Source organism: Cryptomeria japonica, chromosome 10 (genome assembly GCF_030272615.1).
Source record: "Cryptomeria japonica chromosome 10, Sugi_1.0, whole genome shotgun sequence".
Lineage (NCBI taxonomy): Eukaryota > Viridiplantae > Streptophyta > Pinopsida > Cupressales > Cupressaceae > Cryptomeria > Cryptomeria japonica.
Window position 1 is genome coordinate 487,946,899 of NC_081414.1, and position 144,179 is coordinate 488,091,077.

At 36.7% G+C, this 144,179-nt stretch overlaps 1 protein-coding gene across 4 annotated transcripts; it reads right to left on the minus strand.

Annotated features, from left to right (window-relative positions):
* Positions 1 to 31,272: 31,272 nt before the first annotated feature.
* On the minus strand, positions 31,273 to 96,149 carry LOC131039413 (uncharacterized). Of its 4 annotated transcripts, none has more exons than XM_057972162.2 (8): positions 95,992 to 96,149; positions 67,637 to 67,864; positions 63,922 to 64,027; positions 46,405 to 46,581; positions 32,718 to 32,880; positions 32,181 to 32,515; positions 31,856 to 31,939; positions 31,273 to 31,680 (listed from the first exon to the last, which is right to left on the minus strand). In XM_057972162.2, the coding sequence occupies exons 1-8, from the start codon at positions 96,085 to 96,087 to the stop codon at positions 31,613 to 31,615; spliced, it is 1,257 nt and encodes a 418-aa protein (XP_057828145.1). In that variant the 5' UTR covers positions 96,088 to 96,149; the 3' UTR covers positions 31,273 to 31,612. The 4 variants fall into 4 exon arrangements, with proteins under 4 accessions (XP_057828145.1, XP_057828144.1, XP_057828147.1 ...); XM_057972161.2 differs by having other exon boundaries at positions 32,181 to 32,518; XM_057972164.2 differs by lacking the exon at positions 46,405 to 46,581.
* Positions 96,150 to 144,179: the final 48,030 nt, after the last annotated feature.

The window sequence follows — 144,179 nt, forward strand, 5'->3', positions numbered from 1 at the left end:
TGGCCACTTTTCTGTTCACCATCTTGGTGCACTTACCCAATTATTTGATTTAGTTAATTAATTTTGGGCATTACAAATTGAGATAGGTTTGACTACATTAAGACTTAATTTATTTCCATCCATTGAGAACTTTCTAGTAAAATTCAAGTCACTAATATTAAAATTATCATTTCCCCATATTTTTGCCTCCAATTATTTTACTTCTTGGTTTTGCTAACTCTCTTTAGTATTAGATTCTTCATTCTAGATGAGAATTCTTGCTTTCTTGTTCTCTCCCTTTTTTCTCTCTCTATCTTATCCTCTTTTTTCTTCCTACTTGTAATTTTAATTTTTGTCTACCCAATTTCAATCCCTTGATTGAAGATTGAAAGTCTTTCTACAAATTTAGGCATATGCAAATACATGCATATATGCCCAAAAAAAACTTATTTTTAGATCTTTAAGCAAAATGAAAGATCCAATATGATTTCCTATTTCCTTTCAAATGTCTAGGTTTCATTATTCTAGGGTTAAATTATATAATTTTATCTAAATTAGGGTTTTTGTTATTCTATGATTTGAAGGGCCAAATTTGACGTTCAATCTTTTATATAAAACCCAATGCTACCTATTAACAATCAAGGACTTATTTCACTATTTCATCTTTTTTCTCCTTCAATTCACATACAATTTGAAAAAACACTAAAAAATTATGAATATTTAATTTTTTACCCAATTTTCTATGCATTAACTTTGTATTTGATCTTGAGCAACCATTGATCTGTCCATTTTATGAAGCAGGTTAAAAATGTAGTATTGATATTTCTTGTTTATCTATTATTCTAAATTTTTCCCTAAGGGAATCTTATTGGCTCATGTAGCAACATCTGGTAGTTATCTTCTAAAATTTGTCCATGCCCTTATCTATTGCTCTTGAGTTTGATTTTGAATTGTTTCTAGTAGCACCAACTTCTTTGTATCTTTTGATATCTATGATCTAAATTTTGACAAATAAGGGTTCTTTGAGCTAACCCTAGTAGGCTATTATGTTCTATTTATCTACAAAGTGTGCGTTTATTATTTTGATTGATTTCTCTCTTTTATATGCTCTCTTTCTTCCTTTTTTTGTCGTCCATTCCATTATTGTACTAATATATTCTAGCTCGTATTTTTTCTACCTTGGTTCATGTTCTTGGATTCGTGTTTCTTCTCTTTTTTTCCATGTGCCTTATATTTATGTTTTTCTATTTTCTATCAAATTTTATTGACAAACCAAAAATTTTCTAAGAAAAGATTAATTAATTAAATATAAAATTATTGAATACAAATGAAATAGTAATAAAAAATGTATAAAAAATGTCATAATTTTTGGATAGTTAGCAAACATGGTAAAAATAGGGTAAAAGTGTATTGGATAGAGCCTTATTAATCAAAACATTAGGTAAAATAAGTAATGAAAATATTAGTTAGTAATATATGAATGGACATGATAGGAAATAAGTATATATATTGAATCTTTCGTGAGTTTATTCAAGCCATAAATAGACAAAACTAAAAAGATTTTTAATATCCATTTTAAGTATATTTTTATGTTATTGCATTTTGTATTTTCTAGGCCCTTCAAAGAGGAATTTAGTGATGCAAAAGTCAAGCATTTCTTCTATTTTAATACATTCGAGTTGAATATTTCATAACCACATTTCTTATTTTAGGTAAAAGGTGAACAAGTCACCATTATATTATATTAATGATAATTTTTTTTACAAAGAAGTCAACACCCAATAGATTACACACAACTGAAACAAGGGAGGTATAATACCAATAATTATGAACCATCAGACACCAAACCCAATATGAACCATCAGACACCAAACCCCAAAGATACAAGAGCCATGGTGAACCTTGAACATGGTAACATAGATTAAAATAATGATATCAAATGCCAAAAACCAGTATAGTTGAAGATCAAAAAATACATATGTAAACTTCGATTTCAAAATAAGTTAATACTTATGATCCCAATAAGTATTAGTACCAAATTAATAACTCTAAAGTAAATTAAAATTTACATATAAAAGAGGCTATTATAATAAAATAAAGTAAACAATATAATCAAATAAAAAAAGTCTTAGATACAAATTAAAATTTATGTGTCCATATCATAAATAAAACAAAATTCTAAAGTAAAATAAAATAACTCTCAGTAAAAAAATAGCTTTAGATTGATAGATGTTTTTAATATATAGTTTAAATATTCTTACATCACTACTATTAATAATAATAAAGTAGTAATACTTTATTTACTATTTAATAATTGTTAATCTTGTTTGAGTTTTATAGAATTATTGTTTATAATACACTAAGTTCCTCACGTACTATATTACCAACTTAATTCATTTCAAGATTAATTTTTAATGAACATAATTAATAATGAACATAGTTACAATGAACATAGTTACAAAGAAGTCATTAAACTATATTAATAATGAACATAGTTACAAAGAAGTCATTTACATAAAAGGCCATTTTGGCCATATTCAAGAGCACAATACCAAAGTAGAATAGGACCATACAAACCAAAAACCCAAAAATAAAGTAGATGAGGAGAGAATAGAGGATTGAAAAGACAATGAAGCCAAAACCATCAACATGAGATGAAATAAGAAAGAAAGAAAAAACCCTGAAGAAGACTAGAAAATAGAGTAGGATACCGAGTCATGAAGGATTTCATCTCTATTAAGGAAACCACCCACCAATGAAGAACCTTTAAAGATATTGTACGCTTTCAATTTTAAATCCAAGGAGTACGAGTTACTACCGGGTGTGGTGACTATTTTGTTCTCACCAAGAATCTTAATTTATTAGTTTTAATACCCCAATGTCTTATACGAAAAGATATATAGCTTTTTTATTTGAAGCACTTAATAAAATTAGGAAGCATACACCTCTCGTTTATAGTTTATCTAATTTGTATAATCTATCAATTGAAATAAAAATCTAGTTTAATCATGTATTCAAAAATTATGAATATAGTTTTGAGTTTTAGTGAATTGTTATTTATAATACATCAAGATCCCGAACTATTATATTATCCTTTATGTTGCCAATGTAATTTAGTTCAATAGAACAAATACTTATAACAATTAAAAAAAGAAATTGTGCTATAGGTGTTTTACAATGGCAATATAGAGCCGCATGTCATGAATTTGTACATAAAATCTCTAAAAATTGACAATCATTTATATGACAAATAATTATTATTTCAAGTAATAAACATAAATTTAAAAGTTATATATAAGAATATAAAATATTTACTACACTTTTCAAAGTAAAAATAAAAGAATTATCAAAATAATGAATGGTGGCTTGTTCTAAAGTAAATTAAAATTTACATATAAAAGAGGCTATTATAATAAAATAAAGTAAACAATATAATCAAATAAAAAAAGTATTAGATACAAATTAAAATTTATGTGTCCATATCATAAATAAAACAAAATTCTAAAGTAAAATAAAATAACTCTCAGTAAAAAATAGCTTTAGATTTCTAAAGTAAAATAAAATAACTCTCAGTAAAAAATAGCTTTAGATTGATAGAAGTTTTTAATATATAGTTTAAATATTCTTACATCACTACTATTAATAATAATAAAGTAATAATACTTTGTTTACTATTTAATAATTGTTAATCTTGTCTGAGTTTTATAGAATTATTGTTTATAATACACTAAGTTTCTCATGTACTATATTACCAACTTAATTCATTTCAAGATTAAGAATAACTATAAATAATAGTGATAATATAATGATTATTGAAATATTAATATTATTAATAATCACGGTGATGGTGTTGGTGGTCAAATAAAAGGGCAATAATACAAAAAATAATAACGACAATATTGTAAAGGTAAATAAAGTGTGGAGTAATAATAATAATAATAATAATAATAATAATAATAATAATCATAAGAGCTTAAGGAGATAAAATTTTACAATTCTTCCATTTGCATTATGAAAAATTATTGTTAGCAAAAGAGAAATAAAAAGGAAGTTGATTTTCAAAATAGACAAGATTGAAAATAAGATTTGAAACTAAAATATTGAGAGATAAGGTTGAGGTGAATAAAGGTTATAATGAAAAGAAGCAGCAAGTGAGAAAAATGATGAATAAAATGGAAGAGAAAACAAAATCAAATTGTCAAATGATGGGGGAGAAGGAAAATGATTGAGATAGAAGATAGTAAGATGTGATAGAAGTGAGAGTGTAAGGAAAGAGAGACACTAGTTGTGAAAAAAATGGGTGTTAAGATTGTTTGAAAGAATATTAGTATTAAAGTGTTTGATAATTTGTACTACCTCCTCAACTTTCTCTTAAAGTAATTTGTTTCTTGTGCTAAACTTGAGTAACCTCAAAGCAAATATGATTTCTTATGTTTGATGAATGGAATACGTCGCTCTATTAACATAAACATTAATAAGCATTATGTTAACAAATATGGGTGTATTAATAGTTCTATCCTACCAAAACATTCACCCAATACAAAACACCACATTCATTGGAAGACCACTCTAATTCTTTGAAGAAGAAAAAAACTAATTATGATAAAGTTAAGTGAGGTGATAAATATTACAAAGTAGATGCATAACCTCAACTAAGACAATGAATGGGGTTTGACCTTCTCCTAACAATCAATGGTAAATACTTTTAAAAAATTATCCAAGAACTCTCTTGGATGTCAATCTCCCTCCCTACGATCTCATTTATTTCATCTTTCTTTAAACCTTGTCATGTGCCTCATTCTGTTAGAGTAATTGGGTATTTACTTGATTAATTAAACAATATTTGTTTAATTCTTTAAGTTCCCTATTATCTTTTTACACTTAAGCTAACATTAGGTGCACAATAATTAATTCTTTTATTAATTATTATGTGCAAGCCTAGGTTTTCCCTTTTAGGGTTTCTTGACCTATTAGAGGTTATTCTTCTTTTCTTTGTATCATTATGACACTACATTTTTTTGGTGAATATTGAGCTCTCCTCTTTTGAGCATATTTTCCTGTGTTTTTTGTTCTGCAGATTGTTCTTGCTTCATTGCTTCTCCTTGTGACAGATTGTTTTAGCTTGCAGAAGATCTTTAGGCTCCTGTTGTGTTGTGTTTCTCAACTCCAACATGGTATCAGAGCTTAGATTTGTAGCCATTTGTTCCTGTTTTTGAGATTTTTTGCATTGGAAGCAGATCTGGGGTTTCAGGGAATTTTTTTTGTGTGCTTAGGGTTAGGCATTTTTTTTAGCACTTTGGGCCTAAACGAACCTCATCATCGTGCTCAGAAGGCCCAAAAACCCCTATAGTCATATAAAATTTGTCTATTTTTGACTCTTGAGCATCTGGATGATTTTTTTTCTCCAAAACCAAGTCGTACGACTCTAGCACACAAATCGAGAAAAAAAATTTCAAATTTTTTTTTTTGCCTTTTTACGACATGCAGGCCGGATTTTTGATTTTTTTTAAAAAATCACAAAAAATACAAAAAAATCGAAAGGCATAAAAAAATCAAAGTTTTTTTCAATTTTTTTTTTTTGGTTTGTGGGATTTCCGTAGGGTACCGGACCTGACAGTCCGGCCGTCGTACGGCTTGCCGGGCCTGTCAATCCAGCCCCCGCCGGCCCCCACCGGCATCGCCTTCCGGCCCCCCACCGACTTCTGCTGGCTCTTCACCCACCTCGGTCGCCGCTCGCTTTGCCCTCCGCTCAGCTCCACCCTACGCTCAGTTGGGCCCAACTCCGCCCAGCTCCACCCTCCGCTCAACTTGGCCCGGCCACCACCGCCACCACCTTCCTGCCTCCTCCTCTTGGCTTCCCCACCAGACCACCACCCTCTAACCTTTTTGAGGAGGGGTTGGTTTGTTGGGTCTATCGTGCACATCTGGAGTCGGATTTTGGCAAACAAATAGGCGTCAAAAAGCTGGTTTTGAGCTAGATGTCATGGAGTTGGATTTTTTTCCCCGCATCTTCTGTTTGACTGTACTTTTTTTCCAGTCAAAGTCGGGCTTCTTTTCTGCACTTCCAGGGCCGTAGAATGGGCAAACGGACTCCGTTTTTCAAAAATGAATAGGCGTTGGAAAGCTCTCAGCATGATCTATTCAGATTTGTGATCTTTTTTCTCAGAATTTTCATCAGGTACATGAGATATCAGTTTAAATTTTTTTTTCTTATGCACTACTTCCTTCTCATTAGTATGTACTAGGGTTTGGGTTTATCTATTGTGGGGGGTGTTTTTTTCTTTCTTTCTGTCATTTATTTCAGAAATCACAAACACCAAAACCCTTAGAACAAACAAACCCTTATGCATCTTCTGTCTAGTTTGAAAGATCACATAATAAAAAAAAACAAGCAGGTGCAGGTGCAGGTACAGAGTTTTCTTCTCATGGTCGATCCTTCAGTTGAGTTGTTGACTTCACACAACTATCGCACCTGGAAGCCCCGCATCACGAGGCTCCTCAGGGCATGAGGGTTGTGGTCTTGTTTGGATGACTTTCAGCCAGTATTGTAGCGTCCTTATGAGCTTCTTCAGCACAGGAACAAGATGGATGAGGCTATGGGTTTTCTCTCCTTGCATGTCTCCGACAGTCTTCTATTTCACCTTGATGAGTTGCTCACTCCTTGGGCTATGTGGTTGAAGTTTGAGTCTCTCTTTGGGAGGGTCAATGAGATTCAGGCATTGCAGATTGAGGCAGAGTTGGTTTCTTTGTCACCTGATTCCTTTCCCACCATTGAGGATTTCTTGAACAAGTTCAAGACTACCCAATTTGTTCTTCAGGGATGTGGCAAGATCAAGACAGACACAGAGTGCATTCATTTGATTCTTTCAAAGCTTCGAGGTCATTTTCAATTTTTTGCCTCTGCTTTCTACTCCACCATGGATGGCTTGGGTGCTCGTTTCACCATGCCTACCTTTGATGTCTTTTTTGAGCATTTGTCTCGTGAGCAGTCTCATCTTTCTCAGTTGGATATGCTTTCAGGATCCAAGAACAAAGCATTGGTTGCTCAATCCTCTAAGGAGAAACAAAAGAAGAAACCAAAACCGAAGAAGCCTTCTGCAGGTAGTGAGAATCCCTCCAAGCCTGCTCACAAGTCTGAATCTAAACTACCATTTCCTCGCAAGCATGGGAAATATTCACAGTCTGGTGAGTCTTCCTTCAAGACTAAGAAGAAATCAGGAGATACTTGCAGTTTTTGTGGCAAGGAAGGCCATCCCATTTCCTGGTGTTGGAAACGTTTAGAGGCTTTAGAGGAAGCCATGCAACAACATCACATCTCCTCACCTCAGACATCTTCTCCTTCCACAGGGAAAGGTCATGCTTTCACTGCTCGCGCTTTGATTATGGTGCTTCTCACCATATGACTCACACTCAGTAGTTGGTTACTTCTCTTGCCTCTTGTGGTACTTCACATATTGCAGTGGGTGACTCAGTTCAACTTTCAGTCTTGGGTTCAGGTTCTGTCTCATTGGATGGGGGTACTCTGCAAGATGTTCTTGTTGTTCCTGACATCTCGACGAACCTCTTGTCCATTTATCAGATTTGCCACTCTGGCTCTGGTAAGATAGTTGAGTTCTCACCACATGATGTGGTTATTTGGGACCTCCATGACTTTGATTTGGTTGTGGCTACTGAGAGTGTGGATACTACATCTCGTCTGTACAGATTTGATGGATTTGAGCCCTCTGTGGGTGCTGGTTCGTCTCTTATAGCACATGCAAATTCAATGAGTAAGATTTGGCATGAGCGCTTGGGCCATGTCAATTACAGATATCTTCAGTAGATGAGTACACATGCACTTGTTATTGGGCTCCCACAGATTTCCCGCACTAATGGTGTTTGTCATGGTTGTGTGCTTAGCAAGCATCACAGAGATCCCTTTCCGAAGGGAAGAGCCCCTCATGCTTTGGTACCCTTGGAGTTGATTCATAGTGATCTCATGTCATTTTCCACTCCTTTTTCTGAGGCCAAGTATGTACTCACTTTTATTGATGACTTCTCAAGACGCACATGGGTGTACTTTCTTAAGTACAAGTCTGATGTCTTTGATTCATTTCGAATCTTCAAGACATTTGTTGAGAAGCAGTCAGGTTGTTCTATTCGGCGGATAAGTACAGATAATGGGGGGGAGTATGTGAATCAGGCTTTCAGAGATTTTTGCACTGAGCATGGTTTGCAGCATCAGTTTACTGTTCCCTACACCCCTTAGCAGAATGGTGTCGCTAAGCACAAGAACAGAACCTTACGGGAGATGGTGAATTGTATGATTCAGTCCAGGTCCATGGATTCATCTTTTTGGGCTGAGGTAGTCAATTATACCAACTATATTCAGAATCGGATGCCTCACAAGGCTATTCAACATATGACTCCTGAGGAGGCTTGGTCTCATAACAAGCCTGATGTTTCCTTTTTCTGAGTGTTTGGCAGTGAGGCATGGGCTTTTATTCCTGATGCTCAGAGGAAAGCCATGGAGCAGAAGAGTCGACCACTCATTTTTGTTGGCTACTGTGAGGATGTTAAGGCATACAGGTTGTTTGATCCTGATTCTAGAGAGGTCCTGTTTCGACAAGATGTTTAGTTTGATGAGCGCCTTCCCATGGTGGATACCCCGACTTCAGTGTCTACTCCTCTGCCTACTCCTTCCACTGCATCTCTTCAGGATCTTTTTGAGGATGATTCTGATGATGGTGTTGATGATCCACCATCCCCACCTCCACCTACTCCACCTCAGATGCCCAAGTGGGCTCACTTTACTGTTGAGGTGGCAGGTCCTCTGGCCGGTGATCCTTTAGATACTCATCAGACCCGTTCTCATACTGTGGGTTCTAGTCTTTTGAGTCATGCTATTTCAGATGATCCTCAAAAGTTTTCAGAGGCTACTGGTCATCCTAAGTGGGATTGTGCTATGGAGGAGGAGTATTCTTCTTTGATGAGGAATCATACTTGGGATCTATGTCCTCTTCCCAAGGGCAGAAAGATGGTTAGGTGTCGTTGGTTGTATCGCACCAAGTATGTTGTTGATGGCTCCATTGATAAGTAAAAAGCACGTCTTGTTGCGAAGGGTTTCTCACAGGTTGAGGGTATTTATTACTCTGAGACCTTTGCCCATGTCGCCAAGATGAACTCCATTCACTTTGTACTATCTCTTGCAGCTTCTCGAGGTTGGCCTGTTTTTCATATTGATGTGAAGAGTACCTTCTTGCATGCGGATCTACAGGAAGAAATCTACATGAAGCAGCCTCAGGGATTTGTGCAGGACAGTTCTTTGGTTTGCAGACTTCAGCGTTCATTGTATGGTCTCAAACAGGCCCCTTGGGCTTCGTATGAGAAGATGGATTCTTTCTTGCTCTCCACTGGGTTCACCCGTAGTCATTCTGATCACACAATGTACATTCAACTTCTTGAGGGTGAGATCCCGATTCTTGTTCTATATGTTGATGATCTCCTCATCACTGACAACTCATCCTCTATGATTCAACATACTCAGCAAGCCTTGATGGATCAGTTTGAGATGTCAGATCCTGGTCTTCTGCACTATTTCCTTGGTCTTCAGGTGATTCAGTCTCTTGATGGGATCTACATTTACTAGCAAAAGTATGCTCTTGACATGCTTCGGCGCTTCGGCATGCTTGATTGCAAGCCTGCTCCCACTCCCTTTCAATCAGGGGTTGTTTTGACCACCACTTGCCCCACTCCTTTAGTAGATTCTATGCTTTAGAGGCAGTTGGTTGGCAGTTTGTTGTACCTGACTCACACCCATCCCGATGTTTCCTTTGCGGTTGGCCTTGTCTCTCGATTCTCCCATGATCCTCATGAGAGTCATTGGCAAGCAGCCAAACATATTTTGTGGTACATTCAAGGCTCTAGTTCTCATGGCATTCACTATACATCAGGGGACCCTCACATTGTTGGCTACACTGACTCAGATTGGGATGGTGATGTCACTGATCAGAAGTCTACTTCTGGCTTTGTTTTCTGTCTTGGCTCTGGTCCCATCACATGGTCTTGCAAGAAGCAAACTGCTCATGCATTATCATCTACAGAGGCTGAGTACCGAGCTGTTGTACTTGCCAGTTAGGAGATCCTATGGCTTCGACAGTTGATGACTGAGTTTGGTTTTCCTCCTGATAGTCCCACTGTTCTTTAGTGTGACAATCAGAGTGCTATTCATATTTCCTGCAACCCGGTAGAGCATCAGCGGATGAAGCACATTGAACTTCACATCCATTTCATCCGCCAGTTGATTCAGGATGGTGTTCTCATTCTAGAGTACATTCCCACTGCCGAGAAGGTTGCAGACATCTTCACAAAACCTTTTGCATCACCACACTACCTTCAGTTGCGCTCTATGCTTGGGGTGAAGGAAGTTGTCCTTGGGGGGTCTTTATGAGGCCTTCCTTCCTTCTTCTTCTTTCAGCATGTTCTTTTATCTCTTTTTGGAGAGGAGTTTTTTCCCACTGGGTTTTCTCCTTTTCTCCGTTTCATAGAGATTTCATTGTATTTGGGTACCTGATCAGGCCTTGTTGTTGGGACCCATCTTTCCTGCTTTTAGTAGTTGTTCTAGGCTTTAGCTTCTCCCTAAGTCTAGCTTAAGGGGGGGTGTTAGAGTAATTGGGCATTTACTTGATTAATTAAACAATATGTGTTTAATTCTTTAAGCTCCCTATTATCTTTTTACACTTAAGCTAACATTAGGTGCACAATAATTAATTCTTTTATTAATTATTATGTGCAAGCCTAGGTTTTCCCTTTTAGAGTTTCTTGACCTATTAGAGGTTATTCTTCTTTTCTTTGTATCATTATGACACTACATTTTTTTGGTGAATATTGAGCTCTCCTCTTTTGAGCATATTTTCCTGTGTTTTTTGTTCTGCAGATTGTTCTTGCTTCATTGTTTCTCCTTGTGATAGATTGTTTTAGCTTGCAGAAGATCTTTAGGCTCCTATGGTGTTGTGTTTCTCAACTCCAACACATTCTACAACAGATCGATGCAAATAAAGGAACACCATTGCCTATTAACATTGCCACCCAACACCAAGACAACATCATAGTCAACCACCACCATGAAATTAGCACCTAATTATTTTATTTAATAACCATGTTTAGATTATTTTATTTTATAAAATTTATGTGTTCCTAATTAATTTTAGTAAATAAAATAATCTAATCATTATTATTATTTTTTTAAATATCACAATGAAGAAAAGATTATGTAATTATATAGATAACATTCAATTAGCTTCTTGCAAAAAAGTAATAGTTTATTATTAATCTAACTTGAGGATGGAATAATCCCCTCTCATTATTCGTCTCCTTTAAATACATGGATGAGCTAAAACATTTTTAGGGTAAGTGCACAAAGTTGAGTCCACTTAGAGTGGAAGCTTCAGACTTAGCCAAAAACATGAAAATGTGTCAAACAAAACAGGATCTCGTTATGCTTCGGGGTTCCAAGACAAAATTTTGTGGTGGGATCTTGAGCCTAAATCTACGGAAAGGGATCCCGTTTCAAAAATAAAACGGGATCCCATTTCTTTTTAAATTATTTATTTATTTTATATAGAAAATGACTTAAATATACATGAAATATAATATTTCTTATACTTTAAGTTATAAGTCACATTTCAATATGTCTTTTTCCTTTCTTATACTTTAAGTTATATTTCATCTATATATTGACAGGATGTTTGAGAGTGGTTTCAGATCTCTAGGAATTATAATACAAATTCTAGATTTTAGAAGACCTTATAAATTTTCAGACTTAGTCAAATTTCAGTAATCAACATGCTCCTATCAATATTTTGTTGCTTTTTTTATTTTTATTTTTTATCTCGATCTCTTTATCTTCCTTGAGCTCTAGACCCATCTCTCTTCATATCACTCTTCCTCTATCCCCTCTCTACCTCTTTATCTCACTCTCTCCTCTCTCTCTCAAAATCTAGACCTATCTCTCCATCTCTCTCACACACATCCTTAACTCTCTACTCTTTATCTCCTCTCTCTCTACACACCTCTTTATCTCTCTTTACATATGTTTCTCATCCTCCCTACCAACTTCTCTCTCTCTCTCTCTCTCTCTCTCTCTCTCTCTCTCTCTCTCTCTCTCTCTCTCTCTCTCTCTCTCTCTCTCTCTCTCTCTCTCTCTCTCTCCATCTATACCTCTCCCTCCTTCCCTCTTTACTTTTATCTCCTCTCTATCCACTCTCTACCTATCTATCTCACTCTCTCCTCTCTCTCCCAAAATCTATACTTATCTCTCTACCACTCTCTCACATCCTTAACTCTTTATTCTCTATCTCCTCTCTCTCTACACGCCTCCCCTCACTCCCTACCTACCTATATTTCTTTACATATACCTCTCTATCTCTCTCTACATACCTTCTCTCCCTTCCTACCAACTTATCTTTCTATACATACATTTTTCTTTCACTCTCTCTCTTTCTTTCTCCCTCTCACACACACTCTCTTTCACCACCCCTCCTTCCTTCCCTCTCTACTTTTATCTCCCCTCTATCCCCTCTCTACCTCTCTATCACTCTCTCCTCTCTCCCCCAAAATCTATACCTATCTCTCTACCTCTCTCTCTCACTTCCTTAACTCTCTAACCTGTATCTCCTCTCTCTACACACCTCCCCTCACTCCCTACCTACCTATATTTCTCTACATATAAATCTCTATCTCTCTCTACATACCTTTCTCTCCCTCCCTACTAACTTATCTTTCTCTACATCCCTCTCTCTATCCACCCCTCCCTCCTTCCCTCTCTACTTTTATCTCCCTCATATCTCCTCTCTATCTCACTCTCTCCCCTCTCTTCGAAAATCTAGACCTATCTCTCTACCACTCTTTGACATCTTTAACTCTCTACTCTATGTCTCCTCTCACTCTACACACCTCCCCTCACTCCCCACCTACCTATATTTCTCTACATATACCTCTCTATCTCTCTTTACATACATTCTCTCCCTTTCTACCAGCTTATCTTTTTCTCTACATAAATCTCTCTTCCAATCTCTCTTTCTTTCTTCCTCTCACCCTCTCTCTCTCTCACCACCCCTCCTTCCTTCCTTCTATACTTTTATCTCCCCTATATCCCCTTTCAACCTCTCTATCTCACTCTCTCCTCTCTCTCACAAAACTAGACCTATCTCTCTACATGTCTCTCTCTCACATCCTTAACTCTCTACTCTATGTTTCCTCGATATACACCTCCCCTCACTCTCTACCTACCTCTATTTTTTTACATGTGCCTCTCTATTTCTCTCTACATATACCTCCCTATCTCACCTTTATCCTCTCTCTACCTCTCTATCTCGCTCTCTTCTCTCTCTCCCAAAATCTAGACCTATCTCTCTACCTCTCTCTCACATCCTTAGCTCTCTAGTCTCTATATCCTCTATCTCTACACACCCCTCACTCCCTAGCTACCTCTATTTCTCTACATATACCTCTCCATCTCTCTTACATGCCTTTTCTCTACATATATCTCTCTTCCTCTCTCTCTCTCTCTCTCCCTCTCCACCCCTCCCTCCTTTCCTTGCTCCTTCTCTACCTATCCATATATCTCTACTTTCTATCTCCCCTCTCCCTCTCTTTCTATCCATATATCTCCCCAATCACTCTCTTTATATCCCCTCTCACTCTCTCTTCCTAGCCCTCTCTTCTTCCCTCTTTACTTTTGTCTCTCCTCTATCCCCTCTTTACCTCTTTATCTCACTCTCTCCCAAAATCTAGACCTATCTCTCTACCTCTCTCACATATGTATCTCTCTACTCTATGTCTCCTATCTCTCTACACACCTCCCTTCACTCACTACCTACCTCTACTTCTCTACATATACCTCTCTATCTCTCTCTAGATGCCTTTGTGTCCTTCCTACCAACTTATTTTTCTCTACATACATCTCTCTCTCTCTCTCTCTCTCTCTCTCTCTCTCTCTCTCTCTCTAGCCCTCCCACTCTCCCCCTCTCTGCTTATCCATCTATCTCTACTTATTTATATCTCTTCTCTCCCTCTCATTTTATCCATGTCCCCAATCACTCTCCTTATCTCCCCTCTCACTCACTCTACCTACCTCTTCCTCCCTCCCTCTCCACTTTTATAAAGAGAGTGGGAGTGGGGAGATAGATGAATAGAGAGGGAGAGAGGAGATAGAAAGAAGTAGAAAGATATGGATAGGTAGAGAGTGGGAGAAAGGGAAGGAAGGAGGGAGAGAGATATAGAGACGGGGAGAGAGGGAGGAACTAGTACATTTGGAGCGATTTTCCAACGAGCTATGGGATTTCTTTTGTTTCGTCAGATTACTTTATTTATTCTTTTAAAATTACCCCATGTTCGTTGGAATTCCAACGTGTTAAAATTTCATGTTGGAATTAGGATGAAAAACCGATGGACATTTCCGACCAGCTATGGGATTTCTTTTGCTTTGTCGGATTTTTTTTTTTTTTTAAAAGTATATCCCATGTTCGTCGGAATTTAGACTTGTTGAAATTTCACGTCGGCATCCCGACGAACACGGATTTTACCTGTTGATCGACATATGTTGGTCTGATGATTTTCACAGCCTCTTGATTTCTTCTTACTCATAGGGATAACATTAGCCGATGACCCCTCTTCCTACTGATCGGTGCGAGTTATCCCACTAGTCTCATCGGGCATCGAAATAGCTTAAAATGTGTTTAGACGATGGGCATAATTTCCTTGATGTCTTTTCCCCCGACGTAGCTCCTCCTGATACGTTATGTCTCCTCAGCATAAGCTTTTACCCTTTATCACTTTAACCTTTGCCGATGCATTTTGCTTTTGTCAGTTTCTAGCAAGATAAGTTGTACCGATAGCATCATCGGCTATCAGCAATACAATATTTCTCCATTGCCGCTAGTGTGTGTTCTTCTAATGGACTTCATCGGTGTATTTATCCCAATCACATGCCTCTACTTGTGTGTTACCATCGGGTTGACTTTTGCCAATAGCGCAAATTTCGTATTTAACGTCGGAATTCCAATGAACACGTGGTATTTTTCAAAAAAAAGAAGTAATCACACGCCATCATTATACGTGGGCTCAAGGTGCGAAAATTAGGAGGAAGTGGGCACAATTGTTGCAGATAGATGCTCGACAACAACTGTACAAGAGGTTGGTCCTTTCATTCTTGTCATCAAGATTTTGTTGCAAGTTCCTTTGCTTTCCTTGCATTCTCTTGTTCACTTTGTTTAATGGTATCGACTTTGGCAAAATATGGATCCTCAACCTCCTTAACCTCTCCATTATGTGGATGCCAGTTATAAAGACAAGTCACTGGACATACCAATCTCCCCAGTTATGATTCACTATCTTTCTGTCATCAAAATATTTAGGTCTTAAAAATCTTTAATATCATCTGAGATTGATCCATCACAAAGAAATCCATACATCCGATAAATTGGCTTTACTATCCATTCCTCAAATTTGATATAATTTGATCTTGTGTAAAGAGAATCCCAAATAGAAGTCCATAATTGAATAGGTTTCTCCTCCCCTTGGCTGTTTCTAACGTTAAGCCTCAATTCCTCGGGCCACATACCCCTAAAACATCCATAGAATAAGATTAAATGCATCAATAATGAGTAAAACTTCAAATTAGGGCAATTATTAGGGCATAATTGTTGCAGATAGATGCTCGGTAGCAACAGTACAAGAGGTTGGTCCTTTCATTCTTGGCATCAAGGTTTTTTTGCAAGTTCCTTTGCTTTCCTTGCATTCTCTTGTTCACTTTGTTTAATGGTATCCGCTTTGGCAAAATATGGATCCTCAACCTCCTTAACCTCTCCAATCTACAGTTGCCAATTATAAAGACAAGTCGTTTCATATCATTCTAGAGGGGTGAAAATTCTCTGCGACTGTAAACCCTTCCAGCCCTCAAAATAGCCCTTTGTATGGAAGCAACTTTTATACGATTATTTAGGACTCTACAAGCAGTTGCTTGTATAATTTTCCCCACTAAAAGGGTCTCTTCATTTTCTCCAGTTAGCAGATAAAATTCCTCATCCTGGGATGGCTCTTTATATGGTGTTCACCAATCCTTAAATCCATGTACCAATTCAATCTTTATGTCAGCAAGAGTTTCCTGCTTTTTATTGGATGTCTGTTGTTCCACACTTCTAGCATATTCATCAATATCTAGGGCCTTTAACACATGGGGATATTTTTTGACAACTGCCATTTCTTGTGTTTTCTCATCCATATCATCTATATATTGTCCTGCATCTTCACAGTATACATCCTCAGCCATTTTGTTGGCTAGTTCATATGACTCTGGATGAATTCTAGTATCATCCAATAGATCCATAACATGGTTCCCAGAAGCTGCTTGCCCGGTCCCTCTAACCCTTAAAAAACCAGCAACATTTATAAAGACAAGTCGCTTCATAGCTTCTGGAGGGGTCAACAATTCTCTGCGACTATAAACCCTTCCAACCCTCAAGATAGCCCTTTGTATGGAAGTAGCTTTTCTAGGTCCAAGGCCAGCGACAAATTGCAAAGGAGAAAACATCCATTCATGTGATGCTGCTAGGTTTGTGTCAACACCAACTTGGTTGGTTACTGTAACCATTACCTGTTCGAGAGCTTCATACTTGTCATCTGGCTTAAGGAAATGTTCCAGTGAATGAAGCTTCAATGATATTATCTCTTTGCTAGGACCACGTAATGTTGCAACCATGGCCAATGGATTCAGAAGATACTGACCAAGAGCCACATCACGCCTCACAATCCCATAAATTTTTCCCTACACGTTGAATTTATCATCATAAAATACAAGGTGAAACGAGTTCTAATGGATATTGGTTCTATCATGCATAATTGTTTTGAGTTGGAGGCTTGAAATATGATTAATTTATCTCATTTTATTTGTTAGTTATATATTTTGTTATGGGTTAATAGAAATCTGAGTATTGTATAGAACTTTAAAAGAAAGTAGAATGTAATCAAACAATATACTTCATTTGATGTTATCAAGAATTTTGACTAGTTTTCTTCATAATGTGTATCTTGTATAGTTTATCTTAATATTTTCTTTCTTGTATCCTGTAACAGTTTTGGAAGAATTGTCATATTTTTTATTAGAACTATTGGATCTTTCTATATATTGGAGGATAAGTCTGTAACAATGATATCAAGAGACTGACTGGAGCGATTGGCTTCATTACAAGGTAAGGGTAGCCTTTGTCATGTTTGTCTTACTCAAAGTATGGTTGGTGTCTATTAAGTTGTTGTCTTGTAAGGGTGTTTTGAAGATTGAGAAGAGACTTTTGATGGGTATTAATCCCATTGTTGTCAAGTATGCATGATTGGTATTGAATGTTTCCAAGGTCTATGTTCATTAGAGGGCAAATTATTCCTGAGATTGTCGCTTCAATTAAATAATTACTGAAAACTTTGAATTGCTTGCTTGTAAATGAATGCTTTAAATAAAAGGTTACTTTATTATAAGTATGATTTATTAATTGAGATTACTCTGAAAACACCTGATTAAATTATCTTCAAACAGTAGTAGACTAGTGCCTTCACCCCTGACATAATGTTGTAGTTAGTCTTATTGAATCTAAGTTTGCTCTGAAATACCAATAAGACAGAATGAAGCTTGACATACAATCATTCAAACTGATAATCAAACTGAAACTTAACCCAAGCTATAATAACATAGGATAACACATTGAAACAATCTAAATGAATAATTTATCACAATGAACTAATCAAACAATCAAAAAGATAAATACCATCAGAGGTGAAAAACACTGGAAATAAACATAAGATAATCAACTGATTACATATACCACAATGTCTTTTCACTAGTTTGGCATTTCCAAAATATAACCCTAGAGACAATCTTATTAAACTTGCTCTTTAAAACAAGACCATCACTTCAAAGGCATCTACATGAATTATTCAAACTAATAATTCAAACCGAAACTGATATTCAAACTGAAACCTAATTCAAATTATAATAACATGACATAGCACATTGAAACAATCTAACTGAATAGATTTATCATAGGGAACTAATCAAACAATTGAAAAGATAGATACCATCAGAGATGCAGAACATGTGATCTTTATATTGAAATAAGCATAAGATAATCAACTGGCTTCAGTACAACGTAATGTCATTCACCAATTTTGGCATTTCTAGAAAACAAACTTCAAAAGAACTTGCATAAAATACGTCTTGAACGAAATGATCATGAATGTCTTCTCATCAAAAGGATCCCCTATAAATAGATGAGGATTCAGTTCCAAAATGAAAGGGCATACCCTTTCATTTGGAATTAAACTAACTAAGACTTAAACTCCTAACTAAAAACTAACTGACTAAAACTAACTTAACTACTAGACATATTACATAAAAGCATTGAAGATAACATTTTGAAATATTTAAAAATAATTTCAATCCCCAAGTATCTCGCCACATTTCTGAATATGCTCCAAGTAATTTTCTAATTTGTAGGTGTCTGCATCATGGATCAAGTCCCTGACAACAATATCCCATTTGACGAATTGTTCCATCTGTGTAATTGTTTCCTTCAAATCAATTCCATCTGATCGGGCAACATTGAGTAGATTTTGGCATTCTGAAATCCACTTGTCTTTATCCTTGATTTCTCCCCTCTGATCAGTTAGTACTGGGATACCATGTTGGACTATGTCTTTACATTCATCATATTCAGTTTGTAACTTTGCATCAAATTTGTCATGTTTTGCAAGCAGCCTTTTGATCTTCTCAATTTCTTTAGCATATGTCCCTTCCAAAGTCTTGTCTTGTAGTCCGGTTCCCAATCTATTCTTTATCCTATTATGTGATATAGCATTGTCCATATTCTTTTGAAAAACAACCCAGAAGTCTTCCAAATATCCTTTCAAATTTTCAAATCTTTTAGTCAATAGAAAAGAGGCGGTATCAACTCTTACATTCTGCATTTGTTTAAGAATTCTTTGATTTTCTTGTTGCAGCTCTTCACATTTCTTTTTCCATTTTGAATTATTAGGGGAAAGTATCATCGGCACATATTGTCCACTTCTTTTTATGGTTTCCTCATACAATCCTTTGTATTGATCTCTTTCCCTTACTGTTCTAATTATTTGTGCTATGTTAAACTTTGAAATGTCGACTCCAATGTCTGTTGAAACAATGGGATCAATTTCCGCAACTTTCAATTTCATCATATGGCTAAATTATTTATCCACATCAATAATTTTAGGCCTTATATGTGGAGGATACAATGCCCATAGCAGTAAAGCTTCCTCATCTTGGTCAAACCTCGATCCAATAAACACATCATTTACTCCTTGAATGTCCAATTTGAAATCCTTGTTGTCAGAGTGTAATAGAGTGTAAAAAATAAAAGATGCACTCAAATCCCATCCTGGAAATAGAATTACTCTAGCTTCTGCAAGTAATTGCCGCCCTTTTTGGGGAGTCATTGTAATCGACTCTGCTTCTATATCCTCCTTTAACCTTTTCAACAACTCTGCCTCATTTTCAGGTGTTATATGTGGGATAGATTCCCTCAACCTTTTGCCTTTGAAATTATAGAGAAAAGATTTAAATTCTTTAGATTTCACAAATAGATTATCTGATACAAAAGAAGAATGTTCTTCTAACCTTGAATCTGCATGAATTTCCATCTTAGTCACAATTTGCTCATTTTCATTTGGTTCTTCTTCTTGTTCCTTTGCCCAATATCTAGAAACAACTTCATGGTCATTTGGTTCACTTTCTGACATCTCTTCTTCTGTCTCCATTTCCATCAACCTTTGTTTCTTTTCTTCCATCTCTCTATCCAAATTATCAATTACCTCTTGTGCTTCTGCATCTTCCATATTTCTGAAGATGTCTTCTGCTTCCAAACTCAAGTGCAAATAAAGTGGATGTACCCCTCTGGATCATAGTTTTTTCTTGCAATGTGTTCAAACAAATTATACTCCTCCATTAACTTTCTGTCAATTATTTCATATGCCTTTATAGAAACAATAGTGAAATATCCAAAACTAAGAGTTCCAGGCGAGAAATCCTGCTTATGTTGATCTCCAAAGTGTTTAGTGTTTGAGACACTTAATTGTCTTACAATCTCCAAATATGCTATTCTATTAGGAACACATTTTGGTAACATGTATGGGCTTCCTTCAAATCCATAGATCCTAAAACAAGTAAAGTTTTGGTGCACGTACCAATCTCCCCAGTTATGATTCACAATTTTCCTATCATCAAAATAGTTAGGCCTTAAAAATGTCTTAATCTCATTTGAAATTGATCCATCACAAGGAACTCCATACATCCTGTATAATGGTTTCGTTGTCCACTCTTCAAATTTTATGTGGTTTGATCTCACATAACGAGAGTCCCAAATAGAAGTCCATATTGAACCGGTTGTTCCTCCCCTTCCCTATTTCTGGTATTAAGTACTAACTCCTCGGGCCACATACCCTTGAAACATCCATAAAACAATACTAAATGCATCAACAATGAATAAAACTTGAAATTAGGGCTTTTGTTATCCCTAAGGTTTAGGAAACTCTCATGTAATTTTTCTACCAAATAAGAGGCATAACCAAATGGTCTGGGCTCATATATTTGAATATCTGAGGCTAAGACTAACGACCCAGTACTCATTAGATCAGGAACTTCAACTCCTCCTAACTGCCCACAAGACATATAAGTATATTGTAGGTAATGTCTGAATAACTCAATGTTGAATGGTGGCTCGTCCTATTTTGTTAGTATACCTGCCTCCTTCTTATGGATAGCTAACTTCCACCCAATATATGTTGTATCCATTATGAGGTATTCTTATTCTAATTCTCCAAAAGACAAGGGTTTATCAAGGTTGGGATCCAGGTTAAATACTTCATTCAGTGTACCAACAAAAAAACTAATAAAGGCATCTCCATTGGGGGCCTAAATATACCTCCCCACAAAATTATAGTTTTTCACTAGGGTTTCTAGCAATTTCACACTTACAAACACATTTGGGACAATTAGCTTATCCAAATTGGTCTTCCATGGGTTGCACAGTGGCATTTCCTTGTCTCTTCTCAGGTAGTGAAATAGGAATTTGTATCCTCTCACTTTGGTCCACACATCTCCGACATTTTTGTATTTATCTTCCAATTGGTCCCTCCCCGACAAATGTTGTTTCGATCTTCTAGACTTAGGGCTTGGTGCTTGCATTTGTTGTATCATATCGTGGTTTAGTCTTCGAATCGAGGCTTCCTCTTATTTCTTAGATTTCTTAGCCCTAGATTCATAACTTTTTGTCGCTCTTTTCTTTCTTGTGGAACTCGAAGACTCCATTTTTGCAATCACAAATTTTTTCTCTAACTCTCAGGAATTCAATTCTTTGTTCTATCAATTGCTTCGTTGTGTAAAAATTGTAATGATGATCCTCTCATAAATCTACCTCGTGTGAACAATAAATAAATTTACCTGATGCAAACATTTAATAAAATATCACTGTTTCAGTTTTAAATTCTTATACGACAACGACTCATAGGCGTATGTCTCTTCGATGAAACTTCATCTTTGGTGCCATCAACAAAATCCCTTTTTCCTTTTAGAAACTTTATCTTTCTTGTCAGGGTAACATATGTCGATGACACTCATTCTGCTTTATCGGTATATGTCAACCTGTACTATCATTGGGCATCGAGGTAACTTCAAATGTGTCATGGCAACAAGCAAAGTTTTCTCGATGATCTTTTCCTTCGGCATAACTTTTCCCACTACATCATGTTCCATCTACATAATATTTCCCGATGATCTTCTGACCAATCACTTCATCGGGCATCAGGGAGATTCAAAATGATACATCTCGACTCCTTTGGCTACACCAGTGATCTTTCTTCATTATAACCTTCACTGATGCACTTTTATCCTTGGTTGTGTTCATCGGGATAAGTCTTACAGATAGCCTCAACAGCTTTCGGCAAGACAATATTTTTCCTTTGCCGCCAATGTATGTTTTGCCGATGAACATAATCGGTATATGTTTTCCCAATCTACCTGACTTCCTTAGCTCCTTGGCAATGATCGATACGACTTCCATCGATGCATCCGACTTTGGCTTATCATGCTTATACATTGGTATATGATATCCCGACCATGCGCTACTCATTTTGTCTAAGTGTTTTCATCGGGATAACTTTGGTCGATAGTACAAGTTTCAATTATTTGCAACTTTTACTTCATCTTATGGATACAAATGTTTATAATATGCTTAATGGATTCAAATTAAATTGAACAAAACCTCTAACACACATAGGAGCTTTGTTGTTTCTTGTCATGATCTTTGAGATTCTTTTTGAAATATACACTTGGGTAAAATACACATATCATGTAATGCTTATGATGCTCAATTGTTGGTGTTGATTATATGTATATATTTTGTCTGATTCTGTCATCCTTGGTGGAAACAGGTAATTGACTGCAGACATCGTCAACCCTTTTGTTGAGGACCCTGCACTTTCTAAATAAACGAAAGGTAAGGAAAAAAAATATACAATGATTATGATGTCTGCATATTGTTCATGTTATCTACTATGTAATTTTTAGCTAACATAAGATAAATGAATTACATATGCAGGAACTTGAACCCCTTTGATGAGGATCTTGCACAGTGTCATGGAACGACAGGTATAAGTCAATACACCCTATAGAAACCATTTATTAATTGCTTGCTTTCTCTTTAATAATAAGCCAAGTTTTAGCAACATTTTTTTGTCAAAACTTCGATTTTTTTTCTCATCGAAACCACATGTTATAGCTCATTCCACCTTCTTAGCCCTCCTATATGCAACAAATCTAATACAATTATCAACACTTGAGGCCCCAGTTGGGCTTAATCAAATTTTAATCTCAACATCAACTTTAGGGTTGACTTCTTCATTTGATGGAGTGCAGGTACCACCAAATAGGTATTTATCAGATCTGTCTTTGTTGAGCGAGGGAAATTCAGGAAGAGGAGATGAAAGTGAGACATGTAGTGCATCTAAAAGAGGGAGATCAACTAGAGGTCAAAAGATTAGGAGAAAATTCAATAAACACATGCAATTTTTTCTTGCTCAAGGGGGGTCATGTTCTGATGATGATGAGGGCATAGGCGACATCGAGGTGCCCTTGAGGTCAAACATCTATAGAAGCAATGGGTACCCAAGGAACTTCCTCCAATAAACACTGATTTTTTTGTTAACGAGAGGATATATCGCATAGCACCATCGTCATTACATGGTTTGGGCCTATTTTCCATGGACGGCATAAAGGTTCGTTACAACAAAGTTGCTGAATTGATGGAGTATGTCGAACCTTGTTGCAATTATAAAAATTGGATGCAGATTGTTCGATATTAAAAAAGTATGCATAGGTATGCACTCTCAGCGAATTATATACATCGGAAAGATAATGATCAAAGTAAAAGAGTGGATATGTACATTGGCAGAAGGATAAAAACAACAGGGAATATTGTAGGTTTAATAAATAGTACATGACCTGGGTCAACTAATAAGCAACCCAATTGCATATTTGAGGCATGTGAGGGAAATCGTGTATTTGTATGTGCGATAAAATCAGTAAATATAGGGGAAGAGCTGCTAATCGATTACAATTTGAATTGCATAGATACAAACAAAGTTACTATCATGGGGGAGGTACATACTACATACCATTTAAACCAACCTTCAATTAATGACTCCAATATACCATTTTATTATTAAGTATTTTTTCTATGTCTATTGGTTTCATTTTGCTAATATTTTTGTTTTTATATTTAATCTTTGTCACAGGGTGACATTCATTCAACACATAGCACAGACAGGGATGTAGCTCCCAGCGCTTTTACCCAACAGGTAAACCTCATTGTAATTGTACAAATTAGATAGAAGCAAAGTGTTATATTATTATGTTATTTTCTTAAGGGTTTTCGAGTAATTTTGATAATGTTACTAATATTCTTGTCATAGACGAATGTTCGAGGAAAGGCACCTGCATTACCTGATGACAATACAACGGTGGACTCACTATTTTGTGATGATGACATCGCATATTCCGTAGACTCTGTCGCAGTGATGAGAAAGATCCCAAAAAAAGTTAATAGAGAAATTATTGCTCTGGCATACCAAGTCCCTCAAACTGAAGCAATAAAAGAGAGGTTGCAACAATTGATGCAGAGAGCACAAAACATGCAAGTAAGCAGTAATGAAATCTTTAATTATAACATAAGTTCAAAAATGGTTTATATTTTATACTCTTTTATGTCAGGAACTAAAATATGTACTTGTTTTTACAGGAAATATTGCATCCTCATCAAGCTGGTGGCCATGATTAGGGCACTCCAGGTAGTTCAGGTGATGTCCATGTTCCATACATTAAAACTACTGCTTTAAAAAATTGGTCCTAGTTCCTCATTGTGCTCTTGGTGCTCCTACACCACAATGTTATTGCTCATATATTTAATGTTTTGTATATTTAATGTATTATTTTTCAGGTGATGTTCATGTTCCTGTGCAAACGCTGCCTCATCAGATCCCATCATCCCCACCTACATTTCCAACTGCAATGTCGGCAACACACAACATTCAGACATCCAATAGTGCACTTCATACTGACCCCGGAGTTGGTAGATCCCTCTTTTGCTCTCTCTTTTGTTATGTATTTATTTCCCTTGAAGTGTTCTTTCTGGGGGGCATTTCATAGTGGATTCATTTTCTGCAACAAGACATGTACATGAGGATGCATAGGCCACTAGTGGTGATACCATAGCAGCATTTCCCGGATCTTCCCGTATTGCTAGTACGGGAACGTTGCTGGTCACATTTGTGGTGACTGAAGATTTGCTTCCCATAAAGCTAGAGAAGGTTCCAGGTACTTTTAAATTATTATGCTATATAGAGTAATTGTAATTTACTTATTGATTACTCGTTTTGGACTAATCATCCCATGATTTGTTTGAAGGAAATGATATTTTTTATAAAAATCTTAATAAAATTACATTGGAGATCTTTGGGCCCACCATATGTAAATGGTGGAATGAGGAAGAAAAAAAGTTAAAAGATGAGCTCATAAACCGTTTGGTTGGGTTGTTCGAAAATGACACATTCGAGAAAAGCAAGGTCCTTGACCAAGCTGGCAAACATCTAAAATATGTGAGGGACCAGTATAGGACACATTTAGAGAAGAACAAAAAGTATGAGCATCCCCCATGACTCCAGAGAAGGAGTGGAAGGACCTAATTTTGGATGCAAAGGAGAGAGTTGAAAGGAAAAAAGGAAATACAGCACCAGGCAAAAGAAGGTATGTGATACTATTAAGAATGTAATTATGTACTAATTACTCTTTATATTTATATAATCTAGCATATTTCAAACTTTTCATAGACTCCTCGACACATCAAAGGCAACTAAAGCAAGACTAGAAAAGCACGGGCAACACAAACTCGGCTCTGGTGGTTATATGAAAGTTGTCGCATGAATTGTAAGTATCAATAAATGAAATATCGCATCGAAATAATAAATTGCAAACAAATTTTTTAATCATTAAATAATAGAATCAAAATTCATGATATTAAGCAAAAAATGTAGGGCTCCGAGTTCAATAGAGTACTCACAAACGATGACATGAAAATTGCCTTACAGGAGGGCTATAGAGCCATGGTTGAACATCTAAAAGGATTGAGTGGGCAAACAGAAGAATCGAGTGCATCCATCAATCATGTAAATAAGCTAAATGAAAATTATTTAAAATTGAATACTTGAGCAATAATCTATTCGATGTTAATTTCCAACATAATGTCACTATATTTGTTTTAAATAATCAAGCAATCATAACAATGCACATGACATTGGAATGAAGCATGCACACGGTGGAACCCAACCTGCACATGATGAAGGTCGTGATGTGCATCCCAGTACTGGAGGTATTCACGTGCTAAACAATTTTTTTTTTATGTAATGATTATTACAATTAAACACATTTAATTGAAATTGATGTAGTAATTAATGTAACCTTTTTTGTTTTTATTTTAGAGCATGTAGACCGTGGTGATCAAGTTGAGCATGATCCAAGTAGACAACATCAAGAACGTGATGGGGCCCCACTAGGTAAAGAGGACCATTGTTATTCCTTTAAACGAATTTAATTGCAATTGGTGTATTGATTAATGTAACCTTTCGTGTTTCAACTCCAGAGGATTTAGAGGGTGTTTAGGATGAGCATGTAATGATTATTACAATTAAACATCTTTAATTGAAATTGGTGTAGTAATTAATGTAACCTTTTTTGTTTTTATTTAAGTGTCTTGCGAATCAAGACACTTGCTATTCACAAGTACTACACCTCTTGCGAATTGAGGCATGCTCATCTACATGTATTACACTTGTTGTGAATTGACACTCGTTAGTAAGTACAACACTTATGAATCAAGACATACTCACTATCAACAAGTACAATCACAAAGGACACTACTATTGCAAGGCAATATTTGAATAGGGCCTCACAACAATAACTTGTAAATGGGGATTGACAAATCTATTCACAAGTACAAAAAAAGGTCCCTTTGATCCAAAAGGAGAATACTTGGATGATCTAGAGCATTTGTGAATCTAGTCAACAACCCAATCCTACCAGTATGCAACTCCATTCTATACTTCCCAATATTGATTAACTTGTGTTCACACTTGAGTGCATCTTCCTATTGTCTGACTCTTTGTTTCACACCAAAAATGTCTCTCAAGCAATATACACAATTTGAGCAAGAGGCTAATTAGAGACAGAAATGGTCCTCAACTCTCAAGTGGGAGATCCACCATCCTTTTTAACCCCTTGAACCTTATTGTAGATCTAGTATTGATGAGATTTAGTGTACAAAGTCTTTATGATGGATGCATGTAATGTGTGACCATGTTCAAAGGGGGAATGGGGTGTTGGAATCAACCAATAACGCACCCTTATAATAAAATCCTCATATCTCCAAATACAAAGACATATGTTTTTTTAAGAATACAAGTAGGAGACTATATGAAAAATGAGCTTTTTGACAAATATAAAGAGTCAAAACTATCAAAGTGAGTAGTTACATGCCTATATTGAAATATAAATTAAAAGCATTTATGGTATGAATAGAAAAAGCACTAAGAAAGGTTTGAAACCATGACCTTCAACTTGAAAATCTTATTAAGACTTCTTATTACAAAGTCTTCTATGTATTCTTTTGATTTCATAACCATCAAAGTTTCCTTTAACCAATATTTTCAGACAATGCGTTAAAAAAATATTATTTCCTTGTGTTGACAAGTAAATGACATAAACCAAACAACTCTAAAGAAATATTTACATTCACACCTTTTATTATATCTTTTCTACCATACTATTTGTGCACCTAACATATATTTTTGTTGTACATATGTTGAAAATCTATCTCAAAATGAAACAATGGCATCAAAATTTGATAAGCATGCTCAATCCTTTGAAGCAAATTGTAGGGAGCAAATGTTTGTAACAAACATCTAGTGTGAAGCCAATACAAATGGATGTCAATGCTGAAATTAAAGATCTTGAGTTTCAAGTTATTGACAATGATTGGGACTTTGAAGAGGACGAATTCCAATCTCTAATAGGAAAGAGATTAAAGAGGGGAAAACCTACACCTACAACTCTAAAATTTGTACAAACAATTTCATGCTAATAAAAATTTGTATGTTTCCTAAAAAACTACATATCTTAATTATATAAAATTATTGTGCAAGATCAACAAAACTTTCCTTTCAGGCTTCCTCCATTATTCTTTTTTTTTTTTTTTATAAGTGCTATCAAGAGTGGGGATAGCGCAATCCTCCATTATTCTTAACCTAGCTCCGATACAATGTTAAAAATAGTAAAAATTAGATTCTTTTATTAAGTAGAATAATGCATGTAGAGAGAGAGGAAGAGAAATGTAATTATATAGACACCACTACTAACTTCCTTATGAAGTTAATAGTTTATTTCTAAGGATGAATAATAAACTCTTGGCATTTCTATTTCCATAACCATTTTCGTTCACCTTCAATATTTTCATATTTATTTACTCTCTTCTTTTGTTGTTGCTCATCCTTTTTTCTAACCGTCATTTATCCCCACCTCAATCCACTTTTTTTCTATTTTGCTAAGTTCTAATTTTTCTTGTAATTTTATATTATATTTCCTATACTCTCCACACTCACCAAGTTTTTCGAGAGCAGAGTCTACAATTCACACGTCCATTTTTCATCTCAATAAAATCACAGTGTGAACTCAATTCATACAATGTAACTCATACAATTAATTCCAAAATCATACTAAAAAATGCTCCTCTCAATTGTTTATAGAAAATGATACACAACCTAATTTTTTTCATGTTGTTATGAGGATTATAATATTGATTGCTAAAAATCTAATTTATAAAAGAATATTTCTCTTAGATTGCTGGAAAAAAACTAATTTATGAAAAAAAAAGATTTCTCTTAGATGAAAAGTAAGAGTCAAAACTACAACTTATTAGTTCTTGCCACGAGAAGAATACTTTTTTTTTAATGTTAAAAGTATAAATCAATGAGAGCCACAAATTAAAATGCATTGGCAAAGTTTTCTAATGTAGACATTTTTAAAATCTATTTCAATAAATATAAATTGCTTTGTCTCTTATTCTATTGGACAATAACATTGTACGATCTTATTAGTATGATGTTAACGTTTCACTATTCATTAAATTTTTTTAAACAATACTAAAATGCAAGTGTCACTATTACATAATAATAATACTATATAGTTTTAATGATCAACTATTTACTACTATTAGATTCTTTATCATATTTCTTTTGACTATGTAAAAGTGATAAGTGGAGCCATTTGATTTTTATATCATTTAAAAAAAAACAAATAATTATAAATGTCAAACATATAAAATAGTTAAATGTGTATCTTTAATTAACATTTATATAATTAGATGTTAATACTTTCTTATATTTTACTATATAATATAATAATTAATATAATTTAGGGGTGACCCATGTAGTATAGCGATTAAAACAAACCGCCACCAAGTTTCAAATCCCCGCCGGGCTAGTGTGTCTAATGTGCTCACAGATTTGAACATAAAAAACAAAAAAAAAATAATAAGAATGGAGCTTCAATTATAATTTTACTTGAAAGGAGCTGGACACAATGTGTCTCTTGTTTGATATAAGATATTTTGTAGATAATGTTGGGCTAATTGTTTTGTTTTCTACTATCTTATAAAAGGATATTTCTCTTGGATGAAAAGTAAGAACGCAAACTACAACTTATTTGATATAAAATACTTTGTAAATAGTATTTTCTAGTTTGAATTATTTCTATTTACTATAATTACAAATGAGAAAAAAAAATCTAAAAAATCTTTAATGTAAAACCATGACAAATTCATTTAAAAATAGTATCTTTATCAATAGTGAAGTCAATATATTATTTGAAAATTTGAAAAAAACATAATTGCATTCTTTGCCACAATTTCTATCACAATTTCTATCCCAACCATCCCTTGCATTCATAGAGATGTTATGCAAGCTGTGGTAAAATAAATCATTTTCCTCTTCCATTGGACATTAATTTTTTTTTCTTCTTCATTTTAACTCTCGCCATTAGTATTAGTCAACAATCCCCTCGAAAATAACTTATACATTTCTAATGCTCAATCTTAATAACTATCAAATGTTGTCTTCTAGAATAAACTGCATCATTCATTTTATCAGTTCACACTCTTCCCATGCGAAGTATTCTTTTGTAGGTATTGCACATTTACATATGTTTTTCAAAAGAACGAGTCAAATGTCCAAATTTTGGAGAAAAACAAATCTGAGAAATTAGAAGTGTTCAGACCTACATTGCTATAGACCGTAACATTGTTATCAAAATTCTCATAATAAACAAATGAAGCTTTGTACTATATAAATGCATTGTTTAGAATTATTGTGGACACCATTAAATGGCGTTGCAACACTAATTGAGGGAAAGATTTAAATGGAATACTTCTCATTGTTCTCAGCATAAACATGGTTATATTTAGCATTCAACAAATATTTTGTCTTCCCCAGGAATATAAAGTAAGAACCTTGTGACAGGTACTCTTTATATTAACTCAAATGTACCTTTCTTCAAACTAAAAAAATATGGTAAAAGTTTACTCCATACCACTTTTCAGTCTAAGAATATAGCATGTAGAAGACAAATTGGTTTTAGAGATATACTTGAAAATGCACTGAAGCTGATACTCTAGTCCAATTTCTACCATATGTTCTGATGGAGAGTGGAAATTTGAGCTTTGAAATTGAACTTATATGTTATCAAAATACATTCACATGAAACGAAATGGTGAAAGTATAAATCATGTCTTAAATCAACACACAAGAAAGATTTAACACCGCAGAATTTGGTTCAAGCAGGACACCTTTATCAATAGAATTTTTCACAGCAATTGTACGATTTTTGGAAAAATGGGTGCAGAAATATCGGTGGCAAATATTAAAGCCAAAGTTCTGAACCAGAAACCAATGGTCCATATATTATATTTTGCTCAACCAATGCAACAAATAGGCTTGTGCGAGAACATTATTCATGTGGTTGTTCTCAACTTATATATTGATCAAAAGTTTTAACTTCTAAAATTGCACGATACAAATAAGCTTTCTGTTAGATAGTCATTTTGGTGTCCGATAGGAATGGTACTGGCCATTCCCTGCAGATAAATATCACTACTCCCTTGGTGCTTATCCAGGTGTTTCTAAGCTTGGGGAGAATGATCACACGGCACATCAAAAGACCTAACAACATATCTAATAAACTTCATATGCTCTGTACAAAAATTCTATTTTACAACATTATTCGACTTCTCTCTGTACAGAATCACTTCAGTTGTCATGTACATCACGCACCGTAGCAAGAATTCAAAATAAATTGATTACTCGGACAGCCAGTGTAATTTTTAACAGAATATTGATGCCTACTAGCCATGGTTGGTCATCTTTCAAATTATCCATGTGAGGTAGTAATTTCCGAAAGGAAACAACCAAGCATGTTACTCTGCCTATAAGTTGTATACAAGCATCACAGGTTGAGAACATGTACATGCTATGTCAAGTTATAGATATTTACCTTCTAGAGTGATGCATAAGAATTCTGGTTAAATGGTAGTAATTTCTGGCCACTGTTGAAATAACCTACTCATCTCTAAGGCCTGATTTTATTTTGTTTTTGGTTTTTAGCTGTGAGGGTCAAAATCATGAAACTACTCCACTTGGATGAAAACCACAACCTTTTTCCCAATAAATTCAAACAAGGTAATGATTCCCCAGAAGCACTCTAGACTAATAGTGAAGCAAGATATGGACCCAAGAATGGTACAAATTTCTACATAACTAACCACAAAATAAAATTCGTGTTGTTTCCTAAACTTGCTTGCATCTTTGGTAATGTATTCTCCATTTTACATGGGCATCTAGCTATAGATGAAATTTAAAAAAAAATGAAGATAAAAATAGGACAGGAGAGACAATTTCATCCATAGCAGGAGTGACAGTTTCATCCGTCGCTCGGAAAGTCATCGTAACTTAAATGTTCTGAGATGGGTTCCAGCATCCTCCCGTCATCTGCAGCACTCAAGAATATAAAGTCACAGATACATAGCTTAAAATGTCCCAAAACATAGTTGTAAATACAAATAGAAAATCCAAAAATTTATATAAGAATCGTAAAAGATCAGGATCAACAGTTAAGTCGCAATGACACCGGACAACTATAAATAGAAATGTTAAAGGTACTTGCCTAAACATTCTTTCTCTGGGGAATGAAGAAAGGCTTCAGCATCGGGTGTTAGAAATGGACAGCCTGAATAGCTTCCCAGTATATCTGACATCAAGGATCCAAATATCATCTCACATTATCAGTCTACCAAAAACTATTTTCTTAAACTTAAATACATGAAGTTAGATACAACTTTGTATTAATTGTCTGCTGAAGTTAACCCTATTTTTACTTATAGCACCCATATATATAGATAGGCATAAACATCATAAATATACATCAAAGAGCAAATAATTGGGTCGATAGTCCTTCCCCATAAAATGGCCGTTTTCCTTTATTTGCTCACCCGAAGTATGTGAAAAATCAGCTGTCAAGTCAGAGAGACTGAAATTACGAGGAATCTGACCCAAGAACCCAAGTGGATCCTTTTGGTTAGCTGTATTTGTGTCTTGAGGGAAACCCACTCCACTTTGTTGATGTGTCTCGTTAGAATTAAAATCAGAGACAGAAACATCCATGACTGTACCATGTGTGTCTGTAGAATTGCTAACACCACTATAAGAAAATCTTGCATTGTTCGAGAACCCTGGACCTGGTTGGATTGCTAAATCGTTTCCCGGTGGAATGCCAGGATGGCCATGCAACATTGGTGGTACACCTGATGAAATTTCCATCCTTCCACTGCTGTGAAACATTCAGATGTAGATTAACTCAAATTTTGATGTTCAATGACATGAAACATGATCACAAATATTCAGAGAATTAAAATAGTTGTGCAAATATACTCAAGTATTGAAACAAACTATGCAGATGCTTCAAAATGTAGTAGAGTGCGGAATCACAGAAAATGATGAATATCTGAGGAAAATAAAAATTTCCTCACCTTGAGATCGAGTTGTCATCAGAAGATTGTACAGTATTAGGCAGGCAAGCTCCACCATTAACCAAGGATGGATTTGATGGCACTAAATTACATCCCATATTGTGAATCCTTTGCATTGATATTACTGGTTGCTGTGAATGATAGCCAATGGGTGTATGTTTCACTGGATTATAAAAGAATTACAAGATTATTAAACAGTTACCAAAAATAAGACGCTGTATTTTAACCACAGATGAACTACTCGCCAAGGCCTGAACAAAAAATACTTGGCAAAAACTCGACGAAAAACTCGGCAACTTAAAAACACGCTTAAATTTAATTAAAAATGCATTTTTTTTTGCAAAATTTAATGAGAAGATGCATCCAATGAGTCAATAAAAGAGAACACAAAAGAAACAAGCTGAGTCTATATATATTTAAACGCAAAGTGGGTACAAAATCACATCCTAATGGGAAATGCTGATGGCTAGAAGCAAAATAGTAAATAGTTTTTGTAGAACTAAAAGTATATACATCAATACAATTACATCTTCCTCTTCCCAGCTCTAGTAAAAACTAGCGGAGAGGTAGAACTAGAGGGTCTAGTCCTAGAAGTCTATTGTGGGCGTGCTGCGTGACCGTGCCTCCTCGCTCGGTATGACTGGCTCAGGCTGTGTCTCGTCCTCCATCCTAGATGTAGCTCTGCCTCTAGCTGCACCTGGCACTGGCAATGACTCATCCTCCTCAATGTCATCCAGTGTGAAACCAAATCCACCCCCTTCCTCTTCCGTAACTTGCCTCTCCAAATCATTGATGTCATCCTCTGTAAACAATGAGGCTGCTCCTAAGCTATCCAATCACTGTAAGGATCAATATCATCCAAATCAATTGGACCAGTTGGTGCTTCCTCTATCTTCCTTATGTGCAACCGAAGATTATATTGCACAAAGACAAGGTCATTAAGGCGTTTTGGGGCTAGCTTGTTCCTCTTCTTTGTGTGGATGGCCTTAAACAAGCTCCAATTGCGCTCACAATTGGATGAACTACAAGGCTGACATGAGATTTTGAGGGCAAAATTTTTGAGATTTGGGGTATTTCCACCCCAACTTTGCCACCAAGCATCTGCAAAATAAAACTAGGTTGAGAGTAGCACCCCTCGCGGGGGTCTGAGGGTGAGAAAGAGAGGGGTAGAGAGACAGGTCTAGATCTTGGGGGAGAGAGGAGAGAGTGAGATGAAGAGTGGTAGAGAGGGGGATAGAGGAAGAGTGATAGGGAGATAGATAGGTCTAATATTCGGGACAGATAAAGTGAGTGACATAGAGAGAGCAAGAGAATGCTAATAGGAGCCTGTTGATTACTAAAATTTGACTGTCTGAAAATTTAAAAGATCTTCTAAAACCTGGGATTTGCATTATAACTCCTAGAGATCTGAAACCACTCTCAAACACTTAAATGTTATATTTCATGTATATATTCTAATGAAGAGAATGAGGCTGACTTGGAAAAAATAAAAAAATAGATAATTTTTAACATGTTTGGGCCTTTTTTTTTTTGGCAGCCGAGTTTTTCTTGGAAACTCACCGAGTTTTTGTGAAAAACTCACCAAAAAATCGACAAGTTTTTCCTAAGAACTCGACGAGTTTCTACTACGAGTTAAAGTCGTAAATACTCGCCAAGCAAAAAAAATCGCGAGTTGAGTTTTCAACGGGTAGTCCATCTATGATTTTATCTTATCTCATGCAAAAATTACAGACCCTGAAATGAAAAATTAATAGGTGAAGATATCTCATTCAATTTCATCCATTCCAAAAATAAATACCCCGTGTAAATACAACACTAGATACATTCCTGATGTTTTTACAAATTAACACTAAGGAAATCACTAAGCCTTCTTCAAGTCTACTGAAAAACAATAGATTCCTGACCTTCTAACCATTCAACCTGTCGATAGGGAATCAGGCAAAAGCATCCTAATATCATAAATAGAAGTATGAAAATGAAATGCTTAAAATAAATGCAAACCAACACAAGCATTTACTCCATTCCTTTCAAGATGATGGCAAGATGATGGTATTGATTTGATTAGCATAAGGATACTCGAAATGTGGTTGTAATCATTGAGAAAAGAGCTCAATTTATAGGAAAATTGATAAATCATCAAATTGGCTTGAGCAACTGAAAGAAGCAATTGGATATGAAAATAGCATGATTAAGAGACAAATAATGACAAACTTCAATGTCAAATTCATGACAAGTTGCTATGACAAGATATGACAAATTGCTATATCAATTTTATGACAAATTGAGGAGAAAATTGTGCTTCTCAATTATGACAAATTGGAGAGAAATTAGCCAATTGATAATGACAAATTGAGCACAAAAATAGCTTATTGATTGGAGCAAAAAGGGGAGCCAAATTAGTGCAGAAATTAAAGGGGAAAATTAGGAGAGAAAAAGGTGGGAAAAATTAATAATTTTTCATTTATTATTTTCTCTCACAAAAGGACAATTAGCCAATTAAATAAATAATTTAATTGTGACACAAGACATAGGGTAAATGAATAAATTCATTTATCTTAAGGATCATGTTAGAAAGGATTAATAATTAAAAAAATATTAAACCCTAGAAAGGAGAAAATGAATGAAATAGGTCAAAACAATGCCATGATGCAATTAATGTGATAAATGAATGATGATGATCATGATCAAGAAGATAATTGACAAGGACCAAAAGTTGATTAAATTGATAAGGACAAAGACGAATGACAAATTGATCGAAATTGACAAGATTGATTTGATAAAGGATGATTAATAAAGGATCGATCAAGATTGACAAGAATTGATGATTGATATAGACCAATGACAAATTGATCAAGATTGACTTGATAAAGACTGATAATGATTGAAAAAGGGGTTGATTTGATAAAGATTGATAAGGATGCAAATTGATTGATTGATAATTGATTGAAAGAGGTCCGATATTGAAAATGATAATGATTCAAGACAACCCTAATTAACACCGATTAGGTTTAAAATGATGTCCAATTGATATGAAAGATTAATCACAATCACACATTAAGCATTATGTGAAATCCCCAGTCCCCATCTAAACAATCAAAATATGATAATGCCCGCTCTAAAATAGAATTTAATAATAAATAATAATACAATTAATATATAAAAATGGCGGATGCGTTCAGGAATAGGAATTTCAATTTTCGTCCTCAGCCACGTCCTTCCTCCTTCCCTGGTTTTTGCCCTCATGTTGTTTCGAAACTTTCCCTTCTATTCGGAATCATCCGAGAAACTTCACTCGGCGTTCAGGAGCAAGCTTCCAAAACATTAAGAGCTTCCCTGGTAATCACCTTCTTAAGTCAGACAAAAGCCTGAAGTTCCCTTCAAGGGACCACAAGGGCTTCAATGGTCATATCTCCTGTCCAAACAATGTGGCTACTGGTACAAACAGAATTCCCCTTCAAAATAACAATAGCCGCTGGTCTAAAAAGACTCTAATGGAGTTTAGGGAGCTCTTTCTCCTCTTGAGTTGCGCTCTTATGGCACTCATCGCGCGAATCCTTTGGCTGGGTCACGCTCTTCCAGTTTCTACCGTGCAAATGGTCATGTTAATAAGTTCCATAGTAGTATTAAGGGTAAGCAAGGTCATAGTCACTTTGGCCCTGGAAGAAAGGACCAGGTCTCTCTTGAAGGTAGAGCCTCTTTGGACAAGGCATATCCTTCTTCTGTAGGCACGGAAGGATTCAGAAAGAAAGGTCCGAATGTGGGTTGGAAGAGTTTTCCTTCATCGAATCAAATAGAGCTTGGAACAAAACGAGCCTTCCCAGACTTGAAGAAGAAAGGTCTTGGTTGCAAACTTTTTGTTTTGCCATCCACTGCTATGAACCCTGCGATTGAGCATCTCAAGGAAAATGCTCTCTTTGCTAAATGATGTGGTATTGGAGGTGACAGTCATGAAATTGTGGAATGGTGGTTACGTTCCTTTCCTTTCCTGGTATGGTTTCCGTCCATCCTTTGCAAAATGACTTTTTCTTCATAGAATGTAGAAATTCCAGCCTGAAAAAGAGCATTATCCATGGTAGCCCTATCTTCTATCTTGGGTCAACCTTTCATTTGATCGACTGGAAGCCTGGTTTCGACCCTGTAAATCCCATAATCAAAAAATCTTCAATTTGGCTAAGTTTAGTTGGCCTCCCCTCTGAATTTTGGTGTGTGGAGGCCCTTTTGAAGATAGGTGATGCTTTAGGCTCCCTGGTTGGCATTGAAGAGGATTTCTTAAATGGGAAACAAGGGGATGTTGCTGATGTTTATGTTGAAGTAGATCTGGATCTAGCTTTTTATGGAGAACTGGAAATAGTTTCTGAGGTTGGTAGATGGAAACAAAAAGTCAAGAGATTGGTTGATGGAACCCCTGGTAAATGCATTCTAAGGAACTAGATAATATCTGGCAACTCAATGAAAGGCTCCATGGGCTCGTTATTTCAGCCTAAGGAGTTCCTTTCTCGCCCTCCTTCAGATGGCACTCCTCATCAAGATCCCATTGTGGATGTCCAAAACCAGAATAGGCAAGCAACTTCAAATGGCACTATTCAACAAGATCTTATAGTGGAAAATCAAAATCAAAATGGGCATGATCTTCTGAGCTCTTCCCCTCGGATTGCCATGGACGTTCCTTTGTAGGAGCACTCTGTTGATGCACAACTCAATCTTTCTCCCAGAATAAAGCCAAATGTTCTTAATGTCTCCAGGAGGCCTTATGGACTTAGAAAGAAATCTATCTTTAATCGGGGTGTGTTTAATGTTTTCCTTCCTAAATCTAGAAAGGCTTCCAAAAAAAGAAATTGTGCCAGAAGGTTGCTGGTGGGTGGGAAGTCTGGTCTTGTAGCCCCTAACAAGGAAGAGCCATTAAAGACAAGCATTCTAGAAAGGAGTTGGAACGCATCAAGATTACCACAGACTTTGTAGCTACTCATCAGCAATTTGCTGATGATAACCTCCTGCTCGATGCATCAAAATCAAAGGAAGTTGCTCAATTCCAAGAGCTCCTACTTTCTTATGGTAAAGCTTTGGACCAAGTAATCAATAGGAATAAATCAGAGATCTTTTTTTTCTCCACCCTATTGTCCACAGAAAATAGGATTCTGAAAATTTTTAACTGCAAGAAGGGCACTCTGCCTTAAACATACCTGGGTATTCCCATTGATAGGGATTTGAGGAATCCGAACCTTTGGGATCCTCTAAAGATAAAATTGGATCAAAACGTTAATTCATGGAAAGGGAAGTGGCTCTCGTGGGCTGGCAAGTTAATAATGCTTTAGGCAGTAATCTTAGCTCTTCCAATATATCTAATGTCATTTTTAGCTCTCTCTGCAGGTATGAACTCTTTCATCATTCAAAAAATGAGAAACTTCTCCTGGCAGAATACGGAAGAAAAGCACAAAATTGCACTAATTGCTTGGGATAAAAATTTGTAAGCCCAAGCCATCAGGTGGGCTAGGAATTCGCAACCTTCAGACCCAAAATCAGGCTTTGGGGGCTAAATTAGTTTGGAAAATGCTCACGGCCCCCAAGGCAAGATGGGTTAGAATGATGCATTCTAAATATTTAGCACTTGGAGAGTCTCTAAATCTTTTGCGAGTTAGTAATCCTCCAAAAGGATCTCGAATACGAAATTTTCTTCTTAAGTGCAAGAATTTAATAGCTGATTTTGTCTCCTGGGATGTTCATGATGGTTCTTCAAGCTTATTCTGTGAAGATTCCTCGGGGGATATCCAAGCTTAGATAGTCTCATTTCTATTCCTTCCACAAGGGATTGGCTTAGACATCACTGGGGGGGGTTTATGTCAGGGACTATGTAGATCTTTCACGGGAAAACTCTTTTCCTCGTTGGTGCTGGAAGAAACTGGATGGTCTCCCCTTCCCCCTTTCGAATTAGAACAACTTTTTGAGGTCATAAGGTACAAGCAACTGGTGTTTAGAGTGGGTATAGATTCATTGATTTGGACTCCATCAAAATCAGGTCATTATAGTGCCAAGGAAGGTTATATCATTCTTGCCAATCAAGGTCCTTATGAGGATTTGGGAATTCCCCAGAAACTCTTTTGGGGCAGCAAGATTATTCCTAAAGCTAGCATCTTTGCTTGGTTAGCAGCAAAAAAAAAAAATTCTCATAGCGGAGAAATTCAGAAAGATGGGCTTTGAGGGCCCCTCGAGATGCATTCTATGTTGAGTTACCGAGTTTGGCCCCCTAGACCCCTGGTACTGGTCCGGCCCAGTCCTAGTTCGGGGTTCAGGTCCGGTTCGCCTATGGTTCGGACAGGGTTCGTGATTCACAGGCCTGGTTCGAACCCAAGAGGACCCAGGTCAAACCCAGGGGTCTGACAACCCAAAAATGGATTTTTTTTTTTTTTAAACTTTTTTTTTTTTAATTCCAACACATAAAAAATTAAAATATGACCCTAAAAGTGAGTTTTAAAACATTAACTTGGCTCATTTCACACAAGCAACATGACTACAAGCAAGGGGAAACGAAGATGTGGGATATGGAGCCAAAACATACTGATTTGGATGATTTCACTTCTCAGCTTGTTGCATTTGATGACTCAGATAGCGAGCAAACTTAAAGTGCAAGTGCAAGTGTCATTGGCATTGGCATTGATTCATCTAATGTCAATGTCAATGATGAGGAGGAGGAGAATGAGGATGACGAATTAGAGAATCCATTTGATGATCAAACTTTAAATTGTTGAAAGTTGAAACAATGATACTTGAGTATTTTATCATTTTGTTATTAAACTTGATGTATATGATGCTGTTATGGTATGATCATGATGCTATGATTACAAGTTTATGTTGGTTTTGTTGTTTATATGATGCTATGCAACATGCTAATCTTAATCCATGCTTATAGGATGCATATATATATAATTTACATGTTTTTGTACTAATGAACCCAAACCCCTTTTCAAAATTTTGCCGTACCGGCTCTTCGAACCCGAACCGGCAACCTAGATTCTATGTAAAGCTCATGAGGAATCACTTGACCATTTTCTTCTAAATTGTCCTTTCTCAGTAAAGTGCTCGAGGTGGTTATGTGCTAAACTTAATAGCAAGCTAGCCCTCACTCCAGATTTGAATAAAGATTCTACTGACTGGGATGGTAGAGCTAGGTTAAGATGGAATGGCATAAAAATTCCTCCATTTTTAGGGAAGAAAAGCATGATAGAGGTAATTTTGGCGGTCAAAATGATTCTGGGTCATGGTCACTTGAGCAAGCAGGAATATCCGAGAGATAATTCTCATATCTCTTCGAGATTTGTAGCATCCTTGCTCGATAACCATGTTCCTAAGGCAGATGTGATGACTTTGATCTCTCATTTGTTTGAAGAAGACGTTTTGGTGGGTTTGGATTCAGTCCTTAAATATGCCATCCTTGGTACTAGGCTTCCTTGGCTAGGGGATATGCTCCTCCTCTCACTTCCGGGAGAAACTATCAACTTTTACCCTTTTCTTTTGGACCTCAAAGGTCCTGCTCTTTTGCAACATAGGGCCTTTGCAGCAATGGCAGTCAGGTTTCTCAAATGGAAACTGCTGGGTGAAGATCCTGACAACCAAGACAAGGAAGACAAATTTAGAGATTTCGCTAGGTTAAATGGTTTCCTCCCTCCTAAAGTTGAGCAAGATGGTCCACCTGCAAGAGGAGATGGTAGTGATGCATCTCATGTGGGTAGGGGCCGTGGGCGGTCAGGTGTTCCAGTCAGAAGCAGGGGTCGTGCCCGGTCTGGTAATCAAACGTAGGGTTGGAATTTGCAGCATGGATAAAGCAGATATGGATTTTTTGCTTCTAGATGTGAATTTTGCTTAGTTTTTTAAAAGGAAAACTTCAATGCAGTTTTGATGTTGACAATCTCAGACTCTTGAGGCAATTAGGTTGTTTTTGTATGTTAATATTTTCACTCTCGATGCAGTTAAGATGTTTTTGTATAGCCATGAATTTCATTCCCATTTTTTGCAGTGGGATGAATATGGTTTGTTCAGGGAATCTGTCCTTCTATTTTGAACATTCAGCTTTAAGATCTCTGATACTTTCTATGTAATTGGACTTTTAACTCTTACTATAAACTCTTTTGGCTCTGCCTATAAAAAAATACAATTAATATATATATATATAAAAGGTGAGAAGACTTGCATACATTAGTGTTAAGACTATAAGAATTAGGAAATTATAATATCGAAACGTTGACCCCATTGCATGAAGTTATATAAGTCTTATTTTATGATTCATTAAAGAGGACTTGGTTGAACAAGAGAGTAGCTGCCAGATGGAAGATTATAATCCTAGCACCCATAGACAAATTCCGCACAAGATAAAGACATGAATACAGATCGGTGGAGTAACGAAAAGCATTCGAAAGTAAGAGTCTAATGAATAATAAAGACAAGATGTAATGTGCCCATATACAACAATCATACAAGAACATCATCGACCAAGGCAAGAATAATAGACGATACTTGTTATAAGAGAACACGATAATACCCAGCCAAACATCAAAAATAAATGTATCAACTGCTAAATGATGGCGGTCAACATCAACTCGATTCAGGGAAGGGAACAAGTTGATGGAAGGCATTAGGGTGACTCAAATTACGGTTGGCCCGGAAAGAGCACCACAGATCGGTAAACGCCAAAAATTATTTCATATACTATCGCTATCCCAAGAGGAATCACCTCGATCTACAATATTTGATATAATGGAGTAAACAGTGATCGATGGCAACGATTAAAGCTTACACAACAGATTTAAAGAGATGGCAAGCGATGAATACATCCTCCAAGATATGTGATGACTCAGCGATCAAGAGCCTAAGTCCCAAGCAATGAATAGAAAGGATATATAAGATACCGATTGGACAGTTAGTAGTTATGACACAATCATCCTATGATTTTGGAGTAAGGAGATTAAAATAGGATGCCAACTAATCATCGATTAGTTATCTAAGGAGATGCAATGAAGATACAATAAAGAGACGCAATAAAGAGTTGCCATTCTTCTACCCATACGATATTAAAGAGGCATCGATAATCATTTGAAGAGGGGGAAATATGGGATAGAAGGTTGAGTGTGCAAGAAGAAAGGAACTGATCTTATATTCTTATTTGTATCCAGATTGGAACGACTCCACTAAGCATCACCCCTTGGGCATCAAACTGGTTGTATACTCCAGTAATAAATCAGAGATCATTCCTCACATAATTACCTTCGATCATATCAGAGACAGCGGAGATATGAATATGGAATTTAGAACTTATTTACTTATAATTCCTTAATTGGATCTGCTCTGGTGAGCATTGATCCACTTGGCTTAGAAATTGCCAGCACATAAGTCTAAATTAGAGACACACTATTGATTGCAAGGGAGCAAAAGAATGGCCTATACCACGTGGGAGGATCTTGATGAATAAAAGGGAGAGTACTTAAATAGACATTCAGATTAATTAGTATTAGAATAAGCTGGCCAAAGTACTTTGCGGCTCCACTAAACAGAATGGGATCCACCTGTAATACTTGGAGATATCGGTTGTGTTTTTAACTTCAACTCCACTTAAGCTGCTACAAGGAATTTGTAGATTATTGTTTGTGATTTGAGCAATCAGTATTACCAAAGGGTCAACAAATGTTTAAGAGGAATCAACAACATGCTGAATAATTTTGTTTAAGTAAATCAAGAGGAGTTTTCTGAATCATTCTTAAATTTTAAATTCAAAATTATAATGAAATGTGTTCATTTTTAATAAAGTTATGTTTATTAATATATTACCATTCTGATTTTAATTTAAAATTGATGTCTGAGAACTAAATTATGGTAAGTTTCAAATGGGGACATTACACATTAGAATAGACATTGATAAGACATAAGTCAAATGCGAGAAATTGGAATCGAATAGGAAAAGAATGCAGAAGAATGACACAATGCCAACAGATGATAAAGATCAAATGCGCGACATAGAGGAAGTATTAGTAAGTGCGAAAACCCTAAAAGAAGGTAACACATGCATGTTAAAGTATGACACCGAAAGCGTTAACAATTTTTAGATGCTTACACAACCAACAGATAAAATGACACCAAGAAAAATACTACGTCTTGGTTAAGTCTATTGAAATATGTAGCACGCATTCAAAAAGATATTGCAGTATATATACTTTGTCGTTATTTTGAGCTCTTTATCATCTACAAGAGGCATCAATGCTCCAAGAAAAATAAGATCACAAACATAACATAAAGGTTTAGTAGTTTTATGGTCCCAAATAATCATAATACTGAAGCACCAATACTATTGGTATTTATTTCTCGGTGAAGCCTTCACCATTCATTCTTTTCACTTTATATGGTCGAGAATACATCTTAAGTAGGTGTTTTAACTTTTAACAGAGCCCACGACTCCCTTGGGGGAATCATAAGTATCTTATTATATTGACCAAACCATTATATCTAACAAAAAATGCTGCAATTATAAACTACTGTTCTGATGAATAACATTTAATCAAAGTTAGGCCTGTTAATGGGCCAAATTGGGCTAATCCAAATATCATTAGAGATACAGTGGTGGAGTGCTCAGTACCAGACGAAGGTTGGATCAAAGTTAATTTTCAATGGCACATCTAAAGGAAACCCTGTGCCATCAGGAGCTGGATGTGTTGTCTGGGATTGGAAGGGAAGAATGTGGGCATGGGGAATGCAAACACTCGGATTAGGCACTAACAACGATGCAGAAGCCAAAGCAGCACTCCTTGTGGTGAAAATGGCAAAGAAACTATCAATTCAGAAGCTCCATCTGGAGGTTGACTCGCAAATTATCATCAATGCTTTGATCAAAGGTGAGGCAGAAAACTGGAAATTAGATAAATTGGTGAAAGTAATTAGAAGCTGGCTAGCAGCAACCTTTAATAATTTAAAAATTTTGCATGTTAAAAAGGAGGGAAATGCGCTAGCGGACAAGTACTCCATGCTTGCAGTGGATTTAATGCAGGGTAATGATGAGTATATTTGGGAAGATCTTTGGGGGAAAGGGATGACGAAGTGGCGGCTGGGGAGGACAGTACGTCGAGTCGGTATGGAGAAGAGTAATTACTTTCCATTGAATGGTGTCCTCGAAGGGTGATGATGTGCATGCAGAGACAATTTTAGTGTCCCAAGAAGGCAGTTTTCTTTCAGTGTTTCCTGTTTGGGCTCATTGGACATCACTTCAAACTTTTTATGCATTTGCACCAGCGCTAGCAGGATTCGAGTGGAAAAGAAGATGCAGGCAAACTTTTCATTACAAACTTTGAAGCCCATGGTCACGTTTTGGGGCAAAATTTCTAAGGAACGCCTCAAGCATGTCTTCAAATACGAACCCTACAAATTTTTCCACAAGGTGACAGTGGTGCTTGGGGACGAATTCATCAAGACGGAGTACAGGTACAGCACAAATGTAGATATTGTGTCCCTCTTCCTAGCATGGTGTCTAGAGCTCGGAACAAAGGACACTCACTGGATCATGAACTAGTGCGTTCGTGAGGAATGATGTTGGGGCCTTGCTTCCCTCATTTCCATTGTGAGGCCGGGGGAGGGCTTTGTTGGCCCGGGTGGTGATTGGCTTCAGGTTGGGGAGTTCATTCGCCCTCTGAGACCGTTTTTCTTGTGAAGTGCAAATGGGGATAAGGAAGTGAGGCGAGCGGCTGCCCAAATTGGGATGAGTGGCATCAAGGACTACCTTAGGGTGTGGGAGGCCCGGCTCGTCATGGCGAAGTGGAACCAATTCTAGAGCATAGGCAGCAAAAGGAAGCAGATACAAAACGCAAACAGGATTGTCCTCGGGGATCGAAGAATTCTAAGAAGCGAAGGGTCAAGGCGATATCTAGTGCAACTGCAAGCCATGGAATTCGGATGGAAGTTACAGAGTATGGGGCAACTTCCAGCCACGGGTAGTCGGTGGGTGGGCAATTTATTGCGTTTTTTGTGTATTGGAAGTGCGCATCTGAGTTTCTATTCGATCTTGTATATGTTTTTTGGTTGTTTCGTTAAGTTTTTTTTGCCTTCGGATGGACAATTTATATTCACTGTAAATGTTGTATGGGCTTGTGTAGAATCTTTTAAATTGGATGCTCAGGGTTGTGCTGTGATCGAGGCTGTAATTTTTGGTATATCGACAGTGAGGGATGTCTATTGCAGATAAATCATTGTATGGTGTCTTGTTTCTGTTTTTCGGGTCAGAAGCTTTGGCCAGGACTTCATATTTTGTAATATCTATATTCTATTATTAATAAAATTATAATATTTACCGATTAAAAAAAATAATAATAAAAAATGCATGGACAAACGGATACTGCTATTTTTCAAAAACCTCTAATCTGAATACGGACATATATAAATTGGATCACATTTTATCAGAAGCAAATAGATCAAAAGTTTGTTCATCAAAATAAATACATTGAAAGTTTCTTCAAATAAACTTTGATTTTGATATATGCCAATTAAATAATTTGAAATTAAAGTTGCTAGTTACCTATTTCGGTTTCCCGCTTCATCGGAAGATTTCTAAACACGACGAGCTATGGACCCGCTATTAGTTGTCAACTAAAATGCAGAGAAACGCCAAGCAGTTAATCTATCACGTTGCTCACTTAAGCAGGTAGATTACTGTTGGTACAAACTGGTTTCATACGAGCCGCCGGAACTGAGTTTATCAACACATGGCTCGCGCAGAGATGCATCATCGTATATGTAACAGTTACCCTCAAAGGCTTCCGGATTTTTCTATTTTTATTTTTTTTTATTTTTAGTAATTGCAATAAAATACAGATTGGCTGCAATTCCGTGACTGTATTGCAATTCTTGAAAAAACTTTTATAAAACAAAACCGAGATGAACATGATTAGCGTAGTTCGTTTGTTGGTCCCCCGACGGGTTTTATTACACCCGACCAATACGACAGAGAGTAAACAATCGCCAGGGAATACAGGGAAACCCCATCTCTACTCGTTTGCATTTTAGTGTTCTTTTTAAGTTTGACCTATGCCGTATCCAGGAGTATACAACGCGGCTCTAAACTAACCTTATTGTGGGTACGGGCAGACATGGTAGCGGAGGACGGGATGGCATATCCTGCAACCTTGAATTTATTGCACATCGAAGGTTGCAAAAACAGACCAATTGGTTACATAAAATATTTTATTAGAAAATTGATTACATATAATGTTTTATTAAAAATATAAAAACAATCTACAAGATCAAAAAAACAATATCATAAACACCTCGTAATATTTGAATCGAACATGAATTTCAGTTTTTCTTGATCACCCAACAGACATTACAGTTTCGGTGGTCCCAAAACAAGTGATATGGAATACATAGATATTAAAAACACCTTTCTATTAAATACTACGAACATAATTTAGGAAATTTTGGGATATGGATTACCCAGATTTAGTTTGCCCAAATGTGATTAAATAAAAATTTGGAAATGTGATGCCACTTTTGGGTTAAAATACATTAAGGATCGCTGCAGCTGATTTGTATCCCCTTGGTAAACCCTAGACCGTATAGGGCTCGCTTACACAGACCAGACCAAATCTTAACCACTATCATTCTCTGTCAAATATTAGAAAGCATTAAAGATTATAATCAAGCTTAAGGAAGAAAAGTAACATACTTGGTGAGGAATGTACTCCATTTGAAATGGGAGGTGCATTTGTTGCCGGCATCTTTTGCACAAGTTCGACATGCTGGCGTAATAGGTCATTGAACTTTGTGATTTGTTGCTTCACGAGTAATCTTGTATAGTATGCTTTGAAGAAATCTGGATTTTGCTCTTCCAGCTTTTGCCACACTGCAAAACAAATCAAGATTACTCAGGTACTCACGAAGGATGATTTAAAAATTGAACCATTGTGAAAAATTACTTTGCTCCAGCAGTCCCCCAAAAACAATGCTAAAGCTTTTGTTTCTGCTGACACAATAATGTATACGAACCAGTCATTCCCAAATGTAATCAAGGATGCCAGAAATATTCTATCTCCCAACTTGTAAAGGTTCCCCGAGTTGGCAAGTAGTTCTTCAATACACATTTAACTTGAGTGTCAAAAGAACAACAAACATAATATCAACATTAAAGTCTACATCTATCCCACTCTAGACTAAGTAAGCATCGCTGCTGACATAAATTAGAAACTGCTGGGGGATTTAGATGCAAAAGTAAGTGTTTGAGGCTACTGATAAACTGTGACTGGTAACAAGGATATGTTGATTGCCGCTGTGAAGCTATCAACATGGCCTTTTGCAACTGTTTATATTCCCTCTCAAGTCGCTTTTAAGTTATTCTAACTCAGCCAACAGCTTCAGGTGTCTTCAATCACATATTTAACATAATTGTCAAAAGAACAACAAACATAATATCTACATTAAAAGAGTACACTATCCCACTCTGACTAAGTCAGCATTCCTGCTGACACAAAATAGACACCGATGGGAGGTTTAGATGTAAAAGTCTAAGCTATTGAGAAACTATGACTGACACAGATATGTAAAGTGCTGTTGTGATGTCCCCTTCTAGTTGACATCTGTCAGCTGAGTAGATCAGCTGAGTAGATTAGCCTATCACTGACCCTCATAGGCTGATGAGGTTGGGTAGAGGGTCCTCCAAAGTTTGATTCACCACCTTCAGAGCAAGCATTCCAGGTCTGGTCTTCGTTTGAGGTCTGCAGGACTCCGTTTGAGATACTTTCTATTTTTAGCAGTCCTACTATTTATATCTAGTAGGTTGGGCAAGGACAAATTATGGTTTGGCAGTCTCCAATTCAGACGGCAAGCATTTCTGATGAATACTTAGAGAGATATTAATATTTAATTATTTTTAATTAAATATTAAATGGCGAACTTTAATGTTTTAATGTGTTAAAAAGTCACTTTAAGTTATAACTTAAGTGAGGGTCTATTTATCATCAGATGGGGCCAGTTTTTATATTAAATGGAAGATGATTTATTTTTGACACTTCAATAGTCAAAAATAAATAATAAAAGTTAAAACATCATTAAAGGCCCCAATCGCGCCAACCCTAAATGGAGAAGATTAAAGAAGATTTTAAGTCTTCTTTTTCATTATGCTAAGTTTTGATATTTTTGTTTGGAGCTCTGAGAGGAGTTTTGGCCTAGGGTTTTAGTAGAAGATTCTTCTGCAGTGATCAGAGGTATCGGTACAGGAAAACGTAGGATTCTTGTGCAACAGCATCAGAGGTTGTGAAATATCAAATGATCTTGCTCTTTCAATTGGTTTTATCCAGAAACCAAGATTGGACAGATTGGAAAGGGGTTTATTAATTTTTATGCAAAAGATTGATTTCAGCCGCAGAGTCAGAGCAGAGGCAGGAATAAGTGTGTGACAGATGGGGGTTTTGTGCATGTACAGCTTGTTGATCTGCCGTACCTTTCTTCCTTGAAAGGGTACGATTTTTGCTGAGGAGTCGTCCAAAAATTCCGAAACAAATGCCAGAAGAGACGCCTTGCCAATGTCTTTCCATCGGGCTAACATGCGAGTATTTCGGGTCAGTTTAAAATAAATTGCAGCTTGCTGTCATAAAATCTGTGCATGACCAGCAATAGGAAAATAAGGGTTTTAACAGAATATACTGGTATTTATCAGTTCTTCTCTAGCTTCTTGTTATTTTTATTTGAGTATTAAATAAATGATGAACGGATGTAATGAGGGTTTGATCAGTGTTGTTGAATATAAATTGATTTCCAGCAAATACCATTAGTTGCTTTTTGTGCTTAAGATTGTCAAAATTCTATTTGTTGTCGTTATTTGCAAAGAACACACTTGAAATGCAACAGGTTCAGCAAAACGTTAGTTGTCTCAGTTGAGGGTCTTTTGAGGTTCTTACAGTGGTATTAGAGCTAAATCCTGCCATCCTAAGGGTTTAGCAATTACATGCAGTCGCAGGAAACGGGTTCACACAGGTATTACACACGCAACAAAGCCTTTCATGAAGGAGAACAGAGTTTTAACAGGCGGTCAGATACCGTGGGTGAAAGGCATACAGGCAGTCCAACCAGAGGTCACAGAGCTGAGGATGAGGAGACAAGAGAATTCTTTAGGACTATGGCCATTGGGCAGCAGCAGGTTGCTCAGGCTTTATAGGCACTCACCACCATGATGGAGCGTATGAATCCTCCAAACCGAAACAATCAAGAACCAGAGGACAATAGGAGTGTAGCCAATATTCCTAGACCTCATAGGGTAGCTACACGCACAATTGATAGGCCTTCAAGGCCTAATTTTTTGGCAGAAGAACCTGAGGATGATGCCAGAGCTGAGGCAGAACCTGTCTTTGTTGATAATGTTATGACGGTACATGATAAGTGGAGTCTTCTTCCACCTGATGTGAGGCAGAATCTGAATTTTGATCAGTTCATGAGGCAAAAACGGGAGGTAGAGAGTAACAGGCAAGAGAGGAGGCCTTGTTCCCAACATAGAGATCTTGAGTTTGCCACAAGCAAACTCACCCTACCTTATTATGATGGCAGCGGTGCAATTACAGCTAGATCTTGGATCCATAAACTGGATACATACTTCACACTGAGACCCATGATTGAAAGGGATGCAATTAAGTTTGCAACCTTACACTTGGACGGTACTACACATGAGTGGTGGCATAATGGACTCATCACTCTCCAACATGATGAGATTACCACCTACCAGGAGTTCGTTGATTTGTTAGTTGAGAGGTTTGATAAGAAAGACCCTGAGTCATACTTCCGGGAGTTAGCACAGCTGAAACAAACAGAGAACTTGGAGGTGTATGTTTCAGAGTTTTTGAAGCTGTCATGCATGGTAAATAACATGTCAAATCAACGATTAGTAGTGTTGTTTATAGAGGGACTCATGGAGCCTTTGAGAGGTTGGGTAAAGGCATTTGATCCCCCAACACTTCTACTTGCCATTAAAAAGGCACGGAGTATGGATGTGACAGCCACTCAAAATAAATTTGGGACAAAAGGATCAACATTTTTCAAAGATAATAGGAATTTCAGCAAAGGGAAAGAAAAATCAGACTTTAGAAATGATTACAAGCCAAAGCCAACAGCCCCTCCCTTAGATTAGGAGACACTTAACGATTTAAGGCAAAAGAAACTCTGTTTTTATTGCAAAGGTCCATATGATGCCAACCATGACTGTCCTTTGAGGCCTAAGGGCAGGGCAAACAATGTAATGTGGGCATATTATGAAGATTTTGAATCTGATCATGAAGGTCAGCTTGCTGGTTATGAGAATTTAGAGGCTGAAGATGACACACAGGATCCTCCGAGACTCGACAAAATGGATGCAGAAGGTGATGAGCACCTTAAGGAAGCACTTCTCACGAGTATTCAGCAGGAAGGGTCATTTACAATGAGAGGAGTACTTGCTAGTCAGAAAGTTATTACATTGCTGGATACCGGAGCCACACATAACTTTATTGATGCCAGGTTGGTGGAGAAGAGAGGAATCCAAACATAAGAGTTTGAGGGCATTCGTGTGAGGGTGGCAGATGGTTACACTTTAAAGTGTAATAGGATGATTACACAACTCCCATTACGTGTAAACAATTATGAATTCAAGACTGATTTCTATGTGGTTCAAATGGGAGACACAGATTTGGTCCTTGGTATGAAGTGATTGCATGAACTAGGCAAGTTTACACTTGACTTGCAAGAGATGGAGATGTCTTTCACCATTGATGAGAAAACACGTGCTGAAAGCGATTAAGGACAGCAATTTCAGAATGATTACACTCAGGCGAATGGAGAGGCTTGTACGCCATGATCAGACTGAGTGGGCAGCAGAGTGTATGATCATGCCCATACAGCAGGATGCTCAAAAAGTTGAATATCATCCGGACATTCAGATACTGAGAACCAAACATAGCAAGGTTTTCAGTGACATACCATCAGGGAGGCCACCAGATAGGGATTTTGAGCACATCATTGAGCTAGAGGAGGGAGCGAAGCCAGTAATGATTACTCCATATAGACATCCGAAGCGCCTGAAAGATGAAATAGAGAAAACCATACAAGAGCTTCTAGCCATGGGACATATTCGGCCTAGTAAGTCCCCCTTTGCTTCTTCAATTGTTTTGGTGAAGAAGAAGGATGGCACATTGTGGATGTGTATTGATTACAGGGTCCTTAATAAGCAGACGATAAAAAACAGATATCCCATCCCACGTATTGATGAGCTCATAGATGAATTCCATGGGGCCTGTTATTTTTCAAAGATTGATTTGAGATCAGGCTATCACCAGATTAGTGTTCGTGAGCAGGATATTGAGAAGACTGCTTTTCGTTGTCATTATGGACATTTTGAGTTTGTGGTTATGCCATTTGGGCTAACCAATGCTCCTGCTACTTTCCAGTCCACAATGAACAAAGTCTTCAGACATCAGTTGAGGAAATCAGTATTGGCGTCTTTGATGATATACTGGTTTACAGTCGTACTTGGGAGGAGCACCTCAGTCACCTAGATACAGTTTTGAGCATTCTGAGTAGGGAGTCCTTGTATGCCAAGGAATCCAAATGTGACCTTGGAATGACTGAGTTATTGTACTTGGGCCATATTATCAGTGCAGAGGGAGTGCGGATGGATCCCGAGAAGATTTGTGCTATCGTAGATTGGCCTACTCCAGTGAACCTCACTTAGTTGCGTGGGTTCTTGGGCCTATGTGGTTTCTACCGCCGTTTTGTTAACGGTTATTCGCGTCGGCGCGACACCTTTGACAGACTTGATGAAAAAGGGTGCCTTCTTATGGACTCCTGAGGGCCAGGAGTGTTTTGAGAGGTTCAAGGAGCTCATGACTTCATGTCCAGTACTTGCTACACCTGACTTCTCAAAGTCATTTGAGTTACAATGTGATGCCTCTGGTGAGGGCATTGGGGCAGTGCTTATGCAGGACAAGCACCCTATTGCTTATGAGAGTAGGAAACTCAATGGACCTGAGAGAATTTACAACATTTATGATAAGGAAATGTTGGCCATAATGCATGCACTGGCCAAGTTTAGACAATACTTAGTGGGCAGCAAGTTTTGCATTAAGACTGACCACAATAGTTTGAGACATTTCCTTGGGCAGCGTGACTTAAATGACAGGCAACAAAAGTGGGTCAGCAAACTTCAGGCTTACAACTTTGATATTTCCTATATCAAAGGCACACAGAATGTAGTTGCAGATGCCTTGTCACATCATCCCCACCTGAATTCTATGGTCCAGATAGCGGAGGATTGGCAGCATATTATAGTGGCAGAGTATGCCAAGGATAGCTGGGCTACAGGTGTGATAGAGGGGTCAGTAGTGGACAGCAGGTATACAGTTGTAAATGAATTGATCATTTACAAGAGGAGAGTGTACTTGATCCCAGGATCGGAGTTGAGGAGTAGGGTACTGCGGTTCTGTCATGATGAACCGATAGCAGGACATCCCGGGTTTTTCAAAACCTACAGACAGGTGCGTGAGCGCTTCACGTGGAAAGGGCTCAAGGTGGATGTTCTACAGTATGTTAGAGACTGCCCTATTTGTCAACAGAATAAACAGAAGCATACATACCCTGCTGGTTTACTTCAGCCACTTCCAATTCCTGACAGGAAGTGGGAATGTTTGTCTATGGATTTCATCACAGGGTTACCGAGAGCGCAGGGACGTGATTGCATATTTGTGGTTGTGGATCGTTTGACGAAGTATGCTCACTTCTATCCGATCACCACCACTTATTCAGCTATTCAGGTAGCAGCGTTATTCTTCAGGGAGGTATTCAGATTACATGGGTTGCCTCAGACTATTGTCAGTGATAGGGACACGCGGTTTTTGAGCCACTTTTGGCAGGAGCTTTTCAGACTCTGTGGGACCGATCTTACACCGAGCACCAGTTACCACCCTCAGACTGATGGCCAGACTAAGATAGTTAACAAATGGGTGAAGGGATACCTCAAGACCTATATTTCAGGGCAGCAAAAGGCGTGGGTGAAGTGGATTTACCTCTATGAGTACTGTTACAATACCACTCACCACATGTCCATTCAGATGACTCCATTTACAGCACTGTACGGGTATGAACCTCCCAGTTTCATTGACTTATTGCTAAGTGACAGTAGGGTGCCTAGTGCAGGAGACATGATACAGGAGAGTCAGGACATTGTGAAGACTCTTAAGGAAAATATAGCCAAGGCACAAAATCAGCAAAAACAATATGTTGATCAGAAGAGGACAGAGAGGTCATTTGAGATAGGAGACATGGTGTATTTGATGTTGCAGCCTTATCGACAATCTACTCTCAGGAGAAGTGGAGCAGAGAAGCTCAAGCCTCGATATTATGGCCCTTTCAGAGTAACCAGGCGTATAGGTGAGGTGGCTTATGAGTTGGATTTACCGGCAGATAGCAGAGTACACAATGTGTTTCATGTGTCACGTCTCAAAAAGGTGTTGGGACACCGTATTGTTCCTTCCACGGTCTTACCACCCCTGGATGATGAGGGAAAGTTGATACTCGTACCTGAGGCTATCATTGAGTTCAGGGAGAGGAATTTCAGGAGACGAACTATCACAGAATACCTGGTGAAATGTAAGGATTTGCCGGTAGAGGATGCTACTTGGGAGAGCGAGGAGATTTTACAGCATCCGGAGTTGAGATTGCTTGAGGACAAGCAATTTCAGGAGGGGCGGACTGTGATGTCCCCTTCTAGTTGACATCTGTCAGCTGAGTAGATTAGCCTATCACTGACCCTCGTAGGTTGATGAGGTTGGGTAGAGGGTCCTCCAGAGTTTGATTCACCACCTTCAGAGCAAGCATTCCAGGTCAGGTCTTCGTTTGAGGTCTGCAGGACTCCGTTTGAGATACTTTCTATTTTTAGCAGTCCTGCTATTTATAGCCAGTAGGTTGGGCAAGGACAAATTATGGTTTGGCAGTCTCCAGTTCAGACGACAGGCATTTCTGATGAATACTTAGAGAGATATTAATATTTAATTATTTTTAATTAAATATTAAATGGCGAACTTTAATGTTTTAATGTTTTAAAAAGTCACTTTAAGTTATAACTTAAGTGAGGGTCTATTTATCATCAGATGGGGCCAATTTTTATATTAAATGGAAGATGATTTATTTTTGACACTTCAATAGTCAAAAATAAATAATAAAAGTTAAAACATCATTAAAGGCCAAGTCGCACCTTTCTTGGGAATCGTGCCAACCCTAAATGGAGAAGATTAAAGAAGATTTTAGGTCTTCTTTTTCATTATGCTAAGTTTTGATATTTTTGTTTGGAGCTTTGAGAGGAGTTTTGGCCTAGGGTTTCAGCAGAAGATTCTTCTGCAGTGATCAGAGGTATCGGTAAAGGAAAACGTGGGATTCTTGTGCAACAGCATCAGAGGTTGTGAAATATCAGCTGATCTTGCTCTTTCAGTTGGTTTTATCCAGAAACCAAGATTGGACAGATTGGAAAGGGGTTTATTAATTTTTATGCAAAAGATTGATTTCAGCCGCAGAGTCAGAACAGAGGCAGGAATAAGTGTGTGACAGATGGGGGTTTTGTGTATGTACAGCTTGTTGATCTGCCATACCTTTCTTCCTTGAAAGGGTACGATTTTTGCTGAGGAGTCGTCCAAAAATTCCGAAACAAATGCCAGAAGGGACGCCTTGCCAATGTCTTTCCATCGGGCTAACATGCGAGTATTTCGGGTCAGTTTAAAATAAATTGCAGCTTGCTGTCATAAAATCTGTGCATGACCAGCAACAGGAAAATAAGGGTTTTAACAGAATATACTGGTATTTATCAGTTCTTCTCTAGCTTCTTGTTATTTTTATTTGAGTATTAAATAAATGATGAACGAACGTAATGAGGGTTTGATCAGTGTTGTTGAATATAAATTGATTTCCAGCAAATACCATTAGTTGCTTTTTGTGCTTAAGATTGTCAAAATTCTATTTGCTGTCATTATTTGCAAAGAACACACTTGAAACACAACAGGTTCAGCAAAACGTTAGTTGTCTTAGTTGAGGGCCTTTTGAGGTTCTTACAGCTGCTGTAGAAGCTGTCAATATGGCCTTTAGCAACCCTTTATATTCCCGCTTATAGCTACTAGTAAGTTATTATAATTCAACTAATAGCTTCAGATGTCTTCCAAGTTCCTGGTAATCTACTTAACACATTGCAAATTTACTTCTTATTCTGTCAAGATATGTAAAACCTACACTTCAAGATGATTTTTCCGTCTGCATATGCTTACTTTTATATTCTTTTGGCACCATTCTTCTACTTTAATTGTCTATTTTGCCAAGTTCATTTTCTGTTTTTTGATGTGTTAGGTGTGCATGCAACAGCTCATTGTGCTTACTTGTTTTGTCTTTTCCCGACTGTTTTGTTTTATACTGTAGCTGTCTCTAGTTCTTGGAGTCCCCTGCTCCTGCTTTCTGAGAATTCAATCTGTCTTCAAGTCTGTATACCTTGTTTAAACTTGTCGGTTGCATCCTTGTGTAATTTTACTGAAATATAGTTGGACTGTGACCAAAAACAAGAGCGTCCTGAGTTTCCAAAGACAGCAATTCCTATTTTCCAAGTTTGGAACCATAGGAGTGTTCCTGTGTCTTATATTGAGAAACTGCACTTTTGCTTACATATCATCACTTCAGTCCTTTGCAAACATATATCCATTGCCACCCCAATGTGCAGTAGCAACTTCAACATGCAGAGCTGTAAAAATGGTAACCACTCACATTATACTGTTCAACAGACTGAAGAGCATTGTTCTTTAGCCTACCACTCTACATGTTACTATGTAATACACTAGGTATATTCAGAGGAATATGCTAGTATGTACAAATTGACTGGGAGTGAATAAATAGAAACATTCATGGATGATAAATACATGGAGGATACAAACAGTAGAGATGCGGAAGTTGTTGTAAGCATAGCAGCAGAAATCATTTGGGGAAAAAATTGGCAAGTATAAGATTTTTTGAAAAAGTCGGATTTTTAAGAAAGCGTAAAGAAACTACGTAACCCGGGGACGCGTCCCCGGGTTAAAATCCCCCATCCTCATACCAGGGACGTTTCGGGGACTTGGGGACGGCTAGGGGACGTCCCCCTGCCATCCCCAAAATTGCAAAATTTGTGGGAAACATCCTGGAAACTTGGGGACGGCAGTGACTCTCAAAGGGGACGTCCCCTTGTCCCCAATATGGTTTGGGGACGTCCCCCCGTCCCAGGGACGGCCAGCTGTCCCCCTTTTCCCAGCATATTTAAAAAACAAAAAAAGACTCAAATGCTCAAAAAAACATTTTTTTATTTTATTATAGGTCTATAAAATTGGATTTTCATTAATATGATGGGTAAACATGTCTGAATCACTTCCAAAAGCACTTAGAAATAATGAGCAGCAGCCTGGTAATAGATTTCACACACACTTAGAACGCGGTAGTGCGTAAAAACGTGGTTGTAGGTCTGCAATATTGGACTTTTCACAATTATAAAAGGTAAACAGGTCTGAATCATAGCCAAAAGCACTCAGAAATATGAATAACAGCTTGGTACAGAATTTCACAAACATCCAAAACTTTGTAATTGATAAAGAAGCGGTTGTAGGTCATAATAGACATGGAAGACTATCAAAATATCCTTCAACCAGAAATAAACAATGAACTACATGCAAACAAGTGTTGGCATATTAACAATGTATTTTCAATTATGAATGCATATTGAGTATTGATAATGAATTCTGAACACAAATGTGGTATGTTAAGGTTCTATAATGTACATATACTTGCTTTATCCATGTTTTCATATGAATATAATGTATATATACATGCTTTATCTATTTTTCATATGAACCTTTAAAATTTCACTATATGTTTTAAATTTTCTCTATATTTTATATAGCCGTCCCCTTTGCCGTCCCCCCGCCGTCCCCGTCCCGGAAACTCGGGGTAACATAGGTAAAGAATTGTAGAAAAAGAGAAAAACTATTTTTTTTAAGTTGGGGCATTTCCATAGCATAGAGATATAGAGAGAAAATAAAATAGAGTTTAATCCATGAATTGTAGAAAATAATTTTATGTTGTTCTACATAGGCAAATATTCAGTTAACTTTTTAACAGGGCTCACCAAATACACATATTAGCTAAGTCTATAAATATTCAGTTAACTTTTTAATAGGGCTCACCAAATACACATATTAGCTAAGTCTATGAGTAAATGAGATCAAAACTTATCAGACAGCGCTCCTGCTACTGTTAGGAATTTAAAAGTGGAAGCCATTTAGAAATGATCCAAGACTTTCATTCTGATTGAGGCAAGGAGTTTTGTAGGGTTAATTCTATATTTTAGAAAGCTTATCAAATCATATTCCACAATTACAATGGTTTCTATTTCATAATGGCAATTGGTAAGTCCTTTACACGGTAAATTCAACAAAAGGCGTTCATTTAGTTGAAATAAAAGATTAGCAAGCCATTGGTTTTGGCAATACCTCAAATGTTAATGATTATGTGTTGGAGGTTGTTTTATTGAAACTATGTAAAGCTTGTTTGTTATCATTCAGATTTATTTCATGGAGCACTTTGGATATATTTCTCATATAATGAATTGTATGTAGCAAATATATGTCTGTGTGTGAACACACACACACACACACATATATATATTTTACATATTTATAATTTAATATAATAGTCTATGGTAGTGTAAATTTAAAAACTACTTTATAATATAAATTATAAACTATAGGGGTTCACTCCTTCCCTGTCAAAGTGCCATCTATAATAGTGCATAATAGTTATAATTTTAAAAATAGTGTATAATATTTTAATTATATATTTGTTTGCATTGGACAGGGATGGGTGGACAGGTTTCCAAGACGACAATTTTTATTTATCATTGATAGGTGCTTTTGTCCATTGGCTAATTTGCACTTGCTATGATATTCATTGAGATACTTACAAGTTGAATTGAATGGGCAACCTCCCTTTTGCTGTCGTGCACAAGTTTTAATAGGCATGTGCCAAAATATTGCTTTGATACCAATGACTTGGATCCTAGGAGGTCTATGCGATAATCCCACCTTAGTGAAAGATAAAATTATAGAATATTCAAAGTAGAACACAAGATATAGTTGACTAGTTGACAATCAAATGCACGAAAGACTTTTGGCAATAATGTGCTACTTCTATTGTATACAAAAATAAATAAGTTATAATGGATGTTACATATAGAAAGGATGAGAATGAAAATTCTCATGACGAGAAGAGTTGAAAATATCATATTGGTTTGCCTACAATATTCTATTATTCATTATCCAATGTGAAAGATTGGATGTCTATATGTACAGTATAACTATGTTATCTCGAGCTTCCGAGACGGGGATGGCACGGGACGGGGGGAAACGTTTCCAAAAAAGCCAATTTTTTTGGCCAATTTTGGGGACAACTAGGAGACGGCTATATAAAAATAGGGAAAATTGAAATATATAGGGAAATTTAGGTCATATTAAAGCTGCGATTTAGGATGATTGAGGCCCTTTCAAATTCGGTTGACTAACATTGCTCCTCTTGCTCCTTTGTCTTGGGTTTTTTAGAGGTCAAAAAGAAAACTAAGGAACAAAATAACAAATTATTTCCATGCTAATAGAGTTGTGGACTTATCCACTGTAGATACAGACATCAAGAAGCTTCTTTGGCAGTGGCACTTATGACAATGAGATACCTAGCCTTTGATTAAGGATTGCCAACAAGATCAAAGAGTCTTTGACCCTCCTTCCCCTAGTACCAATGAACAAATGTAATGTTGGTTATAGTGTGGCATCACACAACCTAATTTATGACAAAAATAAAAAAAACTAAAAACAAGTTCACCAAGGTGGAGAGATATGCATAACGGAATTTTGTTTTCTCCCATCACCCTAGGTGTTCTTTGATTTGACCCCACATCATTACCAAATGAGGTTGTGTCGCGATGACCTTGTGATCAGAACACAACCGTGCAAGCCTAAGGGAACCTTGTGCAAGTAGCTACAACACTTTGCACTAGCATGCAAGCATCTATGACATTGTGTGCTTTTGCACACAGAATTGCAGCTCTTCAAGTACTACTTAGCAGTCATTAGTGTAGCCAACAGCCTTGCACACATGGCATGTCAGCAGATAACAGGTCAACATCAGTTATGGAATGTGAACCATTTTGTAACTATACTGCTATGTTACCCAAGGACACGTCCCATCCCAGGGACAGGGGATGCCTAGGGGACATCCTTATAAATTCTGCATATTGACAGTGAATTTTGACAATGAATTCTGTAGACACCTAAAATTGTCCTATCTAATTAAATAAATTATTTATTTAATTATTCTATCCTATGTCTTCTATTAATTAAATAAATTCTTATTTATTTAATTAATTCATTAATCCTCTTCTAAGCCTTTCCTCATTTAAATAAATACTTTTATTTATTTAAATTGTCCTTTTCCTAAATTAAAAGGATATTTTATTTATTTAATTGATCCCACTTCCTCTATTAATTAAATAAATCTTTATTATTCTATCCTAAGTCTTCTATTCATTCATTAATCCTCTTCTAAGCCTTTCCTCATTTAAATAAATACTTTTATTTATTTAAATTGTCCTTTTCCTAAATTAAATAAATATTTATTTATTTAATTGATCCCACTTCCTCTACTAATTAAATAAATCTTTATTTATTTAATTAATTCATTAACCTTTTCTACCCATGACATATGTCATTCATCTCTTAGTTCTTCTCTTACCTACCCCCTTTATCATTTAATTATTTCATGTACCTACCCTTTAATCCTAGCCGACCATTTATCTTTACATCTCTTAATCGTATCCCCTTCATTTCTTAAAGTGTTCTCTATATAAGAGGATGCTTCCTTCATTATCAACCCTAATCGTCTAATTGTCGAATCGATCTTATGCAATCAAGCCTTCTTGTGATCAACCTATCAACCACAATCCGTTCTTTGTTGAGCTCTTGTGCACACATAAAATCTGAGAGCAAATATATCAAACAAGATCAATGGAGATAGGAAGAAATGGAGATTGAAACCCTACTTGATATGTGAATATGGTATATTTCATTTATTTTGTTTATTTGTGGTCTTAGGTATCTTCATTTGTGTATGGTGGATTGCTTTTAGGCTAGAGTTTTGTGGTTGATCCTTGTTAGTCTTTCAATATTATTGTTTTTCACTATCCATTTTCACCATATACAAATTCTATAAGAAATTTGACTTTAACTCTCAATTGAACACAAATTGATTCTGCTACTTCCTATATGTTAAGGTTCTATAATATGTGCATGCTTTATCCATGTTTTCATATGAATATTTTGAATTTCCCTATATATTTTAATTTTCCATATGTTTATATAGCCGTTCCCTTTGTCGTCCCCTAGCCATCCCCAAAATTGGCAAAAAAAATCGTCGTCTCAGAAACGTGTCCCCCCATCCCTCACCATCCCCATCTCAGAAGCTTGAGAGAACGTAGCTATACTGTACACATAGAAATCCAATCTTTCACATTGGATAATGAATAACAAAGAATATTGTAGGCAAACCAATATGATGTTTTCACATTTCTCGTCACAAGAATTTTCATTCTCATCCATGCTATATGTAACATCCACTATAACTTATTTATTTTTGTATACAATATAAGTAGCACATTATTGCCAAAGTCCTTCGTGCATTTGAATGTATATTTGTCAACTATATCTTGTGTTCTCCTTTGAATAATCTATAATTTTATCTTACACTAAGGTGGAATTATACCATAGACCTCCTAGGATCCAAATCATTGGTATCAAAGCAATATTTTGGCACATGCCTATTGGAACTTGTGCACGACAGCAAAAAGGTTATTGCCCACTCAATTCAACTTGTAAGTATTTCAATGAATATCATAGCAAATGCAAATTAGCCAAAGGACAAAAGCACCCATTAGAGATATCTCTAGACAGTATAATTCCTATCTTTCAACCTTCAATTTGTTAGTTTCCCCTTCAACTTACCTTAGTCTTCATTTACCTTTTTTCTATTGGCAAATCTAGCATACATATTTATTTGAGTGATAATCAACTACCTTCCTCGAATATAAAAACATAAAAAATAAGTTACAAGGAGTGAGTATGTCTATATACCTTCATTTCAACAACTACCTTGTAGGCTGTTTGTTGTTCCAATGAGATAGTTCCAATGAGATAGGATTTAGTTTATCCAGATGTTTATTTGATTTTTTTTCTTCTTGCTTCTTTGGCAAATTTGAATTTGTAGATAGGTTGTTTGATTTTAGCTTTTGTGTGTCTTCGTTTGCTTGCTTGAGTTTATCATGTGGTTCAAATTTATGTAGGTTACAAACTCATCCAAATTAAATTAGATATTTGAATTTTGGAGACACTAAGCAACCCTAAGGACTTGCTACTCTTCCAATTCTTTCAAACTAGCTACCCTCTACAACCTATTATCTAGTATTAGTCCTACCTGAGATTTTTCCAATTTATTGTCCTACTTTGTCACTCTCAAGCTTACCTTCACAGTCAACAACATGGGTTAGGCCTGACAACAACAGCCCCATAAAGTTGGCTCAATCGCTTGTGTTAGGCAACCTGGTCTTGCTAACAAGGCTGGTGTCCAAGACAACGTAAACCAACAACTCCATAAGTTGATCCTTTAATCTACTCCAATCTCATATGTCTTTGTTCCTCATTTTCAAACTCTCAACAAACATCTAGAATACAACTAATAATGGATCAATGAGACCATGAGTAGAGAAACCACCATTTAAAAAACTGTGAGAGGTTAACTTGTTAGTTTTTCCTGCATCATTTCCAGTGAACCTTACATGAAATATATTCATCACTCCCTTTACTACTTTTTCTGTCTCATCCTACCTATTCAACTTTCCATCTAGAATATAATTTGCTTCATCCAAATGCCCAGCCTCACCTTTGCCTGCTCATTTCTTAGTCTTTCCAACGTGGCCCTTTTAAGGTTGTGTATGAGCTCAATTTTGGATTTTGAGACCCACTCCATTTCATTAAAAGTGTAGGACACCACAATATTTCCATGTGTACTTTCTTAGTGGCATGGACATTCAGACCATTTTGAACTCTTGCCAACCAAAGTTTTAAAACTCGGTCTCGCCAAACCAAAAATTTGGACTCGGACTCGGACTTGTGAAAGGCTCGCAAAAGACTCAGCAAGGACTCGGCAAAAGAAAAAACCGTAGTTTTACAAAAAAACATAAATAAATTAATGCATTTAGAGAACATAAGAGCCATAATTGAAACATTATACATGTCATATGATCTACAAATACGCAATATTTGAAATTTCATCATTCATACTCATAGTTTCAACTCTAAAATGTATAATAGCAGCATAAGTTTATAAATGTTTACAAAATTACATATAATGATATGTCCAACTCCAAATGTGAAAAACAACAATGAACAAACCAAAGAGAAGACTACATCTTCCTCTTTGTATTTCTCCTAATATAGCTCAATTTTTCAAGCCTTGAGCTGCAAGTGGTAGCTAGGACAAACCTGTCATAACCAAGCAAGAATGCCAAATGAGGGGAAATTTTTTTTTAAAAAATCACTTTTAAAGCTTGCATGACGTTTTTCTTGGGTTGCGCGAGTCTATCTGAAAGACTCGCGATTCTGTGCAAAAGACTCGCGTGAGTCCTTGCAAAAGACTCGCGAGTCTTTCAGATGGACTCGCCTCGCGAGTCCTTGACGAGTCGACTCGTGGCTCCCATGGACTTGCGAGTCCGTGGCGAGTCCACGAGCCTTAAAACTATGCTGCCAACCCTACATGCTTGCAAAGTGTTTTGGCCGTCTTCCTTAATCATGTACCATATTAAAATATGATAGGATCAATGTTTTCTGTTCAAAAATTTGTTGAGAAACTTTTTCCATTTGCTCTATGTTCTAAGATGAGGCCCAAAATTAAAACATAAAATTATCTTCATGACCAAACAAAAAAGCACCCAAGTTAAGATGTCTAAAAGTGAGATGCATTAATAACAAAGAAAAAAATAAGATATTTCAAATTGAATATTTGCATGAGTAATCATATTAGAAGAGACTCGCTCTTCTATTGCTTTAAAAACCAGGTAACGCAAAAATTTTGGATTGTTCCCAGTTCCCAATTTGAGTTGTTTCAAGAGTTATATCTCAATTTGTTGGGCAGTTCCTTCAATTACATGAGATTTTAGAACTTTTCCGTTAGAGTCATTCAAAATATGTCAGCTAGTCAACTAAACAAAAAATCAGTTCACAGGCATCTTCTTTATTGAGTCTGGAAATTTGTGATGGGTCCTATGTCCATCCCACACTGCCATTTCTATTATACAAGATTTTCTTCAGCCTATTGTTGAAACGGTTGTCTCAAGCTTGTTTCCATTGAGGCTTTCAGATAGATTTGTATGTCTTGATGACCACTTTCATGGTGCCTGTCTCTCATTTAAAGAGCACTTCTACAAGTTTTTATTTTTAATGGTTACCTGTATCTCACAGGCATTCTACTACATCTTGGCATCCAAGGAGCTAAGATGTCCCACTGAGGCATTCTTAATGGTGAAAATACCATTTTAACACAAAACTGGATTTGTTTTATGATTTTAAGACCTGACTACCTGGAGAGAGAAGAAATCCACCTATTACTGCCTGTCACATTTGAAAATGTTATTGACAATAAGCTTTAAAAAATGAAATGCATAATCAAATCAACCATAGGTACATAAGAATCAAATAGCTACATCTGTTGCATCCCTCTGTGCTCATATAGTACAACTGTATAACATCCATACAACAACAGCTTTTACTAAGGCTTTGGATTTCAGCTTGTGTGCTTGAGGATGAGCCATGGTCTCCTCATACTCCATGTATTGGGTCATCTAAATAGTCAGATTATCTACTGTGTATTCCAATCTAAATTCAAGGTTAACTATAAAATGTATTTTTGGGATGTTTTGTTGCCTACGGAACTTGTTGCACAAGCTTTTCCCCTCTATTTATATTTGCATTATGATCACATCTTATAAAAGAGCAATTATACTTATCTATGTAAACATGAAAACTTTAGACATAATACAACCTAGCCTATAAAAAACAGTACGCAACAAGAAGCATACCAAGTCCAGTAAAGCCTGGTTCTATTTTAGCCTGATTTAAAAGAGTGTTTATCACTTCCCTTTCATTCATGTATAGTTGTAAACAACGCTCTATCAAATTTTGCACCTGAAAGATAGATGAGAGAATTTAGTAAATGAAGAATATGTGAAAGAATGAAAGTAAAAGTAAAACCCTTGTAAGTTCTGACATTCTCCTAGGCATATTAGAGAAAGTTATCTTCCTGACATTAATTATTGTTTAATTCAAATTATTTTCCCAAAATACCAAAAAGTAGTTGGAAATTGTTTCATTCGATATGATGCACCTAATACTGTCTCCATGTAAACAAAGAAAAACATATCTGCAGAGCAATTAATTGACATAGAACGCTTCTTTTTGATAATCTAAAGACTTGGATCATAGCTTTATCAATGGTTCATTTACAACACCAGCTTTTACCATTCACCAACATGGCAATAAAATATAAATTTGATCACAATCTATGGCTTTATTTATTGAAAAAAATAGATAGATAATAAAAGCAGCTCCGATTTTATTAAAAACTGTTGTGCACCTAATGTTGCAAGCCTATTATGGCTGTTAACATAGGCCCATGGGTGAGAAAATTGATTGTGAATAGCTATCAAATGAAGGTTAAGAAAGATTATTGGTCATAAATCTGACCAATACCCTGACATATACATGCTCATATCACATGTACACAGAATACATACAGAGAATTCTATCTAAGGCAAAGAGTATTTTAAATTCATATATCTCAACCACCCATTATTTTGTTTTTATGAAATAAATTGTATCTTCACAAGGAGCTCCTTTTGGGTTAAGCTAACATTCTATATGCTATATCATGTAATAAATGCATCATGGCATAGAAATATGCGAAATGCTAGTAACTTTTCCACCTTTCAATTTTATCATATTGTAACCATTCCATAAGCCACTTTTGTAATGTAAGCTAATCAAAATAAACTAATGTCAAAGTTATCCACTCTCATCACAGCTTATTTAGGTAGACTATATTTTTTGCCAACACATTTATCTCTTCTTAACAGCTCATGTCTATAGGTGATTCTTATTCTGCAATCAATTTATATTGAAATCTTACACATCTGTCCACTATATAATGTGTAGTCATATTTAATGTTTTATCTTTCTATCTTTTATAATTCAGTATACCTATATTGTCTTCTAGTAAGCATCACATTTCTTTCAATTTTCATTTCTTGTTCAATAATGCTTTAATGCATGGAACTTATGGTCTCAGTTAAGGGCTTCGATTTACCATGCTTTCAATTTATTTATCTAAATGAGTTTTTAGAGTATTTCCCAGCCAAACATTCTTATATATTAGCATAATATATTGAAGTGAATGTTACCATACTACACAACTTTAATATGCCCTCATATAAGTATCACCATACTGTACATAGCATTATTTAAAATGCCAATAAGCAGGAACAACCACCCCTCCAGCAAGCAGCCTTCCAATAAGTTTTCCTTTGAGTGAGAAGATCTAGACTGCTCAAGCTTGTCAGGGGTTGGCTGTTGATTCCATTTTATCCTCATCCAATCTTGTCAATGATTAGGATTTTCTATGGTAGTCTAGTCTCTCAGATTCCTTTCTGAAAGACTCCCAATTATTAACCAACACCCTCATTTAGATCTTTCAGAACTCCATAGCTTGTTACAATGTTATGAGGGAACCTATCATATCTGTTTCTTTTGATGCAACCAGAATTGTCTTCATCTCTTCAAGCTCCTATATGAAAGGTCTTAGAACTGTGTTCTAATACCATTGGTCATTCCTCTATTTCTCTTCCTTCTCCCTATGCAGGTAAATCTTGCCCTTTGCTGTAGATTTTGATTATTCCAAGTGCTCTGGAACGTCTCTCGAGAATGTAGGAAGGTCTTTTAAAGAAGTTTTGATGCAGTAAGCAACTTCCTCTAAATCTGTCCCTTCCAAATCTCCTGCATCATGCGGAACTTTGTCCTCGTTCTCTCCCACTACTGCTTATGCAATACTCTTAGGTGTTTCCTTGCATCCTAGAGTTCATTGGTAGGATTGTAATATTCTGTGCTAAAACACCTGAGTCAGGTCCAAAGATTTGGGGTATCAAGTGAGTCAATCCTAGCTTCCAAGCAACTTAGTTTGCAATTTTTTCTACACTGAATGGCCTTTAACCAAAAGATCTGTCTCTTTGTAAATGGACTTTCTAATCCTACAAAGGTTATTCAATTTTAGTTTATAAGTTTATAGCTTGTACCTGGTCCTTTGGTGCTTGTCAAAGGACAACAAAATTTCACAAGGCCTCTCGTTTAGGTTAACAGTGGGTTATTCTGATACCACGGTTTAATAAGTTTCACCTAGCTACTCCTGATTTTAAATCAATTCAGTATGAATTAAGCACATGAATCTTCCACTTCACCTATGAGTAAGATGCTCTCTTAAACTCATTGAAAAATACCTGGAACATAACTCCATTCACCTGTGCCTTGATTTGTTTTAGATTCGATTCAATAAAGGGCATTCCTGATGAGATAATCCTTGACTTAAGGGTAGTTCATGGAACTAAACATCATTGGCAGGACCACGGGATTCAGAAGACCATAAACCATCTGAATTAGATGAACAGATAGATCATTGGATTCTGGAAAGGACACAAGACAGCTAAATGGCATTGGAAATTTCAAAAGTGTAGAAGCCTCCCTAGTTGAGGTTAATATGCCATCAAAAGAGAACTCTAATATTTTTTCCATAGGCAACTTCAGAGAAACCCTGAATGTACAAACGTAATAGGCATTAATAAGTGTTTTCTCAAAGTTCCTTAGCTGAGCACTGTAAAAAAGTTAATTTTAATAACATATATATTGAGAGAATTTTTAAACATACATCATCAAAAAATATCACCAGACTGCATAATATCAAACTAAATGGTCTCAGGCACAAATATCAAATGAGATGTAACATTAAATAATCAACACCACAGAAATTAAATTTGTACATCTTTACAAACTCTTGCAGGCTGTATAAATGTAACATAAAAGTAAGAAGGCAACAAGAATATAAGACTATCTCAGAATGGAAAATTAAAAGTGCATAAAAAAACAAGATACTTGTTTACAAAAATTATCTTAAGCACACTGTGCTTAGTAATGTTACGAAACAAGAAAATCATAACATAGAAAAGCAACATAATCGATTGTTGTTATTGTTTCTAAATTACACTGATTTTTTTATTGCATCAACGTTTTGGATCAAACATAATAGATGTTTAATTGTATACACCTTATTCCACTAAACAGTGTAAGCCATTAGGATCTCCCTACATATGACAGATATCACAGAATTCTAAAACATACCAGATAGGTGAAATTGGTTTATCAAATTAGCAATCTTTAGTTAGAAGTAGATTTGGAACATCATTTTACCTAAATTAAGGAGTCAAGCAAACTGAATACACTCATGTTTAATCAGTGATAGGCTAAGCATCGGCACATAGACTTGTCCGTATTAAATATTATTTTCATACCAGTACATAATAGTTTAGTAAACTTATGTCAGCACACATAGAAAGTGATTCGTATTTAGCTCATATGGAAGTTCATAAAAATAAAAAATCTATTAGACACTGTAAGACCTTTCAGATGAATTGATAGCTTCTAAGGTTCAAGGACCTAGAATCTCAGTTAATAAAACAATTGAGGAAAACTTACTTGTTGTATGTCTTCACAAGATATTTTTCTAGGCTCCCCATTTGAGCTTGGAGGTGTGCTAGAACCACCTGACAATGTCTGGCTTTGTCTGGATAACTGATGTTGAGACTGCTGGGAGGCCTGTGACTGACTTTGTTGATGTCCTTGATAAGCTAGCTGCTGTGTCATCTGTCCTTGCCTAAGCTGGTGCTGTGGTGGCGACGACACAACTGCCGAATGCCCCAGTGGCTGACAGTAATAAGAAAAGTATTAAAGCTAGGTTCTATGAAAAAAAATTGAGAAACAAGTTGCATATTTAAAGAAATTGACAACCAATGCTTATGCAGGATGTGTGAATAAAAAGATCTCTGAACCTTTAACATTTACTATAGGACATAGAATATAGTTAAAACAATAAACACAAAACTAGGCCTCCATTGCAAGAAAAGTTACAGTCCACTATGAGCATCTATTTCTAATATTTTCTCATAATTAAAGCAAGAAATGAAAATTTCTGCCCACGTTGCAAGAAAAAATACAATCCATTCTAAATATCAAATATTATCTCATACTACATCAATGCATATTAGTAAAAAGCCAACCAATGACTCAAAACTCCAGCAAGTAAAAAATCTGATTTTTGCACATGACAGCTTAAAAATCAGACCTAGGAGGAAAATGTTATATTAACAAAATAGACAGAAAAAATTGAGGATGACAAAGCACAATCAAAGACCTCTGGATTTTCAGCTGTTGTTTTAGTTAGATGCTCTGAATGCAAGAAACATCATAAATGTTGACCTTCAACAGGTAATAACATTAACATTTTAATCACTGATTCACCATCTCCAACAATAGCATTAAACCAAAAGCCAATATGAAAAACAACTCACATATAAATAGATCACTTGTTTAAAAGACAAGAATCATATTTTGGGAGTTCCATGTTTTATTGTCTTCATTAGTATTCACTGTCTTGTACAGTCTTGTTAGAGCACATTTAAATGTTTGACATACCTGCCCCATTTAGCATCATTAGGTGATCAATATTGGGTTCACCTTGGGATGCTAGGGGTTAGGGTTCATTTAGACCCTAAGATCACCATTGTGATGATCCTTGGGCTTATTGTTTATCAGATCCAATTGGCTACAAATTTGTGGTACCTTGGGATTTAAGTTTATTTGGTACTGCCTTGGTATCGCAGAATCAATGTAACAAATGCAATTGATTACAAATTTGTGGTAACTTGGTATTTAAGTTTATTTGTGATGCCTTGGTTGGCACTTATCTCACTACACGTTAGAGGAGGTTGATCCACTATCAAATTGGATAACCGAGGCTGATTATCCTGTTTTCACTGAGGATGACCTTGCACGGGTTGATCATACCAATCTTGTGGAAAAGGCACTAGCCATGGCAAAGGAGGAGGATAGAGCACCAGCAAACCCCTTGGATATTGATGTCATTAGTACCCAAGCAAATATCATGGCTACATCATCATCAAGGACCTATCTTAGATGCTCGTGCAAGACTTGCCATAAAGCAATAAATGTTGGGTTGAGCGATGTAGCCTTCCTCTCAGCCATAGTTATAATTTTGATATTTTATTTTGCTGCCATAGATTTCATAGTCCATGAGTTTTGTATACCTAAAACACTTGACAACATCCCTTTGTGTATGTGATCAGAGGAACTTTTATTTGACTAGTTTATTATGTCTTTGAAGTTGCTGTAGTGAAGATGCATACTAAAAGCTTTAAATCCTTGAAGAAGCTCTATATTTCATTTTTTTCAATTTGCCAAGTCCAAGCATTAAGACGGAGTCCAAGCTGAAAATCAGTCCACCAAGCCCAAGACAAGTCCGTCTTGTAACTACAGTTAAATCATCATGGGCCACCTTTGTGAATGATAGAAGGCATACATATGTTATAAGAATCTGTGGTTACGCTACTCTACAAGCATAAATAGATGAGGGATGTGCCTCAATTAGATTAGCTCATTCAATTGTGCTAAAGAGCTATTGTGATAATTTGTTACATTATGTCTCTACCACCCCATGTGTTCTTGTGTTATCCTCTCTTCCTATTGCACCTTCTTATTACATTTTATAAAGATAACTGATCTTGAAGATATGCAATAACATGATATCAAATGGTATGGAAGCCAAGGAGATAACCCCAAAAGGCTAACTAATCAAAGGTCTCCAAGTTTTGTGAAGGCATTGCCTTGCAGACACTTGAAGTTGTGAAGGAGCTTAAAGGTTTCATTTTGTGCTCGAATCTAGGTCGGGAGAAAATTATATTTTGTGTTCCATAAGACTTCTCCCAAAGTGATGTTTGGAGGTTGAAATTAAAGTTGCAAAGAACTTGTGATGTAAATTGAAGGTGATGGACTTTGGGATGTACTACTTAGAACAAGATTAAATTTTTTCCCAAATATGTCAAAATCAAGAGTTAATAAACAAAACTACTTGCCCTAGTAAATTTGGAATATATTGCTCATGCAACTAAGGAAAAACATGCCTTTGAAATTCAAGGTCCTCAATTTCGACAACTTCTATGTTCACATTCCCTCAAAAAATGTTAGTTTTTGCCACCATTTCTATAGGAAGCATCCACCCTCAAGTATGAAAAGGGTACTTTCTGACTAAATCCATGACAGAGAGAGGTAGAGGATCAGCTTTGCAAATTGCTTTCTTCTTTGAAATATAGATTGGAGAGCATGTATCTACCATTATGACTATATATATTAGAAGTGAAACCTAGGTGGTTGAAGTCTTAAGCCCATCCAAACCTCTACATGATAGCTCCAAAAAGCTTGAATGGTGCCACACTACTAACCAATTGCATTAGAGCTAATGATACAAGGGGTCCCCTCCACCTATAATGTGATAATCTTAAAGGTAACCTTCATTGTTGCAATTTTCCCATTAATCCTCAACTGTAGTACACATCTAAACTTTCACCCAAATATGAAGAAACAACTTCATTTGTCTTCCCCTTCGAGTCAAATTCTCTCTATGAGAACGGAGATGGAATTTTCTGCAATTCATTAAAGAACTTGTGCACAATAGTCATCTACATGAGGACTCCATCAAGAGAAGGAAGTTGGGCATTTCTTTCAACAACTCATAAGGTGTCACAAAAATAAAAGAACATGAATATAGGAAGAGTACTCATGTTGGATGAAACAACTTGTCCAGAGTCCCTGTGTAGCTTGTAAAAGACTTGGAATATAAAACCAACACTGGTTATTTTGAAGTCCTTTTCAAATTTGTCTCTATAAATTTCGGATGACACCTATATACCTACACATTCCTCCTCAAAACTCCCTAAACACCTATATGCTAGCTTATTTCTCCTCAAAACTTCATTCATGATAGAGGCAGATTTCCTCGTCATGAAGCACAAGAGTGAATATATACCAAACAAGAAGTTGTATAGAATGGTTTGATGACAAAGACTTTGAAACTGACCCATCTAAAGCATCCATTTTCCCCAAAAGATTCGTTTCATAAACAAAAACATCCATGTGTGAAAGGCTTCAACATATAGTGGCCCCAACAATTTGAATCGAAAAAGAGTTACATGCTGTTTTTCATCCTCAAACTATGTGCTTTTTGTAAACTCCATCTCTAAGAAACTTTTATGTAACACCAAAAGCCATGTCTAGTTGATGAACCAATGGCTATCAACACTTTTGGCCTTAAAGATGTTAATTATTTTGTGATATTTAATTCTCCTACTGCCTTCGAGATCAAGGGAATCACTTCAAAAACTCAAGATTTTGATCATTCATGTGCAATTATTTGGACCATTCCTCCATGTCAATTTACTCAAAGTTGATAGATCATTACTTTGCACACTCCAAGATCAGCTTTGAACATGTGAAAGTACCAATAAAGAAATTGTGTAAAGTATGCCCACTGCTATTAATGGATCTCTGAATCAAAAATTTAGATGAAGTTGACAATTGAGCAATCGTGATCAAGTCAATCAAGCTCATAAAGAGTATTGCCAAGTAGCCAATGGAGGAATTCGTTATCAAACAAGCTCATAAAGAAAAAATTCGATGAAGTTGACAATTGAACAATCGTCATCGTGTCAATCAAGCTTATAAAGAGTATTGCCAAGTAGCCAATGGAGGAATTTCTTATCAAACGAGTATAACATGGATGTTCTTGGTCAATGACTGACTTGTTTCATTCTTATGGAGGTCTAGGGATTGTATGGGACATCTTGGAAGCTTCATCGGTTGATGACACAACTTCCAAAATTGATTCAGCTCATTTGGGGCCTCATAAGCACAATTAAAATGAAATTAAACATGGAATATGATTCCATATTGAAATAGCCTTCAAACAATAGTGCAATTCCAAAAAATGGCACCTAATTTTGAGCCCAATGCAAATGTTATGGTCTATCGAATATGCAACTAAAAGTGATTGTCAAATGGGCAAACCCTAGTTCACCCCTGGTGGATTGGCATCTACACTAGTGAATTTGCAACTAGTAAAGGGGTGAATGGCTCATTTTGGGGTGAAATTGACTATTGAAAAGAGTAAATGGTCTTGTAGATGGACAAAGAGATGGGAAATGAGTAGTTAAGTGTTTATTTGTCTTTTTGATAATGATCTTTCGTCTTCGAGCATTTGGGATCAATGAGTTGTTATAAAGCTTCTAGATGCCTAGAAGATGGTTTAAAAATCTTGTTTATGGTGTGTAAAGCCATTGTGGAGAGTGAATGTGCATTTTTCAATTCTATTTGTAGCATAAGGAGAATGAGAGTGAATAAGTCAAAGCTCTTGAGTGACATAGGTGATAGGACCTTGCTAAGGTCAAGTTGACCATTGTATACTCGTACTTCCTCTTTACATGGCAGAACAAGAATCGTTTGGTTCCTAGATTGGAAATTTTGACTCAAAGTGGGCTTTCTCCAAGTAAACATTTTGTCATTCCTAAATCATGCTTGTTTTGTTAGGTTAATTCTGCATTATGTTGATGAGTTGATCTCTATTATGGTATGCTTTTAATACTTTTTGATATTTGTAAATCATTGTAGATGTCAAAGGTAGTTGTCAAGGTGTATGAAGAGGTCTTGCATTCAAGAATTCATTGTTAATAAATTTGTATGAGGAATATCCTCCTAGTTTAAAAATCATAAATCATATTGGTATCCAAGCGCTCAATCCTTTTGGGATATTTTTTATTTGCTTGATTACAAGTGTATGCCATCCACATGATCAAGTGGAAAAAAAAGTCATTTCCATTTGAGCCTGAGATAGAGTCAAGACAATGGTTGAGAAGGGTGGGGAATGGGGATAGTGATTGTGGCAGAAGAAGATGGAGAAGGAAGATTTCAAAGGTTGGAAGTAGATGTGGCCAGAATTTCTAGTAGTTGAAGGGAGCTTGATAGGCTAGAAAGTATGATGCTTGCCATAATATAAAAAATGGACGGTGGCAAGGTAAACCAAGATGAAGATGAAGCTATGATAATGGGTGTTGACCAAGAAGATACTTCAAAATCAAAATAGTTGAACCATATGGTGGAGAAATAATTGTAGAGTATTTCAGTTTGCACTGTTATTCTCCAAAACAGCGGATCTCTTTTGTGAGGTCGAAGCTTGTTAGGCATGCTCTCACATAGTACGAGAATTATGCTCATCCTTTGAAAATTCAGAAAGTTGCACTGATTTCCAAGTGAAATGATTTTAAGGAGCTGTTGTAGAAGCAATTTTACCCCATTTGCCATAAAAAAGAGCAGGTGAAGCAATGACATCATTTGAAGCAAGAAAGGATCAAATTGCTCAAGCTTGCACGAGTGAATTCAGAAAAAGAGTGGTTCAGCTTGGAAAGGAGATCAGGAGTGTGAGGTGCTGATCAAGTATGTTGAAGGTTTGTTTGACCATCTACCAAGGGAAGTCCTCATGGCCAAACCCCAAACTATCAAGGGGGCATGTGCCCAAGAACACTACCTTCAGTTGGACAAGAAAGGGATTCCTTTTCCGTGCAACAAGGGTAATAGCAGCAGCATTGTAGCAAGAAAAAACTGGAGGACAAAAGACAAGAAGAGCCATACTTTCATCGCATAGGCAAAAAGAAAAGGTAAGAGCAATTTGCATTATTGTCATTGATGTAAAGATGGGCATAAAAAATATAAATGCTCAAATTTCCCTCTTGAATTACCACCCTCTTGGTTGAAGACGGGTAAAGATAAAAATAATGTTTTGGCAAACAAGGGGACAAGGAGATAGAATGTGTTTCAGATGTGGATGGTCACATTTCTTGTGCCATGCTAAATAAGGGAGCTGTTTTGACGAGTGAATAGAATCCGGATGAAGCAGTGCTTAGAAGATATTCCACATAAAGTTTCAACTCAACAGTAAGAAGTTTGATGATTTGTTTAATTCATGCTCAATCAAATCTGATTTCTTGCAAAGTAATTTAAGAGTCGGGTCTGAAATGGTGGATGATCTCCATCCTTACTCCTTGGGTTGGTTGAAGGACAATGTGAAGCTGAAAGTCACTACGCAATGTATGCTTTGTTTTGGGTTTCATTTGGACTTTGTTGATGGTGTCTTTGATGTGATTCCAATTGACATTTGTCATGTGATCTTTGAGAGTCTAAATTTGTATCAGAGAGATGCTATACATTTCCAAAGGAAGAACCAGTTCAAGTTGGTCTTGAAAGACATAGAGGCAAGTCCAAGATTGTGGTGGCTAGTTCTTCAAAGGAAAATTCTTAATTAACACAGAAAATTCATGAGTTCAAAGTTTGAGAGCTCAACTGAAGGGGCTGGAATACAATTTCATATGTGCAAGAAGCAGCAAGCCAAGTGGAGGCAACAAACCATTAAGTCTTGGGCAATGACTACCTTGCGAAGCGAGGCAAGAAGGCATCTTAATGGGATGAAGGAATCCTCAACCCATATATGATTAATCCAGAGCTTGTGGTGACCAAAGTCCTAAAAGAGAAGGTGTGATCCAAAAATCTGGATAAAAATGACATTTAGATCATTAGGGGTATTGTTGACGTGTATTTTGTACACAATCATACACAGAATAAAATACCTAAAGGCATCTTATCCTCTCTTGAATAAAGTCTCTAACTGCTGAAGATTCGCATGAAGGATCAGTTAGGATGACTCCAATGTTCTGGTTAGTAGGGTCTCTACGTGTGGATAAGCACCAGCGGTATGATGTGATTTGCTGTGTCCTCAAGGGGCCTTACACTCCGAAAGTCCTTGCTAAATTAAAGAAGCTTTCAAAAAATGACAAAAGGATAGGGTTTTGCAAGAAGTCTAATCTAGTCTAACCCTAAGAATGACTTCATGTGGACAAGACTTGGCAAAATTCAACCAACTTCAATTTTGCCATAAAATAACAACTTAATTGAAATTGGTGCGATCTTCTAAGGTAACGAAATGATTTTCAATGCATCAAAGATCAAAGACACTACCACGAAGGTACATATCCAAGATACAATAATGATTGAAGGTTAAGTGATTCAAATATCTCCAGTCGACCACGCAAGGCGTTCCTACAATCAGCAAGAAGCTAGTGGTATGGAAAGTGAATCCTACCAAAGATCAAGTCTCACACTATGTCCTTCGAATTAACACACTACTTTGATCGAGCATGATTCAAGTAATTTGAACAACCATGAAGATAACCAAGAAAGTTGCAACAAAACACCATAACTTCAATATTTCATTGATTTCAAAGTTCTCATATACAACAATTGTTTGAATTCCTTTCCTCAAACTCAATCTTGCTACAAAATAAATTGCTTCTAAACTCTAATCTCTCTAATACATCAAACTCTCTCTCTAATCTCTTAGCTATCTCTATTACAAATGAAATGAAAATGAGGGTATAAATAGCATCCTCAATTACAATGAATGGTCCAGATTGAAAGCAGATCAATGGTCAAGATCATGACACCTAAACCCTAATTAGGGTTTGTTACAAATAGTTCCCCTTTTATTGCACAACATTAAATGCATAGCCAATTATAAATTTGGCACGAAAATCTAGGGGACATAGACCAAAGACAATTAAGGTGCCATGTCATTTATAACAACCTCTCATCTAGAATCTTATTCCCTTTCCAATGCTCCTTTTTAGCATATGCAATGAATCTTGATACGATTCCCTCGATCTCAGCAATTGGAATCTCGGGAAGATTCTTCATTCTTTCTTCCAAGTGGATGACCTAATCAAATGCATCTAGAAGAGCTGCGTCCCATGTAAGTTCAAGTTCCTTAGTCTTTTCAATCAGGAGCATGGTAGCAAACATCTGGTCCTGTTGCTCATCTGTGATATTGACGTCCTTGCAAAAGATGACCTTAATCCTATCCTCCAATTCCTGTAAATCCACATCTGTCTCAACTTCGATCCTCCTGCCAAGAATGGTACGTAGTACCTCAAATACTCTGTCCTGGATCGGGTTGATCACCTCCTCAACATGACTGCACCTAGTACTGATGTCCTCAAAGAGAACTTCCTTCATCTGGAGTAAGGTTGACCACTGAAGTAAACTGTGAGGTCCTCCATCCATAATCTTTTCCTGCGCTAGGACCTTCCTCGATGTTTGTCTAATTACCTTCAAGACAGGAATGATAACGTTCTTGGTATGAGCAAAAGCGGCTACCGTTATCATCAAATTGTGGATGATCTCAAGAACCTGAATAGCCCTATGAATAGTCTTCATCATCCTTGTTGCAAATTCTACGGCAACTGTATGAGATTTATCCATCCAAGTACTCATACGCTGGACCATACTCCTGAATCTCTCTGCCTCACCAATTGATTGAAGGGGAAGTGCCTGTATGGGTGATCTTGCTGGATCCTGACGTCCCAAAGGCTGATTGAGATGGCCAAAATATGTTCTCCATGCACCGACCTCCCTCTCAAGCTTTCTACTCTTCTCCATTTCTTCTCTAAGCTTGTCCTTCAATGCTTCAAAGGAATCTGTGGCATCATCTAGTGTCTGCTCGGCTGTGGATGGACCTAGCTCAAATGTCTCTACATCATATTCCTCTACTAGGATCTCACCTTCGTACTTGTCTACTGCCGGTGTAGCTATCTGCAATCTTCTGGATCCAATCTCATCTCTAATCATCTTAGACACCTTGGTAGCCTTTCTCTTCTCTGTTACTTCTAGGGAATGTCCAACAAGGCTCTCTAAATCAATCACATTGTCTTCGTCCTCAATCACAATTACCTTTGTTAATCTTTCCTTCAACCAATCTGGAATGGCTGATCTTGTCTCTTTGACCTGTATTTCCTTATGTAATATTTCTTCTTCTCTGTGAGGAGATGTTACCTCGTCATTATTCTTGTCTTCATGTAACTCATAATCTTGGAGAGATCCACTTGGTGACCCTTGAGGTACCTGTCCTTCTTTATCATTCTGAACCATCGACTCCATAGACTCCTCCACTTCAAGTGTCCTTTTCTCTTGTCGAGAAGACGTACCGGATGAACGATCTCGGCTGGCCTCTTGTTTCTTCTTGGAAGATTCTCTCTTTCCAGGTCTCTCTTTCCTCTTCGAGCCTCTTGGATGGAGATCGCCTTCACTTGCACTTCGAAGGTTGCCCTCACTTGCATTTCTAGGATTAGGATTACCTTCGCTCACACTAGCTCCACCTTCGGCTGGTTTCTCTTCCAAAGTGAAAGTCATAGCTATGCCTTGCTCTCTCAACTTCTGATGCTGCACATCAACCCATCTGCGAGTACAAGACAAGACTGGAGCCATCAAAGCATCTAGATCCACGACCTCGGGCTCATTCCAATCTAACCTTACTGATTTGCTTTCTCGATCATAGGATGACTGGAGATGTCTGCCACTGTCCTGTGCTTGGTCGGCCACTCTGTAAATCTTGCATTTCCTGATGAAATCCAAAGGCAATCTAGAATGCATCTTTCTTTTTACTTCAAGATCATCTAAGAGATTCATCATAAAATCTTCAATCTGAAACTCATGCATAAACTTCCTGCCGACTGTCTCCTCTATATATCCATGTGGATCAAAGCTTTCTCTCAAAGCAAAGAATGAAAAAGAATACAAAGCTAACTCCTTCTCTGCGTCATCCATGGCTAAAGCATTAGGACATACCTCAACTGAATTGCCCAATATGATGGGTACCGGAACTCCATTTCCATGTCTGTGTCTGAATGCCTTCGCATAAGCTGCCAACTGTCTTGTTACCTCAAGTAACACAATTCTGTCTGTCGGATATCTTGGCAACATGTATGGAGGTGAAGGACATCCATGAACTCTGATATAAGTAAACTTCGGAAATTGGATAAACCAAGCACCGTACCTCTTTACTAGTTCCTGTGCATCCTGAGATAATCTGTTGTGAATCCCACCTTGCAACGTCCTTGTGATGTTCATCGTGAAGGTATCATTAACTAACTTGTAGTTGCTTCCTGGCGGATGATGCAAGTGGACATAGGAATCACAAACTCTGACCTCGTCGGGTCCTCTTCCAATCACTCCTCTGTGAGGTAGTCCTGCGTACTCGAAGCTCCTGATCAAGGCATAGATGACGTATGAACTCATGTGGAAGGACTTGGTAGCTTTGAGTCTTCTCAACTGTACGTCCAAGCAATGGCTAATCATTCTGGCCCAATGAATTGTTCCTTTACCCTGAACTATCACCTGGATGAAGTAGAACATCCACTTTTCAAAGTAAAAAGCCTGAGGTGCACCTGTGACTCGGTTGAGCATTGTAATCAAATCCCTGTACTCCTCCTGGAAATCAATCCTGTGTGGTGTGTTCGGTACCTTGCTCAGGCGAGGACGACTCTTGAGTAACCAGTTCTTGTTAATGATGCTTAGGCAAGCATCTGGATCATCTTCATACATTGACCTGGCTCCTTCTATGCTCTTGTAGACCATATCTCTGTGCTCTGGAAGATGGAAAGCCTCACTTATAGCCTCCTCTGAAAGATACGCCAAAGTGTTTCCTTCCTTGGACACGATCGTTCTGGATTGAGGATCATAATGACGAGCACACTCGATCATCAACTCATGACACTGTACTGCTGGAGGGAAGCCGGCCGCCTTAATGATGCCACTTTCAATTATCCTCCAGGCGACAGGTGATGGCTTGCCAATGTAAGGGACATCTCGAAACTTCTTCGTGCTGAAGTTGCCCAAGTTAGTATCTCCAATGTTGCTCCACTTCGACACGATCTTGGTCTCCACTTCTTCGGTCTTTTGATCTTCCTTCATGAGAGCTGGACGACTGGTGGATGCTCCCGCCTTAGGGGTCGCCATACCTACACAACATTTCACAATAAGTAACTGGATATTGCAATGCATAATATAGATTAGATTAATTTTAGGAAACCTCATGATAAGTCTTTGAGTTATCATTTCCTAAAAACGATTGAGCAACTGGAATTCAAAAATTCAAAATTCAAAATGTGAGGCTATGACGATCAACAATTCAAAATTAAAACGATAAAACCATATCGCCATACCTCTCTTGAGAGCTAACTCTAGAATGCAAAATAGAGGAATTCGCCTAGGCAAAATTAACGTTAGATAGTCTTTTCCACGTGATCTTCAAGTGAACGTCTTTCTTATCAATTTCGCCACCCTTGGAGATGTCTTTGATGTGGTCTTTGGCAAGCTCGCCTTAATTCAAACTTCAAATTCGCACCACCTTGAATAATACTTCGCACCACCTTGAATACAATTCGCACCTCTCTTGTCTTCCTCAAATCGCATGTGAAATGATAAAATGATAATGTGAAAATGAAACCTTTCACCTCCCTTTTATAAGCGCTCACCTCTCACAATTACCTTAGGCCGACTTTGTAAAAATAAGGTAATTAAAACGATTTTTAAATAAATAATAAAGGCCGACCTTTCAATCCAAGCGCTCCATTTGATTTTTAATTAATTAATAATTAATTATTAAATGCCTTTGTTTTTTAATTTAACAAATTCGATTTTTTACAAGGCCAAAATAATTAATTAATATTTTGCGCTATATTTTAAATGCTAATTTAATTGAATTTTCAAACTTTATCGATTTTTAGCATTTACATAAATTCAAAAATGCTTGTTAACGCCAAAATTTGAAGAAGTGGGAAGATTCAAACCTCACGCTCTGGTCCCTGACTGAGGGACAGGAGCGAAATCTCAATTTAGCCTGGATTCTTGCACTTTTGACGTTCAAAGTCTCCATCCTTACGTTGGAATTGGCATTCTTTGCTAGGAATTTCGACCTTGAGTGACTTGACTTTGAAAACGAATGTCCTTTAGATGTGATATCGCCCTGGTCCCTTGGAGAGGGACAGGAGCGATCTAGATGTTTTTTCCTTGATCTTGCTTGTTCGATCTCCAATCTCCATCATATAGCAAGTAATAACATTGTTTCTTTACTCCATGCTTGTTTTACTTGGCTTCTACAAGGCATATTCGATGTTTGGAGGATTATCGCCCTGGTCCCTTGGAGAGGGACAGGAGCGATCCTTGTGTTTTAGCCAACATTCTTTGTACTTAACCTTTAACTTCTCGTTCATTGCCTTCCAAACGACGTTTTAAACCCTTTGCAACTTTGTTTTGACATGATCTTCGAAGGATAACAAGTGTTTTAGCAAATATCGCCCTGGTCCCTTGGTGAGGGACAGGAGCGATCCTGGTGTTTCTCTCCTTGATCTCGCTTCTTTAATCACCAATCCTCTTTATAAGGCGAAAAATAACATCACTTCCTTATTCTACGCTTGTTTCACTTGACTTCCACAAGGCATATAGATGTTTGGGGGATTATCGTCCTGGTCCCTTGGTGAGGGACAGGAGCGATCTCCATGTTCTTGTCAAAACTTGTCATCTTTCAACCTTTGATCTTCATTCATTGCTTCCTAAATGATGTTTTTGATCTTGCCTATCCTTGCCTTGTCTTGATTTTGAAGGAAAATGAAGGATTTAATGAAAATCGCTCTGGTCCTTGCCTGAAGGACAGGAGCGATATAGCTTCCTTAGCTCAATTGATAGTCGTTTGACGTTTGAAACCTTTGTATATCACCTTCTTAAGATACCTTAGACCTTTTACCACCTTGCACAACCTTGACTTAACGTGATTTTGGAAGGATTTGGCCAATATAATAAATATCGCTCTGGTCCCTGACTGAGGGACAGGAGCGAACTTCAATGTCTTAAGCTCATGCTTGCTTTGATCAACTTGCTATTGCTTTCATCGTGTAAAATGAAGTCCTTTGGTCCTTCTTGGCCACTTGATACGCGATCCACTTTCAAAATCTAAGCCCTCATGAAAATTTCGCTCTGGTCCCTGCCTGAGGGACAGGAGCGAACTAGGGTATTTTAGTGCAAAATCTTCATCATACTAACTTGCAATTATCTTCGAAGTGCAAAACAATATCTTTTACTTTCTTTCAAACATTCAAAATGTGAATAGCAACCCAAATTTAGCCTCATTTGAATACTTTCGCTCTGGTCCCTGCCTGAGGGACAGGAGCGAACTGGGTGTCTTGGTGTAATTCCTTCAACATTGGCGACCTTGGATACTTCGTTCTTCATTGAGATGCCTTAAAACGTCCTCACCACCTTGTACTTCGTCTTGGAGTGTCTTGAACTTGGAGGAAAGGCAATATAACCATCATATCGCCCTGGTCCCTGACTGAGGGACAGGAACGATCTTGCTCTTGTAGGCTTCATCTCACTTTGCTAACTTCAAAAATTATCTTCAATGGTCTTGTAGTGCTCCGTTTCATTCATCCATGCCTTGGAATTTGCTCTCACTTGGCAAGAAATTTGTCTAAGGTAAAAATCGCTCTGGTCCCTGACTGAGGGACAGGAGCAAACTTAGGCATTTGGGTCCCTTGTAGATGTTTTGTAATCTTCAATTTGTCTTCAACGGGTTCAATTCACCTCCTTTCTTGCCATCAAACATAAAACTTGCTTGATCTTTGCCTAAGACATGCCTCATGAAGAATTTCGCTTTGGTCCCTGGGAGAGGGACGGGAGCTACAATGGATTTCGCCCTGGTCCCTGACTGAGGGACAGGAGCGATTTTTGCAATTTGGTCCACTTTCTTCATGTTTGTGCCTTCAAATTATATTCAATTGATAAAATGCATCTCCTTTGATCTCTTCAAATTGTCAAGTTGTTAAAATCCTGCAAGGACAAAGCAATATTTGATTTTGAGCTCCAGTCCTTCATTGAGGGACAGGAGCGATTTTGCTTCCTGAGGCATTTCTGTGTTCGTGAAATTCTTCAATTTATATTCAACGGAAAGATCACGCCTTTCTTTACCACTTCCAATTCGAAATTCATGTTGGTCCTGCAGAGATAGTAAGATTTTTGAAAACGAGCTCCGGTCCTTCACTGAGGGACAGGAGCGATTTTGCTCCTACAGGCCAAAATATCATGATTTCACAAATTTAATCACTTCACAAGGCAAAAACAAATCATTTCCCATGCCCGGGATCAAATATCAAAAAACTCAAAATTTGGTCAAAATCACTCAATTGGACAAAATCACATTTTCATCATCAACACTTAGACAAATTAAGACTCGGCACTCAAAATTCCAATTGAAAATAGACCACTCTGGCGAATTCATTTCATTCAAAATTGCATCCTACAAAAAAAAGCTCTCAAGACTGACTAGACTCTGGCCTGAAAAGATCGAAAAGGAAACCCTAAGGCTTGACCCTAAATCCAGACAACTGACAAACTACCAAAAACCTAAAAAGCAAAGCGAAAGGCGAGCAAAAACGAGCGAAAAGAGGGGGTCCCCATATTAAATGGGGCGATGTGTGAAATGGTCACAACAGGTATGTCATTATAGCTCACAAAGTGTTGCCAAGTAGTCAATGGAGTAGTTTGCCATCAAGCCAATGTAACAAGGATGTTTCTAATTAGTGGCCTATTTGTTTCATACTTATGGAGGTTTAGAGTTGTTTGACTGGCCAATGAGACAACTTTCAAGATTGATTCACCTCATTCAGGACCTCATAAATGCAACTATGTTCCAAGGGAAAACTAGAAAAGTGAATGTGAAGATGGAACCAAAAGAAGAATTTGATTGCATATCCAAATAGCCCTTGAAAAATACTGCAATTAAAACAAAAGGCAACTAATTTTGAGTTTGAATACAATAATTATGGCCTTTGAAAGTGCAAGTAAAAGTAGTCACACTAACAAACCCTAATTCAAACCTAGTGTACGGGCATTTGCCCTAGCGAATTTGCAACCAATGAAAGGGGCAAATAGTTTATTTTACAACAAATTTAACTATTGAAAAAGTTAAACAGTCATGTACATGAACAAAGCATTCAGAAATGAACTAGCAAGTGTTTTTTGTCTTTTTTGGCAATGATCTTATGTTTTCTATCATTGGGAATCAAGGAGTTGTTATTAACTTTGTAGATGCCTAGGAGATGGTTAAACATTCTTGTTTATGGTGTGTAGAGACATCATGAAAAGTGTATGTGAGTAATTTAGAGCTCTTAAGTGACATAGGAGCTTGTTAAGGTCAAAGCTCTTGAGGAACATAGGAGCTTGTTAAGGTCAAGTTGACCATTGTATACTACTTGTACTTTTTCTATACACAGTTGAATGAGAAATGTTTGTTTCCTAGATTGGAATTTTCAATTGAAGAGGGTTTTCTCTAGGTAAACATGTTTTCTAAAATTATGCTTGTCTATCATGTTTATTCCACATTATGGTGATATGTGTTCAGCTTTTAGCTCAGATAGGAACTTCCACACAAGTTTAGCGTGAACATGTTGGAAGTGGTTCAAGTTATTCTATTTTGCATTTCACTTTTAGTAAAATGTGAAAGTCTTTTAATTAGCTAATCAAGTCTAATAAAGTGTAGATGTACATTAATGATTTAAACTAATCTTCCAGCTCATCTCTTGCAAGAAATAAGGAGCTCTTTGAAGATTAGATTTTGGCTAAATAGTATAATACTATAAATATAGGCACAAGATAGAAGAAATATACACAGTGATAAATTACTGTGCAGCTATTTGGTGAATAGCTTGCACAGGTTTCCTTGTAAATTTTTGAAGATAATGAAAAACTGACTTGAAGGTGTAATTATTTGTGTATTTGTTTTATATGCTTTCAAAGTTTGTAGTTTGAACTGCTCTATGATTTGTGCAATGCTATAGAATAATTCAAGTTATCGAACATAAGGACTTTAATTGTCTTGGTTGAAACTCTTTAATATGTAGCTCTTTGTTATGTTGTACTTTTCATACCATTTTGATGTTTGTAAGCCATCATAGATGGTAAAGGTAGGTGTCAAGATGTATTAAGAGATAATGCACTCAAGTATTTGTTGTTGATGAGCTTGTGTGAATAATATCCCTCCTTTTTATGGATCAATCTCGAGCATCTTTCACATATGATTCTTTAAACCACTACTTTGTGTGTCAAAGCATCCGGAGTTGATATCTCAAACTTCTAGTACCTCACAAACAAAATCAAAGGTTTTTGGCCTCATCTTGTATTGCTTGATAGTTAACAAAGTGAATTGTTAACAACAACAAAAAGTTCTAGAACAGGAGATGAGGTGCCCCTAGAATGATGGGAAAACATTTACAAATAAAAGCATACCTTTAATGAAGTATGTAAGAAAAGTAGTGATTTTTCTTCAAAGATTTTATAATGCAAATTTTGGGTTTTTCGCAAGGAAAAGGGAAATTTATTGTTAGAATGGCATGTAGATGCCTTGCAAATATATCCTAAGTTTTTTTAATCAAAAAAATATAAGTATGATTGATGGAAGGTTTTATCAAGGGATATATTTTCTCGTTCTCATGACCACCTACAAAGGCAGCTTGGTGCCCTTTCTAAGCTTTGTGATCTTTGCCAACTTGTGGTCAACTTTAGGTCTTGAATAGCACCAAGGATGTCCTTTCCAAGTTTTGTTTCCTCTACAAAGTGGGCCTAGTGGATGTCACCACTTCTCATAGTTATCTAGGAGTTAAGTTCACTACTCCTAAGTCTAAGGCTAGCCTCTCAATCTAGTCTCGACAGTGGATATGGCTTGCTCTCCATTCTTGAGAACCAATGTTTTTAGGTACATTTGCAAGATATTCCTTTAAAGATGCACCTCTTTGACACTATGACTAACCCCATAGTGTTGTTCAGTGTCAAGGTTTGGGGACCTAGCTTAGGATCTTGTGATAAGGCTTAAATCCATGGGTAGTTCTACTTTCTCTTGTGGGATGTAACGTCCCATTTGAATTTCTAATATCCCAAGGGGAATATTTTTCTAATATCCAATCCAGTTTTAATTTTAATTTCTATACAATAACATGCACACCAAAAACTACACTTTTTCCAATTAGTATATCCAGTAATTAATCAAAATTGCACATTAAATATCTCTTTTAAAGATAGCAATCCGATCTGCTGATATACAGCATATGATATTAACTTGAAATATCTATTATTCTAGGACTAATGCTTGCAATCTGATTAGTTGATTTTAACTTCCATTCCTAGTTAGGCCCCATTGCTCTCTAGGGACCAACAAATTGCTGAGATCTAATATTATAATGATCAGCTATGGAAAAAGACCTGCCTATAGAAGATGTTGACATAGAATTGGATGCCTGGAATTGCCCTTTTGATAAATGATGGTCCCCATCCACAATTTGAGACTCCCTGATAAGCCAATCATGAAAAAAGGAATGTACAGTTGCTGAGGGAGCACATTGCAATTGAATTGGAACTTGTGCATTCTTTGACTTCAAAACATCAATCCTAATGCTATTTCTAGAAGTATTGCTCCAAACTCCTGCCAAATCTTGAACTTGAGTGCATATGAGTTCCTATTAGGTATAATAGGAGTGCTAATCACAGTTATTGGCACATAACTGTACCAGGAACATTCGTTTTAGACTGTGCATTAAGTGATATGGTAGGAGGATCGGCAAAATTCGAGTTAACCTATTTTACACTCTTTATACTTATGAAATTTGAGAAAGACATGGCCTTTAAAATTTTGGTGAGAAGATTTTTATAATATGTTCATACATAGTGTGAATATCATCTTGTATTGGGCTTTGTGATTTCCTCACATGAACTTTTTCTCTCTGATTTCTGAAAGCATTCATATTATTTTGCTTCAAATGGAGCATTGGACCCAACATATCTATCGTTGTATCGATTTTCTTTTCAAATTTATCTGTAAGAACTTTCCCCAAAGGCGTTTTCTCTTGATATTTGTCTAATACCATTTGTTTGTGTATCAAATTTGCACAATTAAACATATATTTTAAAGATAGCAACCAGATTTGCTGCTAAACAGCAAATTTTATCAACTTGAAATTTTAATACTGTCTACTAGAAGATCAGTCAACTTAGCACAATAGTGATTTCCATGTGAAATCACCCTTAACAAAATTGTTGGTTTCAATCCTTCAATTCCTGCAATGGGGGTTTTCATCCTCAAGTTAAAAGAAACCGCAGTCCAGGCTCCAAAGAATAATCAGATGATAAAAGATGTATTCTTCATATGGTGGTTACTTCTCCTTGTTCGGTATCTCTTATATATCTTTTTCCTTCAATAGTCATGCTTCCTCACATGCCCCTTGAACTTTGATAAAATTAAACTTCAATTTTATACTTTATAATTATATTATATTTTATTTTTTATTTTTTGCTATTTTAATTTATTATTATAATCCCATTTTGAAAAGGGAACATTCAATGGGAAGTGTCTTTTTGTTGGCACTCTACTCCTCAAAGAAGACTGCCTTTTTGGTCCCCTCTAGGAATCATCGTTGTTGGTCCTCTAAGGTTTGTTTGCTCTTCCAATTTATAGGCATTTCTTTGAATGAGCTACCTCCTTTCAAGTAGTCCTTGTGAGCCCTTGTTGCCTTCTTGTGTGGAAATAGATGCTCAATTGATCCATCAAAGACAAAATGTATCGTCAATACCTCTAGCTTACTTGGGCCTCCCCTTTGAATTCTCTCAGCCCCAAAACTAGCATTCTATGTCAAGCACTTCTTACAAATTCCAAATGAGACCATTATTTAGCCAAACTAGCTTTGGCATCATTAGTCTTCATGGTTTGGAAATTCCCCTTGGCTAGTTACGGGTGGGCTTCAATCAACTTCAAATTGAGACTGACCACCATATTTTACAAAATGAAAGGGTTTGCCACCTTCCCTCTCCAAAAGGTAGAGAGCAAGAAGCATTTTATTTTGTGGTACCCACTCTACTAAAAAATTCATGGGAGGTAAATCATGTTTTATACAAAGATTCTAGTGGTTATCTATCATCTTTGATATGCTACTCTAATTAGGGATGCTTGGTCCTTTTTCTTTGTGAGGTCACCAAAAATGTTAAACGCATTAAGTGTCCTTTGAATACTAATGATTCATGTACAGATGGAAACAGATCAGTGAGGCAATGCTCATCCTTGCAGTCTACTATGATTAGGACTCCACAATTCCCTAGCTCTCATTCTAATGGTTGTGACTCCATCTCTTCTCAACAATAGGGACCCTCTAACATCCCTCTTTCACAGCACAAATCTTCGGTGCAAGCTTACATTACCACTTTATTTCTACCACCAATAATCTTAGGCCTCAAGAGTTGCAGGAGGTTCTCTAAAGAATTGACTGCCTCCTAGGATCGTCTGTTCCAATCCCCTTCTAGTCTTTCTGTAATGTCCCCTACCTAATTAACATAATTAATCTATTTCAATATACTAAAATTGATTGAGAGACTAATCATGAAGCCAGTCATTGATATTCTTCAATTTATTAGTTATTAACAAGTGCTTATTTATTTTCCTCATTAGATGATTAATTTCATCATTCCTTGTTCTTAGTATAGATATCAGACCCTGCTACTGCTTCAGTTTTAAGGGAGAAGGGTCTATGTATGTTACCAAAGCGCTTAGAGACCAATACAATAGGTTCCCTCAAAGTTTACAGATCCAAGCCCTTACCTATCTTGGGTCTATACCCTCAAGGCTTATGGGTCGCTGATCCCCACCCTATCTTGGGACTTAACCTATTGCTTGGATTTAGACTGCCCCTCTTTGGTACATCCCATCCCCATCTTCTAAAATACTGATGATAGCAGCAAGAATGAAATTGTATTTACATATTCTTCTTAATGTTTATTATCCTAAGAGTTCTTTCTGATTTACAATCTAATATTGTTATTTTTTCTGATTGAGACATTATATATATATATATATATATATATATATATATATATATATATATATATATATATATATATATATATATATATATATATATATATATTCTTTCACTTATATTTCGGATATGATTATAAATCTTATTGATATTATCTCACTCTATATATACAGATATACATCTGTAGGAATAATTGGAATAGCTTATTAGTGCATGCCATGTATTGGTCTATTACTCCTAACAGTATTCATTGTGCAAAATCATAAATAAACGTTAATTCCAGGGGTAGGATACAGCATATCAATCTGCTGCTACCAATAATGTTGATATAAACTAAGGACTGCCAATAAATCAGTCCAGCTGTTCTTATTATGATCGATCTATACTGCAGTTGATATCATTACCAAACTGCTGTCTTCTCCTTGATCGATGCCTTTACTTGTGTCTCTTCTAACCACACAACCCCCTAAAAGGTGACGTCTCTTGATAAATACAATTTTATTTGTGAATCGCTACCATAGGGATACCTTTTCGTAACCGTTGCTAATTTGTGATTAGTATAACAATCGCCGCACCTTCATTAATTGTCTTTGTTAAATATAACCATCGTAGCAATTGGTCTTCATTATTAATACTATCTAGATTGCTGCCTTGCAATAAGACCGCTGCTCTCTTTTAATGCATGCATTAATAATTCATGGTTGCAAAGGCATCTGGTCTGCCACTAACTATGTGTTTGCTAATGGCTTAATCAATAGGATGTAGCCAATAGGAATTACCTTCAGGTATGATAAGTATTCATTGTTATGCCAATAAGGTTTTGCCTACGAGACCTTCATGAGTACTTGTGTGACATCAGTATTATGGTCACCGATTCAGTACGTTCTCCAGTTTTCATTCCTTGCTCATGGGAATGGGTGGATAACAATTCCTTGTCTTCACCACTTCATCTTAGTCTCTATGTTTCACTTGTAGGCTTGATATGAAGATTGTGAAGTCTTATGTAATAAGACGATTTTCCACGATGCCTTATGTTATGTTTGTTATAAATATACAGTTAAATATTAGTACTATATACAATTGTTAATCCGATTATTGGGTTAAGGATGGGGACATGACACTTTCTCAACAAGCACTCTTAAACTCTAAATTGGTAGTCCTATAGTGAGTGAGAATAATATCATTGGCTCCTCTTGTGTGTTCTAGAATATAGACATCTAATGCTCTCTGTTCCCTACCGAGGTGTTCTTCATTTGCTTCCACTAGTTTATGAGGTCCTACCCTTGCACATCTATTTATACTTGCACTCATAGATTGGAAAATCGTCAAGGACTTGCCAAACTCGGCGAGTCCAAGTACGATTCATGCCCCCCGAGTCTGGCCAAAAAAATGCATTTTTTAAAGTTTTTTTAAAATGAATAATCTTGTCTTTGTTCACTACAACCTCCACCTGAGAATGAGAAATATTAGGGTTACAACATGTCAGCCAATAGAAAAATAACACCTGATGCCTTTACTAAATAATAAAAGTATTTTTTGCGTGCAAGGGGCACTGCCCCTCGACCCCGCCCTGTATCGCGAGGGAGCGCACAAGGGGCGATGCCCCTTGACCCCACCATGGGGGCGCTGCCCCCAAACCCTCGTTGAAAAATATGGGGGGAAACTGCATCGATAGAAGTAGGGAAAATTTAACCTCCGAGTCTGACACTGATTGGATCGACCAGGTAGATATAGAGGCTGAGACTGTAGCCATGGCAGAGGAGTGGAGAGAACGAGTAGAGACAGGAGATTCAGAGGTAGATAGTGACATAGATGTTCTTGATGTTGGTGAGGATGGCATGGTGTCACGGGGAGCGGCTATGGATGTCAAATCATCCAGGACCTGCCTTAGATGCCTTCGCAGGGGGCCGGGGCCGGAGGGTGCAGGCTCCTCTGAGCCATAGGCTTGTAGTTGCATTTACCTTTGGTATTTGTATGGAACATTTGATGATGATCATATGATAACATGGATTTTTTATTCCATGAGTTTTGTAATATTGTATACATTTGACAATATTTATAAATCTATGTTTGTTATTTCCTTCACCTACAATTTGCGTTTATTGTTATGTGATTGATGTATGCTTGTGTATGTAATCAAATGAGTCGAGTTTGATGATGTTGTTGTATCTTTAAGGTGTATTCAATAAAGGGTGCATGAAACAAATTTTAAATCTTTTAAAATCTCTAAATTTCTTGAGTTTTTCACTTTCCCGAGTCCAACTGAGTCTGAAGCCGAGTTTGACTCCGAGTCCGGGTCGGCCTTGCCGAGTCCGAGTCCCATTTCTATAGTTGCACTAGGTTGAAGGTTGTCGTTCTTAAGGTTAACCCCCATTTGTCTATTTGTTTGCTTTTCCTACTTTTCTTGCTTTATTGTATTTGTTTCAAGTCTATGATCCCCTTTTGCTCTAGTTCTTTGCTATTGTAATAATTGTACATTCTAGTCCCTTTAACCTGTTCTTAATCATTCATGGACATTAATATAATTTCTTTCTTTCATTCTTTCTTTGGATAGACACTTGGGTGTTTAAGAAGCATTTCTAGTTTAATTTTTGTTGGGAAAGAGGAAAATCGGGGTGTTAGGATATTCTGATAGAGCAGACTACATATGGAATCCAAATAAGTAATAATTCAATCCTATGCTTAACCTCAGACGCTTTCCAAGAAACAATGGACACAATCCACTTACAAATGCACCTTTTTGCTTAAACTGAAACCTTACCTATGAATTAAAAAGCCCACACACATAGACCGGTTGTTGTTGTTGTTCATATGTAACAAAATAAGACCTCTTCTTTCATTCTTCAATAAAACAAATAGCTGCACATGCAGATGTAACTACAACAGCTTCTTTAGATGATGGGAGACCCAAAAGTGCAGTTTACTAACACAGGCACATCACAGCTCAGCAAATAATGACATGTAACTTGTAAGCCTTCTCCCCTCATATGTGCTTTGCCTTTAAAGCTTCAGTATGTTTGCAGCATCCATGGGCTCTTTTTGAAACATATTTCTTGCTTTGTTACATGGCATTTGCAAGCAACCTACACTCTTTTGTAGTGCCTTCTTCTTAATTAACAAGTAGTAATCCAATGTTTTTGTTTTGGCTTTTGTGATGAATAATCTCCACATGAAAGCATTTGGATTGACAAACATTCTTTTTTACTGGTGTCATCCTTCAGCAAATCCATTATGTGTATTCTACGCAGAGATTTTAGTCACAAATCTAAGATGCATTTTGCCAAGCAATGATCCCACAATCCATAGGCTTTGATCAGAATATCTGGGATGGTTTTCAAAGAATATACTTCAGTTATAAAATCAGGCTTCCACGAGTAATAGAGATGGACTTATTCCAAAAGAGCACCCTCAACTTTGTTGAAATTATAGCTAAGTTCGGATTACATGTAATTATAGCTTGCTATGAATATTGGGCAAGACCTATATAATGTAACTTGTGGATAGGGCAAGACCTATATAATGTAACTTGCGGATAGGACAAGACCTATTGAATGTAACTTGTATTAAAATGTGTTGGAGCTGACCTATATTAAAATCACTTGTAACGTGAGGGCTATTTCAGTTTTGGTGCCAACCTTAAAGCATTGAATTGTAATTAAATATGTTCTTCATGCAAGCCGACTTGGGAGAATTAAAAAGCTAAGTCTCCTATATATACAAGGCTATCAATCATTGTATGACACAACACACTCAAGCGAATTACTTCTCTAATCTGCAAGTCATCTAAGTATTCAACGAATCCTTCTAAGAGATCAGCGAATTCTTCTTGAAGACAGCAACCATCATCGAGAAGACAGCGAACACCACTGAGTGACTACAAACTGGTTTCAAGTGGCAGCAGTCATCATTTGAAGATCAGCGAACTATTCTTGAAGGCTGTGAACACCATTCTAGGATCAGCAAACTTCATCCCTGGGACAACAACTTTTGTGTTGCAGATAAGTTCATCATTTCAGCATGCCCTAGGTTAGAAGTATAACTGTGATTAGGTTGCTGTTAAAGAAATAGTTGAACAAGCCAACCATGGATAAAGAGAATAGACATATTTAATTTTTAATATATCTCCTTCATCCTTCTTTCTCGGAATTTTTATTTAGTAAACTTAAATGAATGATCCCTTCATTATTGTTTATATTCCTCATTTTGTGTATGGTGATAGGCTCATTTGCCTATGCACTAGTTATTAATTTGCTACCTTAGGTTTAGCGGAGTCGTCTCACTATTCTAAGTGTACCTTTGTGTCGGGATGTCTCACCAACGTTAAGTCTTTTGCTTGTCCATGTGTAAGTGCCACAGTTATTTGTTCCAGTGTTATAGGGGACAAAGCTTTCTATTGAGGATTGTCCAAAATCTCCTACTAAGATGGAGGACATGACTAGAGTTCCTTATGCAAGTGTTGTGGCAGGTTGATGTATGCTATGGTCTGTACGAGGCTAGACATTGCCCAAGCAATGGGAGTCCTTAGTCAGTTTATGGCTAATCCTTGACAGGTGCATTGGGATGCAGTTAAGAGAGTGTTGAAGTATTGGGTGACATTGACAACAGAAGATCCACCAATGGATATGTGTTCCTGATGTTTGGTGGTGCTATTAGTTGGATAAGTAAGTGGTTGTGGTCACTTTGTCTACTATGGAAGCAGAGTACATAGAAGCTACTCATGCTTGTAAGGAAGCCATTTAGCTTAAGAGATTGTGTTCTAATATTGGTTTTGATGCAAGAAGCATTATTATCTGTTGTGACAGCCAAAGTGCTATTTGTTTAGCAAAGAATCCCACTTTCCATGCCAAAACAAAGCACATTGATGTGCAGTTTCACTTTGTTCATGAAATGGTGGAAGATGCAAAGGTAAAGATGGAAAAGGATAATACTTTGGCGAATGTTGCATATGCACTGAGAAGTTCAGGTGGTGTGTTAGTCCTATGGGCCTTGGGGCCCTAAGTGGATGATGGAGAGTGACTCTTGATAGGCCTTCGACAAGTGGGAGAATGTTGGGATTAAGGCATCTCAACCTTAGAGTTGTAACATGTTGAATTATTTAATTTAATTGTTGCATATATTGTTATATCCTAAGTTTTTAACTTCCTAATGTAATGTCATCTTTGTAGGACCTCTTGGTGAGTTGGCATCCTACATGGAAGGTGAGTGTATGACATGGATTCCTACTTTCTAGGTAGTTGGCACCCACTTTTGGAGTTCCTATTTTGTAGGGGACTAGTCTTAAGATGCTATGTTGGGACCATGACAAGTCTCCATTTTGACTATGACAGTTACTAGTTCGGTGGAAGGGTCATGAGGAGTTATCATTTAGCAACTGGCACTTATGGTGGAGTTCACTTTTGACAAGTGGTGAAAGGTAAGGAAAGCGCCTATTCTTGATCATAGTAATTTGTATGTTGAACTTACATTGTATTTGGCAAAGATGACCATCATGGATGAGACAGGTGTTCTTGCTTTGGAAGTTGCTATGTGCAACGTATCATGGGATTAGCAAGATGTTTTTGACACCACTTACCTCTTAGGCATGAAAGTTAGTTTTGGAAACCATGGGTGCCTACCTCTTTGTGTTGAGCTCTACATATATGTTGGTGCTTTAGTTGATTTTATGAGAGAAGTTGATTATTTTCTAAGACACCGTTACACTACTAAAATTGCTCTAGAATTCTCTGTTGTTGTATCTACTACTGGAAGAGCATGGACTTTGTACTTTGCATTGTAATTGTTGTTACTAATAATACAATTGAGCTCTATGTTTTGGAGTGTGGGTTTTTTCCCAAAAGGGTTTTTTCACATAAATTTGGTGTTATGTGCTTATTTGTTGAAATTTGAAATTTGTGTGTATCTAATCTGTAACAATCTAAGGGTTTGTAAGAATTGTTTTGCATTATCTCTCTTGTCAGATTTAGCATTTGGAAGCATTATTCCGCACTTTGCTTCCTTTCATAACAAGATCAAAGAGATCACAAGGAAAGCCACCTCTACTACTACAGCCAGCATATGTTGCAAAAAAATTCTTAGCAATAATAGTTTTGAATGGTTGGGTTGATTTGCCAAGTGAGAGCTCCTTGAGAGCATATGGATGGATTTGTAATCCAAACCTCTTTCATTATAGCATATCTTACTCCTCCATCCTTGAAGAATCAAAGACAATGCCAGCTTTGAAGGAAAGAACAAGCATGTGCATAGAAACCCCAACCAAGCTTCCAAAAGAAAAATATGGTCATTGATCGCATCTTCCAACAAACAAGCACTCCAAATTGCTTTTCAGTTTGAAATTCCATGTTTGCACAAAAGTTCAAATTAGAACTTTCAGAATCTTTTGGACATCTCACGCGTATACCTTTGCCACTCATTCTTCAAAGAATCAACAGCCCCGAGTGGCTTTTCATTTATTTTTTATGCATGTTTACAAATTGGAACTTGAAAATTCAAAAAAATTCTATTGGTCACTTCTATTCTCTAGCTTTAATCTGCATCACTCATTTGAAGTTTCACTAAACAGTGATTTAATATTCCCTTGCGAGCTCATAAAAATAATTCTACAGTTTTATCACTGACCCTATAGTGAAAAATAAGGGTACTTGATCATTTGTGATAACCTAATTTAAATAAATTAGAAACTAAAAAAAGAACACAGATCTAGAGAATTGCAATTAGCATCTAGACTTGTGTTCATACCATAGGCATAACTAGAAGATAAGAAATCAAACATCTCTCAGAAGAGTATACATGTACAAAACACTTGTACATGCAGTCTCAATCCTCTGTTTTCTCAGTTTGCCTCTCTTATAATATTTGCTTCTCGTTGTAACACACCATATGTCAACAATTTAGAGTGTCGTCCACTAGAGTCTTCTTGGGATTCGAATCACACCTCATGTAGACCCTTACTCTATAAGCACCAAAACATGAGCATAATCAATTGAACTTAAATCAATCCGTAACAATCATTAATAAGAAACAATTCACATTCTCTATATTGTATGTGCAGACATAATTTGTATAAGGACAACCTTTGGGGCTAGAAAAGAGGAATGAAGAAAATAATAAGAGACAGGAACATTTTATCTTTCTATGTGCTCTTTCTCTGTATCTATGTGTATTTATAGATTCTATTTTTTCAGTTATTCTCCATTTAAACTATGGTGGACCAAGATTATAGAAGATCTTATTATTTATAGTTCACATATATAGAACCAGCAACTGACCCCCATTAACCCTACATTTTCATACAAGCGAAAGAAAGGTATTCACCTATACAGGGAGCAGATATTGTCGTTTAGACCAGCCTGTATACTAGGGATATAAGTATAATTTGATGTTTAACAGTGGAGCCCATATTGTGTGCATACAGCGTAGAGAAAAGCATCCAAATGCCTATTTGCACCCTGAATACGTATACCCATATGTGCAGTCTTGACTTAATAATGACCTTGGCAACATACATTCAGCAAACTTCCCTCAGGAATTGAGGCCTCTGTTTTCATTGCATAAGTGAGCTCTTAACGGGTACCTAAACAGTGCCATTGGCAGCATGCATTCACCAAATTCTCTTGGGAATTGAAGCCTTATATATCACACTATATTTCATAATAAGATCTCTAATAACTGGGGGTCAAAAATAACACATTCACGGGTAAGCCGAGACACTGTTTCACCGCCCCCCCCCCCCCCGCCCCAACACAATTTGCGCTCAAATGATACTTCATGAAAATTGACCCTGCGGCCTCTCCGTTCCTAATAAATTAATAAATAATTTAATCATGATACCCATAATCAAGAGCTGATCAATGCAACCCACAGACTATTAATTCAAAACGATTCCAATATTCTTATCACAACAAATTAGAAACATCTTTCCACGAGTGATGCCTACTCTGTTCCTCTCAACATAATCCAATCTTCAGAATTCGCAAACAATTGAAATCGTAAAATCATTTTATTATATTTCTCTTTTCAATTTCGGCATTCAACCCAACAAAACAGGCAATCATGCTTTTAAAAAACGCTTGATTGAAGCGGAATGAAAAAATAGTTAAGGAGATGTTTGCAAGTTTTTTCTTTTCAACAGAGAATTTTAGCATAATTCAGCCTAAAATGTAAAGGTTGGAGTTGATGTTGAAAGAAGAATTAAAGAACCTGGTCGTATGAGCACGGCTGATCCTTCATAGCATTAAAAAGGCTGCGTCTAATTCCCCAGCTGAAAAACAAATTTGGCGCACACAACACGATCATGAGATATGGACGGGACGCTTTATCTTGCCCTTTTTCGGCCGCAATTGACGTCGTTATTTAACGGAAAAATTATTTGTCTTCTTTCTATCCTTGATTTTGGCCGTTAATTAGGGTTTCGTTCTTCTATTTTGGAGTTAATTTTTATCGTTTTATTATTTTAGATTTTCTTATATGTAGATATACTTGAAATGTCCAAAACATCATTTTTAAAATTTTAATATAATTTTCAGAATTTAAATCTCAAATTTCTTTCTTCCTTTTAAATTCATTTTGATTTGTTTGTTTTAAATGTAATGATTAATGTATAACTGGTATATTTATGTATAAAAATCTGTAAATTACTTAATTCTTGATTGTTTTTTACCTCACACATCCAAAGAGTCTAAATCTGATTTATAGTCTTTCCAATTATTAGCCTAGATCAATTCTACAAGCATAAAAATGAGTGTGGCTTAGATTTACAATTATGAATTTGATCCTTAAACTTTGAAATTCAAATTGAAGCATGCCCCATAACTAACCCCTCTCCAACTAGTTATTATCCACCACCTTGAGCACAAAAGATTCAAAATTGTGTTAGTTTTATAGAGAATGACAAACCCTAATTCATTATGATGAACTAGAGTGAAGAATTCATCCAACACCCATTTAAAAATATCATAGAGAGTCTTAGTTACAAAAGACATCAACATATACCTATCTTAGGCATGTTGCATGATTGTTTGGCATGCCTTCAATCTTGTTCAAATATTAATTCATTTGCATCCAAACTCCCAAAGGTGTTTGTCAACACCATCAATCTTCCAATACAAATCTAATATATTAGAGCAAACAAAAATATAGAAATAAGTCAAATTCACATGTTTAAATAGCATAATTTAATCCCATCTTAATAATTTTAATTTTTCTATTTAATAAATTGTTGCATTGATTAATTTAACATGGGGTTTTTTTTAGGTTGTATGTCTTTTATTACATTATAATAAGTGAAGCTAATAAATGTTACAACCCTACAACTTGTCTTTAGTGTTAATCCTTCTAAGATTTCAAATCTACTATTTATTATTGTTCATATTTCATTTCAAATTTAATTGGAGACTTAATATTTTCATTTATTATTTTTGTAAAACAAGGCAAAGTACTACAAATGAAAGCTTCTACATTGTGCAAATTTGAAATATATTTTTGAAATATATGTACATAATCATTTGATTAACCATTCAAATAATGTGTAGAATTATAAATCAACAAAGCATTACATTTGAACACATAATATAAGATGTACACGAGAAACTTTTGTTGAAAAAATAGCTTCACCACACAAAAAAAGAAGAAGCACAAGGTTGTATTAATATTTTAATCAAGAGTCCTATACTCATAATTATTATATCATATATGAACTCTATTTGTGTTAAAGTTATGTCCTAATTTACTATCTTCTCTCCAACCAAACAACTCAACAAGTTACCTAACCTCTTATTTACAACTTATGTTTATCCATCCATTTATGAGTGATATATGTTAGAGTATATTTAGCTATTAATTGCTATTTTATAATTAGTTATGTTTTTTTTGCTTACATTCACTTAGGAGTGTTTTTTTTAGTTGTGCACCTAGTTTAGCTTTTATGCATCTAGTTTAACTAGAGTTGAGCTTTATTTGGCTTCTCGTGCTTGCATTTTAATTCTCTTGATTTTAGCTCTATGCTTTCTTTATAAGTACTTCATTGTACAATTGTAATTCATCCTGTAATTTTGTATTCTTTGTTTTTAAGTAATATAGCATTGATTTGTGCAACTCTCGTTTGTGGAAAGTGTTTTGTTTTCCATTTGATCTTGCAAGTGCTTGTGTTGCAAAATTCAATATGGTATCAAAGCTTTGAAACTTTAACATGGTATCAAAGTGTGGATTTGACAATCCCCTTCTCAAGCTTTGAGGGTTTTTTTTTACTTAGAAGCATTATAGGATCTTAGATTTGCTTTTCTGTGGATCTGGTTGTGGGTGATTCATCTTTGGAGAAAAATAGGCACCACCATTGCATCCACAGCATCAAAAAAACCCTAAGATTGACTATCATTTTGTCAAAATCTGAGCAATTGAAATTTGGGGTCAAATTGGTTGAGGGCACATTTTTTGAGGCAAGCTTCGGAGGTAGTTGCAAAATTTGCTCAATTTGGGGTAAAACGGACATCACCATTGTGATCAAGAGGCTTGAGAACCAAAAAATTGCCTATCAATCTGTCAAAATTAGAGATCAAGGAATTCTTTGAAAAAAAAAATTAGAAAGTTTCCTTTTTCGGCAAGTTTTTGTTTTCAACAAGTTTATGTTTTCAGAAAGTTTCTATTTTTGATTTTTTCTATTTTCAAAAAAAAACCTTTTTTGGTTCCCTTCAAGCCTTCCAAAACCTTAAAAGCAGTCTTTGGTGTTTTGCTCATAACTTTGTCAAACAAAGTCAAAATTGAGAAAACGAGATATCGCTAGAAAGTTGGTTCAGAGGGCTATCCAATTTTATAGTTGTTTTATCAAATCTTGCATCATTTTTCTATATCAGGCCTCCAAGTCAGCCTTTACATTTTGTTTTTCAAGGTGATATCTTACACATTTAGACTCTATTTTTCGACTTTCACATATTGTCATAAATCTCTAGTAGTCACCTATCCAGATCAATTGTTAGATTTTCCAAATTTTTCTCCAAGTGACTTTTATTCAATCTTTTGTGTTTTCACTTCATGGCTAATTACTTGATCATTTTGGCTCCTAGAATCTTTCTGTTTGCAGTTGATGGCTTCTCTTGGGTTGCCCTACATGTATTTGCATCACTTTGCCCTATTTGGGCATTTTGAATATCCTTTCCATGCACTTATTTTCTTGTAGACACACTAAGAAAAAGTGTCACTCGTGTATGGCTTTTGGGGATTATGCATATTTTGTTGTGCCTTATTTTGTATATGCATTGTATTATAAAGTGTCATGGGTGGTTGTGCAGTACATTTTGTTTTGACATCACAAATTTGTTTGGTGAGTGTCCCTCCATGACAACATTGAATTCTAGTGATTCTTGTCCCATGTGTGTGTGCATCTATTGCATACCATTTTTAGTTGTAGGTATTTCTTGAACACAATTAGATTCTCCTTCATGCACTTCATGGCGACACACAATTTTAGTGGACCTGTCATGCCTCTCCCTTGTCAGTATTATGAGGGGTTTCTACTATTGGTGTTAATGCTTCCATGGCTTCAATTTGGAGTTAGACACTCTCGCATTCCATCTTTGTGGAGGAAACCTTTCATGTTCAATGTGTTCTTTAGACTATTGACACCCATATTTTTTACTAGCAATTTAGTCTTGCATGGTTGAATAGTGTTGTTGGGGTCTATAGTGCCCCTCCATGCTTTGCCTTAGATACATGCTACTTTGATTTATTAGACTATGTTTGATTTATTTTGTGTGGTTCATTTCACTGATCTATGTGAATGATTACATTCATGCGGTCCTTGTTGTTGGACTACGTTATGTTGTTTATGTATTTAAGGACATGACTATTGCTATATTCCATTTAGTTGGATATTAATGTTAGAATTGATATACTTATGACATGGATTCTATTTTGATGATTCATTGTGATGCATAATGTGATGTTAATCTATGTTCCGATGATATCATTTGATTATTAATTATGAGAGATTCTATTCATTGTTTGCTTGGGGTTTAGGGTGATAGGATTGATTTCATATTACTCATTCATGAGCTCCATACGACATTGTGATTTCCTATCACTAGTTGGGATTAGATATTTATATGTATAGATGTATGTTTGTATACAACATGTTTTGGTGCAGGATTGCAGGTACCAGACATTGACTCCACCTGGTTCCACATGTATGAGCATGTATTTATAATTCCCAATGGTGGTAAAAGGAGATAGTGCAAGACCCAAATTATACCTAACCCTAGTCATTGTCTTAATCTAGGGGCAGTTATCTAATTTTCATTTTATCCCATCAAATTTGTCATGTGGACAAAATTTGGTTACCCAATTATCAGTGGTGAGTTTTGTTTAGATGTTAGCACTATTTTATAATTTATTTTGAGTGTGATAAATTTTATGTGATTATTGATATTAATTATAGCCCATGTGTTGTAAACTAAATTAATTATTAATTAATGATGATTGTGACTTTAAATGTAATGTAGATTTAATAAATATATTTTAATATTAGATAATATTTAATAAATGGTTTGTGATTTATCATTTATCATTTATCATTTATTATTTATTATTTATTATTCTTTATTCTTTATTTATTGTTTATTATTATTATTTTTATAAGTAAATAGCTACTAGGGGTAGCACCCATTGTATGTTTTTTTTTTAAAGGATTACATAAAAGAGTTTTTCAAAAACTAGCTGACTGTATCACACTCCAACTTCAGACCCTAACAACCTACAGAGCCCAATGACTACAAAATGAGCCCAAATCTTAGAGTTATTCTAGACAATGATAGACAAAAACTATCAGGAGTAGACCAAAAATACAAAATTAGACATTTATACACCTACCACCAATCCCCTTAAAGACCTCATATCTTGAACACATACTAATGCTATATCCCATACAGGGCCATAATTCAGAAGGGCCTGTATAAAAAAGAGAAAGGATTATGTCAGCCTGCACATGCATCTAAATCATCACCCTCTGGTACCTCCTAAATGTCTTCCTCCTCTTAATCAGTTTGCTCCTTCATTTTGTGATCCAGGACAGTTCTCAACACCATAGGGCACTCCATACCATAGTCCACATGTGCCTTAGAGTCTGCCATTTCATCCAGATGACGGTAGTCTCTTGGGTTCCATTCTTCACCATGACCAAGGCCCCACACATTCTCAGGGACTTCCTCACAATTTTCCATAATACCAATGTCTTAGCGCCCACACAAACCCTCCACATCAATATAAAACTTTTTCCAAGCTTTATCAAACCCTAGCAGAATACTAGTGACATGCAACAAAAAAACAATATTTTGGTCCTTCACGCCCCATTTTGCCACCAATCTCTGTTGATCAAGGGATTGCACCATCACATGTTTTTTCACCTCCACACCTCTATCAATAGACATGTATAGTAATTATATGGAAGGGGAGTATGTAGATTGTCATCCACATTGTCTAAAGCAGCATCAATTTCCCCCAAAAAATAGTGCTTAAACACCATTTGAGTAATTTTCTTCACTTTGTGCTTTCTTACCCCCATGTAAATGAGCATGGCAACAAACATTGTTGGTATGTTAGAATTAACCCGGTATTGGTGGTAGGCTTTAAGGAATTCCTCACCCAGCACCCTCTTGACGACTTGCAAGATGAGTGGATGCTTAGAAGCCATAACCGCAAGCAGCCTTTTGTCTGTGACCTCACCCAGAAACACCATTTAGCATTTGGTGGCTTCCAACAATATCAGTGTGTCCATAACTACATGCAAAAGCCTAACTCTCATTCCACCTCGACACTTCTACAAATAAACACCAGTAATGAGAAAGGAGAGTCCTGCCAAATCTATAAATAGACTCACTCCATGATATAACATTATTGTCAATTTCTTGCAAGTCGTTCATCCTAGCTTATAACTTTACAACTCCCACATACCACACAATTACCAATCTCTTCGTAACCTCTCCCAATAGATGAAATGAGAATAATCTCACATCAAATGTCCTATTTCATAAAATTAAATCTCTCAAGATCTAAGCTTACTCATTGATCATCACAAGTGTCCATATGACTTCACACGAGGATATACGGGAGAGAATATTACTATATCAACCATAAGTATATCACCATACAAATCCTTCCAAAGTGGCTCATTAATTCCGATGTCAGTACATTAACATTACCCATGTCCTGTTATTGTCGTCGCTTTGGCCAACATATCTGCGAGCTCGTTTCCTTCCCTATAAACATAGCTAGCCCGAAATTCCTCCAGACTATCCAACATGGTCGTAATTGGTTGAGGACATAGCTAGGGGTCTCATTCTTCCTAATCACGTTAATCACATTTAATGAGTCTCCTTCCAAATAAATTTTGCATGCTCCGAATTCTATACCAGCATGGAGCCCATGCGTGGTAGCTCAAAATTCCAGCTACATTATTAGTAGCATGTCCAATATGCTCTACCCCCTCTGCCAAAGGGGTTCCATGCTCATATCTAATAATACAACCAATACCACTCGGTCCAGGATTTACCAAGGATGCTCCATTGAAATTCACCTTCACCCAACTAGGCTCAGGAGCAATCCACTGTGTCAAAGATCTGGGATTCATAATCTTGGATTGGCACTCTCCAAATAGGGAGAGAAATGAGGGACTAGAGAAGGTCAATTTCATTTTGTCATCCCAACCAGTGAATACATTCTTCTTCAGAGATTTTGATTTTGTTGCTTCATTGACTAGCTCCACCAACTGGCCTTCGATTTTATGACATAGTCTTACAAAATCCATACCTTTGTCTTGAAAAATCATACGATTGTGTTATTTCCATATCTCCTAGATTAAGAGTGAAGGAATAATTAGCCAAATATCACCAAAAATAACCTTTGAAGATTTCCAAGGCCACATTCTAAACCAATCATCAATCCCCAAAGGCATAGGGCAAAAGTGATTTATCTTACTCATGAAAAACCACCAACATTTGCAAGAGTATTCACAATTTAGAGGCAAATAGTCTGTCGATTCAGAGTCTTTCTCACAAAGGACACATATGTTGGGTCCATGGATGTCGATCTTCATTAAACTATCACATGTGAGAATTTTCTTTTGCAATGCCATCCAAGCAAAAACCCCGACCTTCGGTAGGCAATGATGCTTATTCCATAAAAGCTTAGTCAACCAATTTTGTTTTTCTATGGCTACTTCCTTGATTTTATACCCCAGACTAACTTTATAATTCCCATCCTTGGAGCCACGCCATCTGATAACATCTCCATCACTAGTTGGGATAACCATGCGATCCTTTTAAAATACTACTTAGAGAATCCTTTTGCTGCTAATCAATGTTGAGGTCGTCCAAAGAACGCCACACCTACTGCTTCACTCCATTTTGATTGATTATCTCACCATAATCATTGAATTTGATCCCCCATTGCCTAACTGTTATTTCCTTGATTCCATCCAAAATGCGGTTCAAGCCAAGAATATCCCCACCCCCCAGGAGTCAGTCCAAAAGGAAGTATCTTGCTCATTCCCAATCTCCCAAGAGACATGATTGCTAATGATGACCCTACAATCCACCACATAGTTCCAAATTGCCGAGCCTTTTGAAGGGTTTAGTATTGTGAGGATCCTATTAGGCTCAGTTGAATCTAGGTACTTATTCCTTGGGATCCTAATCCAATTTTTATTTCCATCTTTACAAAGGGCCCAAACTACTTTAGCTTCCATAGCTAGATTCATGGTTGACAGTTGTCTAATGCCAACACCCCCAACATCCTTTGGTTGACATACTTTATTCCAGGCCACTAAAGGTATCTTGTTTTGTTCACCGACCCCATTCCAGAAGAAGTTTCGCATGAGCTGGATTAGGTACTATTGTTTATTATTTATTGTTTATTGTTTATTGTTTGTTATTTATTATTTATTGTTAATTGTTTATTATTTATTATTTGTTGTTTATTATCTATTGTTTATTTTTTATTGTTTATTGTTTATTGTTTATTGTTTATTGTTTATTGTTTATTGTTTATTGTTTATTGTTTATTGCTTATCGTTTAAGTGGATATTTTATTATTTATTTATTTTTCTTTGAGGTGGAACTAATTGTTTGATTTAGGGGGAAACTAGTTGTCTTATTTTGTGGATAATTATATTTTTATTATTTATTTACTTATTTATTCTTTTTCCTATTTTTGAGAAGGAGCCAACTTTTAATAGAAGATTTATAATTGGTGATTTATTATTTGTCAGTATTATTTAATTGTTTTTTCTATGGGAATTATTATTATTTTGGAATCTATTTAATATTATATCTATCTATTATTTATTTTATATTATTTAATGTTTATGTACTATTTATATAATATTTTTAGGTTTAGGGTTTTTGCTTTTTGTGCACTTTATTTGGGAAATTGTGTTTTATTTATGAGGTTTTAAGGAGAATGGATTGGGAAAGTATGATTTTATTTTCTTTTTTGAAGTTTTGGGAGAAGAATTTTTATTGTATTTTAGGGAGGAAATATGAGGACAGGAATTTGCAGTTTTCAAATTTTCTTGAAGCGTGATTGAGACTTCATGAGCTTGAATGTTTTGAAGACTTGGTTGCTAATTTGGGAAGATTTTGTATTTCAAAATTCTCCATCGACATTCTCTTCTCTCTCTTTTTTCTTTCACAAGTTTTCAAGAAGGTATTCATTTTACTCTTGATTTATGTAATTTGGTTTTATATGGTTATTAGGGGGAATTGGGGTTTGATTGAAATATATTTATCATCTAAGATTGTGTTCTTATTTTTTATTTGCAAGATTTGGGTTTGTATGAAATTCCTAATTTAGTTTTGTAAATTGAACCTGATTTTGTGTCTATGTTGATTCATTTTATTTTTGAATTTAATTTTACCTGAACCTTAGGTGATAGGTTAGCCAGGTACACTTAGGGGGAGTGGCTCACTATGAGGGTCGGGGCTCGGAAGTAGTTTCCAGGGTAACCCATAGGTGAGTTTAGTTATAAGTAATAATATTAATAAACTTTGGGTTGGGATTACACATTAACAAGATAACTATGTGCCCCACTCATGCCTCATGTGCTTGTATAGACAGAGGGTGAGAATGGGAAGGTCTGGTCGTCTATTGAGATGTTGAGTTGGCAAGCCAGCCTGTCTGTTGAGATGTTGAGCTAGCTAGATCGTGCATTGCCTTGTCTTAACGAAAGGAATGTATAGTTCCACATGACTTGTTGAGACTATGTGATGACACTTTTCCCTTTGTGTGTCCTAGTTGCCTATGGTTTTAGTCTTACGTACAAACCTGTAGAAGTTTCTTTAGATGCCCTTTGATAGTCTTGTATGTTATCTATATTTTATTTTCTTGTGTTATGGTATCTTGTATCTTTTGGAAGTATGCATGTTCTATTTTTCTTCCCTAGCCTATTTGTTTGTGTTTGGGGCCTTGTGTCTATCTCCTAGCACAAGGGGGTGAGCCTACAAGTTCCACATGGTTGGGTGGTGATGCTTTTTGCACCCATTGGGAATACCTTGGAGGACGTGCAAGTGAGCGGCCAAGTGGACCTATTCCATATGTTTCGGTGTCTTTGTATCTCAATTATGAGATGATCTACCTTTATGACGTAATTTGTAATGTATCTTCTAGAATGATGTAAAGGACATGTAATTTGCATAGTTGTATTTGTAATCAAGAGTTGTTGATATTATCTCGAAAGGAAAGGATTGTTAAAATATATGTGTATCATTGGATGTTTTGCATGTTTATGAGTTTATGTGTTTTACACGTGTTCTAACTATTAATATATGCTTATCATAGAAATCTTTCTCTGGTGTTTTAAAATGTACATAGAATATATATTTGTGTGTTAAGTTAGAAATTTGAATAATAATAAAAATTCATGCTATGAAATTGAGTTATTAGTTGATTATCCTTTGGGTCCCCTAGCGGGGCGTTACAGGGTCACTCGTGCAGATTGTATCTTGGATTGCCAGATGTTTTGCCTTAATTTGCTATTTGGTTTTTTTATTAGTGTCATTGGAGGCACTCGTGTAGATTATTGTCTTATTGATCTTGATCATCGTCTTTGTTTCAAAGGAGGTTCTTTATTCAACACTATAGCAATTATCATTCGACAGTTGTCCTGCATCATCTTTGTGCTTCAAGGATGTTCTTCATGTTCCTATTCTTTTGGGACATTTTATCGGAGGCTTCTTAGTCCTTCATTCCTTGCAGTTCATGTGTTTTAATGCATTTCATCTCTCACTTTTGAAGAAGGGTTTTTTCCCACGTGGTTTTTCTCCTTCGCTCCACTTAGAGAGATTTCATTGGTTTGTACATGGGTACCTAATTAGGCCTTTTGTTGCAAAGACCCATTTATGCATTCATGCATTTAGAGTTTTTCTGCTCATCTTAAATTTCATTTGATCTTGCAGGTGCTTGTGTTGGAAAATTCAACATGGTATCAAAGCTTTGAAACTTCAACATGGTATCAGAGATTTGAGACATTAACAATATATTGAACTAAGTTTAAATATGTATTTATCTTCTTCCACAATATTTTTAAAAATTACTTTATGTCTCTATCTAAAACTATACTCTTTGGAAAATTATTAACCTAACAAATTCCTTGAAAAATAAGTCATCTATGTACCATGTCATTATTTTTCTTGCACGAAATGAAATGCACCATTTAAAAAAAATTGCCAACTGCCATAAATATTGAATCATGTCCTCTTTATGGTCTTGTCAATCCTAATATAAAATCTATACTCATATCCTCCCAAGGTTTGTATCATGGCTAATATTATAAACCAATATTTAAACTACCTTGAACAACTTTCCTTACATCCCTGTATATTTGAGGCCAAAAGTAATACTCACTTAATAATATCACAATCCTATCTACTTCAAAATATCTTACTAAACTACCACTATACTTCTCCTTAATCAAAGTGCCCCTCATTGAACTTCTTTGAATACATGAGTGATTACCTTTAAACATCATATCATTTTTAATAAAACAATCCAATCATTTACTTCTATTCATAGTTACTAGTTCATTGCATATCTTCCATGTTTCCATTAAATTAGTATCATCCTTATACAAATATTCGACTACCTCTACTTGCATCTTTATCAAAAAATTATATCCTACTCAACACATTATAAACCTTGTTTGATTCTTCACTCATACGCTTCAACACAAGTATAACTTACATAGATTCCACCCCATCTTACATGCTTCCAATTCAACTTAACTTGGCTATTCAAATACTATAATTCTCGATGATAAATGTATGGCATGATGTCCTTTTCTAACAAATAATGTATCCACATCATTAATATTTGAATAATGGCAAAATTCTTGATCATAGAATAAATATATCCTCTTGCATCATTTAAATTTTCACTAAAATATGTTATTGATCTTCATTCTCTACTTAATGTTACTCCTATTGTAACCCCACTTGGACTATATTCAACCTAATGCACATTTTCAAATTTTGGTTGTAGACATTGAAAATTGTCCCAGGCATATGACGACACTGTTCACTAACTTTTTGTCCAAGCTAATTAAATAATTTTATTATTTATTATTTAATCAAAACTATTTATCTTCTTTTGATTTCCTATAATTAATTATTTAATTATTGTTTCTTCTAGTATTTAATTAAATAATTTTATATTATTTAGTAAAATCTATTATTCCTCTAAATAATCAAACAATCTCGATTCATCAAATCTCACATAAACTAATTATTCTTCTATGATTAAATAATTGTTCTAATTATTTAATCCCCAACTAATTATTCTCTTTAATTAAATAATTTTTTTAATTATTTAATCTTTAACTAACCACTCTTCTTAAATTTGAAAGTTCTTTAATTATTTAATTATCTTGTGGATGAAAATAAATAAATTTTATTTATTTATTTACACTCCACCTTCTTATTTCCTCACTCTAACATGCTAATTTCTCCTTCCACATAACAACTCTTCCACCTTTCCACTTATCACTCCCACTTACTAATTCTTCTCCCAACTTAACCAACCCATCTATCTTCTATTAACTCACACTTGCCAATTTCATCTCTTCAATTGCCATATTCTTTTTTTGTAAAAAATAAGTAGTTTATTTATTTATTTTCAATTGTCTAATCTCTTTCTCCACTTATTCCTTTCTCATCATTTCCTCCACTTTCAAAATGGTAGCTTTTGTTGGAAATAAATACTTTCAATTATTTATTTTTACTTAACTCATTTTCTCTCTGATTAACTTCTCTTCTCCTTTAATCTCCACCATTGGTCTCACAAAATCTTAATCAATCTTAGCCATTGATCAAAATCCAAATCTTTTGTATAAATTACTATTTCATTTCATTTGAAGACAACCACATTTTTAATTTATTTTTATTATCGGTAATGACTTTTTTGGACTAGAGTTTCTAACCAGTGAGGGTCACGATTGGGGGACCCCCTCCCCATGGTTATATTATCATATGAGGTATTAACACTTCTGAACTCTTTTATATTTTTTGCACAACCACCTATGCACCTACTTATCTCTCTGTTGCCCCCTCCTTATCTCTCCATATTTCTCCTTATACCTCCCTCTCCTTATCTCTTCGTATTTACCCCTTATACCTCCCTCACCTTATCACTCCATGCGGTCCTTCTTATCTCTCCAGCCGCTACTCCTTTGCTTAACTTAGTGACCAATCACCATCACTGCCTATTGGGCCTGCGTTGTGTACAAGGGCATGTGGACCATCGAGAGGGGCCTAAAGCTATTGAAACCTTGGTATTAACACCAACATGATCACCGTGCAAAGTACACCATCCAACACACCACAGACATCTTACGAACACACCAGATGAAGCAGATAGTTTTTGATGCAGGAGCATCCCCGGTCGATGAGAAATACTGTATCAACCCAAATATATTTTGCTTTTTCAATTGTTCTTGTTCTGTTTTGCAGTTTTTGAGTTTCTTTTGGAATTTTCCGGTATCTGCTTATTTTCTGTTGCAGATCAAATTCATGGCTTCCTGACGTATTCTTATTTCTTATTCCATATTTTTTTGTTCATTTGGATTATTTTCCAACAAGTTATCGCTTTCAAATTGGTTGGTTCTTAATTCCCTGAGAAGTTTTGAGCTTAATGACTAGTTGGAGATTTCTTCTTGTGCAGAGTGATTTCTTGGCTTGCAGATCTAATTGGCACCATGTTCGATGTTCCTTGGCCCTTGGCCGACCTTCCTTGGTGGTCCGCACTTCTTTTGGCTCTTTTGTGGAGGATATCTTCACATCTTTTGGCCCAACCTATTTTACACACTTCATTTTCGTATCTTGGAGAATGTAATCCTTTTGTGGCTGACCCGGATGTGTTTTGGATGCTATATATGTTGTTATTGTATACGCTAAAACTCAGTTTGGAGAATTGAGTTAATTAAATACAAAAATATTTAATTAATGACCTTTATTCTTCTACTATATAAATGAATTAAATAATTTGTTTATATGGTTCATTTTCTTAATTCATCCCACTAAAATCAAATTCTTCTATTTCCTAATTAAATAAATGGATTTGGTTAATTTGTTTATTTAATTATTCCCTCCCCATTAAATTTGAATTTAAATTTCAAATTTAAGCATATTTTTCCTAACTCCTAACCACTCCCTATCCTAACCTTCTTCTAACCAATCCCTAGCCTAACCATAGGTTAACTAATCCTATCCCCTCCAACCTCTCATCCTAACCATCTTTGGAGTGTCTACCCTCTCTTAGAGACACATGGCACCTATGCCACATGTCTCTCATCTCCATCTCACTTGCCCCTTTGTTGGCATATGGTTGGAGATTATTTGCCACTTATCTCCTTAGGAATGACAAGTGTCCATCTCCTCAAACCTCCTTTCAACTTCTTCAATCTCGACCCTCGATTTATCCAGACTGAATCTACACCGTTGATTCTTGCCACCTCACCTATGGTCATGGAAATCCTATAAATACCCCCTCTTTTAGCTATGAGAGGACCCTTAGCATCTTATCATTACCAACATTTTATTATCATTTTCATTTCCAACAATTATAGCATAATTATCATAACATTAGAGAATAGCATAGCATCATTTAATGGCTTTCATGGTAGCTTAATCATCATAATGCAAAATTTGCATTAAATAGATCTTGCATTAGTTTGTAGATCATCATTGCATATCAATTCCCATTTCTAGAGTTGTCACTTTGTTAAAATCATGCATCTGAGAGCCATCAAATGAACCAACAAATTCCTCAAGGCTAGGGAGCGATGAGACGACATTGGGAAGTGTTAATTATTTTATTTTGTTTCCTCAATTCAATGTTTCATTGAGTGTGTGTGATTTAAATGGTTTTAATGGATTAATCACTATATTTTTGCACACATAAATTTTGGCACCCATCGTGGGGCCTTGCCCCAAAGTTTTTAACAAGATTTTTTGTAGGAAGTTTTCTTGGCAGGTTCTCACAAATTTGCTGGATAGTGTTTTGGAAATACAGATTAGCTCTATCGGAATGCATAATGGCGCTCTTAATCACCGTTTTAGCATTTACATCAACTAAATAGGTGTTCTTCTGATATCCCGCATTGCAATACAGAGGATTTGCTTCTTAACCTTGACTTTTTCTCTATTTTAACATTTTTGGTGTCTGTTTTAGCATTTCTGGTAGTTGTTTTAGCTCTTCTGGTAGCTATTTTAGCTCTTTTGGTACATGAAGTAGCATTTTTGGTGCCTGAAATAGCATTTTTAGTCATTTGTACAACATTTTTGGTAAATTTAGTAGCATTTTTTGCTAACAGAGCAGCGTTTATGGTTGACAGAACAACATTTTAAGCAATTCATTAGCATTTTGATGTTTTGTTAAACATTTTTTTTGTTTTGCATTTTTCAGACTATCAGTTTCCAGAATCTGACTTGTGGTTCTCTGTTTTGCAAGTACCTAATTCGTTGTCCAAGACTAGAGTTATAAAAGCTTTCACCACCAAAGATAAAATTATAAACTACTAATGTCTTGGTGCAACTACAAGAGATTGCATTACTTGTTTTTTTTAATATAGGAACCTAGACTAATTAGGAAGGATAAAGAGCCATCATGTCTCGTGTGTCTTTGATGATAGGCAAGTATACTCTCACCTTCATGAGGTGATCAGAAAGCTAGACTCATCACCTTTTTATTTTCATAGTGCAATAATCCTTAGTGGGCCTGCCCTCCCAAGTAGCCCATAAGGTCGAGTGAGAGGGGAACGACCCACTCTAAAATAAATATGATTTTGATGAAAATCAAAATCAACGACAATGTTGGGAATAGCTCTCCTTCGTACCTTTGAGTATATAAATCCTTGGTTCTCAAGGCTGGGAGACCTCTTAATTGATTTTATACCCCGACGTGCTGAACGGATGCCCTTACTAGGTCCTTGTTAGTTATAAGCGACCCTTTTTAGCCTTGGTGCAGTAATTTCAATGCAAGGGGATAGAAGGTTTTCCCCCAAGGCACTCACCATTTTACTCCTTGGAAAGAGGCAGGAATCCTCGACTTTGCATAGGCTACTTGTAGCCTTCCAGGGAGAGGCTGATTGGGTCATCCTTCTAGTCTTGGAGGCCCCTATCTGCCACCTCTTGACAACGACAAAAGTGGACATCCCCTTTTAGGGTATTTACACTTACATCACGAAGATTCCAAGCTGTGGGTTGAGTTATCGCATTGTCACTGATTCCTTAGGATAAATCTGCTTGAAATGTCTTCTTTGTGCAAAACTCGTGGAAATTTGGGCTTTTGTGGGCCTTTGGAACATACACTTGATGTTTAGATCCTAGGGACAAACAAGACAACTGTTTGAAATTTTGTCTTATGTGTTTTCAGACAATAAATCAGACACATATTATCCATTGATAACATGAAAATTTCAAACTTAAACAGTCAAAATTACATAGTTCACAATAGATTATCTCTCTCGATGCAAACAATAGAGTTCTTGGTGCAAACAGTAGAGTTCTCAGTTCAAACAATAACGCTCTCAGTTCAAATAATAGAGTTCTCAGTGCAAACATTAGAGTTCTCAATTCAAACAATAGAGTTCTTGGTCCAAACAGTAGCTCTCTCGGTTCAAACATCAGAGTTCTCGGTTTAGACATTAGAGTTTCTAGTCCAAACATGAAACAAAAGAATTTCTAGCTCAAATATCAGAGTCTTTGTTTAGACATTAGAGTTTTTGGTCTGAATATTATAGTTCTTGGTTTGAACTTCAGAGCTCCTGATGTAAACTCTAGCATTTCTGGTCTGTATGTCAGTGTTTCTAGCTCAAACAACAACATTTATGGTTCATAAAACAATGTTTTTGGTTCAAACAATAGTGTTTTGGGTCAATATAACAACTCTTCCAGTCTGAGAAATAGCGTTTCTGGTCAGAGCAATAACTCTTTCAGTTTAGGAAGTAATTATGTCAATCTTAGAAGCATTTTAGGAGCTAGCTTTTTCAGGATAAACATTAGCACTTCTGGTAAAAACATAAGCACTCTCGATCTGAGAAATAACTTTGATGGTCTAAGAAATAACATTTCTGGTAAAAACTGTAGCGTTTTCAGTCTAAGAAATAGCCCCTCTGGTATGAGAAGTAGAGTTTTTGGTTAAAACACTGGCTCTTTCAGTTTGAGAAATAACTTTTCTTGTTTGAGAAGTAGCATTTTTGGTTAACACAATAGCTCTTTTGGTTTGAGAAATAGCTCTCTCGTTCAGCATAATATCTCTTTCAGCCTGAGTAATAGCTCTTTTAGTCAGCGGAGTAGCTCTTCCAGTTTGAGAAATAGCTCTTTAGGTCTGCGAAGTAGCTCTTTCTGTTGATAACGCATAATCATATTTTGGAACATTTATTTGTCAAACACTCCAAAAATTGTCTTTGGTTAAGTCAAATTTAAGACTAAACACACTAAGTCTCACAAGTATTCACCTCAAACAAGTTTAAGATCCAAATATCTCAAGTGCATAATCAAACATCCTGGATAATTTGATCTTTTAGACATAGTTTCTTATCAGGATTTATCATCCTTCATCACAAAACTACAAATCTGATCTTTCAGACATAGTTTATTATCAGGATTTATCATCCTTCATCACAAAACTACAACGCTAGTTCAGATTGATCTAGTTCTTTAAATATGATACACATTTCCTATTCGACTTGGTCATATCATAACAAAATGTTGCACTCAAAACCATGATCAAAAACTTGTAAATTTTCATATACTTGATGACCATTTCATATCGCTTGAAAAAGAAGAAACTTAATCACAAGGCAATCTTAAAAAGGAGAAAATTTCTCTACATAAATTGCAAAATCCTTTTGAAACATCGCATATTTCTATATCGTTAACAAAATTATTTGCATGGTAGAGGAATTGAATTCGACGAAGAACCTTTGAGAACACATGCTATGCAACAAAGATCTGTGTTATCACAAGTCTAAATCAAGGTGGTCGCAATAACTTGTCTTATTTACCTCAATAATTGATCACTTATTAAGGAACATTTTAGATGAGTAAAACTTTTCAAAACAATTAGATCACTTGTATGCCAGTTTTCACGAGAAATCAGAGGAGACTGAAACAATGGAAAACATTTACAATGGATGAGGAGAATCCTTTCTATCATCAATTTGGATCCACTACTACTCACAACAATGATGATGATTATGAAATAATGGAAGAAATAATCAGAGGAGCACAACAAGATCCAAAATTTGGTAGATTCTTGGAAAGAATCATTGAAGTAGATAAGGAAAAATATTTTCTCATGTTAGCACATCAAGGGGCCAAGCTACCAAGTAATTTTGATATCACCAGTATAAAAAAAAGTGGAGAGACAAGCGAGACTCAAACTGACACCAATAATACTCATAATGAACGAACTCAAAATGATACTCACACTGAACGAACTCAAAACGATACTCTCAATGAATGAACTCAGAATGATACTCGCAATAAATGAACTCATAATGATACTCGCAATGAACAAACTCATAACGATACTTGCAATGACCGAACTCATAACGATACTCACAATGAACGAACTCAGAATGATACTTATAACGAATGAATTTAGAATAACCACCACAACGAAAGAATTCAAAATAATCAAGATGGTGAAGGGAGGAATAATGTTGATAATCCTCTTTTAGCTCTTACTCAACAGATTCAAGCACTCCAAACACAAGTGCAAGACTTGCAAGGGGGAACCACAAGAAGATATTCATTGCAAGAGATATGTTCTTATCCATTTGACATAAATCTAAATATGATATCATTTCCTTTTAATTGTGAAATCCCTAAGTATGACAAATATAATGGTAAGACTGATCCTCAAAATCACGTTAGGGAATTTCGTACGATGAGTATGGAGTTCACACATGAGGACACCTATTTGATGAGACTATTCCCCAAGAGTTTAAGTGGCCAAGCAATGGAGTGGTTTTCCAAGTTACCACCTGGTATAAGAATATTTTCAGAATTAGTGGACAAATTTATTTCCCAATATTCATGTAACATTCAACATGAGATTACTATGATTGACCTATGTAATACAAAGAAAAAGAATGGGGAACCTTTTATGACATTCTAACAAAGGTGGAGAAGCTTGTTTGCACGATATCCTTGTCTAGTTCCTGACAATGAAAAGATGGACATTTTCATTGATAACTTAAACAAAGAAATGAGTTATGCACTTAAAATGCAATGTCCTCCAAGCTTTAACAAAATGGTTGAGAATGGGATCAAAATCGAAGAAACCTTGGTCAAGAAAGGAGTATTAAAGCTTCATAGAGAAGGAAATAATTCTTCCAACAATACTCATAATAATGTTGATAAAATCAAATTTTGGAATAGAAATAGAAACATTGTGAACAATGGGATAGTGGATGCTAACACTATGAAATCCAAGAAGCCCATATTCAACTTATCAAGGCATACCTCGACAACCAATCAAGATAATAATAAACCAAAGATACCCTTCACCAACTTTCGCAGGAAATTCACACCTATTGGTGAACCATTTGAATCGGCATTAAAAACACTTCTTGCAAATAAATTGATTACATTACCGGAAGTGAGGGATTTTGAAGCAATGGTGAAACCTGCATGGTGGAATGACAATCATTTTTGCAAATACCATCAGAGTAAAGGACATCAAACTAATTATTGTCAATACTTAAAGCATGTCATTCAAGATTTGATAGATAACAAGGTAATAACAGTAGATGGGCACACAACAAATGAATCACACACAACATTTAAAACTCCACTACCAAACTACGAGAAGGGCAAGACATCAACAACTAGAGATAGAAAGGGAAAGGAGAAAGTGAATTATGCTCACACTTATGATAATATGGTCAATGTCATTGTAGTCACATGCTATTACACACAGTAAAGCTAAAGTCACTTTACTGGGACCCACAACTAACACACCCTCTACTTCTAGGCAATACAACATAGTGGATCAATTATAGAAGACCCCTGCACAAATCTCAATATTAGAGCTTCTAAAAATATCACCCACACATAAAGAGATCCTAAAAAAGGTTCTCGTAGATACCACGGTCCCCAAAGACTTGGGTATTGATCAATTTCAAACTATGGTGGGACATCTTATATCACCTCATTTCTTATCCTTCACAGAAGATGATGACATGTCCTTGCAACATCTGCATAATGCTCCTTTGCATATCAAAGTCTTAATTCACAAAACCGGCTAAAACATGTCTTAATAGATGGAGGAGCTGGCCTAAATATTTGTTCATTAAGTCTTCTCCGTGCATTAGGCTATTTTGAAGATGTAGTTGATCCTCGTAAAAAAAATAACAATAAAAGCCTATGATGAAGAAGAGTGTTCCTCCAAAGGGGTTTTAGTGTTGCCAATTAGAGTTGGACCTGCGCAAAAGGATACAGTATGTCAAGTGCTGGACATTAATTTATCTTATAATATGCTCCTAGGCAAACCATGGATCCATGACATGCAAGCTATCCCTTCAACTTACCACCAGTGCCTCAAGTTTCCTTATGACGGACAAGAGGTCACCATTCCAGTAGATTCAAACCCTTTTCAATATTGCAGTAACCTGAAGCCAGTTCAAGAGGTCATTGTTTCGCATAATAGAGAAGCATCCTCTTTTAATACACCACCTAAGGGAAAAGCGTTTGCTTCAATCTTATCGAGCTTTGATAAAAAAATATGCAATTGAAAGACAAAGGGCCAGGGGAATATTCACTACCAGACCTACCAATCTCTTTGAGATCCTATGGCAAACCATCAAGTTCAAAACAACAACCTGTCTCAAAGCCAATTAAAATCCTAGATGGATCATTTGTCAAAGTTGGCACCTCAGCTAAAGAGACCGATGACAAGGATGTTTTGCAATGGTTATACAAAGATGAGCCAGAATCCCAACCAGAAATCAATAATGTCAGTATCCCAATAGAGTAATATGGAAAAAGATATGATATCATGAGAAAGATGGGATACAGTGGCAGTGGTCCTATGGGCAAAAGAAAAGAAGGTATTTCAGAACCAATACAACCTCCTTCACAACTTCCTAAGGATAAATCAGGATTAGTTTATGGGCATAATACTATAGATCCACAACAAGAAGCACCATCTCACAGTCAACAAGAGGAAGAATATGAATGACAACAAGAAGAATTGGCCATTCAAAGAGAAGATGAAGTTGCACATAAACAACAAGAGGAAGCTAACCACAAACGACAACAAAAAGCGTCTCGTAGACAACAGGAAGAAGTTGAGGAACTTGCTAAAAAGCGAGAAGAGGCTACTAATAACCTTTATGAGAAAATTTTCAGATTAAAAGCTTCTAGTGAAACATATTCTAATGAGTGGGAATGGGACTTTGATTAGTCTGAAGATTCCTCTGAAGAGTCATGTTATACAAAAGATGTAGACGTCAATATAGTCCACTCATATGTATTGCAAACGTTGAGTATAGAACACTCTAATGGGAACTACAATATATCTATTTTGACTCCAGTGAGGACGATCATGAACTACTTGTTGAAGGTCATTATGAGGAAAATAACATCTTAGACTTAGAAATAGTCATTGAAGACTTAGATATCTCTATCATGACCCTTAATTCTCTTGACACGCAACAATCTGATGATCCCTTTCCATTAGTGTATCCAGAGCTTACTGACTAGGACAATGAAGGACCCATTGAGATAGAAACCTTCCCTGACGATCATGCCATTGCCTTATACCTCAATGCAGTCAAACCTAAAAAAACTTCCACTAGTGAATACAATAACACATCTTCTACTCAAGGGGGTGCCAAATCTCTCAGTCGCAAAAGTGAAAATAAAAAAAAAAATATCAGGTCTAATGCTGAAAACCAATTAATGGCAACATTAGATCAAGAAAAACTAAAAAGAAAGGATGTATTTGACGGTGAAAACCTCCTTGAGGCGCTAGAGGATGGGAGATTTGACACCTTGCCTGAGTATTTACAGGAAAGATCTTCAATATTGATTGAACCAACTGAAGCAGTCAACATTGGAACACCAAATCAGCCAAAGATTCTTCATCCAACAACATCATTATCAGAACAAGAGAAACATGACTATATGACATTCTTCAAAGAAAGACAAGTCAATTTTGCATGGTCATACACAGATATGCCAGGATTAGATCTGGATCTCATCATGCATCACTTGAATGTTTCCCCCAGAGTAAAACCAATAAAGAAAAAGCTAAGAAAGATGCATCCTCATATAGCCATATTGGTTAAAGTAGAATTGAAGAAATTGCTAGATGTAGGATTTATCAGACCAATAGCATATCCAAAATGGGTATCCAATATAGTTCTTGTTTCTAAGCTAGACAAAAGTATCAGGCTATGCACAGATTTCAGAGATCTTAATAAGGTATGTCCTAAAGATTATTTTCCTTTACCGAATATAAATATCATTGTAGATTTAACAACTAGACATGAAATGTTCTCTCTTATGGATGGTTTCTTAGGCTACAATTAAATCAAAATAGCACCAGAATATCAAGAGAAGATGACCTTCACATGCCCATGAGGTACTTTCTATTGAAATGTAATGCCTTTTGGACTCAAGAACACAGGAGCTACCTACCAAAGGGAAATGGTGATAATTTTTTATGATATGATGCATACCTTCATGGAAGATTATGTTGATGACCTATTGGCTAAGTCACATACCAGAGAAGCACATCTGGAAATCATAGCAAAGATCTTTGACCGCTTGGAGAAATACAAACTAAGGTTGAATCCAAAGAAATATGCATTTGGTGTCACATCAGGCAAACTTTTGGGATACATTGTTTCAGCACGAGGCATTGAAGTAGATCCAGATAAGCTAAAGCAATCATGGAAATGGAATCGCCCAAAAACATAATTCAGCTAAGATCGCTTCAAGGAAGACTTCACACCATTAGGAGGTTCATATCCCAACTAGCTGATAGATGTCATCCTTTCACGCATTTGTTGCGTAAAAATGTTCCATTAAAATGGGATGACACCTATGAAGAAGCCTTTTATGCAATAAAGGAATATCTAATGAACCCACTGGTCCTAATGTCACCGATTGAAGGCAAGCCATTATTATTGTATATATTAGCCACTAATGTATCATTAGGAGCTTTGTTAGCATGATTGGATCATGAAGGGAAAGAACGATCTATTTATTACATCAGTAGGACCTTAGTTAGATATGAGATCAACTACTCAGCTATTGAGAAGGTATGCTTAATAGTAGTGTTCACATCCCATAAATTGAGACACTATATTCTAACCATTCAGTGAAGCTTATAGCCAAAATTGATCCATTGAAATATCTTCTTAGCAAGGCAACCTTAACATGTAGTTTGACAAAATGGGTAGTGACCTTGAGTGAGTTTGACATTGAATACATTGACAGAAAATATATAAAAGGACAAGTGATCGATGAACAGTTAGTAGAGGCACCACTCCAGGATGATTATCCAATACATGTTGAATTTCCAAATGCTGACATTCTCATAGTCACTAAGCAAACATGGCAATTGTATTTTGACGGTTCTTACACACAACATAGATCAGGGACAGGCTTGCTATTTATCACACCTCAAGGTCATACCATCCCAAAATCATACAAACTGACTTTCCCTTGCACCAATAATTTGGTAGAATATGAGGCATTAGTAACAGGAATCAAGATGGCTTTAGAATGGAATGTCACACATTTGCAAGTTTTTGGAGAGTCTCAGCTAGTCATGAATTAAGTCAATGATGATTATCAAACTAAAGATGGAAAGCTAACGCCTTACAAGAAGATGGTTGATGATTTTAGAAAGTACTTTGTAGACATTTCTTTTGAGCAGATCTCGAGGAATGATAACAAAGCAACTGATGTCGTGGCTACAATTGCCTATCTACTTCAAATACAAGAAAATCAAGATCGTTACAAATATCTAATGAAAGAATTGTCTCACCATTCCTATGATTGTCTCGATTCCCAAATCATATGTCACCTAGTAGGACCTGATTCCTCCCATTATGGTCAAATTTGTACCTACTTGAAAGATGGTACCGTTCCTCTTGACTTATCAAAGAATCAAAAGCAAAATTTTATTCGACAATCCGCTCATTACACCATTGTCACAAATACTTTGTATAGACGAGGTCTGGATGGTACTCTCCTTGAATATCTTTAGTAGGAAGAATTTGAGAAGGCTTTAACTAAAGTTTATAACAATATTTATGGTACTCATTCGAGTGATCTTACTCTTTTGAAGAAACTCATATGATTGGGTTATTATTGACCTACGATGGAAAGGGATTTTGTTCAATTCACGAAAAAGTGCAAACAATGTTTGATCCACGGTGACCTCATACATGCACCAACACAAGAGCTTCATACCTTGACAACATCATGGCCATTTTGTCAATGGGGCCTAGATCTAGTAGGGAAAATCCATCCACCTTCCTCGAACGGTCACAAGTTCATACTCACAGCTACTAAGTATTTCACTAAGTGGATTGAAGCAATGCCACTCACTAATGTCACAGAAAAGAAGATCGCTGCATTCATCTTGAACTGTATCATATGTCACTATGGTATTCCTATGTTTATTATCACTGATAATAGGCAGCCATTCAAAAATCAAGATGTAAGCGAGCTCTGTGAAAAATTTTAGATCCAGCACAGGTTTTCCACACCGTATTACCTGCAGGGAAATGGTCAGGTAGAAGCACCAAACAAAACAATACTATTTTTTTAAAATAAGATAGTTAATGATGCTGGCAAAGACTGGCATGTTCAGCTGAACCTTGCTTTATGGGTGTATTGCGCCAGTATCCGCTTCCCAACAAGTGCCACACCATGTTCTCTTTTCTATGGGTCTGAAATAATATTACCAGTGGAGGTTGAAATACCATCTCTCTGTGTGTTACTGAAGGGTCTCATTCCAGATGAGGAACAACGGGTGTCTAGGTTACAAGAGTTGAATTGCTGCAAGAGCACAGGAAAAATGTTGTTAATCATTTGAGAGTATATCAACAAAGGATGTCATGCAACTACAATAGTAAGGTCAAGCCTAGGATGTTTCAAGTTGTTGATCTTTTGCTTAAGGAGAATCAACGCAATCAACAAGACTGCAAAAAGAAAGGGAAGTTTGAGCCAAATTGGTTAGGTCCTTTTTTTTTGTCACAATTGCATATGGATCTGGCACTTACCAATTGTCCACACCAGAAGGAGATCAACTCGAGGAACCCATCAATAGAATCCATCTGAAAATGTTTTATACCTAGAAGCAGAAAATAAATAAAAAATCAGAAAAGCAGAAAAACCAAAAAAAATAAAATCGAAAAAGAGAAAAATACAAAAAAATCAAATATGAAAAATAAAAGTGCAATAAAAACAAATGGTGAAAACTTGGAAACAAGCGCCATTTGTTAGCCAACTTCTCCATCTATTTGGTCACTTATCTTGCATTCATCCATCGCTATTGTACATATCCACAATAAAGCCTTTTGTATCTAATTAGGCTTCATTTGTAAATTCCCACCATGGTTTGGAACATTGTATATACTGGTGTGTTTCTGGACTAGGGGCAAAATCCTGAACTCAGTCAGTAATAATCTCTATTGAGCTTAAACGCATTAGACAGGCGACAATTAAGCAATGCTAGTCACAATCAAAGATCGAGACATCTAACATTTGAACATGAATATCAAAATCCAACTTAACATTAAACCAAACAACAAATCAATGGATGATATGTCTAAATCATATCTGAAACACTTTAGTTTGAATGTTCAACTGTTGTATTTTGATTTTTGTTATCATGCTTCCCGAGTGACTCAAGGATGTCTTGTACTAGAGAAACAAGGATAGAGCATGTTCTTTTCTTTGTCTGCTGCATGTTAGTTAATCATTATTATTGTGCAAATTTGTCATGGGACATGATCAATCAAATATCATTGATGACATTTTGGGTTTGCATAGGAGGATGATTAACTTTTGTCTGTTTGCATGCAAGCAACACTCAAGTCATCTTGGTCCATTATCCCTTGATGCTTGTGTTAGCTTGCAATATCAAAATCCAAGTCAACCGTGCTCAGGTCATCATGGTCAATTATACCATCGATGTTTGCACTCGCTTACCACATTTTAAAGGCTTAATGATGATAAAAAGCATGATTAAAGTGTCTGGTCTGATGATAACATGGCATTATTTGCATATTTATATTAGATTGCATGTTGCATTCAAAGTGCATGAGGGATCGAATCTCATTTTCCAGAGGTTGAGGTCAAGTGGGGTTATCTCTCTTATTAAGTGATTGAGTACTTTGGACATCAAAAAGACTAAATAATTCCTACATTTTAGGTCATTTTGTAATAAATCATACATTCATTAGATCATACATGTCTTTGCATTGCATTTCATCAGCATACATTTAGCACATCATTGTCATAGAGTCAATTGCATTTCACAAAAATCATAAAAACAACAAAAAGAAAGCATGTCACATAGTTAGCATCTCATACCATCACATATACATCACATAGTATAGAAAATCATTTATAAAACATCATTATATAAATTATTATTGCACTATAGAATCATAACATCACTTCATATTCATCATTATTGCATCATAAAATCATATAGAAAGCATACATCCGTCATCTAAAATTTATAATCATATATAACTTAAGACATACATCATGTAAATAGTTGCATACATCCAATGGATACAAAGCATCGTCATATAGCAAGTAGAATGTGTCATCACCAGCATGAGAAAGTATATCCATAATATCATAAGCATATAGATCATATAGAACCGACTGCATCTCACATAATAAAAAATAATTGGGGTACAAATGTACAATGATATCACAAAATATCTGAGATACGTCACAATAAAAATATCACAAGAATCATCGATATCTCATCACAAAAAGGTGTATACATCAATAATCATTGTCCCATATCAGTCTGACCACTGGACGCAGAGCGAAAATCTATCCCGATGTGGTAGGTCTGGTAATTCCAACTGATGTCCCTATGCTTGGGTCCCCAACTGGGGGATCTCTCCTAAGCGACCCTATCACTCCTCGACTCTTAGACTAGCTCTGCTTCAATCTCTTGCTCGTCTCTGAAAAACCAGGACCCCTCTGACCAACAGGAACAACCGTATAATATAGCTGATGATAATACTTTGTCTCCCAAGCTGAGTGTTGTATGGACCTGATGACCTCCCCAAACCTAGTCCTTGCGGATGCGGTCACTTGTGTCTCTGTCAGTCTACACCTGTCTAGGGCTACATCTCTCTCTATTGTGAGAGAAGAAATATGTGCATACGCCCATGTCTGTGTCTAGTTTGTCTGTGCCTATAACTCTGTCATCAGAGCTTGTAGATGTGCTATATGAGAGTCTCTCTTTGCCAACTTGCCTTCTAATTATTGAACCTGACTCTCCAAGTCGTTGATCTGTGCCTGTTGGTGCTGGGAAGGCATTCTAATGAGTATCCGCTAAGAGGCCTCTACCGGTACCTATGATACCTGATCTGTCTGTGCAACCTGATGAACCTATCCTATATGTCTAGATATCCTCCATCGGACCACCCTGGTCACCCAATCCATAGGTAATACTCTATCAGGTCCAGAACTACTAGCTCTGGATACACCTGCCACTGCCACTGCACCTTCATCCTCTCTATCATCTTCATCTCCTCCATAATCTCCTCCATAATCTCCTCCATCATCTCCATCTTCTATGTCACCTCTCCCTCCTCTCTCTCTCGGTCATCTAGGAGCCCGACGTGGTGATCTATCCTCTCCATCATCAAACCCTAGTAGCTCATCCAAGGCAGTCAATATTGGAAATGGGTGTGTCAGAAGATACTGGTCATACTCTGTTGTAACGCCTGGATCAATAATATTGGCCATGTAGTCCCAATCCTGTCCTTCGAGGCCCTCATACTCAGCATAGGCAGCATCATAAGAAATAGTTGGTCCCCAAGTAGCCACATCATGTCACCTTCATTCATACAACGTTGTCCCCTGTGGGAGTCCCTGGACTCTGCCATACTCGTGTAGCACCCGTGTAATGATGAACCGCTCAATGATGTATGGAGTAGAACTAATGAGGTACCATGAGTAGAAAAAGAAATTCTATCTCATGACCACCCTCCGCCCATCACTCACAATCTCTATATGGTTGTTAGTGTTGAAATGTGGCGACTGATCAGCAAAGTACTATACACTCAGCACGTATCCTCGTCGGGGTCCAGGGGCGGGGCCGGGCTGGGCCCTGAGCAGGGGTTCGGGGGCGGTAGCCCTCGAGAAAAGAGGGGGTTCGGGGGCAGGAGCCCTTGAGAAAATTTTTTTGGGGTATTTTTTTGATGAAAACCGACATTGTAATAAAACCCTAAAAAGGCCGACTTTGTTTTTGCCCTAAAAATGCATGTTATAAGTGGCTGGGATGCTTAAGGCATTGTAAGGTTGAAGTACTATTTTTGCTAGATAATAAGAAAGATTGGACAACTTTGTATGGTGGACGTAACCCATTCTGGGTGAACCATGTTAAATCTCTGTGTTATCTGTGTCCTGTTTTATTTCTTTATCTTTTGTATTTAAATCTACATATAATTGTTAGTTCATATTTTCTTTGGATCTGCTTGAAACCCTAACAATTGGTATCAGAGCGAGGTTTTCTATAAATTGGCAGGACTTTCAGATTTGAGTGGGAGCAATGGAGGATTCCAAATTCAAGGTTGAAAAGTTTAACGGCCAGAATTATCAGTTACGAAAAATGCAGATGGAGGATTACCTGTATCAAAAGGATTTGTGGTGGCCATTGGAAGGAAAGGCAAAGAAAGCGACCACAATGTTAGATGAAGAGTGGGACATTTTAGATAGAAAGGCACTAGGATCCATTCGATTGTGCCTTGCATCGTCTGCAGCATTCAATATAACAGAAGCAAAAACGACTGTAGATTTGATGGCGACATTGGCTAAGTTGTATGAGAAACCCTCGGCTTCGAATATGGTATTTCTTATGAAGCGTCTATTTAATTTGAAAATGAGTGAGGGAGGATCTGTAGCAGAGCACTTAAATGAATTTAATACAATTACCAGTCAATTGTCTTCGGTAAAAATTACTTTTGCAGAAGAGGTTAGGGCTCTCTTGATTTTATGTTCTTTGCCAGAAAGCTCGAATAGCTTGGTTATGGCTGTAAGTAACTCTGTCTCTGGTAAAAATACTTTGGTATTTGATGATATTGTTGGTGTTATCCTAAGCAAGGAAATGCGAAGGAAAAGCACAAGTGAGACTCCAACATCATCGGGTAGTGTTTTGAATGTGGAGAATAGAGGAAGATCAAAGGAAAGAGGAAAAGGCCCTGGGAATGAGAAGTCATGAGGGAAGTCAAAGAAAGGACGCTCTCAATCTAGAGGAAAGAAAGATTGTTGGTACTGCGGAAAGCCTGGTCATCTAAAGAAAGACTGTTGGTCTCGAAAAAACAAAGAAGTTGACAAAAATGAAAATGATAGTAAGGAAGCTAATATTGCAAGTAATACTTTACAAGATGCTTTAATCTTATGTTTGGATAATGTTAATGATTTCTGGGTAATAGATTCTAGGGCTTCATTTCATGCTACACCCCATAGAAAATATTTTCTAGATTATGTTCAAGGTGATTTTGGACAGGTATATTTGGGTGATGATGATGTCAAATTGTTGGAAAAGGAAAGATAAATATCAAGTTGCAGAATGGAAATGACTGGTTTCTGTAGGAGGTAAGACATGTTCCTAATTTAAGAAGAAATTTAATTTCTACAGGGCAACTAGGTAGTGAAGGTTGCATAGTTACCCTCTCAGATAGTATGTGGAAGGTCGCTAAAGGATCATTAGTAATAGCTAAAGGTGCGAAGGTAGGCACATTATATCTGTGTACAGGTAACACTTACTCTACCCTAGTTGCTACAGATAAAGTTACTGCAGGGACAACAACAATAAATGTTGCAAGAACAAATTCGATAATATGGCACCATAGGCTTGGGCACATGAGTGAGAAAGGGATGAAAACCCTTCACTCCAAAAATCTATTGCCAGGACTAAAGAAGATTGATTTAGAGTTCTATGAAAACTGTGTTTATGGTAAATAGAAAAGAGTCAGATTTCTCAAGGTTGGGAAAGAGAAGAAGAGTGAGAAGTTAGAGCTTGTGCATTTAGATGTATGGGGACCAGCTCAGGTATCATCTCTTGGTGGCTCTTGTTATTATGTTATTTTTATTGATGACTCAACCAGAAAAACATGAGTATATTTCCTAAAACAAAAATTAGATGTTTTTGAAACTTTTAAGAAATGGAAAGCTTTGGTTGAGAATGAGACAGGAAAAAAGTTGAAGTGTCTCAGATCGGATAATGGAGGTGAGTATTGCAGCAAAGCATTTGAAGATTACTACTCCTTAAATGGGATTCAAAAGCAGAAGACAGTTCCAAGAACTCCATAGAAAAATGGTGTGTCAGAGAGAATGAATAGGACTATCATGGAACGCACGAGGAGCATGAGATTGCATGCTGGATTGCCCTTACATTTTTGGGTAGATGTTGTACATACAGCTGTCTATTTGATAAATAGAGGACCTTCAACCCCTTTGGATGGTGGTATTCCAGAGGAGGCATGGATTGGTAAAAAGGTAAATTATTCTTTTCTAAAAATTTTTGGTTGCGAAGCTTTTGTCCATGTTGATAAAGAAAACAGAACCAAGCTTGATGCTAAATCTCAGAAATGTACCTTCATTGGATATGGGATAGATGAATATGGCTATCGGTTATGGGATTTTGAAAATAAGAAAATAATTAGAAGTAGAGATGTTATATTCAATGAGAAGGTTATGTATAAAGAACAGATGCAGGAAAAGAAGCATGAACAGGACAAGCAAGAATATGTGATGTTGGATGAGATTCCTGAAAATGAAATGCCACAGGTACCTGATGCTCAGTAACAATAGAATGTCCCACAAACTCCTGCAAGTGTTAGACGTTCTACGAGGTCAAGTAGACCCCCTAAAAGATTTTCCCCTTCTTTGTATTCTATATTATTAACTGATTCTGGTGAACCAGAAGAATATGAAGAAGCAATGCAAGTGGATGCCAAACAACAGTGGGAGCTAGGCATGAAAGAGGAGATGGACTCCTTGATGAAAAATAAGACTTGGGACTTAGTCCCTTTACCTACAGAAAAAAGAGCCTTTCCTAACAAATGGGTTTATCGGCTAAAGGAGGAGGAAGGAGGTCAGAAAAGATATAAGGCCAAACTTGTGGTAAAAGGTTTTGCACAGAAAAAGGGTATAGATTATGATGAAATATTTTTTTCTAGTTGTAAAAATGACTTCAATTAGAATTGTACTTAGTCTTGTGGCTGCAAATGATTTACATCTTGAACAATTAGATGTGAAAACAACTTTTCTCCATGGAGATTTGGAGGAGGAAATTTACATGTTGCAACCACAGGGATATGAGGTCAAAGGTAAGGAGAACTTGGTGTGTAGGTTGAAGAAAAGTCTGTATGGCCTAAAGCAAGCACCCCGACAATGGTATTTAAAATTTGATAGTTTCATGGCTGAACACGGTTATCATCGATGTCATTCTGATCATTGTGTATATTTTAAGAGATTTGATAATGGCAGTTATATTATCCTGTTGCTTTATGTTGATGATATGTTTGTTGCTAGGTCTAACATGCAACATATAAATGATCTTAAATAGAAATTAGCCAGGTCATTTGCTATGAAGGATTTGGGTGCAGCTAAGCAAATTCTCGGTATGAGGATTACACGGGATAGGAAAAATAGAACCTTGAATTTGTCCCAAAGTGAGTATATAAAGAAGGTGTTGAAAATATTTAACATGCAGGATGCAAAAGTAGTTAGTACACCTTTGGCTAGTCATTTCAAATTGACTAAGGAGATGTGCCCAAAGGCACAGGAAGAGGTTAATAAAATGTCTAACATCTCGTATTCATCAGCTGTTGGTAGTCTGATGTATGCAATGGTATGCACAAGGCCAGATATTACACATGCAGTGGGAGTTGTGAGCAGGTTTATGAGTAATTCGGGTATGGAACATTGGAATGCTGTGAAATAGATTCTTTGGTATTTGAAAGGAACTACTACGAAGGCATTATGTTTCAAAGGATCTAATGCTTCTCTGAGTGGATTTGTTGACTCTGATTTGGCGGGTGATATTGATTCATGGAGGAGTACTACAGGGTATGTTTTTACTATAGGGGGAACTACAGTCAGTTGGATTTCTAGGCTGCAAAAGGTTGTTGCACTTTCAACCACTGAAGCTGAGTATGTTGCTGCTACATAAGCCAGCAAGGAGATGATTTGGTTGCAATGTTTTCTGGAGGAATTGGGTCAGACACAAGAGGATAGCCCATTGTATACTGATAGTCAGAGTGCCATTCATCTTGTGAAGAACTCTGCTTTTCATTCAAGGACAAAGCACATTCAAATCAGGTACCACTTCATCTGGACTGTTTTGGAGGAGGGTTAGTTACGGCTTGAGAAGATTCACACAAGTGAGAATCCTACTGATATGTTCACGAAGGCAATTCCACAGGAGAAGTTGATTTCTTCATCAGTTTCTGTTGGTCTTCTTGATTGATAATTATGGAATTTATACCAGTCGAGTCCTAGTGTTTTATCCAGCAGATGCTGCATGTACAGTGGTGTCGTGTAGTATCAGTCTCCAAGTGGGAGATTGTTGAAATGTGGTGACTGATCAACAAAGTACTGTACACTTAGCACGTATCCTCATCGAGGTCCGGGGCTGGGGTGGGCCCTAGGCAGGGGTTCGGGGGCGGGAACCCCCGAGAAATTCTTTTTTGGGTATTTTTTTGATGAAAACCAACATTGTAATAAAACCCTAAAAAGGCCAACTTTGTTTTTGCCCTAAAAACGCATGTTATAAGTGGTTGGGATGCTTAAGGCATTGTAAGATTGAAGTACTATTTTTGCTAGATAATAAGAAAGATTGGACGGTTGTGTATGGTGGATGTAACCCATTCTGGGTGAACCACGTTAAATCTCTATGTTATTTGTGTCCTGTTTTATTTCTTTATCTTTTGTATTTAAATATGCATATAATTGTTAGTTCATATTTGCTTCGGATCTGCTTGAAACCCTAACAGTTAGATCACATTGTCAAGATCATCCAACACTTGCCTCCAATACTCCAATTTTCCCAGCTTTCGCCGGACAATTGCACCTGGGTAACCAGATACATAGGGCCTCCCTACCGGACAATCTCTATTTGCTAGCATACGTGTGACAACTAAGTACTTCCAAGCCCATATATGTAGTAAGGTCACACCTACTGATAACAGAGTTGATCCCTGGTAAACTACTCAGTGCAAGTCATAGTATAAGTGAGCCAACATGTAGGATCCCCAAGAGAACCTAGTTCCTTGTGTAATCATCTACTCCAGCAAACGACCCCACTCAATTGATAAGCCCTTTGACCTATGATCAGGATAAAGGAAACCGCCAACGAACCTTGTCAATACTAAAGGAAGTGGAGTGTAATCCAAATTGAGCATCTCCTACCAGGGGATATCATACCCGAATATCTGATCATCGTAAAAAATCCTCCTCAATGCGTCTATCCTACCCTGCTTGTATAAGTCATAATAGATGAAACACCCAACCACAGGTTTCCTGAGTATGCGATAGACATCCTCTAGTGTCACTGTCATCTCGCCCTAAGGTAGATGAAAGGTGTTATGTTTGTTGTGCCATCTCTCGGTCAGCGCGGTCAACAAACCTCGATTAATCTTATACTGGGGCATGTTAATTAATGAGGACAATCCACATCGGTGAATCAAATCTAGCTCTGTGTGAGTAAGATGTGGTAGCAGACTGTAGGTCTTTGAGAAGCGCTTCTGAGACTAAAGGATACCTAAGGGCTCCTGTTATCATACCAAATCAACATATCAATATCTCAATTTATCTATCTATCTATCAATCAATTTGTCTATCTATCTCGCTCATGTGAGATTTCTATCAAATCTCGTTGAGCCCCTATCAATGACTCTCATTTATCATGAGGTCATTATCAATTTTATCCTATCAAATTGAGGTAATCGAAACTGATCATCACCTAATCAATCAGTTCCTAAATTAATTTTCATCAATTTGGTATCAAATTGCTAATCAGGTTAATCGAAAATATCCAATGTTGACTATTTTTATCAACACTTATCTCGCATCGACACGCTAAAATAAATGCTAAAATCTCAATCATTTTTGAGGCACATCACTATATTGGGCTTGCAAAAAGGTAACTTAACGCTCAGGGAGGTTTTTGCTATGGCCTAAGATGAGGCGCCCATGACCCAAGTTGTGATGTTCGCAGTCTCAACCGTGATGCTCACGGCCTAAGCCGTGGCATCCACGGTCCAAGCTACGGTGCCCATAGCCCAAGCCGTGGCGCCCATGGCCTTGACCGCGACACTTGCGGCCTACGCTGTGGTGCCCACAACCAAAGACGTGACGTTCGTGGACTAAGACATGACGCCCACGACCTTGGACTTGACACCTAGGGTCTTGGAGGTGGCGCCTACAACATTACCCACGACACTTAGTATGCCAAAAGCCCCAAAAATGCCGGTAAAAAAAAAAAAAAGCCAAAAACCAGAAAACTAAACTAAAATTTTTGAAAACCCACGTGCTAAAAATGCTTAAAATGATTTTATAAAAAAAATAGCTAAATTTTACCAAAATTAACAAAAAACACACAAAAGAGGGTTTTCTCAAAGTACGTACTAGTGGACCATAGGCCAGAGGACGCTGATAACGCCAAACTCTCGAATCGATGCTCGTGATGTGGAATCACCATCTTGGCCAGAGCTCCAAATCCAAATTTCCAAAATGCACAAATGAAAATGATTAGCATCCTCACATTCGTCATCTATTAATTAGCGTCTGGGGTATCATATTGAAATCAAATATGCATCAAATTGAATTTTCTTTGAACCGACATGTTATCACACATCGCTTCAAAGATGGGCAAAATGTATACGCTAAAAATCGGTCTGGAGAATTGAGTTAATTAAATACAAAAATATTTAATTAATGATCTTTATTCTTCTACTATATAAATGAATTAAATAATTTGTTTATATGGTTCATTTTCTTAATTCATCCCACCAAAATTAATTTCTTCTATTTCCTAATTAAATAAATGAATTCGGTTAATTTGTTTATTTAATTATTCCCTCCCCCTTAAATTTGAATTTAATATTCAAATTTAAGCACGTGTCCTAACTCCTAATCACTCCCTAACCTAACCTTCTTCTAACCAACTCCTAGCCTAACCACAGGTTAACTAATCCTATCCCCTCCAACCTCTCATCCTAACCATATTTGGAGTGTCTACCCTCTCTTGGGGACACATGGCTCCTATGCCACATGTCTCTCATCTCCATGCCACTTGCCCCCTTGTTGGCATATGGTTGGAGATTCTTTGCCACTTATCTCCTTAGGAATGACAAGTGTCCATCTCCTCAACCTCCTTTCAACTTCTTCAATCTTGACCGTTGATTTATCCAGACTGAATCTGCACCGTTGATTCTTGCCACCTCACCTCTGGTCATGGAAATCCTATAAATACCCCCTCTTTTGGTTGTGAGAGGACCCTTAACATCTTATCATTATCAACATTCTATCAACATTTTCATTTCCAGCAATCATAGCATAGTTATCATAGCATTAGAGAATAACATAGCATCATTTAATGGCTTCCATAGTAGCTTAATCATCATAATGCAGAATTTGCATTAAATAGATCTTGCATTATTTTGTAGATCATCATTGCATATCAATTCCCATTTCTTAATTTGTCACTTTGTTAAAATCATGCATCTGAGAGCCATCAAATGAACCGACAAAGTCCTCAAGGCTAGGGAGCGATGAGACAACATTGGGGAGTGTTTTAATTGTTTTATTTTTTTTCCTCAATTCAATGTTTCATTGAGTATGTGTGATTTAAATGCTTTTAATGGATTAATCACTATATTTTTGCACACAGTTATATTAGATCATTTTAGGATATAGAGAAGTAACATAATGACATTATTCATGATTTGTAATTAGAATATCATTTTGGAGGTCTGAATGGATCATTTTCTGGAATGTAAGCTATAATAAGGCTTGTAAGTCTGTATGTTTGCTCGCATATTGTCGGCTTGATTTTATGGAATCTTTGTGTAAAGCAGAAAATGATCGAACCCTAGTCGTTCTCCCCTCCCCAACTCCGAGGAGAGAGAAGGGAGAGTCACTAGGGTTGATGGTTTTCACTTAAGAGAGACTTTACATTCAAAAGAGGGGTTGAAACCCACAAGATCCAATCCCACGCAATGCAAGATTGGATTCTAAATGAGTTTCAAGGGTTGTGATAGCAAGGATACCCTCTTTTGTAAAGAATGTAGATAGAAAGATTGAACTAGGAATGCATAGAAAGTGAGAAAGATTCGCTTATAAATTGAGTTAGGGATATAGGATGAAGCTGCGGACCTGGAATTAGGCAGTAAAATGTCGAGACGGCGCTGTCCTGCAAATTTGAGCAAAAGTTGACGGGACGATGGCGCTCGGCGTGCACACGGTCCTCCGAAAAATCCGCGAAACGAAGGGGGATCTGTTCGTCTCTGCACAAGGATTCCAGATCTTCAATTTCAGCCGCGTAACTGCAACCTACACACAGAAAAGCGAAGACGATTGGGGGGTTAGGGATTAGGGGTTTGCCCTTAGGTCAAACCCCAGTTTTGGAATTAACCAAGAAATGAGAAATGCTGTAAATGTAATGTAAAACAAGTACTAATACCTTGTTGTAAGGATGTTTGTATCCTTATATGCGAAGGTATAGATGTTGTTGTTTGTTGTATGTTGTATGTTGTAGCATGTAATGTGTTGTAAGTGATCTCCTCTTCAATGGTTGAATCCTTGTCTTGAATGCAACACTTAGCCTTGAATGGAGACTTAGAATGATCAATTGCTTGAAGGAATGCTTGAATGCTTGAATGCTTGAATGTTTGAATAGAGTTTTCACCTTTTTCCATCCCTCTAAAATGAGAGAGGAAAAGTAGTTTATATACTTGCCAATTAGGGTTAAAAGACTGATTTTCCCGACCTTAGGCCGACCAGGAAATGTTATTTTCCAATTTGCAAACAAAAAGGCCCGAAGTCCCATAGGAGACCGGGCCCAAAATAGGGCCAGGGACCAGGGCGCTGGGCGCTTTGGTCCCACCTCCCGGGACAGCAGGGTGCAAGGAGGATCAGGCCAGGGTGCTGGAAAAATGCAGTTTTTGGTGTCGTGAGCAAGTTTCGGGGTCTCCATTCAGGTTCAGTGTTGCATCGCCATCGTGAAGACCCAAATGCGGTCGAAATTGCAAGTGTCGCAATTTTAGGATGCTACATTTAGCCCCCACTTTAGCGGGAGTATAAGCGTACGCTCATACTTCCGGTAAAGTACAAGGAAACAACATTGAAAAACTTTCACCACGTCAAGGAGGCAAGATACACCAAGCCCCCAGTGGACTAAGGATCTTACGACTTTGATTGACAAAGTAAAAGGGAAGATCACGAGGGAGAACCATGACTGTCAGTAGTAAGGTTCCCTCACTATGAGTCATGCAAGAAAGATATCAAAAAATTTCAAGGCAAAGCTAAATTTGTCAAGAAATTTTCAAGTATCTTGAAAAGATATGAACGGGATGTATGCCCCCCTACGTTAAAGCGATCGCACATGCCTCACCGGGGGTGATTGCTTTAAGGTAGTGATACATATAAGAATGAGAAGGGAAAGGAGCATGTTATCGCAAGGATTTAGCCCCCAAGTGTGAGATAAGCCCAAGGATAATAGACACAAAACACAAAGCACAAGGTGACTTTGCTTTCCTTGGGGTCAGTATGTTGTATGATAATTCATGTATATCATATGTATGTATGCATAATTGTTCTTCATTCCCCAATCAAGGAAGGTCACCTAGAAGAAGGGAACACATGTGTCTTTTGAGTCAACATGAGAGAGATCGAGAGATCTCAATGCTTTGCATCGTCCTCAAGTAGACAACACTAAGGACAACAAATAGAAGAATGAGAGTAACATATAGAAGAAGTAACAAAAGAGAGGAGGAGAGAATCTGCTATGCTAATGAAACTAGTCTAGCACGTCATCTACCCCCCGATCTTGCTAATCAATGTTTCGGGAAGGTAGGGAACACGCTAGAGGAGGAACATCCAACACAGTAGATGGAGCTATCACAAGATCCAAACAAGGGCTATGTTCATGTTCCAAGCCACGTTGTTCTTGTCTAGGAGCTAGGATAAGTGCTTTAGAAAATTTGTTAGATAAATGGTTATCAACATCAACAAGTTCATATTCACTATTAGAATGAATAGGAGTAATATTTTCATCATGAATAACATTTTCATCCATATCATCATCAAGATTTATAAAAATAGGATCTTTAACTCGCACAGGATCAAGAACATCATGCATCTTATGTTTAGGAGATTTCGGCTCAATCGTCGGCTGAGGAGAAAATGGAATAATGCTTGTTGAAGGTGTTTTTGGGGATTGCAAAGTTTGAGAAGCAGCTGCCTGAGCTCTAAGACGACGCTTTCGTTGGCGTTCACATGCAGAATGATTTCGTCTAGTCTTAGTAGGAAGATTAGGAGATTGAGGAGGAGGAATGTTCTCATCCTTATCACTTGGGTGTTTAGGTTGTGGACTCTTAGGTTGAATAATAGGAGAAGAGGAAGGTCTCTTCTCTCCATAAGAGGAAGGAGGAGGAACTGCTCCATATAAGGGAGGAATATTTGGTTTTGGAAGGAGACCAAGTCCATCATGACGAGGAGGGATAGGTCTACTTTTAGGAAGTTTATTAATCATAGGCATAGTCACATCCATCGGAATGGGTTGGGAATCTTCTTGAGGAAAGACATTAGTTTTATCTTTCAAAGGAAGAACTTCCTTCTCAAGAATGATAGGAATGTCAAGTTTGGGTGTTCTAGGTTCACTTAGAGATAGGATCATGTCTTTTTTCCACTTTTGATAAGATTTGAAAAGATGATCACTTCGCGGAGGAAGAGATTGGAATTGTTTAGGCCAAAAGTAATCAATAGGAACGCTAGAAGTTCTTTCAGCTGGTTTAAAGAGACTATGATTGACAGTAACAACTTCACCATTATGGGGAAATTTCAAGAAGTTGTGAATAGGAGAAGCAATAGCTTTCATGGAAGATAGCCAAGGATATCCAAGCTTCACACGAAATTGTTCAGATGATGGAATAATAGCAAAGTCCACATCAAGGGATTTGTTATGGACCTCAATAGGTAATGTAATAGAACCAATTGCAGGAGAAGAAAATGCATCAAATAGTTTCACAACCACATTTGTTTCATCATAGATCACTTGATTCAATTGCAAAGTAAAAAGAAATTCTTCAGTAATGATATTAACCATACAAGAAGGATCGATAAGCACTCCACGGCAAGGTGTATTCTTGACTTTTGCAACTATATATAAAGGACCATCAGCTGCCCTGATAGTTTCACTAGAATCAAAGGTGATGGAAGGTTCTTTAGGGATTTTCTGCTGCTCTACAAAGTTAATCACATTCGGAGTCATAGACACAAGATCATCAGGTGAGACAGAGGAATCAGTAGTATCAATCGCATTAGAGGTATGAGAAGGTAATGGATCAGTAAAAATCTGAAGATTTTGGTTAGGAAGAGCTACAGATTTGTTGCCTTTATCATTCACACCAGAAACAGAGATAATATTATTATCAATCAAATCTTGAATTTTCCCCTTTAAAGCAAAACATTTTTCAGTATCATGCCCAGGTTGACGATGAAATTGACAAAAAGATTTGTTATCAAAATAGGGTGAATTAATCTTTGCAGGATCAATTTGCCTTATAGGAGGAAGAGTAAGCACATTTTGTTCCAATAACTTATTCATAATACTATGCAATGATTCATTCAAAGGAGTAAACTTTCTTTCTCTCTTGAAAAACTTAGAAATAGGAGACACACCTGATGCTGCATTCACATTGTTGTTGATGATGTTTTCATTGAATTTAATGGACTCTCTGTTCGGTTTAAACTTCCCAAATGGTTGTTGACTACTATCACCCTTATCACTCAGAGCCATAGGATGTGATTGTTCCATTTGACTCACAGTCAGTTGATAACTGTGAAGAGTTGCACACAACTGTTGGAAAGAAGTAAACTCAGAAAACATGAGTTTTTCTCTAATGTCTTTTTGTAAATTAGAAATAAAGATTCTTTGAATATCATTGTTAGGCACTGGAAAAGAAATTTGAGCATACAAATGCTTATATCTACCAATGAAATCAGTCACTTTTTCTTTAACACCTTGTTTACAATGCATTAAATCAATCAAAGTAACTTTAGGACTTATATTGTTTTGAAATTGTTGAATGAAAGCATTTGCAAGTTGTTCGAAAGAAGTAATAGAATAGGAAGGCAATGAGCAATACCATTGTAGGGCTTTGTCTCTTAATGTTCTAGTAAACAATTTTGCAAGCAACCTTTGGTCATAAGCAAAATCAGTACATATTGTTTGAAAGGTCTTAACATGTGTTAGAGGATCACCCTTACCATTATAAAGCTCCAAATGTGGAATTTCAACATGTTTAGGGGGGATAGCTCAAACAATGTCAAGAGAAAGTGGGCTCGCAACGTCAAATGTGGGCACACTAAACTTAGATTGATTCATAGAGGCAATTTGTTGCTGTAAAGAGGAGACAGTTTGTGCAAGATTGTTAATGGTCGCTTCAGTCGAAGAGTTCATATTAGACGTGTTAGATTGTGATGGAGGTGTTATGTTATTGAAAGAAGGTAGAGAGTAAGGTGGTGGGACACTATGATAGTTAGTCATAGGAGATGATTGGATAGGAGGAACACTACAAGGAGGAATGGAATGGTTAAATGGATTGCCCCCTTGCGTCATGTTCATTTGTGGAGATATAAGAGGAACACTCACTGAAGGAATGAATGAAGAAGTTGGATTGAATGAAGGAAGAGGGTTGATTGAAGAAGAGGGATTGCCCCCATGACTGGTGATCATAGGAGGAATGTCTTGTGTTGAAGTAGTCATTATATTTAATGTAAAAGTAGGTATACTAGCAATAGGAGTCGTCAAAGGAATAGAATGATTGTCTTGAGTAGGAGGTTGTGTATAACCTAAGGTTTTAGCACAACTTTTCATAGGCATCACATTTGAATCCACAATGTGTGCAATACCACGCAAAATATCAATTCCATTCTTATCACTTTGAAGCATACGTTTTAGACCCTCAATTAAAGGAAGAGCTTGACTATCAGGGTATTCTTGAGACATCCATTGTCGAAAATCATCAAATTGGTTATCCAATTTTGAAAGTTGTTCTACAGAAACCTCATGGAGAGCTTCTTCATCATTAAGAGGATTAGAGGAATTACCCATGTCCTCGTTAAAAAGACCATTCAAATTAGGTTCCATCTCCTCAGTAATTAAACCTTGGAAGGACTTAATTCTAAGGCTTCGTCTAACGGGAATAGTGTAAGTAGGGCTTATTGTTGTAAAACTCATGCACTAAAGAAAGAGAGAAGATTTTGAATTTTAGAGGTAGCAAATTTCAGTAAAGCCAGCCAATCTTCCAGATTTAAGCTGTTAAATACTGCGTGGGAGAAAAAGTGACACTAAGCAAACATGCCCTAATCTCACTTTCAACCACACACTTGTGGAATACGAAAGAGCCTAGAGGTATCACACAATTGGCTACTTCTTCTTGTGGAAGAGAGAGCCATAGGCTACCTATTAGGATTTCTATTCCTTTGTTGCAATTGAAAGATGAAATGATGCAAGTTCAATCCTTAACCCCAAAGTGCAAGTATGAACTAATAACAAGATTGCAGAATTGAACTTAAACAATGGAAAGCTGTAAACACAAGGACAAGACAAGAATGCAAATGCGTACCTGGAGTTAAAATCTGACTGAAAATGTTCGGGACGGGGGCGCGGGCGCCACTGTCCTGATTCTGCCCCTGAAACTGCTGTTTTGCACTCTGGAAAAGCTGTCAAAAATGCTGAAAATGCTGTCTGTCAGGAGGACCAGGGCACCCAGCGCCCCTGTCCCAGGGACCAGGGCGCCCAGCGCCCCTGTCCTGGCAGGACCAGGGCGCCCCACGCCCCTGTCCTGGTCTTTTTCTCTGAGATTTGGTGTGAAGTTCGATCTCCGTCTGCTTCTTCCGGATCTGTAACTTGCGGCGTCGTCCGAATTCTGAAACCTGCACTTATATCTGAAAAGGTTTGGTGGGCGGCTATATAGGGTTTTACCTTAGTCAAACCCCCACTTCGGTGATTTCCACCTCCACGAATAGCCAAGTTGTATTGTAAAATGTATTGTGTGTGCAAACCTAGTGTGTGTGCAAGGTCCTTAAATGCAAGAAAGCAAACTAGAGCAACCTAGAAAGTAAACCCTAATTGCTTGTAAATGATAATGTAAATGCTCTAAATCAAGATGCAAAGTGATCTAAAGCATGAATAAAGGATATATTGAAGCTTATGCAAAGACATGAAAACAACATGAAATCATACCCAACCCCAAGGGAGGGGTACAAGCCAATCTTCAGTCGGTGATCCCTTATTGCTCTTCAATGCCTTCAAAGCCCTAAATGGATGAATGAAATTAATGAATGCTTGACAAATGGATGTAGAATGTTGTTGAAGTCTTCAAAGATCTGCTCTTTCGCTGCATAGAAGGTCCCTGAAAACCAAAATTCGGATCCTTTCCAATGAAGAAAAAGAGCTCTTATATATGAAACCCTAGGTCTTAATTTCAACTTTAGGCCGACTTAGAGATTGAATCTCCTGCCAATTTCTTGGGGTTAAGCTTTATTTTATGATTGGATTGCGCTCCTAAAATTTCGAGAAAAATGTCCGGGACCATGTGCACGCCGGGCGCCATGGTCTTGACAACTTTTCACCAAATTTTTAGGGCCGTCGGATATGATGATTTTAGAGCGAATCCCGAAGTTACAGCTGATTTCGAGATGTTTCGACCCCCGAAATCAAGCCCCTAAGTTCAAAATGGGACCTAATCAGGGTTTTTGATTAAATGATGTATTGGAAGAATAAAATGAAAGGGGCACACTTTAATGAAAGGGCCCAACTTTATAATGTGGAAGATGATGAAATAGGACCTTAGACCTAATTAATTTGATTAATTAAGTGCTAAAGGGGAAATGCAATGCAAAATGCAAAATGTGCCAAGGCGGGTGCTAAACTAGGTGTGAAATTGTACCACCCTAGCAAGTGCGTACAATTTACGACGCTACATTTAGCCCCCACTTTAGCGGTCATATGAACACTATGTGCATATGCAAGCTAAAGTACATAAAAGTAAACATTATTTGAAAAAGGATATATCCATAAGTCTGTCGAACGAAGCCCCCAACGGTATCTGCAGTACACAGTTAGGAACCACAACCTACAAAACCACATGTTAGATCACAAAATCACCTAATGCTTACTAAGGAAGGTGATGAAAATTCGAGGGTAGCTATATGCCCCCCCCTATTTCGGCTTGCTAATTTTAGTGAGTTGAAACAGGGTATCATGTTTACCACTTCGAATTGTTAAAGAATATTGATGACAAATGCTCACAAGAAGATTTGATATGAGATCAAAAACTAATGGAGAATCATTTGGTAAGAAAGAGGACTAAATCTCAATTCCAACACAACAAAGAGTGTGAGGATTTGAGAGTTCTCTAACACAAGATGAAGGATGTAAAACAAAATGCAAAGAGAAGAAAAGAAAGGAAAAAAGCATGAATACATACATTGGTGATCCATGAGAAGAATAGTGAGAGAGAAAAACACGGACTTCTCGCCCCTAGATCTTGTCTAGGTGATCCATGTGAAAAAGGACAAAGGACATGGAAAACTAGCCCCTAGAGTCTGTCTAGGTGATCCATGTAAGGGAGGAGAGTGAGAAAGTCTAGCCTTATGCCGCTATTTCCACTCAACCTCGTGCATGTGTGTATAAGGGAGGTTAGAAGCACCTCATAGGAGTCTATGCCCGAGTATGCTACAAAAGCGTGACATCTCGCTCTAAGAGTCTGTGCTCTAGTTCCGAGAATGACCCATTGCTCAAAAAGTGTAATGTCATAAGCAAAGTAGAACAAGGATACCTACCTTCATCACAAAAGAAGATACCCCCAAAAAAGCAACAATGTCATAGATCCAAGCAAGAGAGTTTTAAGCAAGGATAAGATAGTTGAAAAGGGATATCTTGTAGTATGTGTAAAGGAGATCCTTAGAGGAGAAGAGATCTTTGTACAAAAGACACCTATCCCTGAGAGAAATTGTCTTAGACAAATATAACATCTTCTAGAATAAGACAAAGAAGAGAATAAGAATGCAATACTTCCTTCTTTTGCGAGGTGAAAGTGATTCTTAATGAAGGATGACGCTCTTTTTAACCCAATTGGGAGAGTGAATTCATTATGGATGTATTTTACCAAGTGCAAGAGAGGTTGTAGTCAAGGACTTACACCTCTTGTAAGAGAGAATCCTTGAACAAACAACAACAAATGCGTACAAGGAATAACATCAAGTAATAAAGTTCACACCATCCACGAAATAGGAAAAAGTGGATACTTAGATAAAAATAAGGTAAGATCATTGCCTCCCAAGGATAAGGACAATGAGAAGGACTGACACAATCTTCGAGGGAGAGATTTGGACATAAGAAAAAGAAGAGATGTATGAAATCACTCTTGTCCCCATAGGAACAAGAAAATTAGGCTATTATGTTGCTTCAAAAAAAAATATGATTGCACTTGAAATTGTACCATCATGAATGACAATGAGCCCCCAGTAAATGAGCTACCAATGTCACATAATGATGAGCAACACAATAGCCATTAATGTTATTTAAAGACATGATAGACTAAATGAGGTATTTGAATATGACATGTTAAATGCTCAACTATAAGTGAGATAAAAAACATGTATAAAATGATAAAAATTGAAGAAGAAAAGTCACATGAAATCTTAGAAGAGGGATGAGTGTAATTTATTAGAGCCTTATCCCTAGAGGAAAGGACTTTATGATGAATAGGAGATAAAGATTCATAAGTGGATTTAGAAATTTGGGGGGAGTCATAAAGATATTTGTTCATCGCCAAGATTTCCTTATGAGGGGAATGAGAGTTGATAGAAGTAAAAGATGATTTAGTTGAAGTGAAATCATCATCACTACTAAATATAGCATTCACATTGAGAGATGGTCTTTTAGATGCTTTGGTGGGCTTAGAAAGATTATATCCAAGTCCAAATGAATATTCATGCATGTTATGTTCTAAAGGAACTTTAATTCCTTGTTCATTTGCGCCACAACCATTTCCACTATAGCCACTCTTAGCCAAAATGTGAAAACCACGACCGTAACGATTAGCCATTTCAGAAAGAAAAGGTGGTTTTTCATAAGACAAAGAATCAAATTCTTCAGAATTAGAGGTGTGAGGAGAAGAAGTTTGAGAGGCGGCCACAAAATTATTGCTCATAGGTTCAGGTAAGACCGATTGATCTCTAGTTTCTTCCTTTTTCACTTTAAGCTCTCTAGGAGGAACCCTATATTCACCTACAAAGGTGGGATTGAAATCAAGAGATCCCCAATCGTCTTCTGCTAGAACCTTCTCAGGATCAAAAGCCTTTTCATGTGTAGATTCAAGTTGAGAAGAATCTTCTTCAAGAACTTCAGACTCATCCAAAGAATTTTGAATATCAGAGGGTGATGATTCATTCATAAGTATCTTGTTTAATGAGTCATCACTAGAAGAGGAAGGCTTAGAAGAACTCCCTTTGGAAGTAGATGTTTGCAAACAAGCTTGAAAATTAGTATCACCTATCAAGATATATGTCTTATTATTATAAATAAATTTAACTTGTCTATGCAATGTAGAGGGGACAGCTTGCATACTGTGAATCCAAGGTCTCCCTAATAACAAGTTGTATGTTAGATTTCCCGACATAACATGGATAGGAGTAGGCAAAGTAACAGGTCCCACTGTGATGGGTAAGGTGATAATACCTAATGAAGACTTAGCCACATTATCAAAGCCTCGAATGGGACGAGAGTCAGGCTCAATGAGGGATGTATCCACATTCATCTTATGCAATAGATTAATGCTACACACATTAAGGCCAGAACCATTATCTACCAGTGTTCGTCTTATAGCAGTGTCATTTATGATAACCACAATCATCAAGGGATCATATTGATGTTGAATTTCACTAGTAGGCAACTCATCTTGAGTAAACACAATTTGAGCTTTAGGATTCATCATAGAGTTAACCAAAGACACTATATTACTAGATGTATTAGGTGGAGGAACATTCAAATCTTTCAAGGCATCTTGTAACATTCCATGATGAGCGGAAGAAGTTTGGATCAAATCCCAAAGGGATATCTTAGCAGGGGTAGCTTTAAGTTGTTCTATGAGATCATATTCCTTACCAAGAACTTGTGAAATACATGGAGCTTGAGGAAGAATAGGTTGGGAAGGAGGAAGCGAAGTTGGGATAACTGGAGGAGGATTAGGTTGCCTATTGTTTCTTGTGTTATAGGTATGGGCAACCACATGATAACTCTCTCTATTAAGTTGCTTAGCATACTCATAAGGGCTCTTAGAGGAATAACCTCCTTGCACAGTAATAACCGGTTTCTTAGGAGTGCAAAAAGAATCATTAGCATAACCACCTTGAACCACTAAGATAGGCTTATTTAAAGGTTGAGAATTTTGAGAAGGACAAGCACCTTGGATAGTGAAGAGAGGTTTGTTAGGTGTTTCATTCACATGTATCAAATTGATTGAGGATGGTTTAGAGGAATGAACAAAAGTGTTGGAAGAATTATTGATAGTCTTCTCTTGCACTAAAATCTTATCACAGATTAAATCAATTTTAGGAGAGAGACAAGGGGTAGGCATTGATGTTCTATTAGGAAGAGTAATACTAGGAAAGGTCATATCATCCTCTATCATCAAAGGATCTACATGGGGAATAAACTCTCTAGGAGAAGGATCAACATTACTCTCTAAAGTCTCACTTTTGAGAGGGAGATCTTTGAAAGAGATGTTAACCATTTTGCTTTGAACTAGGGTTTCCTTATGAGTAGAACCAAGTTGAGGAGAGGGAGATGCTTTATTTTTAGAGGGAGAATAATTGAGATTCAAGGAAGGGGAGAAACTATCAAGGGATTTTCCAATCTTGATTTCATCCCCTTTGGCTAGGGGTAGAGAATAATCTATACCTTCTTCTAATGGTTCATCCCAAATAGTGAGGTTGTTGAAAGGAATGTTTGAAGTATTGTCAATTTCGGGAGAGGAGATAACATTGTTTATTAATTCCTCATCCTTAGGAGGGAGAGCATCAATAGATGTGTTAAACTCATCCTCTTTCCTCAAAATATGTTCAATAGGGGAGAGAGAATTAAGGAAATTGCTTATTATTTCATCTTCTTTCTCTAAGGGATGCTTATGGGTAAGACCAACTTTAGGAGAAGGGTAAGCATTTACCATTAATTCATCATCTCTAGTGGGAATTTTGTTGGAAAAGGAAAGGCCATCACTAGGAAATGTAGGGATAATGTCATCTTCTTGCACAAAAGGATCCTCATGAAGGGAGTGTTTTTTAGGAGCCACAAAGTCATCAAGGGCATCATCCAACAAAGCATGATCATAAAAAGGTTTATCTTTTGATTCAAAAGGAGATATCTCTTCATAGAGGGGATCATTGAAAACAACCATGTTACTAGATTTAGTGGAAGAGCTGATAGGAATGTACCCTTGAGAGGAATCATTCGACTTATCTTTCTCATCACAACAAAATGGCATAGTAACAATGTTTATGAGTTTTTGGTAAAATGAAGGTTTGGTATATTTAGGTTTCAAAAATTCATCTAAAGCTTCATCTAACTCATAATCATCACAAATATGAACATCTTGCAAATAAAAATCTGACATTTTGAAATTGCATAAAATTTAAACACACAATGCAAAGAAAAACACTTTTTTCTTTTCTTTTTAATGAAAATGAAATGAAAACACACTAAATCTAGATCTAGATCTAAAAAATGCAATGCAAGAGGAAGCAATGATAGTTTCACGTCGGGTTCACCAAAATGTGTGGGAGAAAAAGTGACACTAAGCAAACATGCCCTAATCTCACTTTCAACCACACACTTGTGGAATACGAAAGAGCCTAGAGGTATCACACAATTGGCTACTTCTTCTTGTGGAAGAGAGAGCCACGGGCTACCTATTAGGATTTCTATTCCTTTGTTGCAATTGAAAGATGAAATGATGCAAGTTCAATCCTTAACCCCAAAGTGCAAGTATGAACTAATAACAAGATTGCAGAATTGAACTTAAACAATGGAAAGCTGTAAACACAAGGACAAGACAAGAATGCAAATGTGTACCCGAAGTTAAAATCTGACTGAAAATGTTCGGGACGGGGGCGCGGGCGCCACTGTCCTGATTCTGCCCCTGAAATTGCTCCGGAAACTGTTGTTTTGCACTCTGGAAAAGCTGTCAAAAATGCTGAAAATGCTGTCTGTCAGGAGGACCAAGGCGCCCAGCGCCCCTGTCCCAGGGACCAGGGCGCCTAGCACCCCTGTCCTGGCAGGACCAGGGCGCCCCACGCCCCTGTCCTGGTCTTTTCCTCTGAGATTTGGTG

What these genes read in the sequence shown, in the direction of transcription:
- LOC131039413 (XM_057972161.2), bottom strand. Translation starts at nt 96,087, where the DNA reads ATGATCGTGTTGTGTGCGCCAAATTTGTTTTTCAGCTGGGGAATTAGA. An exon ending in CTTGTGAAGACATACAACAA is followed by an intron (nt 64,028 to 67,636) that starts GTAAGTTTTCCT and finishes TCTATCTTTCAG; the next exon opens with GTGCAAAATTTGATAGAGCG. An exon ending in CCCAGAGAAAGAATGTTTAG is followed by an intron (nt 31,681 to 31,855) that starts GCAAGTACCTTT and finishes TGAGTGCTGCAG; the next exon opens with ATGACGGGAGGATGCTGGAA.